The 144179-nt window shown below is 39.1% G+C and overlaps 1 pseudogene; it reads right to left on the minus strand.

Annotated features, from left to right (window-relative positions):
• Window positions 1-1447: 1447 nt before the first annotated feature.
• Window positions 1448-86487, minus strand: LOC101842672 (annotated as a pseudogene).
• Between the last annotated feature and the right edge of the window lie 57692 nt (window positions 86488-144179).

The raw sequence follows: 144179 nt of genomic DNA on the forward strand, positions 1-144179 counted from the left end.
ATTTGATGAATAATGATATTTAATGTTATAATCAGGGTAGTCAGCATTTCCCTCAAAAACATTTTTAAAATTTTGATTAAATAATCAATGACAATATGGGGTATAAAATGTATCAAATGTGTGTGTCCTGACCAAAATAGAGAAATCTACATTTTTCTCATATATCTTATATGTTAACTTATAGATAGTTTGCTGTAAAAATTAAACATATTTGCCTGGGACAGAAACTCAGTTTACGTTCCTTCTAATATATTGAAAAGATGCTATGTAGTCTCAATGCTGTATGTAGCATACTCCCTATCTCTCCTCCAAATGTGCATATGCAAATACCTCACAAATTACAATACACCTTAAGTGATTACTTGTTAAAAGACACAGGATAACTAGATATTGGTGGAGCATGACTTTAATCCCAGCACTCAGGAGGCAGAGGCAGGCGGATCTCTGAGTTCTACGGAGCAAGTTCCAGGGCAGGCTCCAAAGCAATACAGACAAACCCTGTCTTGAAAAAAAAAGACACGGGAAAACCTTATTCATTCAGAATTCTGGGGATCACCAACCTTTTCAAATTAGCAGTGTAGGTCTTATTGAGTAATATCTTCCGAAGAATCAATAAGGATATATTTTCAGCTATAAATATTCTGTGCTCTCTGTCATCACTGCTGAAGTCTGTCCTTGGAGAGACAGAGAAGCCAGAGAGGAATCACTGACTGTGGTGTTTTGACTAGAGTATACTCATTTATTTGCTTAGAAAGTACATTACACAAACTTTTCCTTTTAGTGAAAATATGCTAAACATGACTAGAGACAATTCTTCCTAAAAGTACTATGGTTTCCTGTGTGGAAAAGTACATTTGCCAACATGTTAAAATGCTGTGGACACATACCTCTTTTAGTGAGAAATGAAATATACATATTATTTTATTGTGTATTTAAAACTTTTAATCTCATTTTTTCTCATTAATCACAGAATAAAGGTGTTTAAGAGGTGAAATTGTGTGGGGACAACAGACCTTGGGCAGATAGCCACTTCCCCATCAGCCTGGGAGCAGGCAGCTGTAAGACAATGTTTGCTAAAAACAATACAATGCCTAGGGCAATAAGTTCCTGAAAAGGGCTTGCCCATGGGAACTGCCCTGTCCTCGACCTTTTCCAAAAACTATCCGCCTCTTCAGACCCACCCACCTCCACCTCTGGTGTCAGGGTATATAATAACCAGCCAGAGTAGGAATAAAGGAGAGCCTTCTGGTCTCTGTGTCGTCAATCCCGACACCCTCGCCACATTCTCGGGCACAGGCTGTGCAGAGGACGCGGCAAAATTGAAATTATTCAACTAATTTTGTGAGTGGACATACTATAAACAAGGAATTTGTTTAATGGCACATTCATCTGATCAGCAAAACTGCAATAAAATTATGTTATGCTTAGTTTCAAATATACTTCCCTTTCAGTCAGGATTTAAGGAAAGAATAAGTTGCCTTGGTCTTCAGATGGTAAGACATTGAAAAGTAATTGCCAATAACAAGAGATTGTGTCAAAACAAATAGCATGTCTATTAAGGTGAGCTTGAAGCCAGTAATACAAAGTCCACAGAAAAGACAACCTGATAGACATGCTCAATATTAGGAGACTGAATTACTGGTGTGAAAATGATAAAAACTGATAAAACAATAGATCCAAATACAAACGGCAGCCACACCTGAAAGGAAAAAGAAAATTAAGATTGTTGATGAGATGGTAAATTTGTATTACAAAAGAACATTATAGATGCTACAGAACCAAAAGGAAGTGAGTGCATAAATATATCTTCACATGTTTAGAGTAGGCAGTCCTGGTGTTAGCCTGTAAAAATAAATTCATAATAGATTACATATCACAAGAATGTCCTTGTGAACTTGCTAATTTACCTGAAATATAAATGTTCATGAATTGTTCCTCTGTTTATCACACTGAGACATCATCACTAAAGCCAGTGATTTACTTTCAAACAGTAGAGAAAAGGGTCCCTTATAGACACCATTGCCGTAAATGAGAACAGCAGTGTCATTCTATTATTAGTCATCACAGTGATCTTTTCCTGAATTAGGAAAACTATTTATTTACTCACAGCCAAACTTGCCCTCTTCCATTTTCTTCTTTGTCTCTTTATATTTTTTTAAGTTGGCATGGTATAGTTATGTGTTTACAGGTATAATGAGTCCTGAGATTTTCATGTATTTATATAAATCTGTTTTGTTTTTATTTTACACTGCATTCCCTTTTCACTCTTGCTTATCTCTTTCCTTCACAAAATTGTTTTCATTCAGCCTTTCTGATGTATGTTTGATTTTGTCTTCTTCTTCTCCTAAATTTCTGCCTTTTATATATCACCATTCCTTCTAATCTTACTACTATGTCTATATCCTATATGTGCATATTTACAAGTATATATTTTAAGAAAATAAATGTCACTTCTGGCCTTAAGTCTAGTACTGTATAATATTACATTTATTGTTTTAAATATGTTCAATTATCTGTTCTTTCCTTTATTACATCAAAAATTCCCTGTTGTATCTGATCCTCCTTATTTGCTCTAAAATTAAGATGAAATATTTTGTGTGTATTCTGGTGTATGTTCACCAGAAAAAAAATTTTCTATAGTTTACTTTATTTTTGTTGGGTTCTTATACAGGTTTTTTTTATTAGGGTAATGCTAGCTTTATAGAACAATTTTTTAGCATCCCTTCCCTTTTATTGTTATTATTTTTAATATATTTTATTTTTAAATTTAAATTAGAAACAAGGTTGCTTCACATGTCAATTCCAGGTCCCTCTCCCTTTCCCTCCCCTCCTCCTACACCCTCCCACCAACCCCACCAACCATACCTCCTCATTTCCCCAGGGAGGGTGAGGTCCTCCATGGGGGTGTTTATAGTCTGTCATTTCATCCAGGGCAGGGCCTAGACCCTCCCCCAAGAGTCCAGGGTGAGAATGCATCTCTCATTGTTGGATGGGTGCCCAAAGTCCATTTGTATACCCGGGATAAATACTGATCTACTACCCAAGGCTCAATAGATTACCTTGGCCTCCTCACTGACATCCACCTGTTAGAAGAGAAAGTGGGAGGTACCCTTGAATGAATTGGTACAGGAGACCACTTCCTGAGCATAAAACCAGTAGCATAGACACTGCGATCAACAATTAATAAATGGGACCTGCTGAAGCTGGGAAGCTTCTTCAAGACAAAGGACACAGTCAACAAGACAAAAAGGCAGCCCACCGAATTGGAAAAGATATTCACTAACACCACATCTCACAGAGGGCTGATCTCCAAAGTTTACAGAGAACTCAAGAGGCAAGTCTCCAAAACACCAAAGGACCCAATCAAAAAATGGGGTACAGAACTAAACAGAGAATTTTCAGTAGAGGAGACTAAAATGACTGAGTGACACTTGAGAAAGTGCTCAACATCTTTAGCCATTAGGGAAATGCAAATCAAAACAACTCTGAGATACCATCTCACTCCTGTCAGAATGGCTAAAATAAAAAATATCAATGACAGCTTATGCTGGAGAGGATGTGGAGAAAGGGGAACACTTGTCCATTGCTGGTGGGAGTGCCAACTGGTACAGCCACTTTGGAAATCAGTATGGGCCGGGCAGTGGTGGCGCACGCCTTTAATCCCAGCACTCGGGAGGCAGAGGCAGGCGGATCTCTGTGAGTTCGAGGCCAGGCTGGACCGAAAGCCTCCAAAACAATACAGAGAAACCCTGTTTCATAAAAACAAACAAACAAAAAAATGAAAACCTGGAAATCAGTATGGAGATTCCTCAGGAAAATGGGAATCAGCCTAACAAAAGAGCCAGCAATTCCACTGATAGGCATATACCCAAAAGATGCCCATTCTTACAACAAGGATGTCTGTTCCACTATGTTCATAACAGCATTATTTATAATAGCTAGATCCTGGAAGCAACCTATATGCCCCACAACTGAAGAGTGAATAGAAAAATGTGGTACATTTACATAATGGAGTACTGTATAGTGGTAAGAGTGAATAGAAAAATGTGGTACATTTACATAATGGAGTACTATATAGTGGTAAAAACAATGGAATCTTGAAATTTGTAGGCAAATTGACGGCACTAGAAGAAACCATCCTGAGTGAGGTAACCCAGTCACAAAAAGAAAACATGGTATGTACTCACTCATATATGGATTTTAGACTTGGATCAGGGTAGTGTCAGCCTACAATCCCAGGCCAGTGAGTCTGGGAAACAGGGAGGTTCCCAAGAGATATGCATTATACCCCAGAAAAGTGGAAAGAGGCAAGATCTCCTGAGCTGATTGAGATCATGTGGGGAGAAGAGAGAGAACCAGGAAAAAGAGAGGGGGATAAGAGCAGGGTAGAAGAAGACATGGGGGAGCAGGAAGGCTGAGTCGGGGTAAGAATAGAGGAGACCAGGATGAGAGATACCATAATAGTTGGAGTCATTATAGCTTTGAGGGAGAGTTCACACTAGTGAGATTTCCAGAGACCCAAAAGGATATAACCAACTGGAAAACTAAGTAATATCGGAGGGACTACATTAATAGCCACTAGCTGATGATAAGATTGATGACTACCTTATATGACATTCTAGAACTTACATCCAGTGACTGATGGAAGCAGAGACAGATACAGCTAAACACTGAACTGACCCCATGGAACCCAGTGACAGATGGAGGAGTGATGAGCAAAGGGGTCAAGACCATGCTGGTGAAACCCATAAAGACAGCTGACTGGACGAGGGGGGAGCTCTTGAACCCCAGACTAAGAGGCCAACAGGGGACTATCAAGACTCCATGAATATGGTGCCAGTGAGGAGGCCTCAGAAATCTCTGGGGACTTGGGTGGTAGATTAGTGTTCACCATGGCATACGAATGAACTTTGGGAGCCCACTCCACATGGAGGGATGGCTCTCTCATCCTGAACACATGGGGAAGGGCCTAGGTCCTGCCCTGGATGAAATGACAGACTCTGGAGATCCCCCCCCAACGAGGGCCTTACCCTCCCTGGGGAATGATGTGGGGATTGGGCTGGGGATGGGGAGGTGATGGTGGGGCTGGTGGAGGGAGCGGGGGTGGGGGGCGAGCTGGGATTGACATTTGAAGCATACCTGTTTCTAATTTAAATTAAAAATGTGCAAGTTTAAAAAAATAAAATAGTAAACAAATCTTTGAGACCAAAGCCGATACTCATCTTAATTTTTATTCTTCTTTCAGGTGTGGTTGACATTTGGATCAGTAGCATTGTGTTTCTATTTTTCATAGCAAATATTAAGTCTCTAACAGTAGAGCATATCGATGAGGTCACTGTTTTTTGTTGTTGTTGTTTTTGTTTTTTGTTTTTTTGCAGTGGACTTCCATGTTACTGGCTTAGTATTCACCTTAATGAGCATGCAGGTTTATTTGGTAGTAATCACTTGTTATTTACAATTATTATTTAATGTTTCCCCACAGGAAGATCAAGATTTCTGAAAATCTTACACCTTTACAAGTAAACTTTCCCATTTTTCTGTGTTTCTAGATCATGCCAAAGATACTGCCAGACTCCAGCCATCTCTGGATGGCTGAATATTCCAACATGGCCAAAGCACAAGGACACAATCTTAAAACAAACTTTGTGATGATGATACAGTGTGAGAGTCCAGATCTGGATGAGGGTAGGGTCTGAGGATGGGTGTATGCAAGAGTGGTGATAGAGAATTCGGATGTGGGACACTTGGGTTTCATTTTATGAGAGATGAACAGAGAGGACACACATATCAGTATGGCTTCTCTAACTTTGACAGCCTGTATCTCTCACAAGTGCCAGAATGCTGGGGCCATTCCCAGGGGTGGAGAGGCCCCAAAAGAGGATGTAAGGTGTAGGTAAAAGAAGGACTGAGCCAGGCAAAATGGTTGGGATGATCTTGCAGCCTGACTGACTAGCAGCTGGAGTACTTCTTTATTTATACATAATTTAGCAAGCAGGGATATATTCATGTTGTTCCAAAGTGTAGATCATTTCAAATTTTTTTTGTCTTGGCACAATTGTGTCACTTTTCTCTTGTTCATCTTTTAGTCATCATTAATAAACTATGACAGTACTGAGTTATCATTTCCAATCATTTCTCCTCAAGTTTTGACATCATTGATAAACAGTTATCTTTTTTAACTGTTTTCACTCCTGAACCCCATCACCCAATTTTTAAGACTCTAGAAACATATCACAGTCTGTTCTCAGGCTAGTAGCTTTTGTGGCTACAAGGACACTAGACCAAAACAAAATCTTCAGGCTAGCCTGGGAAAATTTCCATGTCACATACAGTATATTATTAACTCTCTAGAGGCTGAATACATGGTTCCTCTGACACTGGATCATTCATCCTCTAAACTTGTCAGAAAATAAAGCTTTTTAAAAGTCACAGATTCCCATCATTTGTGTGCCAAAAAGTAAGTAAAATATCGTGTAAAACCATCTAGTGCCACAGTGTGGCCTGCACTGACACTGATGCCATGATGTAGTCGGGTCTTTGCTGGCATCTTGGGCCATGTCTAGGTCCATGGTCCTCCTGTGGCTTGTGTCTGTGTTGATGTCTGTGCCCCTGTTACTACTGAAGGCCATGAAGGTGTCAATGGTCTGTGTGGTAGTCTGAATCCATGTTGATGTCTGTGGTCCATTGCTGTCTTTGAGGGCCTTGTCTGTGTCTGTGGTCCAACTGCAGTAGCAGGCCATCTTCATGATTTTCTGTGTCACCAGAAACCATATGGAAATCCATGAAGTATGTCCCTGCTGACTATAAAGAGCAAGGCAGACACTTTTGCCAAAATATGAATAACTGCAGGTGCACAGCTGAGAAAGAAGACAGGGAAGGCTTCTGTTACAACCCCTACTCCCATCACAATTGACAACCCTCCCCCTGAAAAATAACAGCCTAAACATGAAGCCATTGAAGAGAACTCTTAAAAACTGTAATAAAGATGCTGAGGTGTAATTCTTCACAATTAATGACTTCTGGTAGTTGTGTGGGGTATATAGATAACATAAATTGAATTTGTTTATTTTATTTTTTATTTTTTTTGTGTGGGGAGAATCACGATGGTAGGGGGACAGAAATGAAAGGACTGGGAAGAGAGTGTGATCAGGGTGAATTTATGTGAAATTTCCAAAGAGTAAATAAAAATATATAAAAGAATAGGGTAAATGTGATACTTTGACATATTTACATTATGTGCTATGATCAAATTAATATTTAACATTCAAGTATCTTAAACATTACAATTTTAATTTATATGTAATAATAATTATTATTATTTATGGAATACAGTGTGAAACTCCAATGAATGCTAACTCATAGAAATTGACATTTTCATATCATTTCATATCACTTAATTTTGAGTTCCTTTCTTCCTGCAAGTCACAAAAATCTATGTAGCTCAGAGAATAATTTCATGCCACACAACTTTTAGGTAGGTTGGAGATGGATGTTTGTGTAATAAATGATTATATAAAACACACTAATTCACAAAAATTGCATATTGTTTTAATATTGTGAGAATTATGTTTTTATTTTTACTTTAAAAATTATTTTTCACTATTTTCAGGTGGGGAAACATTAAATAGTAATTGCAAATAACAAGTGATTTTATCAAAAAACCTAGAATGTTGATTAAGATGAATATGAAGCCAGTAACACAGAAATCCACTTAAAAAAATATGGCCTGTTAAAAACCTCCATTGTGGGAGTCTTGATCATTGGTGAGACAAGTAAAAACAAAGAAGTTAATATTGACCCAAATAGAAATGCTGACCATACCTAAAAGTAAAATATATATATATATATATATATATATATATATATATATAAATAATTAGTAGTGGGTTTATTTTCAAATTTTATATGATTGAAAAACACTCATGAATTTTTCTAGAAGTACAAAGAGATGGTAGCATTCATGTCCTGAAATGTATTTCATGTCATGTTCTCAGTTTTACAGCATATAACATACAGATATTTGCTTTTAGCCACAACAATTGTAAATAGTTGTAAACAACTCTACTCATGATACAGATTGTATAAATTTCTCTTTATCCACAAAACTATGACATTCGTCCACTAAAATCAGTGAGTGCTCTTTTACAGTGACAGTTGTACAGTATGCCTTAGAAGACATCATCCTCACGAACAGATTTACCCAGATTATTTTAGTACTAGCTATTGAGACTTTGGATTTTTGGAAACAGGGATTAACTCTTGTACCTGAATATTTACTCAGAATCCATCTTTGAAAAGGTGTGGACTAATTTATCCTGAAGCAACCTCACAAAATAAAAAAGTATGAGAAATATAGGAGTCACAGATATCTGGTTTGAAACACATTAATTTTGTCATTTATCTCTTCCAGAATTGTGCATAGAAAAACACCGATATTCAACTTAGTATGCTACAACTTCTCAAGGAAGCTAACAATCAACATCCAGGTTTATGCCTTGGAACATCTGGTGAATTTGTTACTCATAATACTAACCTCTATATATTATATATGTGGTCCACAATATTTTGTATTTTATCCACTATGAGTTTTTAAGATTTTGATATAAGATTGGTTCTCAAATCTATGAACCACCCAGATATTTAATGTCTGAAGCAAAGGGGGCACGCACCATGCATTATTTTTAATAAACTCATGACTAAAATAAAAGATATTACCATTTAACATTTTCAACATGGGGACTGGTTAAAAAGGAAGCTATTTTAGGAAGAACAGAATGTGGAACATAAACCAGGTTAATATTTCTTAAAGTATATCTAGTGTACCAATCTACAAAGGAATCTCATAACAATTAAGATTTACATAATTCAATGGAGAACAAATGAATCTGTATCCCCATGAGCCAGTCTGGGAATCTAAATTCCAAGAAGAAAATACAAGTGTATATGACAGTGACTGAAGAGAAACATAGGATTATTAGTTAACTTCATATTCAAATAAAGGGGTATCTAAAATGATATGACTTGACTATGCTTATGACATGATTAAGTCATAATGTCTATCACAGCTCATTGGATTAATATTGTAGCATGTATGCTTATATTATACAAGGATAAGATTGGTGAAAGTAAGAAAGATAAAAGAAGGAATAAAGAAATACAGATAGGGATTATATTTGGTCACAAAAAATGCATGCCTTCCATGTCTGAGGATTCTGAAAGCAATCACCAATGCCTTTAGAAGCCCAAATATTTTTATGCCAAGGCCAGAAAAAGGAAATAAACACCTTCCACAACGTGTTCTTTATAAAACAACATACTCATCCCATTAAGAAAAAAATATGGTTCTTGCACACTTTTGCTAGTGTGCTTAATGTCAGACCTACAATTATTTTGTGTGAAGGCTTACTAAAGAACACTTGCCAGCTCTTTGGGTTGCATAAATTCATTCCTGCTGCTTGTGTACTGGATACTCTGTTGTCAGCAGAACCCTTTAAAGTAAGAGCTTAATTCAGTGACATTTGATTGCTTGTGTAGTTTACCTCACACTTGTGCACTCAACTTAGTGGCAAATATAAATTGACATCTATCCATGTTCTATTCACTAGGATCTTCCTGGTCTTGGGCGTGCATCTCCCTAGTGGATAGGGTTCTTTGGAGAATATTTCTTGTGTTCTGTTCATATGGTTCAGCAGTAAAGTATTTAGCCTGGCTGATGCATTCAATTCCCCCTCATTATATTTAAAAACATTGCATGCAATAATGTTATGAACTAATAGTTATTCTGTCATGCTAAGTAAATTAAAACATTTAAAACTCCTAAAATTGATGCTTTTAATGATGTCTCATAACAATTAGTGTGCTAAGTATATAAAACAATGATATGTGTACATAATTCAATTTGCGTTGTTAGCTAAGGAGATACTGTTAATGATGACCAATGCTTTACTACCCTCTAATTATTGTTTAGTGCAGGAAAGATGCAAAAATGACATTTATCTTCATGTAATGAAGTAATGCTTACTTTTACACAATAAAAAGGAAGCAGAACTGTCCATACCCATGAATGGGAGGCCTGTAGTAGATGCTCTGAAGGTTGGTTTTGTAAATGGTTAGAAGCACCTACACAGATGAAGCTATATTATTCATATAAAGTAAGGAGAAATTTAAAGCCAGGGTTTTGATTTACCTTGAAAGGCCTATGTAGATGGGGCTCCTGGTACCTCAGTTTAAGTAAAGCTATCATATGTAGCTCAGTTAAAACAAAGGATGACAGCATCATATATTTTATTAAATTCACTAAACTTGAAGGAATTATTGCAATAGAAGAAAAAATATTATCTTCATGATAGCTACAACTGGACAATGGTGGTTGTTAAGCATAGAGAAGACGAAAGGCAGCTGTCCTTCTTGACTTGCAGTGTAGAAAATCCTTGATGCTAAAAGTATTCCACAAGCAGTACTGTTCAACATTGAAACAGATCATAAACGTAATGACCCATTGCATGGAAGGGCAGACTCTGTTCATCCACGCTCCAGCAACAGAATCTGAAAATTACACAAAGTAAAAATGCTGCTTCAATTTCATGACAATTACAACATTTCCTTTTGTCCCGCGCTACCGTCTCGCCAGCAAGAACGACGCAGGACACTCGGATCCTTCTGCAGTAAAGCTTTAATACATCTTGAGAGATAGATGATCAGCTTCTGAGAGGGAGACCCCAAGCTAAGAAACCCAGCCCCTTATATAAGCCTAGGAGCTCTGAGTGAGACGTGTAGAGCCGGGATTGGTGGTTTGCTCATCACCCCAGATGACGGGTGAGGCACAGCTTAAACGGTAAACTCCAACTGACAGCAGATGTCAGCGCCATCTTCTAATGGTGATAGCAATAGTGAGGGCGGCTCCTCACATCTCCCCCCTATTCATTTATTTTTGAAGCCATAGGACACCCACAACTTTGGAGTGGAGATAGAGGTCAAATCCCCATGTGCAAATTTGGAACATGTACAAAGCTCCTCTCCAGGGTCTTATCCCCAGAGGGAGCCCTGACCAGTCCCGATGTCGTTTTTCTGGGGGAAGGAGATCATGACATAGAACCTTCATGCAAGATGACTTATCTCCCAGGAGAAAGTCGTTATACCGCAGACCTCTCCTGTGCAGTGCTTAGCCTTGCAACTCCTTGGGCTGCTGAAGCCTACCCACTCTATCCCGTGCAATGAGACTAGCCTCGTGGGGTGCAAGAGCCGGGAGGCCAGCGACCTATTGCTTTAACATGGTTAACCAAATGTCAGGGAGGCTCCGTGTTCTAAGGCAGCAAGTGCTTGTGCCACCATCACTTTGTCTCTTTTGTTTGGGCTCTGAGCTTACACACCATCCAAAGCATCAACACTATTCCACAGCAGAGAACTAGGCTAAATGATCCCACCCCCACCCATTCCTTAAAATAAGAAAATGCAGATGAAATCCAGGAGGAGAGGCCTTCCATCAGAGAAAGATCCAGACGCGTGGAATTCACTTGCAGGATCGCCACTCTCAACTCACGGAGTGTCTGCTCAAACTCAAAAGTCCAATTCTGTAATAAATGTTGAGACAGAGCTTTTGACAGGTTAGCTGCTCTTGTAAAATTCTCATATTGTACTGAAGTGACACAAAGGCCAGGCAACTTTTGTTCACATCCCAATTGGGCCATCTGCCACAATATATCCAATTGTTCCTGAACCAAATTAATCTGTTGGTTTACCAACATCAGGCCTCCTTGTATCTGAGAATTGGCAGTGGCCTGTTTATCTAGGGCCATGGTCACAGTGGCCGATAGTTCATTAATGGTTTGAGTTGTCTGCACAGTGGCGGAAAGTGCAAGGGCCGAGGCGGTAACCGAAGCAGTAACCGCGGCGGCAGCTATCAGGCCCACAATAATAGCAGAGATCCCAAAAATCTCGCTTTTCCCTAAACAAACTCAAACTACTTGGCACCTCAACAGGAACTGGAACAAATCGAGGCATGCGCATTACCAAAGCAAAAGGGTGCTTAATAGCATCCCAGCATAATGCATAAAAACAATTCTAAGCAGAGCAATTTATTTCTTTCTGATTCTTACCTAAGGTATCATTACTCACAACCCAAATAAAGGGCAGCCAAACACAAATTGGAGCAGCTGAATAATTAGTTCTCTTAAAAGGGGTATACTTAACATTGGAGGAGGACCAATCAGATGATCCAGAGCTCTGTCCCTCACTCAGACTGTTGCCTAATGCCCCTTTCCAATCAAAAGTAATCTGTCCCTTCTCACTATATCCTCCAGCAATCATTGCCATAGGAGAAAGATCAGTACAGCTTCCATTAATTCAAAAGGATTAGCATTAGATCTTTCTGGATCCATATGAATAAAATTATCCTTTAATGAAGAAATCACAGTAAAGCACAAGCTTCCTACCAATGACAAGGTTCTCTCATCCTGAAAACTCTGTATCTGAGGATCTAAAGGCAAAAAGGCAAGCCCCAACTCTCTATTAGTTGTGAAAAATCTAGGGAACTCCTGGGCATTATGCATCACTGGCATCGGTAGGGGAAGGTAGACATGATGGCCCACCGTAACTCTCCCATCATACTAGGAACCATCATCCCGAGTAGGAGAGTCTTCATCACCCACTTGGCCTCCATCCTTCTTATTCTGGAGTTGTGAAGGAGCTCTTCGAGTGAGTCTTTCAGGGATCCACAGGGGGTTTTCTTCCTCCTGTGGAAAAACACACACAGCTCCCCTGGATCTTATTAGAATAGGATCCGGGCCTTTCCATTCATTAGTTAGCACATCTTTCCATTTTACAAATTCTTTTGGCCTATCAGGCTCTAAACTGTGGCGATCGGCCGCAGTGTGGCCTTGGGCATCAGAGTTCAAGAAATTAAGGGTAAAAAGTGCCATGGACACAGCAACTCTTGGTACCGAGGGTAGAACATCCTCAATACTCCCCTTTTGTTTAATCAGATATGATTTGAGTGTACGATGGGCACGTTCCACAATGCCCTGTCCTTGAGGGTTATAAGGTAGGCCAGTTAGATGGGTAACATCCATTTGCCGACAAAACTGTCGGAATTTTTGAGAGGTATATGCTGGTCCATTGTCTGTTTTTAAAATTCTGGGTTTTCCCCAAGCACTCCAGGCCTCAAGGCAATGTTGAATCACATATGAGGCCTTTTCCCCTGTTAGGGGTGTGGCAAACATTACGCCAGAACAGGTGTCAACAGAAACATGAACATATTGAAGCCTTCCAAAAGAGGGAATATGAGTAACATCCATCTGCCACATCTGCAATGGTCTAATGCCACGTGGGTTTATTCCCACGTGGGGAGCAGGTAAGAATTCGCAGCAATTCTGGCATTGAGTAACAATTTCCCTAGCCTCTTTCCTGGATAGAGCAAAACGACGGCGCAAGGTCTCAGCCGTCACATGAAAGCGCTGATGGAATTCTTTTGCTGCTTGTGTGTGGGTAGACAAGGCAGCGGCCACCAGCTTTGTAGCCTTGTCCGCTAAGTCATTCCCTAAGGACATGGGACCTGGGAGTCCAGAATGTGCTCGGACATGGGTAATGAAAACAGGAAATCTCCTATTTAACAAGGCAGCTTGTATCTTCTGAAAGATGTTAGCAACTCTGCTGGAGGATCTTATTATTCCAGCTATCTCAAGGAGATTAACTGCATTAACCACATAAGAGGAATCTGATACAATATTGAGGGGTCCTGGAAAAGCCTCAAGAACCTCCAGTACTATCAGACATTCTACAACTTGAGGTGAAGTTTCATTATATTGTTTAGATATAACCCTATCCTTGACCACATAAGCTCCCATACCAGTTTTCGATCCATCAGTGTACACCACAGTCCCATCTGGGAGTGGGTCTTTAGCTGTCACTTGTGGAAACACTATAGCCTGGTTTAGGGCAAACTGTAAAATTGGATGCTTTGGAAAATGATTATCAATTTGTCCTGAAAAGGAAGTAACTAAAACTGCCCAATCACTAGATGTGGCTGCCAAGGTCTGAACTTGTGCAGCAGTATAAGGCACAATCAAGGAATCAGGATCCCTGCCAAAATGCGTAACAGCTGCTTTTATTCCGCGAAGCGCGAGCTGTGCAACAGCATCAGGGTACCAGTCAATAATCTTAGCAGGGGAAGCATTTGGATGAATCCAAAGTAATGGTCCATGTTGCCACAGGACTGCAGTTGGCAATTGAGCTGTCTTAAAAACACACAGATTAAAAGGTAGTGACTCCTCAATACGTTGTAATTGTGCTTCCTGTAAGGCCTCTTCCACCATCTGTAAGGCTCGGTGGGCAGCAGGGGTAAATTTTCTGGGTGAGGAGATATGAGGCTCACCCTCCAGGAGATCGAAGAGGGGTTTTAGATCAGCAGATGGAATTTTTAAAAAGGGCCTCAACCAATTTATATCTCCCAGAAGTTTCTGAAAATCATTTAATGTTTGTAAGTGGTCTTTGCGAATTTCTATTTTCTGAGGAACTATATTTTTGGGAGTAATCATTGAGCCCAAAAAGAGCCCTGTATCTGCAATTTGAACCTTTTCTGAGGCAATCTCTAATCCCCACTGTTTTAATTCAGCCACCAGCATGGGAAAAGCCTTTTGTAAAACATCTAACTCTTTGTGACAAATAAGAATATCGTCCATATAATGGATCATGATTAAAGATGTAAATTGCTTCCTAATTGGCTCCAAAGCCTCCTGCACATACAGCTGACATATTGTTGGGCTATTGGCCATGCCTTGCGGCAGTACCTTCCACTGAAATCTCTTGTCTGGTTCCATATGATTAAGAGAAGGGATAGTGAAGGCAAACCTTGGTCTATCCCGTGGGTAAAGTGGAATAGAGAAGAAACAATCCTTAATATCTATAATAATAAGCTTCCAATCTTGAGGAAGTGCAGAAAGCAAAGGAAGTCCTCTTTGAACAGGGCCAAAAAGATGCATCTGATTGTTAATGGCCCGCAGGTCATGGAGTAATCTCCACTTCCCAGATTTCTTCTTAATAACAAAAATTGGTGTATTCCATGGGGAGGTAGAAGGCTCTAGATGCCCCAGCCGTTCCTGTTCTTGCACTAATCTTGTGACAGCCTCTAATTTTTCAGAGGATAGAGGCCATTGAGAGACCCATAACGGCTCCTCTGTTTTCCACGGTATGGGTCGTGAAGCCTCAACGGCCCCTAAATAAAACCCAGTCCTTTTCTACCCCGATTTCCATGTTGTGTAATGGGTTTTATTCTGCCTTGTTCTTGCCTACCCAAGCCTCTACCCTTTGTATACCCCATCTTTGCCATAATGGCTGATGCCTGGGGGAGTATTCATTAGTTAGGGTCATGCCCATGGCTTGTAACACATCCCGTCCCCATAAATTTACAGGGAGTGGCAACACATAGGGGGTAAAACATCCCTGTTTGCCCTCAGCGTTCCGCCAGGTTAAGGCTGAGGCACTGATGGCAGGAGAGGACTGGTATCCAAGACCTTGTAGAGAATGAGATGAAACAACAGTGGGCCAAGACTTCGGCCACCAATGGAGTGAAATAATGCTTTTGTCTGCTCCCATATCCATTATCCCTTCAAATTCTTTTCCATTAATTAACAATTTTATTGTAGGTCTCTCATTTAGGGGTATAGCCAGATAGGCTGAATCACTTCCAGAAGATCCCATAGCCCTTTTTTGTAAAGTGTAGGTTTCTCCATCCCCGAGGGAGGGCAGCAACACCAGTTGTGCAATTCTATCTCCCTGCTTTATAGAAAATACACCCGAGGGCTAGAACAGAGAACTTGAATCTCCTCTTTATGATACGGGTCAACAATCCCAGGATATATAATGAGTCCCTGTAAAGTTAAGGAGCCACGGCCCAGAATAAGCCCAATGGTGGCAGGGGGCAAAGGTCCAGGGGAATGGACTGGGACCGGTTGAACATTCATTTGGGGCATGAGTAAGAAGTCGGAGGCGGCACGCAAGTCCATTCCGGGGGTTCCTCGGAAGCCTCTACTTCCTCTTGATTGCTTTTCTGAAATCGGTTCCCATATTTCTGAGGGCCCTGGGACCATGGGCCCCGTGACCCGTTTTTTGATTGGGGTACCTTGGGTTCTTCAATAGGGGGCAGAAGCCTCCCTTTCATATCCCGGACTGACCTGCACTCACTAGCCCTATGATAACCTTTACCACAACGATGGCAAAGCTCCAGTTCTCTTGTTCTTTCAGGAGATTGACAATCTTTCTTAAGGTGCCCCATTTTCCCACAATTAAAACAAGCTTTTCGACTAGATAAATCTCTACGCCTGTGCGTTTGTAAAATGGTGGCAGCTAGTCCTGCATTGGTTAGGGGTCCCCCAGCTCCCTGCACACTCTGAGCCAATCTTGTAAACCTTTGCTTTTGCGAGGGCGATAGCCGCTCGACATTCCTGGGTTGCTTGTTCATAGACAAGTTGCTCAATCAGGGGCATAGCTTGTTCTGAATCACCAAAGATGCGACCGGCGGCCTCGGTCATTCTGGCCACAAAGTCTGAAAATGGCTCTTGGGGTCCTTGGACAATCTTTGTAAGGTGTCCACTGGATTCTCCCCTTTTTGTGAGGGCCTTCCATGCTTTAATAGTGGCGGCCGACACCTGACCATAGACGCCCCAGATGTAGTTGGTTTGATTAAGGGCATGTTGACCCTGACCTGTCAGCATTTCAAATGTCCACTGCCTCTGATTCTCATCTTCAGCTGTGGCATTAACTCTAGCTTGCGCCTGGGCTGCATCATACCAGAGAGCCTTCCATTCCATGTATTGTCCCATGTTGGGAAGCACTGCTTTCACTGTCGTCTGCCAGTCAGTGGGAGTCATGGCAAAATTAGCAAGCCTTTCTACCTGTATTGTGGTAAAGTTAGCATTGACCCCATAATTACGAACGGATTCGGCCAATTCTTTGATTTGATTGTAATCTACGGGAGTATGTACTCTTCCGCCTTCCACATTCTCGAATACTGGAAAAGCCATTTGTATTTTTCTCCATTCCTCTAAAGGTAAAAAGGAGTCAGTACCAGTATTCAGCCGAAGCTCATACTGCGGAGGCGCCGAGGGGCGTGAGCCCGCCGGATTTATAGGCGGTGGCCTCACATTCATTTTTGTTTTCAGCGGCCGGTGTCTATCAGGGTGATATCTTTCTTCCTCATACCGTGCCACCTCCTCCTCTAGACCACCTTCTTCGCTAGAATCCAGAGTGTCAGAATCGGAATTATCTAGCTCCAAGGCTTCTAGCTCTACCGTAGGGTATAGCCTAGATTCTGGCTTTTCTTTTTCTTAGATTTGTTAGGGGGTGAATGATCACTCCCTTCTTTCTCTCCCCTTTCTTAACTTCTTGGGGAGGGCCTTTTTTCTTAGACATGTCTTTCCTTTTGCGAGCTCCCATTCTCTCACTCCGTTCAGTTTCTGACATGCTATCCTGAACTTCCTCTAAGGTTCCCTGACTTTCTACTATAGCAGGGTGACAGGCCTCATCCTCCAAGCAGTTTTTAACTAGCTTCCAAATGGCTTTGGTACCTAAGTGGAGATCTCCTTCTGCATGCTTCCTGTCTAGTTCTTTACCTAGCTTGTTCCATGAGGCCACAGTGAGGGACCCGGAACAAGCATACCATGGTGCCACTCTATCTACCTCCTTCACAAAATTTTGAAGTGTTCGTGGTGCAATTTTGAGATCTCTTTGTTTTAGCACAGTCTGTAGGGCAGTAACCACTGACTGTGACAACCCCATCGCGCTAGCGGCTTATCTAAAAAACGGCGCTGGACTTACCAGACTGACAGCACCGTTCTGTCAGTACCAGCCACGATGAAGAAGGACAAACAGGACTAGCACCAAAGCCTCCACTGACCCGTCCCACGGTGATGACAAACTAAGGCCAAAGTCGAGAAAAGGGGTGTTCAGGATAAAGCATACCTCTCTGAACTTACGTCCCTGCAGTTCTGAATCCGCCCCGTCTTCCGAGGGGTCTCCCATGGCGCCGGCGATGTTGAAGAGTTCCCGGGTTTCGGTACCAGATGTCCCGCGCTACCGTCTCGCCAGCAAGAACGACGCAGGACACTGGGATCCTTCTGCAGTAAAGCTTTAATACATCTTGAGAGATAGATGATCAGCTTCTGAGAGGGAGACCCCAAGCTAAGAAACCCAGCCCCTTATATAAGCCTAGGAGCTCCGAGTGAGACGTGTAGAGCCGGGATTGGTGGTTTGCTCATCACCCCAGATGACGGGTGAGGCACAGTTTAAACGGTAAACTCCAACTGACAGCAGATGTCAGCGCCATCTTCTAATGGTGATAGCGATAGTGAGGGCGGCTCCTCACATCCTTTCTTTATAAAAATATGAGTTCAATGGTACTTCCTTGAGCTAGAGTCTCTTTCCTCACTTAATAACTCTGCTCGGTCCTTGGAATTTGTTTTGACCAGACACATGCATCTAAAGTGACTGTTTGATAGGTGTGAGCCTTGTTTGCTATATTACTTACGTTATGTATGAACGATCTAAGCATTTTCAGCTAGTTAATCAGAGAATTACGCCATACTAATTCTGGAACCATGACAATGCAGACAATTTTCTTGGAATCATTAGTTTCCTAGGGCTCAGATAACTCCACAGTGAAATAAGTTATGGCTCTTATACCAATATCATGTTCCCTCATCCAATGAACTTGTGTGACAAGCACTTGAAACCTCATTTATCTCTTAGCTGTATTTTTCTAGCTAAAGGGCTCCCTTGCATATTGTTCCATTCATTCCTCATTCTTCCTGGGTTTTAAGCAGTTTCTCATCCTACTCTCTTCCCCTTTACTGGTGTTCTAACATGAATCATGGTCCATGGCTTTCACATTATCCATCTAGTTTCTTTCTTTTTTCCAATACAAATATTTACCTGAATACAGTCATCATACATATAATGCTATTTTGGGATTTGCTTCTACAAAGGACCAGAACTAACATTTAGGGGAGATTCCAAGATGCATGGAAGTCTGAGGATTGCAGTTTTCTAAACTGCAGTAGGGCACAGATATGTGAATGATTCCATAGGGAACAGAAGTCTCAGCTGGACCTACCATATACAGCCAGTCTCAAGGCATGTGAACTGATTGCATGGTTGACTTATGACCAGAAATATTTGGAAGTCTGTCAAGAACCAATAGGTAAGTGAAATAGTCATTAAAGTACTGATGACATAAATTACAGATGGAAAGATTTTTCAGTAGCGCTAAATATATTGTTAAATAGTGTGTGTGGCATAAAGACTGTAAGACAATTACAATATGCTGTTAAATTGATACAAATCATGTTCCTAAATATTCTTTATAAAGTATAGTTAAAATGCCATGATAATGAAGTTAATTTATGTAAGTCTAGAATTTTTTTGAATTTTCCAGACAGGATTTCTGTATATAGCTTTGTAGCCTGTCCTGGAACTCACTCTGTATACCAGGCTGGCCTAGAACTCACAGAGATCCACCTGTCTCTGTCTCCCAAGTGCTGGGATTAAAGGTGTGCATGGCCTGGACCAGGCTAGTATTTTTGCATAACCCTTTCATGAACTAACACTGTGACTACTTTCTTCACATTTCCAACACAAATGGTTAAACATATAGTAACTCCTTCTGTGTATTGCAAAATTCAAGTGTTAAGTTGTCTATTGGACATTTCTGGTCTAAAACTCAAAGAGCATATTCATCAGAGCAATCATTGCTACCATATTTTGAGTGAATTTACTCAAGTATATTTCAAGATTTTAAACTATATTTGATGTTCTTCAGGACAAGGTATATTTGTAATGCCTGTCTCTGCCTCCTAAGTACTAGCATTAAAAGTGTGTACCACTATCATCAGTATGGCTAAGAATTCATGTTCATGTATGGAACCAGGTCAGCTTTCATGTAGATGTTTATTTTATTATTTTTCTTGCTACTATGATAATTATATAAAAGCTATATGCCTCCATGATTAACTAACTGCATCTTCCAATTGTGAGCCAAAATAAACCCCATCTTTCTGTACTCGAATGGTTACAGAAGGGGAACAGATAAGGAAAGAACAGCTATTTTTCTAATTAACTGCTTCTTCAGGCAAGGGGAAGAGGAGAGGAGCTTCAGCTGGGGACAGAGTTACACATGAAGAACACGCAATTCACTATACTTAAGCCAAAAGTACAGTAAAATGCTAACTCTTCTGGTCCTTATTAGGATGAATGCCAGTGTTTAAATTCCTTTATCCTTTTTATTCATTCTCGGACCCTGACTTATTGGATGATGCTGTCTGCATTTAAGTTGGTTCTTCCCATTTGATTAATCTAGGCTATATAAGTCTTCACAGATCTGTCAAGAGGCTTGCCTTCTACCGGACTCTAGATTCTGCCAGTTGACAGTATTATCTACTATACTGATTAATGTCTTATTCTCTATCATTGCTAGAAGAATGGTGCACTTTAATTTTATGAAGATATCTGCTTCCGAAGGAACACTTGAAAACCAAAGTATGTTTCCAGAGAATGGAGCAGACAACTTCTTAAGCTCTAGTCATTTCATCTAGCTACATCTAGGAAAACCAAAATGAAAACAACACCCAGAAAAAAAATCAGAGGAAGAATAACTGTAATAAAATGGAAGTATAAAAATGCTCTAAGAGAAACATATAAACTTTGTTGAGTTCGGAATATATTTCTTAGAGAAAACCCAAGATATATATAAAGTTTTGAGGTATATTTTTATTTTTATGTGTGTGTCAGTGTTTTGTCTGTATGTATAATTGTGCACCATGTATATCCAATGCCTGTGGAGGCAGTTTTTGTCTGTGTGTATATCAATGCATCATGTGGAGGCTGGAAGAGAGCATCAGACTGTCTGAAACTGGGGTTACACTCAGATGTGAGCCACCATGTGGATGCTAAATAATAAGCAAGGATTATCCTCTGGATGAGCAGCCAGTGCTCTCAACAACTGAGTCATTGGTCCAGCCCAAATTCTTAATAGATTCCCCTAAGCAAGTATATGTAACTTTTTCATTAACAGATTACATAAAATTATGAAAGATGTTTCTAATACACAAAATCAAAGGGCAGTTTTATGATAAGTAATTATGGGATCTATAAGAAAAATGACAAATTTTCATTAAAATTAATTAAAAAGACAAATTCTGCTCTCTACCCTCTGCCCTCTGCTTGAGGTAAGTGTGGGCTCTACTCTGGGCCCCAACTCCCTACATCCCCCTCCTTGGAAATTTCTGGGCCTGCCTCATTCTTAGAGTGTCTAGACACACCTGCATTAATCTTGAGTCGAATCAGAGTAGTGAACCTGATTGAACCCACTGGAATTGAACCTTAGGTTTATTTTTATTTTTTTGTGTGTCAGTGTTTTTCTGTATGTATAATTGCACCCACCAGGAGAGGAAGAGAGCCCACGTTGTGCACCCACTAGAAGAAAGTATGGGAAGACAACAATATAAAAACACATTCAACAACAGAAAAACCAATATGACACCACCAGAGTCTAGGGACTTTATACCAGTAAGACCTGAACATCCCAATGCAGATGAAGCAGAAGAGAATGACCTTAAAAACAACTTCATGAAAATGATAGAGGCCATCAAAGAGGATATGAGAAAATCCCTTAAAGAAATGGAAGAAAAAGCAAACCAAAAATGCAAGAAATCAACAAATATGTTAAAGAAAGCAAGAAAAGTGAAGAAAAAACAATCAGATGAAGGAAAAATTCAAACAGTTCAAGACCTGAAAACTGAAATAGAGACAATAAAGAAAGCACAAACTGACAGAATGCTGGAAATAGAAAAGCTGGGTAAACAATAAGGAAGTACAGATTACCAATAGAATACAAGAGATGGAAGAAAGAATCTCAGCTGTTGAAGACTCACTAGAGGAAATAGAGTCATTAACCAAAGAAAATCTCAAATCCAATAAATCCCTAACACAAAATATACAGGAAATATGGGACACCATTAAGAATAATATGTGTAGAAGAAGGCAAAGAAATACAGCTCAAGGGTACAGAAAACATATTCAATAAAATCATAGAAGAAAACTTTCCCACACTAAAGAAAAATATGCCTATGAAAGTACAAGAAGCTTAGAGAACAAGAAATAGACTGGACCACAAAAAGAAGTCCCCTTGCCATATAATAATAAAAACACCAAACTTACAGAATAAAGAAAAAATATTAAGAGCAGTAAAGCAAAAAGGCCAAGTAACATATAAAGGCATTCCTATCAGACTTACACATGACTTCTCTATGGAAGCTCTGAAAGCAAGAGGGTCCTGGAAAGGTGTCCTACAAATGCTAAAGAAACATGGATGACAGCCCAAATCTAGCAAAGCTTTCAATTACTGTAGATGGGGAAAACAAGATATTCCATGACAAAACCAGATTTCAACAATACATATCTACAAATCCAGCTTGGCATTGGCACAAAAATAGACAGGTAGACCAATGGCATCGAATTGAAACGCTGATAACAACCCATTCATGTATGAAAATCTGAGTTTTGCCAAGGAAGTTAAACATATACAATGGAAAAAAGAAAGCATCTTCAACAAATGGTGCTAGCATAACTGGATGCTGGCATGTAGAAAAATGTGGATAGATCCATTTCTATCACCATGCACAAAACTTAAGTCCAAATGGATCAAAGACCTCAACATAAATCCAGCCACACAGAACCTCTTAGAAGAGGAAGTGGGAGGCACCCTTGAAGGAATTGGTACAGGAGACCACCTCCTGAAAATAACGCCAGTAGCATAGACACTGAGGTTGACAATTAATAAATGGGACCTCCTGAAACTGAGAAACTTCTGTAAGGCAAAGGACACAGTCAACAAGACAAAACAGCATCCCACAGATTGGGAAAAGATATTCACTGACCTCACATTTGACAGAGAGCTGATCTACAAAATTTACAAAAAACTCAAGAAGCAAGTCTCCAAAACACTAAAGGATCCAATCAAAAAATGGGGTACAGAACTAAACAGAATTCTTAATAGAGGAGTCTAAAATGGCTGAGAGCCACTTGGGAAAGTGTTCAATATCCCTAGCCATCTGGGAAATGCAAATCAAAACAAATCTGAGATACCATCTCACTCCTGTCAGAATGGCTAAAATAAAAAACACCAATGACAGTTTATGCTGGAGAGGATGTGGAGAGAGGGGAACACTCCTCCACTGCTGGTGGGAGTGCCAACTCGTACAGCCACTTTGGAAATCTGTATGGAGATTCCTCAGGAAAATGAGACTCAGTCTACCACCAGACCCAGCAATTCCACTCTTAGGCATATACCCAAAAGATGCCCATTCATACAACAAGGATGTCTATTCCACTATGTTCATAGCAGCATTATTTGTAATAGCCAGAACCTGAAAGCAACCTAGATGCCCCTCAACTGAAGAGTGGATAGAGAGAATGTGGTGTATTTACATAATGGAGTACTATTCAGTGGAAAAAAACAATGGATTCTTGAAATTTTCAGGCAAATGGACGGCACTAGAAGAAACCATCCTGAGTGAGGTAATCCAGTCACAAAAAGACAAACATGGTATGTACTCACTCATTTATGGATTTTAGACATGAATCAGGTTATTTCCAGCATAAAATCCTACTGCCAGAGAGTCTAGGAAACAGAACCTTCATCCAGCGACTGATGAAAGCAGAGGCAGATACCCACAGTTAAACACTGAACTGAACTCCTGGAATCAGTGTCAGAAAGACAGAACTGATGGGCAGAGGAGTTAAAAATGGGCTGGTTTAACACACAGAAACAGTTGATCTGAACAAGGAGATGCTCTTGGACTCCAGATTGATGGCTGGGTGGAAAGCATGGGACTGACCCAGACCCCCTGAATGTGGGTGTCAGTGAGGAGGCCTAGGTAATCTGTGAAGCCTTGGGTAGTATTTATCCCTGGCGTACAAACAGACTTTGAGTGCCCATGCCACAATATGGGAGGCTCTCTCAAGTGGGACTCTTGGGGGAGGGCCTAGGCCCTGTCCTGGATGAAATGACAGTTACTGGAGATCCACCATGGAGGGCTTCACCCTCCTTGGGTATCATAGTGGAGATTGGGTGGGGTTTGGGGGGTCTGGTGGGGAGGCGGGGGAGGAGGGGACGGAAAGGGATCTGGGATTGACATGTGAAACTAGATTGTTTCTAACCTAAATAAAATAATAATAATAATAAAAAGGTAAAAGTGACAGACAACAGATAGTTTCAGTTCAAGAAAATACCAAACAAACCAACACAAATAAAAAAACACCATCCAAAAAACACACAGGAAAATTGGGATACCATGTAAAGGCTAAACCTTTTAATAACAAATATAATGAAATCCAGATCAAAAGAACAGAAAATGTTTTTATCAACATCATAGAAAAAATTCCCCAAATTTAACAAAAGAAATGCCTATTAAAATGCCAATAGCATAGAAAACACGATATACACAGAACCAGAAAAAAACAAAGAATGTCAAGGACATATAATAATCATATACTAAAACATTAAATGTATTACAGAACAAAAAGCATATTAAACTTACAAAAGAAAAGACAAAGTCACATAGAAAGACCTTTTGTTTTGGTTTTGCTTGTTTGTTTTTTTTGAGACCAGGTTTCTGTTTGCCGCATTTGTTGTTCTGCAACTCAGTATATGAACTAGGCTGTCTTCAAATACATAGAGATCTACCTGCATCTGCCTCTTGATTACTGGGATTAAGGTATGCAGTACTATGGCCCAATAAGTGACTTTTCCTTTTCCCCTTTTTTTGATTTTTCCTTTTTTAGGACTATATTACATCAAAAAGTTTTGTCACACAATATAAATGTTGAACATAATTTCTCAACTCCCACTTCCTTCTTGATGCTTCCTACAAGGTTACTTACCCACCTTATGTTCTTTCTTTCAATATCTTTCAAACACACACACACACACACACACACACACACACACACACACACACACACTCATTCCCGGGAGTGTAAAAATAGAAGATAATCAAAGAAAGAAAAATGAAGATCAAGACAAATAAGTAAAGATCATTAGAACAGCAACAAAAGCCAAAAATAAAGCAAAGTGAAACAAAAAAACTGCATAAAATATTGTTGAGTTCATTTGTATTGTTCAACCCCTTACCGTGGGGTATGCCTGGAGTATGGTTAGTATACTCAGTGAGATGTCATTGGAGAAACTTGATTTTCCCCGTTATCAACCAGTAACAATTGCAGATAATTTCTTGGTTATGTGAGAGACCCTGTGTATACTTCCTCCTCCCAGTGCTAGGACACTAGCTTGAATCTGGCTTGAATATGTGCATGTCTTTTGTGTGCCTCTTTGAGTTATGATGGCAGCAGTCCTGATATCTTGAAGTTACCTTCTTTTATGAGTCATCTATCTTAGTTAGGCTTTCTATTGCTGTGATGAAACTCCACGACCAAAGCACGAGTTGTTGAGAAAAGGTTCTATTTGGCTTACACTTCAGTATTGCTGTTTTTCATTGAGGGAAGTCAGGGCAGGAACCTAGCGGCAGAACCTGATGCAGAGGCCATGAAGGGGTGCTGCTAACTGGCATGTTTCCCATGGCTACCTCAGTCTCCTTTCTTATAGAGTCCACAACCATCAGGCCAGAGTTGGTATCATCCACAATGAGCTGTGCCCTTACCTATGAATCACTAGTTAAGAACATGCTTTACATTAGGATTGTATGGAAGCATTTTCTCCATTGAGATTCCCTCCTTTCAGATAACACTAGTTTGTACGTCAAGTTGACATAGTATTGCCAGCATATCATTCATTCCTTCGGGCACTTACAATTTTTCTGCCTCCTCATCCTTGTAGATCTATGGGATTTGAGAGGAAGGGTTTGATAAAAATATCCCATTTAGTATTGACTGCTCTGAAGTCTAACTCTCTGTACATTGTCTGATTGTCTGTATTAATTTATATCCAATGCAGTAAAAAGCTCCTCAAATAGGAGTTGTATGAGGCAGTGATCTGTGGGTATAGAGTATATCATTAGAAGTTAATTTATTACTGTTTCTTTAGCGGAGCACTAGTAGTTGGTTTTCTTTTAGGCCTGTGACCTGTCAAGTTTCAGGTTCTTGGTCACTTTACAGTTTTAGAAAACTCTTCTTTCTCTTGGAGTGATCCTTAAATCTATTTAAATCAAAGTGTGGTTGGTTGTTCTCATAACATTTATGAAACTATTGAAGCAGTATATCGCGCATGTAGATAACTGTTGTAGTTATCAGGGTGTGTAGTGGAGTGATACTGATGACTACTTTTTCCTGTGATAGCATGTAATATACCTCTGTTACCATGAACACAGTAGGGGATGAAGCATCTAGATAGGCACCAGCTCAACCTCTCCATGGTTTCTGACATGTTAAGTGTTTTTTTTTCCAGTAGGGCCTTACCATTGGAGAGCAACCCATAACAGTAACAGTAGCTTATGATGTTTGGCAATTCCTGTGGTTCCCATTTGGACAACTCCTCAATGAGATGCAAACTACCCCTGGCAAGGAGATTTTTTACTCATTGGTGTATTATATCTATTTGGGAAATTCTCTCCTCTAGTTGTTGGTCTCTACAATTAGAGTCCTTCCATATATGTGCATATTTTAGGAATATCTACAGTAGTAGGTTTTGATGTAGTTTCAAAGGTTCTTTAATGTTTGTTATTCCTCATCATATTCCCTACTTTACCCTTCTCTCTGATTCTCTGCTTATCTAATTTCCCAACTAAAGTTCCCTTTTGTCTCCCCACAGCTGTATATTTTATTTTCCCTTCCTTGGAATATTCTACCCTCACCCTGATCACTTAATCAACCAGTAATAGCTAATGCCTAACCTCTGTGGTTATGTGGATTTTAACCTAACTGTTGAAAGTTTAAAAACCAACATCCACACAATAGAAAAACAGAATATTTAACTCCTTTGGTGTGGGTTACCTTACTCAGGATGCTTTTTTTTCTAGGCAAATCCATCTACTAATTAACTTCATTTTTTAACAGCTGAATGGTAATTCACTAACACCTTATATTTTAATTACATCTCTGAAAGCCAGGAAGGCATGGGTGGGTGATCTACAAGCTTTGAAAGATCATAAATGCCAGCGTAGACTAGCATACCCATCAAAACTATTAGTCATAATCTATGGAGAAAGTAAAACCGTTCATTATACAATTTATACAGTTTCCATCTTCCAGTTCACTTCTGCAGAAGTCACTAACAGAAAAAACTCAATCTAAAAAGAAGGCTATTTACAGTTAATAGGACACAAGTAATAAGTAATTACTCTTGAAAAGTCTTGAAGTGATGAAAAGTACGAAGAACCACAAAACAAAAATATCATCACAACAAAATAATAAGAATTGATAAAAATACTGCTCATTACTAACTCTCAATATCAGCAATCTCAATTCTAAAATAAAAAAGACATGGACTAGCAAAGTAGATTAGAAAAGAGGATTCATCTTTTTACTGCCTCCAAAAAACACACCTCCCCAACAAGTATAGATACAGAGGATAAAAGCATGGCAAAGGGTATTCAAAGAAACAAACATGAATATCTCACAATGTGGACTTCCAACAAGAACATATTAGAAAATATTGGGGAAATATGTAATTTTTAAAGGAAAAATCTACAAAAAGATGTTAAAAGCATTTATATAACAAATTCAAAAATACATAAGTTCATAAAAGAAGCAATACTACAGCTAAAGTCACATGTTGATGCTCACAAAGTGATTGTGGATAACCAGTAACACACTCTCAAAGACAGCTAATCTTCACAAGAACTAAACAGAAAGACTACAATTAAACAATATCATGAATCAAATGTACCCAACCTACAGTTAAAGAACATTCTGTCCAAACACTCTTAGCGAGCACAGTTTCACTTCAGCAGCCCCTGGAACTTTCCGAAAAATTGATTACATATTAGGATACAAAGTCCTAAAAACATAAGAAAAACAGAAATAAAACACTGTATCATATCTAAATACTACTAGTTAAAGCTGGTTATCAACAGCCATAGGAATGACAGAAATCCTTGGAAGTTGAGTAACTCACCACTGGTTTAAAACTGGGCCAAGGCAGAAATTGAAAAGGAATCGAAAAATATTAAAAATAGAGTTAAAATGAAAGCAGAGCATATCAAAACTTGCGTTAGACAATAAAGGCAGTTCCAAGAGGCGATTCTCATATAAATAATATGACAAGATCTCACAGTAAAAAATAACACATTTGAGAGCTCTAGAAAAACAAGAGGAAACAACATCCAAAAGTGTAGATTGAAAGAAATAATCAAACTCAAACCTGAAATCAATAAAATAGAAACAAACAGACAAAACATTGCAAAGAAGCAATCAAACAGAGTTGGTTTTTCAGAGAAAATCAACAAGTTTGACTATACTTTACCCAAATTAACCAAAATTGGGTACACAGAATACACAATTTAATAAAATTAGAGTTAAAAGGGGAAACATTACAACAAGCACTAAGAATTTTTTTTTGGTTTTTACAAGACAAGGTTTCTCTGTATTGTTTTGGAGGCTATTGGTCCACCCTGGCCTCGAACTCACAGAGATCCGCCTACCTCTGCCTCCCAAGTGCTGGGATTAAAGGCGTGCACCACCACCGCCCAGCTAAGCATTAAGAAATTTAAAGAATTATAAGGACATATCTTAAAATCTACATCCCACCCAACCAAGAAACCTAAAAGCAATGGATGGATATCTAGACATATAGATATAACTTACTGAACTTAAATCAAGATAACTTATATAATTTAAATCAATCTATATCATACAATGAAATCGAAGCAACAATTTAAAAATCCCCTCACCAAAACCAAAATTCAGTAGTAGATGGATTCTCTGTAGAATATACTAGACCTAATGAAAAGCAAGGAACATGTTTAAATTTCCTTTGTAAAGCCCAGTATGATCCGTATTTCAAAGCTAATCAAAGACCCACAACATCAGAATTTATATGCCAATGCCTCTAATGAAGATAGATTCAAGAATTCTCAGTTATATACTTATACATGAATTCAAGATTACAACAAAAATTAAACAATCTAATCAAGTCAGACTCATGACAGAGATTCAAGGATTTTATAGTATAATTATCCCATAAAATTCAGAATAGATTTTGACAAAATCCAATATCCTTTCAGGATAGTAGCTCTTGAGACACTGAGAATTCAATGGATAGGTTAACAAAATAAAAGCAATATATATGAAGGCCACAGGTAATACCATCCTAACAGAAAGAAAGTCAAAATACAAAATCAGGAAGAAGAAAAATATTTCCACTCTCTCTAATCCTGTTCAATTTAGTACAGAAGTCTTAGCTAATGCAGTAAGACAAGTGAGAAAAACTAACAGGTTACAATTAGTGAAAAGAAGCCAAGGTAGCTTTATTTGCATATGATTTATTGATGTGGGATGCCCTCCTGTATGCTGTGAATATATGTTTCTCTTATTGGTTGATTAGACAGGAAATCCAAACAAGGATAGAGAAAGGTAGTGAGTGGAGTTGAGGATCCACCATGTAGTTGCCAAGCAAGCAAGAAACCCAGGCATCACTAGTAAGCCAAGATCATATAGAGATACTTAGATTAATAGAAATGTGTTAATAATTAAGGGAGAACTAGACAATAAGAAGCCTGAGCCAAAGGTCAAACAGTTTATAAGGGACTAGGTGGGACAGAAACTTCCATCCAAATTTTATGTATATAAAATACCCCCAAACTACACCTTAAACCTCCTACAGGTGACAAATATTCATCAAAGTAATAGGACAGAAAACTATTACACACAAGCCAGTTGCCTTCATATATACACATGATATAAAGTCTGGAAATCTAGAAATCAAGAAAAATAATATCTTTCACAATAGTCTAAGGAGTATCTTGAAATAAATTTCACCAGGGAGGTGAAAAACTTGAACAATGAAAGTATTAATACACAGAAATATATTATGATTGGCAAGATTAATATTGTAAATTAGCCATCTTATCAAAAGTACCAGTTTCAATGTAATCTACATCAAAATGCCAATGCAATTCTTCACAGAAATTGAAAACATTATAACTAATATTATATGGAAATGAAGAATCCAGGATAGCTCAAATTTTCTTGAACAGTAAAAACAACAACAAAGATGAAATCAATAAAGCAGTTTCTGAACACATCACTACCATAGATCCCAAGTTAGGATACAGATGTACAATAATGAAAACACCATAGTACTGGCATAAAAAATTCACAAACGGAGTAGATTTGATGCTGTACATATAAACTCATACTCCTTAAGTAACATAAGTTTTGAAGCCAACAATATACATTGGGAAAAAAGACAGCTTTTCAACAAAAGATTATGGTCAAATTGTATTGGTACATGGAGAATAATGACACTCAATCTGTATCTTTCGCCTTGCAAAAAATTCAACTGGATCAAGGACTTTGTTTAGGCTAATGTTTTATAAAGAGAGATTTATTTGATAGGAGGCAACACTGATTGATTAAATTACTATATGTATACATATATATATATAATATGTATATAAAAAGGTATGGTTTTATGGTTTGAGAGGGAGCAATGGATAGTACATTGGAGGAATTGGGGACATAATAGGAAAGGGAAAATGATGCAATTATATTTTCATTAAGACAATAATGAAGTGGGTTGTCAATGGGGGGGTTGGATGAGAGTTTCCTTTTCCACACACCCCCTCCTGCATTTTTTGTCATTTTTATGTTGGTCTTTGACTTTCTAATTGGGATAAGTTGAAATATCAAAAGTTGTTTTGATTTTCATTTCCCTAATTACTAGGCATGATGGGCATTTTCTCTCTAATTCACTAGGTTTCCTGTTCCTGTGGTTATTTGTTTGGTTAGCTGTGCAAAAGCATTTTAGTTTCACAAAGTACTATTTGTCAATCATTAACCTTAGTTGTTGAACAAATGGAGTCAGAAGAAACTTTCTTACACCAGTATTATGTGAGGCACTGTCTATGTTTTCTTGTAGTAGTGTCAGTGTTTCAGGATTCACTTTTAGCTCTTTGATACAGTTGAAGAAAGTTTTTGTACAAGGTGATAGTTACTGGTCTAATTTAATTTTCTGCATGTGAAACCCCTGTTTTCCCAGCACCGTTTGTTGAAGGTGATTTATTTTGCCCCTGTATCTTTTTTGAGTATTTTATTTAAATGATTTTGGAATGGCTATTGAATATTATATGGATAAAATTATAGCACTCTTGGATTTGTCTTAGACTTGGCTCCATTGGTCTACATGTCTGTTTTATTGCCAGTGTTACATTGTTTTTATTACTTTTCTTTGAGTCTTTTCTTGCTATAAAAGTTTCTATATAGAAATAAGCTGTTATTATGTTTTTTAATGTGAATAGCTTTATTCCTCTTGCAGCCTTCAATATACTTCCTTATGCATATTTAGTATTTTAACTATGATTGCTGTGAGAATTTTCCTTTTCTGATCTCATCTATATGTTGATCTGTGTGTTTTGGTGTCTGTACAGGTATGAATTAAATTTCCTGAGAATTTTTTATATAGTCTTATTGAAGATCTGGTCTATTCCACTGACTTAGGATTCTTCTCTCTTATCTGTGCCTATAAATTAAACATGTTTTTTATGGTGTGTCCTTTATTTATTCTATGCTTTTGCTTTTTCCTTGTTTTATTTTCCATTTATTTAAATGGATTTCTTTTCTCATGCAATATATCCTGACTACAGTTTCTCCTTCCTCAACTTTTCTCAGTTCTTTTCCACTTCATCTTCCATCTGGGTCAACTCCTTTTGTGTCTCTTGTTGGAAAAGAACAGGCTTCTAAGAGAAAAACAAAAGAAATAAAATATAAGATAAAAGAAAAACCATCACATCCTAGTTGGACAAGACAAATCAACAGAAGGAAAAGAGTCCAAGAGAAGGGCCCAAAATCAGAGACCTACTCATTAACACACTTGTGAGTCTTATAAAAATACTGCTATAACTCTGGAGATCCCCTATGGAGGGCCTCCCCCTCCCTGGGGAATGGAGTGGGGATTGGGTTGGGAGCCAAGGGGTTGGGGGAATGAGGGAGGAGGGGAGGGAGAGGGAGCTGGTATTGACATGTGAAGCAAGCTTGTTTCTAATTTAAATAAAAATTAAAAAAATACTGTTATAATGGATACACAGAAGATGTCCTGCAGAGCCACCCAGACCCTATGCTTGTGGCCTCGGTTTCTGTGAGTTCATATGATCTTTGCTCAGTTGATTTAGAAAGTTTTATTTTGTTAGGGTTCTCCATCCCATATATTTTGGTTTCTTTGGTACATGAAAGTACTCTGCAGGCTACCAAAAGAGAAATATACATACTAACACAGCCACAAAAGTTTGACCTACATTGCTGTACTGCTGGAAAAATATGGTAGTTTGTGTGAGTATAACCAACCATTGTCTGACTTTACATAAGGTGCACTCCACAAAATGAAACACATACCTGATACTGCTTGGGTGCCCAAGAGCCAGAGAGTAGAGAACTAGTGACCTAGGATAAAACCTAATACAGCAGTTATTAAAAAATAAGTAGCGATAAAATGCCACAATGATATTGTGCTATACTCATATGCTAGTGCCTTACTCAGACATCATCAGAGAAATGGCTTCCTGCAGCAGATGAGAACAAATGCACAGAACCACAGCCAGACACTATGCAGAGTGGGAGAAAAAATGCAGAACTCTGTTATAAACTGTTATGTCTCCACCAAACCCCTCCCCTGGAACTCAGGGAAGCCCTAGAAGAGGGGACAGAATGAGTGTAAGGCTGTCCCTGTATTTTTAACATGTTTTCATAGTCCTTGATGATTTGGTTTAGATTTTCTATTGCAGCTTCAAGTCTTGATATTTTATTTTCTGCTTATTTCATTCTATTTATAAAGATTCCTATGAGTTTAGAGTTGAACTATTGGGTTTTTCAATTCTAGCTTTATTTCAGCTTGAGTTTTCTTCAGTGCATCTATCTAATTATTGAATTCTATTGTGAAACCCTAGATTTTCTTCATATTTCATCAGCCTTATGTTTGTGTTTTCTTGAAATAATTATGACATTTATTCTCTTTTTTATTAATTGAATTGATCTGTTTCTTTTGTGTTGTCTTAAACTCCTTGAATTACTGGAGGAAGCTTATATTCTATGTCCTGGAGTTCATTTAGGAAGTTATCACTTCCAGATATTTCTTCAGGGCTAGGCTATGACATTTGAAATGGGACTTGGGCTGCTATGGTAAGTTGAGGAGAAGGTGTTGAAGGAGAGATCAGGGAGATTCACTGGATTAAGCACTGGATGTGGAGATGGGAAAGCATGTTCTTGATGTTAGGTGTTCTGACTGGAGTAAGATAGAATCTCCAAGTACTTCTTTTGTTGTTGTTTTAAGGTTTGTTTTTATTCATTTTAAAATTTTATTTATTTAATTTAGAAACAATCTTATTTTACATATCAATCCCAGTCCCGTCTCCCTCCCATCCTCCCATGCCCCCCACTGGGGTCCCCATCCCACCCAATCCACTTCCTAAGGAGGGTGAGGCCTCCCATGGGGAATCATCGAAGTCTGTCATATCATTTGGAGCAGGTCCTAGGCCCTACCCCTTGTATCTAGATTGAGAGAGTATCCCTCCATAGGGAATGGGCTCCCAAAGTCCATTTGTGTACTAGGGATAAATACTGGTTCCAATGTCAGAGGTCTCATAGACTGTCCAGGCCTCCTAACTGGCACCCACATTCAGATGGCTCGGTTCATTACAATGCTGGTTGGTTCCCCAGCTTTACAACTGGGGTCCCTGGGCACCTGGACTTTCACCCAAGGGTCCTCTGTAACATTTGGTCACCCTTGTTTAGCCTACAGGCCTAGAGTATCTGGCAGACTTTTCAGTGCCCCAGTATCTCTGTCATGTCAAGAATCTTGGAAGTTGTTGGCAATGCCCTTCCTGTTTGCTTAGGTAACATGAATTCCTTCTGAGGTCATGGATGGAGTTGAAGACTAAATAGCTGCAGGTGTGGCTCTCTGTAATTATGAAAGAAAGTCAGATATAAAACTTTGGAAAGATAATGCATCATTTTCTCTGAATATGCTAACTATAAATGGACAGAATATTGTAAATGTAGTTCTCACTTGATAACTGTTTTTCCTGTATATAGTTTTATTATATGAAATTTAAAACCTTTCCTTTAATTTAGACAAAAAGGGGAAAATGTTATAAAATATTATTTTGAGGTGTGTTACGTTTGTTTATGCTATAGAAAATTTGTTTTAATGATGCACAAATGTGCTTCGTTCTTTTATGTTGCATTTGTTTAACTTTGTGAAGTTGTGATACTTTGTCTAAAACACCTGATGGTCAAATAAATAGTTGAATGACCAATACTGAGACAAGAGATGGGATAGGGTGGGCAGGAAGGCAGAGAGCACAAATAGGAGAGGAATTCTGGAGGTCGGCCAGACCCATATGAGATTGGATGTGTGATATATATGTATGATATATAAGTAGTAAAGTAAACATATATTTACATATATGATGCCTAAACTTTATTTCTTGTAAGTGAATAAATAATAAAGCCCACTTTGTATTATCTGGTATAAATGTAGCAGTTTCAATATAAACAACAACCCTGCATACTGTAAATCAGTAACCATATTGAAAGGTTCTGTAGAACCCATTAATACCTTGAGAGAATAGCATATAATTTTGACATTTGATTTAGAAAGATCCTCAGATTGAATCTCCATTGAGCTGCCTCTCAGACTCACTGAGACTGCCCTGAGTTTCTGTTTCCTCCAATTTTATATTTCTTTCTCTGCCCAACCATATCAGTCCCAGACCTTGTGACTTCCTGGAGTCGTGGGACCCAATCCAGCCCATGGCTCCAGCCAGCAACACATGTCTTCACCCCGCCTCATCATGATCAGAGATTTGCAACCAACCCATGCAGGTTGCTCCTCCCCCCACTTTTTCTTGAACAAAAATCATTTAGATTTTGTTTTGTTTGAGTTTTTGCTTAAATTCAAAAGTTGGACAACATTGGAGCGCAGTGTCCTTGGACTTGCTTCGGTGGTACACCTCTGACATCTGCTGGCCAAATGCTGTTATTGCAGAAACTTATAGTTAAGACCTGAGGATTTAATTTGAGGTAAATTACTGTATATTTTCGATAAATTAAATAATAAAAAGTTACAATTTGTTAGTTACTGCCACAAAATGGTAAATAATATTACCATACACGAATTTATTTTTTTGTTTTACTATGGATGGAATTTTAAAAGAGGCATAAGGCTTACCTGGGATATATACACTATTAGCCATAATTGCTATTAGCTTGGTAATTCATAAAATATCCTTAAAGAAATGTTTTGATATTAGAGCTAAGAATGAGCAACTTATAGAAATAATACAGACTTTGCATATTGGTAATGGGATCTTAGCAAAAAGATTCATACAATTGAAAATGACCTTCATAATTTGACAAACAGAATTCACAAAATGGAACATGGTAATGAACTCTTAACAGAAAAAATAATTCCATGTCTAAGAGTCATGAAAAGCTTGCAGATAGAACATTGCTTTTGAAAGACTATCTGCATGCCATACAAATAATCTCTAAGGATGAGCATACTAAATCTCTGGAATCATATGTAAATGATGAGAACAAGAAATTTACTGATTTAATGAAATAGAGGTTTCACAGTTCAAGAAGTTCAAATGCTTCAAAAAACAATGGTGTACAGAAGGCCATAGAAGACCTTTCTAAAAGCGATACACCAGGAGTTAACATACAAACTAAAGAGAATAAAAATTTAACATCACAGTACCTTTTGGAGTCATAGATGTTTTTACCATCATTATCACCTGCTATGGCCTAACCTGTTACTATTCTTCAGAAGTCAGCAAATAATGAACATCCAGAAGTATATACAGAATTCCTCCATAGGAATTTTAATGCAGATGGCAGATATTATCTTAGAACAAGTCATTTTTTTAACCACATAAAACAACTAAGAAATTACACCTACTTTGGAAACGAGTATGGAGATTCCTCAGGAAAATGGGAATCAATCTACCACAAGACCCAGCAATTCCACTCTTAGGCATATATCTAAAAGATGCAAATTCATACAACAAGGACATCCGCTCCACTATGTTCATAGCAGCACTATTTGTAATAGCCAGAACCTGGACGCAACCTAGATGCCCCTCAACCGAAGAGTGGATAGAGAAAATGTGGTACATTTGCACAATGGAGTACTACTCAGCAGAAAAAAAACAATGGAATCTTGAAATTCGCAGGCAAATTGATGGCACTAGAAGAAACCACCCTGAGTGAGGCAACCCAGTCACAAAAAGAGAAACATGGCATGTATTCTCTCATATATGGATTTTAGACATAGATCTGGGGAGTGCCAGCCTATAATCCCATGGCCAGAGAGTCTGGGAAACAGAACCTTCATTCAGTGGCTGATGGAAGAAGAGGCAGACTCCCACGGCTAAGCACTGAGCTGAATTCAAGAAATCCAGTGACAGAGAGGGAGGACTAATGACCAAAGGGGTTAAGACTGGGCTGGTTTAACCCTTAGAAACAGCTGACCTGACAAGGGTTAACTCTTAAATACCAGGATGATGCCTGGGAATTCAGCATGAGACTGATCAAGACCCCCTGAATGTGGGTGTCAGTGAGGAGTCCTATGTAATCTATTGAGCCTTGGGTAGTAGATCAGCATTTATCCCCAGTATACAATTGGACTTTGGACTCCCATCCAACAATGAGAGATGCACTCTCACCCTGAACTGTTTTGGGAGGGTCTAGGACCTGCCCTGGATGAAATGACAGACTATGGACACCCTCATGGAGGGCCTCACCCTCCCTGGGGAAATGAGGGGATATTGGGAGGGGCGTTGGTGGGAGGGCACAGGAGGAGGGGAGGGAAAGGGAAAGGGACCTGGAATTGACATGTGAAGCAACCTTGTTCCTAATTTAAATTTAAATTTAAAAATAAAAATTATATCTATCTATATCTATATATATCTATATATATATATATATGTTGCTTCCTGCTGTCTGTGGGCATTGGAATCTTTAGGGGGTTCTGAAAAGAATAATTTGGGTTAATTGTCAAGGGGTATCATTTGTTGTCCAGTCTCTGTGCAATGGGCAAGTGCAGGGCTTCTATAAAACCCCAGATAAAGTATTCAGTGAGGATGCATTAGTTCAGCCAGTCACCTTAAAATTGTTCCAAGCAGTGTTTGTGAAGCTGGATCATATCAGCAAGTCATCTTGAGATTGTTATGAGCAATTTGTAATCCAAAACTGATCTTTAGTTGGCATTTTTCATCACAATAGTATTGTCATAATCCTGTTGAAATTGTATTTCTGGGACCCCCATCCTCATTTTGGAGACTTCAAAAGTTGCCATCAGGCATGATCATGGTTAACTGTAAAAAACTGATAGAAACTCAAATGCAAAATCATGTACATGAAGGTAGATGAATTTTTTTCCATAATTGATCAGCACTCTATATGATAACATTAATATCATGAAAAATTATGAGATTAGTAGCAACATAATAGTACTAAGTATTTGTTTTTCTTCTGTTCCATATCAGGTGGGTCTTCTGATGTGAGACAGAGATTTTGGATTTTACTTTAGCAAGCGTATTTGAGTTTAGAGTAGGAGACAGTCACAATTCAAGTACAAAGCCAGTTTTTAATCTTTAACGAGACTGGAACTACAAAAAGATCATTTGCATTTTATTTCTGTATAGAAAAACAGAAGCAAACATTTGGGAAGATTTATTATATTTTCCCCTGTTGCAAATGTGATATACCAATAGGCCAATTTACTCTTTTCTTGGGACAGTCTTTCTTGATGATTTGTCCTTTTTCTTCAGATGTCGCATTTGTCCAGTGATCTCCACAATCCTTAACTAGATACATTTTTTTTCCTCCTGAAAGGACAAAAAGTAAAATTCTTCCCCAACCCAAAATTTTGTGGAGGTTCTCCTTAGGCAAGTTATATCTGACCAAAGGAAAAAAATTTGTTAGTTATATAGGTTAGTTTAGATTAAACAGCTATACTATTTGATGAACAATCATCTCCTCTACTTAAAAGGTATCTTGTTCAACTTGAATTTTTAACATTTTGATGATATCCGTAGCTTTCTTCACCTGTGGAAACAAAAGCAAAACCACTTCCCCAAAGTAACATTTTTCCTGGTTTCCATTTGGAGGCCAACAAATCTTTAAAGTATATTGGTTGGTTTAATTCCCGAGTTTTACTATTATTCAATGTCTCTCTGAAGCTGTAGTTCCTTTCTCATTAGCATTCAGAAAATTCAGTACTAATAAAGCAGAACACAATCTAGAGAATTAACAACACTACAACAAAAGGAAGCAAACTCATCCCCAGAGGAGCAGACACCAGGAAATAATTAAATTGAGGGCTGAAATCAATAAAGTAGTAACTAGGAAAACGATACAAAGAATCAATGTAACAAAGAGTTGGTTCTTTGAGAAAATAAACAAGAAAGACAAACCTTTAACCAAACTCACCAAACGGCAGAGTATGAACATGCAAATTAACAAAATCAGAAATGAAAAGGGAGACATAACATTGGAGAGTGAGGAAATTCAGAGAATCATCAGGTCATACTTTGAAAACCTGTACTCCACAAAATTTGAAAATTTAAAGGAAATGAACAATTTTCTGGATAGATATCACTTACCAAAATTAAATCAAGAACAGATAAGCCATTTAAATAGTCCTATAACACATAAGGAAATAAAAGCAGCCATCAAAAGTCTCCCAACCAAACCAAGCCCAGGGCCAGATGGCTTCAGTACAGAATTTTACCAGAAATTCAAAGAACAACTTATACTAATTCTTCTCAAAGTTTTCCATGCATTAGAAGCAGAGGGTCTTAGCCAAACTCATTTTACAAGGCTTTAATAACATTGATACCCAAGCCACACAAAGAAACAACTAAGAAAGAGAACTTCAGACCAATATCCCTCATGAGCATTGATGCAAAAATACTCAATAAAATACTGGCAAATCGGATCCAAGAACACATTAAAAACTCATCCACCATGATCAAGTAGACTTCATCCCAGGCATGCAGGGATGGTTCAACATATGAAAATCCATCAATGTAATCCACCATATAAACAAACTGAGAAACAAAAATCACATGATCATCTCACTAGATGCTGAAAAAGCCTTTGACAAAATCCAACACCCATTCATGAAAAAGGTCTTGGAGAGATATGGGATAACAGGAACATACCTAAGCATAATAAAAGCTATATACAGCAAACCAACAGCCAACACCAAACTAAATGGACGGGTTGCGGGAGCTTTCTTTACCTGGATCTGCTGGTTTTCTGGTCTCCTTGGTGGAAGAGAAGACCTGGAATCTAGGGTCTTGGCTCCTGCAGGGATGGGAAGCTCTGTGCAGTTCCCAGGCAATCCCCAGGCACTGGAATGCAGGCCTGGATTCAGGGCCTGTTTTACCTGGTCCCCTTGTCTAGTTGGTGGAAGAGAAGACCTGGGATCTGGTGTGTTTGGCTCCCGCTGGGATGGGAAGCTCTGTGGCCTTCCCCAGTCACTGCAGCAGGAAGCAACTTTAAGAACATGATCCACTCACATTCCCAAGAGGTTGGGTCAGTGGTTTTTGGTCACTCATTAGTTTATGGCTATTTGTCACTGTTTAGGAGGATTGGTTACTAAATGTTGTTACTATCAGGAATAAAGCTGAACAAAGGATATTATATTCAAGGTTTTTTTAAAAAGAGGAATATAGATATGATAGGATAAGAAGGGTAGATAATTGAATCTACTCTGAAAAGAATATACAAACATTGTATATTGATACAAATTTGAGATTTATTTTGCTAAATCATACTGTATATACATTTCTAATATTGTTCAATGTATTGTACCTGTACAGCTCATTTAACAATGTATACAAATTTCTAGTCCTTGAAAGTTATTATTATCAATTAAGTAGGTTAATAAGGAAATGCAGTTTAGTAATTAGTCAACTATTACAATCAAACTTGTAGTCACATTAGGTATGTTTACAAGGTTAAACAGATATTTTAGAAATACAGGTCTTCTTCAAAAACTTCAGAGATCTGCAGAATATGGTATTTAACTTGTTTTAATAACTTAGGTTCTTTTTTTGTGAAAATGAGACAAATCTGCTCCTAGCAGCACAAATCTAAGTCTGTGAAGATGATAGGCATTGAAGAAACTCCACATGGAGTGTACTTTCTTTTTGTGAAGTTAAGTCACTGGGCAAGAAAGTGCCCTTGTGGCAACTGCTGAAAGTATGCTGTCCAAACTGGACAAACATGACACCAAAAAGAGTGACTGCAAACCTTGCCAAGACAAGGTGGTCCAGTCCTACAGAATATCCTGCTTCATCAAAATGTGTGTCATATATGTTAGTTTTACAAGCTGAAGATGTATGCACCAACATTGCAGAGCAACCTTGGATGACAGTCCAGGCAGCCAGTTGTTTCTGTCATGTCTTACATTTTTTTTTTTTTTTGGTTTTTCGAGACAGGGTTTCTCTGTATTGTTTTGGAGGCTATCGGTCCAGCCCAGCCTCAAACTCACAGAGATCCGCCTGCCTCTGCCTCCCGAGTGCTGGGATTAAAGGCGTGCGCCACCACTGCCCGGCCATGTCTTACATTTTATTGAAGCTGTTTACTAGCACTTCCTGCTTACTCAGTTAATATTATTTACTTCTTCAGTCTCTGAGGGAGATGAAGATTAGATAGCATAGTTATATTTTTTATTTTTTATCAGACTCAGTAAAGGAATTCACTAAAGATGTTTAAAATGTAATAGTTTGAAAGTTATTAAAAGATAATTTGATAATGCAAATTAAGATAGAAAGTAAATTATGTACAAGACTTTGGAATTATCAACATGGCAGATTTCATAGCAAAGATGACTGATTTTGAATTTTCTTTGGATACAGCTAAGTCAAAAATGAAGGAAACATAAGTATCAATAATCACATAGACATGTTTTTGGCATCCAAAATCTTGTACCTAATTTGCTTTCTATCCCTAGGGATGCAAGACTCAGGAAAGTCAGAAATAGGAAGCCAGAGGTGGAGATATCACAGTCAAACTCCCCCATAACTTGGGAAGCTCTTAAAGTCTTAGTGATTCAGTCCCAGGCCCAACATTTGTTATGGGCCACAGTTAGAGGACCCCCCCCCCCATTTCTAATGTCAGTCTCTTGGGACTCTCGCTTGTGGGTCAAATACACTGACAAATCTAATGACCCCAGATATACTACTCTTATTTTCTCCCTGTGCCAAACGCATCTTAACTGCTCCTTGGCTCCAAATCTCCAAAGACAGTTCCTTACTAGTACATGGAATCATTTTATTACTTGCCTTTTTCTAATAGTTACATCAACAAATTATCCACATCAATGCCACCAGGGTGGACATAATAACTTTGTCTGGTATGATGGACCTTTTAAAAAGGGATAGCTCCAAATCAGATCTCCATATTCTCTCCAGAAAAATTTGTCATATATGGATGCTTTCTCCTGATTTTTCAGAGGAAGTTTGGCAATCTGGAAGTTAATATCATGTATAAAAAATCAATCAGATACCCATAAGGTATCTCATGGAAATACTTAGCTTTGAATTAATAAAAAGGGAAAATTTGAGGAGTTGGTCTTTGTTCCAATGGTATCACTAAAAGACAGGGAACAAGAGAAGTAACATCACCTCCTGCAGCTGTTTTGAGTAGATCTGAGTCTCTGGAGAAGACTCATAATGGAGACCCAGCTAACTGGAGACTCTCTAATTTGATGAGAAAGTCCATGGTGTTGCCAGCTTCCTGCCCTTTGTCTGTAGACACACAGCCTGGATAACCCTTGTACAACCTCATATAACACAGGTTCTGTGTCATTCAGATTGAGTGGACAGAAACTTGATATGACTTTAGCTGATTGAGTAATGTATGGATATATGTCAGTGAAGATACATTAAACCAGACCTTTGTCTTGATGCTGGTCTCTGAAGTCTGCTTTCCAGGAGCCTCTTCATGACTCCATTTCCCTTACCTCTCCTCTACTAAGCTGATAGTGAGATTAAGCAAAAAACCCATAATAGAAGTATCACAAGATGAAAATATCTCCAACATTCATGGATCGATAAGATTAAAATAGTAAAATTTGTGATCCTACCACTGTAATCCTCATCAAAATTCCAACACAATTATTGACAGATCTTGAAAGGAAAATTTTCACTTTCATATGGAAACACACACACACACACACACACACACACACACACACACACACACACACGGACAGAGAAGAGGTAGGGTGAGCTAGAAGAACCAAAACAATCCTGAATAATAAAAGAAATGCTGGAGGTATCACTGTTGCTGATTTCAAGAAGTATCACAGATTTATAGCAATAAAAAATTCATGGTATTGGGAGGAAAACAGTTATGTTGAAGAACTGAATCAAATTGAAGATCCATAGATAAATTCACACTATTGCTGATTCCTGATATCAGACAAAAAGCCAGAAAGAAATAAACACAGGAAAAAGACACCATCTTCAATCCCAGCACTTGGGAGCAGAGGCAGGCGGATCTCTGTGAGTTAGAGACCAGCCTGGTCTAAAGAGCTAGTTCTAGGACAGCCTCCAAAGCCACAGAGAACCTTGCCTCTAAAAAAACCAAAAAAAAAAAAAAAAGACACTATCTTCAACAAATGGTGCTGGCTTTATGTAGAAGAATGCAAATAGACCCATTCTTATCACCATGAATAAAGCTCAACTCCACATGGGTAGAGGACTACAACATAAGACTAGATACTCTGATACTCTGAATATAATAGAAGATAAATTGGGTAATCTTGAATTCTTGGAACAGTGAAAGATTTTCTGAAAATGACACTAGTAACACAAGTACTAAGAATAGCAATTAATACATGAAGCCTGACAAAAATACAAGTCTTCTTATGGCATGTGACACCATTTTTTTTTGAAAAGTGGCAAGCTACATAATGGGAAAATACATTTTCCAATGACGTAACAGATAGAGAGTAATGTCTAAAGATCTGAACACGAAGAAAATAAGCCAATGAAAATGGGGCATAGAAATGAACAGAGTGTTATCAAAAGATGAAATGCCAATGACTGAGAAACACACTAAAAATGTTGTAAATGATTAGTCATCAGAGAAATGCAAACCTAAACTATTTTGAGATTCTGTCTCCTACCAGATAGAAAGACAAAGATCAATAAAACAAATAATAGCTAATTATTACATCTTATATTTGTGGAGCAAATATAAAAATGGTCTATTTTTGTTGGGAACATAAACTTTTATAGCCACTATAGAAATCTGTGGGGCAGTTCCTTAGGAAACTGGGTATGGATCTGTGTTAACATCTAGATATACCATTCTTAGGCATATACCAAAGTACTCTACAGCCTCAAAAAGAGGCTCTTGCTCAAGCATGTTCATTACTGCTCTATTTGTAATGTCCAGAAATTGAAAAGAGCCCAGAGAGCCATCAAATAATGAATGTATAATGAACATTGAAGCAACAGAACATTACTCAAATGTTAAAAGAAATTAAAAATTTTCAGATAAATTGAGCTAGAATTAATCATGCTTAGTTCTTTAACCCAAAACCAAACATTATGAAATTAATTATTATTTTAATGTCTTATCAATATCTTATTAAAATCAAGAGAAAAAAGAAAAAACTATATGTTACTATATGTAAACTCTTTTATTCAAAATAAAGCTAAAATTAAAGTAGCTTATATAATGTTATAAGTCAAATATTGAATAGAAAAGTACAATATATCACAAAGGACCATCTTTTATAAGATTTGTGTACATTACAGAAAAATTTGAAAGTTTATTTCCTTAAAAGTAAGCATCTGAAAATGATTGAAAAAATATGTAGAGTTTAGATATGTGTATTCTCTATCAGTCATTAAGGAAACTCCTGTTTGCAACAGATGAAGACCATTACAGCACACCACAGCCAATGAAAATGTAGAGTTGTGGAATCTGGTGACAATGGATACATTCACAAAACCCTCCCACACCCAAGGTCTACAAAAAAGGGGACAGAACAATTGTATGAAACAGAGGAACAGAAAGTTTGCTATGAGATTGTTTCTAAGTCATATCAAAATCTAAACTCAAAGTGTCACTATCTTTACCATACAAACAAACAACATGACTACCAAAACAAACAAACAAACAAAATCCTGAGCCATTCATGAAGCCCTGACCAAATTCTTTTGATGTTATGATATCAAAGCAGGTTAACCTTGCTCCAGAGAAACAGCAGTACATTCACAGAAGAACCTGGGTACCACATTGCTCTTTATAATTGTATAAAGTTCCAAAACTCTTCAAATATCTGTCATAACCAAGTGCAGTGGCAAAATGAATGTCCTAGACACATACACATAAAAATTGTACTCTAAAATAAAATGCTAAAATACAATTGAGGAGGCATTTCACTGCTCCTGGGAACATATGAAAAATGCTATTGTCAATGTACAGTACATTGATAATAAAGGCAAATCAAATTCTTGGCTGTGGTTTCTTCTGGGTAGGTAACAGTTTTAAGAGGTGGTGGCAGGATGTCCTAAAATCTCACATATGTGATGTATTTTAACTAGGCATATTAATTTATTTATTATATAAAGAGTATTTAATTGAAATGCTTCAAAATGCAAAGATCTACTGCAATTGAATCTGAGAATACAATCTTGGTTTTCTTTTGAAACTGCAAAATATTTTCAAGGTATTATATAAGGTACAAAACCCAAAGAAAACTGAATTCTATACAGTCTACTTGACTAATTTTAAGTGTTGGTTTAATGACGACCATGTACAATGTAGTGTGTGTTATTTATTAGAAAAAATAATGAGATTTCACTTTCCCTATACAATCAAGATAAATAAGTACTTACACATGCTACCAATGTTTTTATCAATAGATTTACCTACTATGCTGATCAGGAGGGAAGCTTCTATGAATGCATAAAATACTTGAATGGCTTCTGCAGTCTGTAAGGCATCAGGAAGTTCATAATCCAAGGTATTCTCAAACATGGACAAATTCTCTCTTTTCCCAACCACTAACAATACAACCCCAACTACAGAAATGAAACAAAGAATACCCATCTTTATGAAATTGGTGACAGTATTAAACAAAGTTATTGCTTTTGTGCCACAAGTATTGAAAATTACATATGACACAAAACAGCCAAAAGCAGATATTTCTTTTAGAGCTCTGAAGTTGAGCATCCAGAATAGGAAGGTTGGATGACTTTCCAATGAGTCTGGATACCTTTCTTTGCAGAGCTGTAATACTCGCTTAAATTTTGGTATAGACTCCCTTGGTGCCTGTGCTCCCCTTTCAGGTTTGAGCAACACTGGGACCCTATATCTTATCTCCAGTCCATCTACAACAGATTCACCTTATAGCTTATCTGTTACTCAGCATTCCATGCAAATAAGTGAGTTCACCATTTGATGAGTGTAAACATTTCCCTCAGTCAGAGGAAGTGACCACTGGGTGTCCAGCACTACTCTAGTACTCTTGGAAGTAGAGGTATCTCCGGTCATGTTTTTTTTTAAGACTACAATGGGTCCTCTTCACATGTCCACACTTCTCCACCCTTGGAATTACAATCAGATAATTTCCTTAAGTCCAATTGTGCTATAGCATCCCTTCCTCTCCTCTCCTCCTGTCTTCCCTTGGAGCTTCCCACTGAGCTGAACTCAAGGAATCCAGTGACAGAGAGGGAGGACTGATGAGCAAAGGGGTTAAGACTGGGCTGGTTTAACCCCCAGAAATAGCTGACCTGAAAAGGGTTAGTTCTTGAATCCCAGACTGATGGCTGGGAATCAAGCATGGGACTGATCATGTAATCTTTTAAACCACTGGGTGTACTTAATGTTCCTATCATACACATGGGTATAGTGACATCCACTGGACCATTGACAGCCTATCAGGAGCCACATTACTGTAGAATACATTTTCTTCTTCCCCTAATAGTCATCAATTGCCAATAGCTCCTTAATTACTCAATCCTGGGCCACTGTAATATCATATCTTCTGAGATGTATTTCATACACTAGTTTGACAAGAGTTTGACCCACCATGGCAGGCACTGAGCAGGAATATGGACATACTTTACTATATATTTCTGTGTTAAAATACTGACCAAATCCAACTTGGAGAGAGAATGTTTATTTGTTTTAGAGCTTATAGTCCATCACTTAGAGAAGTCAAGCCAGAAACCTGGAGGTAGGGAGTAAAGCAGTAGTCATGGATCAATGCTGCTAACTGCTTTATTTTTTATGGTTTGCTCATCTTGCTTTCTCATGTATTCAAGAACACATGCCTAGGAATGAGATTTCCCTGGATAGGCTGGGTACTCTCACATCAATTGTTAATCAAGAAAATACCCTCACAGACTTGACTACAGACCAATATTATGTAGAATTTTATTTAGTAGAGGTTTCCTGTTTCTAAATTATTCTATCTTGTGTCAGGTGGACAAAAAACTATGCGGAACAACTGACTGTAACACAATTTAATAAATGACCCAGAGACTGATATTGGTGTTCAAACTTCAGGTTGAATATCAGAAAAGCAAAGCAGCTGATGACTAGTTTCTTACCTCTACCACTGGCTGACTTTAAACTCTCCTCAGTGTAGCTGGAGACTGAATACCTTACTTCTCATGAGTCATGGGCTTAAATGTGTGAGTGATAATTCTCTTTTAGACTGATTCAATCTTGATGGGCTTGGACTCAGAGATCCATCTACCCTGAGTCCTAGGATTATACGTGTGTACCACCACCTCCTAGTTCCTGACTGCTGGATTAAAGGTGTGTGCCTGGCTTCTGTAGATTGTGGCTGCCTTTGCTTTCTGAATCCTCAGGCAAGCTTTAAAAACTCACAAATAGTTTATCACCTGATTGACACCTTGTCAATTCAACATGCTAATATATCACTATTAAAACAAACCATTCCCTTTTGTTTATCACCCAGACTTATTTTAATGTCTATATTAGAATATCAAACATTTAAAAAAATATACCAATACTTTAAAAATTTAGTCTCTAGTACATGCAATGTCTCTTTAAATTCTCTCAACTTTGGTTCTGATAATATAAAAACCAAATTACATACTTACTTTTCCAAAAGGAAATGGAGAACCAAGGAGATATAAAAGCAGAGCAGCTCAAAGTGTGGGCCAGCAGGAGAAAAGCAGGAGGCAGGAGGGAAAGATGCAGAGAGAGGGAGAGAACGCTATGCTAACAGTTTTTCTCATCTCCATTACATCCTTATTTCCAGTCTGTTAGATGGTGCCACCACATTCTGGGTGACTCTTGTCTCCTTAGTTAATTCTCTCTGGACAAACTCTCTTACTAATCTTCTATGTGTTTCTTAATTTAAGCAACTTTAGAATCAAGATTACTCATCACTAGTTCACTACTTACTAAACAAACACATCACCTTAAATTATATATTCCACCTTAGGTCCCAAAGGCAAGTCTTTTATAAGGTAGAAAATGTATTAAGTCCATCACCCAGAGTCTTCCCTAGTCTTAATAAGGGAGCTAGCATTGACCAAAAGTTTAAGTATAGTGTTCCATGAGATTTAAACCTAATGTTTACCTTTAAAATAATGATAACACCAAAACCAAGATACTTTCATGTAAAAAATGGTACATAAAACATTTTAATTCAGAAATAGAGGAAAGAAAACTGAAAAAAGAGATGAAGCTAAGTAAGTCTGAAATACACTAATGAAATATTAAACACTGTAGTTCCATGCCTAGTATGCTAATATGTGATCATAACTCCAAAGATCTTGAACATTCATGCTTTTATGGCCTTTGTAGCCCATATGGTCTCCCTCCCCCCTCTCCCCTTATCTCTCTTTCAACATATTTCTGTTACTGGCAACATTCATTAATAGATATTCTGTATTCTGAAACTTAAAATCCATGGGGGTCTTTATTAGTCTCCAAACTTAATTTACCACAAGTGTGTGAAAATTTGACACTGAATCATGACATTATCATCTACAAATGCATTGATGTACAATGATAGTTGTTCTGGGACTAAAGGCTGTACATACCCAATTTGGAAAGCCATGTATTACTTTTTAAGAAGAAAGCTGGAAGGATCCATCTCACTCTTATGTTCCTCATGTTGTCTTTACTGTTACCCTTATCTTTGAAATATCTGTGGAACCCTCTATGAATTGCATTTTGCAGCCCCGTTAAAATCATGATTATGGGGATATAAGGGTTTGGCACAAAGTTCAAGTCATGTCTGAGCCCACTTAAGCAAGGCATATGTCTTAGTCTGTGTTCTATTGCTGTGAAGAGATTCTGCAGTCATTCAATTCTCATAAAGAAAAGCACTTAGTTAGGGTTTGCTCAGAGTTTCAGAGGTTTATTTCATTGTTATCATGGTGGGGAGCATGGGAGAATGCAAGCAGACAGGGGCTGAAGTAGTAGCTTAGAAATCTACATCTTGACCCTCAGGCAACAGTAAGAGAAAAACTCTCAGCATGGAATAAACTATTTGAAACCTCAAAGCCCACTCCCAGAGACATACTTCCTCCAACAAAGCCACACCTGTTCTAACTATTCCATACCTCCAAATAACTCTCAAGTAGTGTCACTCTTGATGATGACCAAGAATTCAAATATATAAGCCTATGGTGCCCATTCTTAGTCTACCATAATCCACTACTTAGTTACCATAGAAAAATTTATTCAGTCCAATTTTGAAGTCCCCATATTCATCTTTGTTCACTGCAACACATGTCTCTCTCTTAGGATGGTTCCTCCCTAAGTCTGCAACTTTCTTCAGGAGGTATCCCACAACTCTGATATCTTCAGCTCCTTATAATTGTTAGTACAACCTACGATTTTCATCTTTACAGCTTCACATAATGGCTTCTTAGTGTCTCTGGGTATAGACTTCCCAGGCCCACCCACACCTGACCTTAGCAGCTTTCCCTATCCATGGATGAATATTTTACAAACACTTTCTTTTATGCTTGGCCCCAAAGCCAGAACCATGCCGCCAAAGATGCTGTGTTCTACTGTTTGCTAGGGCTAGAACATGGCCTTCTCGTGCAGTTACATCTATATCAGCTTACTGTTTTTGATGCTACTTTTTACTTTATAATATATTTTTTAAAAATTTCTTTTCCCAAGTAGAAAGCTTAGGAGGGTAAGGCCTTTCCCTGTGGTTACCACTTCCCTTTTCCCATTGAGCATCAAGGTTATCTCCTTGAGCACATGACTTAGTTCTATTATACTTCCTGGTACTCTTTTCTCAAACTGTAAATTTTGTGTTTTTCTTGCTCCTTTTTTCATTATAGATTCACATAAGAATGACCACTAATAACTATGTTGTCTTGAAATTTGCTCTGCCAATGCCATTGGTCCTAACTCAATTTAGCCATAAGCCTTTTTTTTAGACAAGACCGGAAAGCACATTATTTGCCAAAATATCACAGAACGATCTCTAGGACACTTACTAATATTATTCTTTGAAGATGAAAGTTTCTATCTAGCCCACTCCCTTTGCCCTTCAACCCCAAATAAGTACACAGAGACATTAATTATTAAACTGTTGGTCAATGGCTAGGGCTTTGAACTAACTAGTTCTCACCTAACTGTTAACCCATAACTACTTATCTATGTTTTTCTACAATTCTTTGTGAAACCTCTTGAGCTGGGCTCCCTTATTCCACATTGCCTCCACTCCCTTTATCTTCCATGCACCTACTAGCATAGTCCATTAAGGTCAGTTTAAAGTGTCCTATTGCTTTTCTGGCCCAAAGTACCACAGTCTTCCTTATTTCTCAGAATGAAAGCATGGTAAGGCTTATCACAGAAATTACCCATTCCTAATACCAATTTCTGTCTTAGTCAGTATTCTATGTCTTTGAAGAGACACGATGACCTTGCAAGTCTTATAAGGGAATCATTTACTTAGGGCTTTCTTATAGTTTCAGAAATGTAGTTCATTGCCATCATTTTGGGGAGTGTGGCATCATGTGGGGAAACATTTATGTGCTGGAGAAATAGCTGAAAGTTTTACATCTGGATCAGGTAGCAGGAAGAGAGAGACTCCAGGCTTTGAATAGTAGTTTTGAAATCTTAAAGCCTACTTCCAGTGATACACTAGGTCCAATAATACTGCACCTACTCTAACAAGACCACACATTCCAATCTCTCTTTAATAGTATCACTCCATGATGACCAATCATTAAAAATATAAATGAGACTATGGGGACAATTTTATTCAAACTACCACAGCATCTATTGTTTTTGAATGCTTGAGATGGTGTTGTCTTATTAAGAGAAATTTTTATGTGGGTTTATGTCATCATTTCCTTGACTCTGTGATAAGGCCTGAGATAACCTAAAGTCATTGAAAGGATTTACAAAAAGGTAAAATGGGCACCTTTTGACAGACCCTGTCAAGGTAGGCTGCTAAGCAGAAATGACAAGCACAACAGAGTAACTGTGTCTAGACCTAGCACAGGCACTACAAAGTTGAGGCCAGTATCCTAAATTTACACACAAAGAAACTGAGGAAGCAGCTTAATCCTTGGTTGCTGTTGTTAAACTGACAAAGCTATCACTGGCCTAGTTATCAAATACCATCAGAGTAAGCAATACCAGAATAAGCAAAAGAGTAGAACAAGCAGCTTCCAAATCTATTAAAATGACAGGAACTTATTGGCTGCTACCACAAGTTCCTCTGTGCTCATTGGGGATAGAAGTCCCAGCACAGCATCAGTCTTTAGCTGACAGTCCCAGAAGATCCAACAGACTTTCCTATGAAATAGGAGCTTGGGGGACAAGCCTAACCTATATAGTCAAAGTGGAGCAATGAGCTTTCCAGTGTCCCGAATGTCCACAGTCAGGCCAGAGCCTTGACTGGCAGGAGTTGAGGTGAAGGGCAGTTTAAGTTCCAGGAAGGAGCTGAGAGGGGAAATGAGCAAATAGAGTAGATAAGTGTAATGGTGTCAGGAACTGCAATCTGGGGCATACCCAAGTAGACTGAGAGCCTTGCCATTGAGAAATGTTCCTAATCACAGAGGAAAGGCATCTCTTTCCAGGTGATGAGGATGCAGTAGGGTGAAAGGAAGCTTCCTGGCATACTGGTGTGGTTGTTGTAGTAAAATTAGACAAACAAGGAGCTACATAGTGACATTTATCCAGTAAAAGGGGAGAAAAAAGTGGTTAGAACAGTTAGAATAGGTCTATGAGGGAGATGAAGACTACATAATTTAGTTATAGTTTTTATTTTTTGCCAGACTCAAAAAAGAAACCCACTAAAGTGGTGTAAAGTGTAAAAGGCTGAGAGAAAGACATTTTGATAATGAAAGTTACAAGACTTTGAACTCACCAAGATAGGATAGATAATGGAGTATTTTCTCTGAATTTGTTAAATACAAATGGACTGGACATTGTTCATGAACTTATTGCTTATATATATTGTCTATATTTACTGTACTTATTTTATGCAGTTTTTCTTATGTTAGTTGTAACCTTCCCTTTGTATTAAAAAGGGAAATTATGGTGATATATTATTTATGATTTATGATAGCTTGCCTGAGGATTCAGAAAGCAAAGTAAGCCTCAATCTATAGAAATCAAGCAGTGGTGATGCACAACTTTAATTCCAGCAGCCAGAAACTCAGTGGTGGTGGGACACACCTTTAATCTAGGATTTAGGATTAAGAGGTAGGTTGATCTCTGTGAGTCAAAGGCCACCCAGATACACACAAGACTGATGTAGTCCTAAAGAGACACATCTCACACAAAGATAATCTCAGCACCTGGAATTACATACCTTTAATCCCAGCACTAGAGTCTTATAAAAAATAGGGACAGGGTCTTCAGGATTCAGTATGAGGAATCTATTCTCCAGACACATTGGGGATAGGAAGACACAGAAATTTCAGTATTCTGTACCCACACTGAGCTGTGATTACTATCTGAGTTTTGGTGGAGCCAGGATCGAATTTCAATCTGAGGCTGAGTTAGAGCTAGTGACCAGCTGCTTTGCTTTTCTTATCCTCAGCTTGAAGCTTGAACCCAAATTTCAGTCTGTGGGTCTTTTATATTTTGTGCTATGGTGGATTATTATGAAGTTGAAGTCCTTGACCTGTTTGGAGTTGAGTTTTTTGTAAGTGGAGAGATAAAGACCAAGATTTATTTTTCTGCATGTTGATATCGAGGTTTCCCAGTATCATACATTGCAGCTGCTATTTTCCCCAATATATATATATATATATATATATATATATATATATATATATATATATATATTGGCATTTTGCTGAAAACTAGGTAGCTATACTTTTATGGAATTATATCTGGAGCAGATATTCTAACCTTTGATATATTTGTCTGTTCCTGTGCCAGCATCATGCTGTCTTTTGTGCAATCACTCTATAGTATAACTTGCAATTGGGTATGGTGACATCACCTATGGTATTCTTTGTCTTAAAGTTTGGTTTTGGCTACTTTGGTCCTGTTTGCTTCCAAAATCTGTTTATTTTAATTTCATGTGTTTAATACTTGAAACATTTTAGAAGTTTATGGAATTGTACTCCTTCCAATTTCTTGACTAAAAGCAAAATTGATGCAAGACACATGCCACCAGGTGGCAGTGCCACAAAATTCTTCGGTAAGGTGAATAGAGTTAATATACTTGAATAGTGCGTGTGTGTGTGTGTGTGTGTGTGTGTGTGTGTGTGTGTGTGTGCATGTGGTATCTGTTGAAAATCACAGAAATGCAGCTATTAGCTTTGAGAGATCTTATATAATATGCAACTGAATGTTTGAATTATAAAGATGAAGTTGTTGAGGCTTGAGAGGTTTAACTAAGTATATATTTATACACATATGTGTATATATTTAGAACTAGGAACGAGTATCTTTTTGGGGGAGTCAGTTTTTCCTTTCTGCTATGTGAGTCCTGGGGATTAAACTGAGGTTGGGAGGCTTTATGGCAAGGATCTTTTCCTCTAAGGCATCTCTATACTTGTAAACCCTCTATCTGGTAATACTAATCTTATATCTTTCACAACGTCATTGTTTAGATCTGAGAGATGACTGGAATAGGTGGGTATTTAGGAGGCAATATGGAAGCCTAGTGTAGTTGAAATTGCCTGATACCTATGAGTTTGACCCTAGCAAGAATGCCTAGTCATGAATGATATAGAGCCTGAACTGGCATTCTTCTGTAACCAGGCTAGGCTCTCAGTGTGGAGTGGGATATGAACCAAACCACAAAACTTCTATCCACAACCTGTCCTGCTTGCACAGTCAGCTGAGGCAATTGTGGCTCAGAGCCAGTGGGAGTGTCCAAGCAATGAATGTTCTAACTTTAGGCACACATTAAAAGAGTGATCTCATGCCTGACACTGACTGGATGGCCAGGACATGGAAACTTGGTAGCTCAAATACATATGGTAGAACAAACTATGATTGGAAAAAAGTCAAAGAAATGGCTCCTAAGGATATTCTTTTATACTCACAGATTGGTGCCTAACCCAGTAATATTAAGAGAGAATTCCTTAATGGTAGATGTATAGAGTACGACAGCGAAATATTAGGTAGAACTCAGAAAACACCATGGAAGAGGAGGGGGAAAGGATTGTAGGAGCCAGAAGGACTGAGGATACTAGGAGAAAATGCTCGCAGAATCAACTCAGCAGGGGTCATAGGGGCTCAGAGCCTAAATCCAAATTTATGTACCATTCATGGGTCATAGACCCCTGGTGTTTGTTTAGCTTAAGGATTTTGTGGGACTCCTAATAGTGGGAGTGGGGTGTCTCTGATCCCTTTGTCTGCCAAAGAACCCATTTATTTCTACTGGTGTGCCTCATCTAGATCTGATATAAGGTTTTATGCCTACTCTTATTGCATCTTGTTATGTTGTGGTTGACTGATGGTTGATCTCTCTGGGAGGCCTGCTGTTTTCTGAAAGGAGATTGAGGCAGGAGGGAAGGCTGCAGTTGGGATGTATTGTATGAGAAAAGAATAAAGAAAAGATTAAAGAACTCAATAGGCCTCTCAACTATTATTTTTGATTGCTTTTAAAGCTAGTTGGTCATGAAGAATCTGAAGCTATCACCAGGAACATGATGCATTTTTCTTCCATTCATAACATTGCTGTGTAAGTGTCTGTATTGTAAAATTAATAAATGCTTCTCTGGGGTTTTGGATTCTAGGCTGGGTATCTTTTGCATTATGTCTGGTATCCATTTATGAGTGAATACATGCTATATTTGGCTTTCTGATTCTGGGTAACCTTACTCAGGCTATTTTTTTCTAGTTCTATCCATTTGCCTGAAAAATTTTAGGATGCCATTGTTTCTTACTGTTGAGCAGTACTCAAATGTGTAAATCTACCACCTTTTCTTTTTCCATTCTTGAGGGGCATCTAGGTTGTTTCCAATATCTGGCTATTACGAATAATATTGCTATGAACATAGTTGAGCAGATGTCCTTGTGGTGTAAATGTGCCTCCTTTGGGTGTATGAACAAAAAGTGGTATTTCAGGGTCTTGAGGTAGGTTGATCTCTCATTTTCTGAGAAATCACAATACTTATTTCCACAGTGGCTATACAAGTTTGTACTCCCACCAGCAACGGAGGAATGTTCACCGTTCTCCACATCCTTTCCAGCATAAGCTGTCATTCGTGCTTTTGATCTTAACCATAAGTAACCTTCTTCCAGAAATGGAAGCAGATGCAGAAATTCACAACTAATAATTGGGCCAAGTTCCTTGAGTACAACCAAAGTGAGGGTGAAGCAATATTAACAAAATAGTCAAGACAATGATGGGGAAACCATAGAATCAGCTGACTCAAGTTAGTAAGTGGTCACTGGCTCTGGTATGACAAGTGGGAACCTGCATAAGACTGAACTAGACTCCCTTATTATGGGTGACAATATATGAGGCCACTAGCTGTGGGCCCAAAATCTAACTCTAATGCACAAACTGACTTAGTAGAGCCTATTTTATATGGAGAAATACCTTGCTCAACCTAGACACAGGGGTGGTAGGGGAGAGGTGCCTTGGTCCTGCCTCAAGGAGATTATGGGACTTAGTAGACTACCTAGGGGAGGCCTTACCCTCTCCCAGGAGCAGATGGGAGGTGGGATAGGGGCCAGTGATTGAAGTGGGAGGAGAGGAGGGAAGGGAAACTGGGGTTGGAATATAAAAAATAAATCAATAAAAATACACATAAGATCAATAAATGTAATTAGGAATAGGATAAAAGTTTTTCCCTATACAGAGATATGTGACTTAACAGTTGGAGTTTGAGTCACTAATAAAAAACTCTTGAAATAGTACATGAAGGATGCACTGTTGTGACCAAATACATAAATCATGGATCTCCTCCCCCTCAGAATGCACTGACCACAATGAATTCTGTGTCTAGCTTACAATTTTGCCCTTACCTGAGCTTAATGATTAATCAGTGAGTTAATTTTCTCAAGTTACTATGAAATACTGCTAAAATAGTCTATCTCTTATTAAAATTTTCTGTTCTTTTAAGAAGAAATGCTCATATTTCAAAAATAAATAACCAAAAGACTTAGTTTCTGGTGCTAGATCTTGTCTCTTTCACCAAGTGTGTAAATATTGTTCAATTTCTTATGAAATTGATCAGTTTGAGACATAAACTCTATTGATTGCTATTACCATGCTTTTAAATTGGGATTATTTCTGAGGAAATTAATTTTGGTCTTATAAACAATTATTGTTAAGATGTTGCTAAGGGATAGTAGCTAAAGTGAATCTAACATGATGAATAATTTACTATGACTTTTTGTGGGGAAAGAAAGGCAACTAGCAGGTGATAGACTGGATGAGTGAATGTTTAGAAACAGGAAAATGTTCTCTCTCTCTACATCCATATACACACACATATACATATATACATTCTCTTGTGTGTGCTCATGAGTAAAATTTTATGCACTACACACCCCCCACACTGACACAATCATCTATAAGAAATTTAAAGTTACCATTGCTTCCTTAGGTGACAGAAGGTAAACATAAAATCGTAAATTATTACTAGAGTAGGGAGCAAAGTTTCAACATGCTTCTGGTGACTAATTAGTTGGAATCTTATTAGGACACGAAGAAACTATTTTTTATTCAATAATAAAGACAGAAGTTTTGCAAACAATTGAATGCAGGGTAGTAATAAGTTTACTAGACCACTGATAAATGATAAATGTGTGTTATATTGTGGAACAACTTACACAGATAATAGTAAAGAACCACTTCAGCATTTCTGCTCCAGAAGAAGCATTCTCTGTCCTTCTTACTTGATCTGCAACCCAAGAGAGAGAACCTACCTCATGCTTCTCCACTTTCTGGTTATGTACACACCTGAAGCCATGCCCAAAGTGGTGTAGCCACTCACACAAATTCACTGGCCAGGTGAGATGCTCCTACAAACACTAAACACATTGAAAACTGGGAGATCATTGATGAGATGCAATAATTACACAAAGAATATCAAATAATTAGAATAAAATGTCTCAGGGTGATTTTAGATAAACACAGGTTACCATCTCTTCCCCATAAGAGCATTATTTCTTCTGGTGAACTTGAAAGACTCCTGTATAATTGGTTCATTGCCTACCCATTGTCTGTTGTTTTAAGAACTCTCTAAGAGTACTATCTACCCAGTATTTATGAGCCCAACACTGGTCTGGACTATCTTGACCCGTGTAGTTTTCTCATAAGATACTCTGCCTTATTATAAGCTCAGCGATTTCAATTTACATGTATACGAACACACAGTGTTCTTTTAGCCTAGATACTTGGAAGACATCTATGGCTGTCCATGAATTCTGAAACTTACTCCAAGCAACAAAATATGGAAACAGAGGAAGTCTTTGTAGAAACAATGATAGATGAAAGTCTTTGAAGTACATTATGCATTTTCACACACTTACAGATATTTTACAGCTAGCTAATTATTGTGATGTTTATCCAACAAGAAAGAAACTAAAGTCCTGAGAATGTAAGTAAAATAAATTGGTGATGAAGAAATGTGTCTCCAGTATCCAAACCTAGCTTGCATTTCACTTCTATCAGTTTCTGAGCTAGAATGGCTTTCAATGAATCATATTGGTTTCTAATTCATTCCACTATAGCTAAATAAAAATCATATTAATTAAATTATAATAACACTAAAACTATTATGGCTGGCATTTGACAACATCCAAACATAAAGACAAAAGATCAAATAATTAGGCTAAAATGAGGGTTTTTTTTTTAGTCTTTTTTATTCTGGAAACAATCTAATTTTACATATTAATCCCTGTTCCCTCTCACTCCCATCCTCCCATGCCCCTCACCAAGTCTGCCAACCCTCCCCCCACCCACTCTCCAAGGATAGTGAGGCATTCCATGGGGATCATCAAAATCTGGGACATCTTTTGGGGGAGGGCCTAGGCCCTCTTTCATGTATTTGGGCTCCAATAGTATCCCTTCATAGGGAATGGACTCCAGAAGTCCTTTTATGTACTAGGGATAAACACTGACTCCACTGTTAGAGTTACCATAGACTGCTCAGGGCTCCTAGCTGGCACCCACATTATTTCGTTCCAAGGCTGGTCCCCAGATTTACAACTGGGGTCTTTATGACATCAATAGTCAAGTCAACCATTTTTGTGTGTTTCTGCAGGATGGTCTTGGCTCCTTTGCTCATGCCTCCACCCTCTCTACAACTGAATTCCAGGAGTATGGCTCAGTGTTTAGCTGTGGGTGACTGCTGCTTCTTCAATCAGCTCCTGGATGATGGCTATAAGATGGCAACCAAGGTAGGTATCAATTCATTATAAGGGAAGGGCATCAAAGGCAGCCTCTCTACTACTGCCTGGATTCTTAGTTGGGGTCATCTCTGTGATGACCCTAGTGCCAGACCTTGCTTTAAACTTGTACGAGCTCCCTCTATCAAGGCATCTCCTTTCTTGCTCTCCTCGATTCCTCCCTTGTCTCATTCTTACTGATCCCTCTTATTCTCCTCCCCAATCCTCTTCTACCCTTCTTTTTTTCCTACCTCCCTCCTTTCTCCTGCCATGCTCCCAATTTGCTCAGGGGTTCTTGTACCTTTCCCCTTCTATGGGGACCATGTGTTTTTCTGTTGGGGGTCCTCATTGTTTTCTAGTTTCTCTGGTGGTGTGGATTGTAGGCTGAGACTTCTTTTCTCTATGTCTAATATCCATATATGAGTGAGTATGTACCCTGCTTGTCTTTTTGTGACTGGGTTACCTCACTCAGGATGTTTTCTTCCAGTTCCATCCATTTGCCTATGAATTTCAAGATTTCATTGTTTTTTTTTTTGTCTGCTGAGTAATACTGCAGAACTGCAGAAATATACCACATTTTCTCCATCCATTCGTCAGTTGAGGAGCACTAGGCTGCTTCCAGGTTCTGGCTATTACAAACAAAGCTGCTATGAACATAGTTGAACATATGTCCTTGTTGTATGAATGTTCATTCTTTAGGTATATGCCCAAGAGAGGTATTTCTGGATCTTGAGACAGTCTGATTCCCATTTTCCTGAGAAACTGCCATACTGATTTCCACAGTGGTCATACAAGTTTGCACTCCCACCAGCAATGGAGGAGTGTTCCTCTTTCTCCACATCCTCTCCAGCATAGACTGCCATTGGTGTTTTTGATTTTAGCCATTCTGATTTGTGTAAGATGGTATCTCAGACTTGTTTTGATTTGTATTTCCCTGATCAGTAAGGATATTGAGCAATTTCTTAAGTATCTTTCAGCCATTTTAGGTTCCTGTATTGAGAATTCTCTATTTAGTCCTGTACCCCCCCCTTTTTTAAATCATTTTTTAAATTTTAAATAGCTTGTTTTACATGTCAATCCCAGTTCCCTCTCCCTCCCCTCCTCCCGCACGCCCCTTCCCCCCCACCCTCCCACCCTATTGCCAAATCCTTCCACATAGGGGATATCAGAGTCTGTCATTTTACTCTGGGTAGGGTCCAGGTACTCCCCTAAGAGTCCAGGCTGAGAGAGCATCCCTCTTTGTGCTATAGGCACACGAAGACTGTTTGTATATCAGGGATAGACATTGATCGACAGCTCAGGGCCCCATAGGTTGCCCAGGCCTTCTCGCTGACACTCACATTTGGGGGGGTCCAGATCAGTCCCATGCTGGCCTCCCCACTGTCAGTCTGGGGTCCAAGAGCTCTCCCCTGTTCAGATCAGCTGTCTCTGCTGGTTTTGCCAGCCCATTCTTTGCCAATTTGCTCATCACTCCTCTCTCTCTGTCACTGGGTTCCTTGAGTTCAGTTCAGTGATTAATTGTGTGTTTGCCTCTGCTTCCATCAGTCACAGGATGAAGGCTCCTGGATGGTTATAGACATCAAGTTCATTATCAGGAATGGGCATTCGAGGTGGTCTCTCCACTATTGCTTAGCTTGCCAATTGGTGTTATCCCTTTAGATCACTCGAGGTCGCTCTGGTGCCTGATCTGTATTCGATCCTATGATTCCCTCTTCCCCCTATTCTACCCCCACCCCCTCAACTTCCTTTTCCCCCATGACCAAACTCTCTTCCTCTTCACCCCCTCTCTTCTTCCCAGGTCCCACTCCCCCCCCCACCCCTCGCCGTGTTCCCCATCCATTCAGGGGATCATGTCTCCATCCTCTTCTCTTGGGTACTATGCATATATGCATATCTTTTAGGTTCTTTCCTGTTTCCCAGACTCTCTATCAGTGGAAGTGCAAACTGGCACTATCCTGATCCATGTCTAAAATCCATATATGAGTGAGTACATACCATGTTTGTCTTTTTGTGACTGGGTTACCTCACTCAGGATGGTTTCTTCCAGTGCTATCCATTTCCCTGCGAATTTCAAGATTCCATTGTTTTTTTCTGCTGAGTAATACTCCATTGTGTAAATGTACCACATTTTCTCTATCCACTCTTCAGTTGAGGGGCATCTAGGTTGCTTCCAGGTTCTGGCTATTACAAATAATGCTGCTATGAACACAGTGGAGCAGATGCCCTTGTTGTATGAACTTGCCTCATTTGGATATATGCCTAAGAGTGGAATTGCTGGGTCTAGTGGTATATTAATTCCCATTTTCCTGAGGAATCTCCATACTGATTTCCAAAGAGGCTGTATGAGTCGGCACTCCCACCCACTTTTTAATTGAATTGTTTGGTATTTTGGTGGTTAGGTTCTTGAATTTGTTGTATAGTTGTGTATTTTGGAAATCAGCCCTCTGTCTGATATGGGGTTGGTGAAGATCTTTTCCCATTATGTGGGCTGCCGTTTTGTCTTGTTGACTGCATCCTTTGCCTTACAGAAGCTTCTCAGTTTCAGGAGGTTCCATTTGTTAATTGTGGACATCAGTGTCTGTGCTAATGGTGTTATGTTCAGGAAGTGGTCTCCTGTACCAATTAATTCAAAGGTACCTCCCACTTTCTCTTCTAAGGTGTTCAATATGGCTGGCTTTATGTTGAGGTGTTTGATCCATTTGGACTTAAGTTTTGTGCAAAATGATAGAAGTGGATCTATCTGCAGTCTTCTACATGCAAGTATGCAGTTATGCCAGCACCATTTGTTGAAGATGCTATCTTTTGTCCATTGTATAATTTTAGTTTTTTTTTGGTCAAAAATCAGGTGCTGGTAGGTTTGTGGGTTAAGTTCAGGGTATTCAATTTAATTCCGTTGGTCTATGTGTCTGTTTTTGAGCCAATACCAAGCTGTTTTCAGGATGATAACTCTATATAATAGAGCTTGAAGTCAGGGATCCTGATGCCTCTGGAAATTCTTTTATTGTACAGGGTTGTTTTGGCTCTCCTGGATTTTTTGTTTTTCCATATAAAGATGAGTATTGCTTTTTAAAAGGTCTGTGAAGAATTGTTTTGGGATTTTTATGGGAATTGCATTGAATCTAAGATTACCATTTTAACAGTGTTGATCCTACCTATCCAAGAGCATGGGAGATCTTTCCATTTTCTGGTATCTTCTTTTATTTCTTTCTTTAAAGATGCAAATTCTTGCTATACATGTCTTTCACTTGTTTGGTTAGCATTATCCTAAGATATTTTATGTCGCTTGTGGCTATTGAAAGGGTGATGTTTCTCTGATTTCTTTCTCAGCACATTTATCATCTGTATATAGTAGGGATACTGATTTTTTTTATTTCATCTTGTATCCTGTCACTTTGCTGAATGTGTTTAACAGCTGTAGGTGTTCTCTGGTAGAGTTTTTTGAGTCACTTATGTAAACTATCAGATCATCTGCAGGTAGTGAAAGTTTGAATTCTTCCTTTCCATTTTGTATCTGCTTTATCTCCTGTTTTTGTCTTATTGCTCTAGCTAGAACTTTGAGTAAAATATTGAAGACATATGAGACAGTAGACAGCCTTGTCTTGTTCCTGATTTTAGAGGAATCACATTGACTTTCCATTTAGTTTGATTTTGGCTGTTGGTTGCTGTATATTGCTTTTACTATGTTTTGGTATGTTCCTGTTATTCCTGATCTCTCCAAGACCTTTATCATGAAGGGGTGTTGGATTTTGCCAAAGGCTTTTTCAGTATCTAGTGAGATGATCATGTGGCTTTTCTTTTTCAGTTTTTTTTATATGGTGGATTATATTGATGTTTTTTTTGTGTGTGTGTTGAGCCATCTCTGCATCCCTGGAATGAAGCCTACTTGATCATGGTTGATGATTTTTCTGATGTGTTCTTGGATTCAATTGCCAGTATTTTGGTGAGTATTTTTGCATTAATGTCCATGAGGGATACTGGTCTGTAGTTCTCTTTCTTAGTTGTATCCTTGTGTAGTTTGGGTACCAAGGCAATTGTAGCCTGTAAAAAGAGATTGGCAATGTACCTTCTGCCTCTATTGTGTGGAAAAGTTTGAGAAGTACTCTTATTAGCTTATTTTTGAATTTCTGGTAGAATTTTGCCCTGAAGCCATCTGTCCTTGGACTGGTTTTGTTTGGGAGCCTTTTGATTTGTGCTTCTATTTCATTAGGGGTTATTGGTTTATTTAAAGTGCTTAGCTGTACTTCATTTAATTTTGTAAGTAATATCTATTCAGAAAAGTGTTCCTTTAAATTTTGAATTTTGTGGAGTACAGGGTTTTGAAGTATGACCTGATGATTCTATGGATTTCTTCAGTCCTTATTGTTCTGTCCCCCTTTTCATTTCTGATTTTGTTAATTAGTTTGTATAAAGGTTTGTCTATCTTGTTGATTTTCTCAAAGAACCAACTTTTCATTTCATTGTTTCTTTGTATTGTTTTCTTTGTTTCTACTTTATTGATTTCAGCCTTCAGTTTGATTATTTCCTTGTGTCTACTCCTCCGGGGTGAGTTTCCTTCTTTTTGTTCTAGAGCTATCAGTTGTGCTGTTAATTCTCTAGTGTGACTATTCTCCAGTTTCTTCATGTGGGCACTTAGTGCTATGAACTTCCCCCATAGCACTGCTTTCAAAGTGTCCCTAAGTTTGGATATGTTGTGTTTTTATTCTCATTGAATTCTAGGAAGTATTTAATTTCTTTTTTTATTTCTTCCTTGAGCCAGAAATGGTGCAATTGCATATTGTTCAATTTCCATGAGTTTTTAGGATTTCTGCATTTTGTGTTGTTGTTGAATTCTAACTTTAAAGCATGGTGATCCGATAGGATACAGGGGGTAGCTCATTTTTTTTGTACCTGTTGAGGTCTGCTATGTTGCCAAGTATGTGGTTGATTTTAAAGAAGGTTCCATGTGGCACTGAGAATAAAGTATATTCTTTTTCATTTGCATGGAATGTTCTATAGATGTCTGTTAATCCCAATTGAGTCATAACTTCTGTTAGTATCTTTGTTTGCTAAGATTCTGTCTGGTGATCCTGTCTAGTGTTTAGAGTGGGGTGTTGAAGTCTCGCAGTATAAGTGTGTGAGATTTTATGTGTGATTTGAATTTTAGTAATGTTTCTTTTATGAATGTGGGTGCCTTCATATTTGGGGCATACATTTTGAGAATGAAACTTCATTTGATGAACTTTTCCTGTGATGAATATGAAATGACCTTCTTCATCTGTTTTGATTGATTTAAGGTTGAAATCTAACTTGTTAGATATTAGGATTGCTACACTAGCTTGGGGAAAGATTTTCCAATCAAATGGATCCAAGAAACAAGCTAGTGTAGTGGAATTTTTAAGGGCCCCTTATATATACTGTCATATCATCTATTATTAAAGATACTTGGATTTCTTCCTTTTCAATTCATATAATCTTGATCTTTGTTGGATTTTATTACTCTATCTAAGACTTACAGTATTGTTGAATAAGTATGGAGAAAGCTGGAAATTTTATTTTGTTCTTTATTTTACTATAATTACTTTGAGTTTCTCCACATTTATGTCAATGTTGGCTTTGGACTCGCTGTAAATTGCTGTTGTTATGTTTAGGTATGTCCTTTGTAACCCTTATCTCTTCATGACTTTTATTACAAAGAATTGTTGGAACATGTCAAAGACCTATTCTGTGTCAGATAAAATGATGATTATTTTTAGTTCATTAATTTGGTGTATTGAATTTATTGATTTGTGTGTGTTGAGCCATTGCTGTACCTCTGGGATAATTTATCAGAGTTAATAATGTTTTTGATGCATTATTTGATTCAGTTTTCAAGGATTTTGTTGAATATATGTTCATATGAAAAAGCAGCTTGTAATTCTCCTACTTTGTTGGGTCTTTACATATGAGGGTAACCATGACCTTATAAAATGAAATTTTCAGGATTCTTTCTGTTTCTATTTTCTGGAAGAATTTGAGTAGCATTGACATTAATGCTTCTTCAAAATTATTGTAGCATTATGGTCTAAATCTATCTGATTAGCTGTTTTGGCTGGGAGACTTTTTTTTATTATACAACACTTTTTTATTTTTAAATTTAAATTAGAAACATGGTTGCCTCACATGTCAATCCCAGGTCCTGCTCCCTTTCCCTCCCCACCAACTCCCTCCAATACCTCCTCCTTTCCCCAGTGAGAGTGGGGCCCTCCATGGGGATGTACATAGTCTGTCATTTCATCCAGGGCAGGGCCTAGACCCTCCCCCCAAGAGTCCACGGTGAGAGTGCATCTCTCATTGTGGGATGGGCAGCTAAAGTCCATTTCTATGCCAGGGATAAATACTGATCTACTACCCAAGGCACCATAGATTGCCTAGGCATGGCTGGGAGAATTTTAATGGCATTTTTATTTCATTAAGTGTTATAAGTCTCTTTAAATTGCTTATCTGATCTTGATTTAACTTTAGTAAGTTGTGTGTATTGAGAAAATTATCCACTTCTTTAACATTGACCAAATTTGGTGGAGTAGAGATTTTTAAAGTATGTCCTCATGATTTTCTGCATTTTTTAGTGCCTCTTACCATGTCCACCTATTCATTTCTGATTTTGTTAATTTTATTCTGCATGTTTTAACTATTTTTTATTCTTCTCTCATATATTACACCCCAACTACAGTTCCCCCTCCCTTGCCTCCACTTAGTCTCTCTCCCATATTTCCCATTTCCTCCAGATAAACAACTTCTCTGTCTCTCAGAAATGAGCCAAATTCTCAGGGACAACAACCAAACCCTGCATCAACACTTTAAGCTACAATAAGACCAGGTGCATACCATCACATCAAGGATTAACTAGGCAATCCTGGAGAAGAAAAAGAGTCTCCTAAGTGGGAAAAAGAGTAAGCAATCTCCCTGACTTTGACAGTTAAGACTACAACAATACCAAGGCGATAAAATATACACAGGTAACCTAGATCAGGCTGGTATATGTATAGGGAAAAGGGACCAGTCAAAGAAACACACCCTGAGCAGAGCCAAAGAAACACACTTTGGCCCTGCAACCAGAACCAAAGAAATGTACCCTGAACCTAAAACCAGTGCCAAAGGAACACACTTTGTCCCTGGAATCAGAGTCAGTGAAAGAAATGTACCTTGGCCCTAAAATTGGAGCCAATAGGCTAAAAAGGACCAGAGAAAGAAACACACTTTGGCCCTGAAACCAGAGCCAAATCTGACCCTAATCCTGTGTAAAAAAGTAACCAATCCTGGAGCAGAGCTCTAGCCAATCTGAGCTCAGCACTGTAATCGGACCAATCCCTACTCTGGAAAAACTTCCCTGCTCCTAAGAATCCCTATATAAACCCTGTGTATGTTCAGCTTGTCTGGTCCAGCTGCCTTCCATTAAACCCCTTTGGATGAGCTTTGGGTGAAGATCTTCTTTTGCGGCAGTGACAGAGCAGAGGCAACCCTGGGCAGAGCAGAGCAGAGCAGAGTAGAGCAGAGCAGAGCAGAACAGAGTGAGCAGGGCTGTAACACTTGCCTGGGAAACCTTCCTCAGCAGAGCAGAGTTGGAGTTGTTACACTCTGCTCCTAGCTCCTAGCTCTTAGCTCTCCAGGAGCAGAGCTGAACTGTAGCAACTTTGCCCGCCCGAGAAACCTCCTGCCAAGCAAAACTGCTACACTAGGCGAACATCCCCAGCTGGAAGACCCTGTCCTGCTGGAGCGGAGCTGATACCTGCTGGAGCAGAGCTGATACACCGGAGAAGCCTTTCTCTGAGGCAAGGCTGTAAGCTGCTAAGCTTACTGCAACCTGTGGTGGTCCTTGGCTCCCGAGCTCCAGGATACCTTTCCACCTGAGCTGTGTAACACTCAGTATTCTGTGACTCCCGAGTGCCAGAATACCTGACCCACTTCTGTTCCATCCTGTCCCGACCCATCCCGAAATGCTTACATTTGGTGCCGAAACTTGGGATAGGCTCTCCTGGTGCCTGTGCTCCCCTTCGTGGTCTGAGCCGCACTGGGACCCTATGTCTCATCTCCAGTTGGCCTGCAGCATACTCGCCTTCCAGCTCACCAGTCGCTTGACACTCCATCCACCATCAACGACTGGGTAAGTCTCCCCTTTATTTGGTGTTTCAGCTCCCTAAGTCAGGGGTACTTGTAGAGGCAGAGGTACCCCAGCCAAGGCCCTTAAGGCCACAGCTGACCCTCCTCACCTTACCCCATCCTACCACCCTTGAAATTGCAATCCTGCAGTTTCCTTAGGCCCCACTGGGTCATTGTGTCCCTTCCTGACCTCTTCCCTTGGAGCTGGCTGTCATCACACAGCTCCTCTAGGCCCTTGCGACATCTACAATTCCATTCCTGACCCTTTCCTGTGGATGAGACCCTCTTAGAGCTCGGTTTCCGTCTACGCCTTCTGGCCTCTAGAAAAGCCCTGGTACCAGGCGCTAAGTCTCTTCTGGCTTAGCCTGATCCCTGTTGAGTAGGGTGACTACCCTCTGAATGGCTTGATCCTCTTTTGGTGGTCCTCCCTGAGTCCTGGGGATGCCCTTGACTACAGGCTGCAGTGACCTTTTCCTTCTCATCCATGGGAACTGTGTCCTCTGTACCCTTCCATTCCCCCTTGGGATGCCTCCTAGAAAACCTCAAGTCTCTACACCTGACACCTGAACTAAAGGGTCCTAAACTTATTCGCTTTTGCAATAAAATTTGGCCTAAATACCATTTAGATAATCAGTCCAAATGGCCACGTAATGGCACCCTCGATCCCAATATTATTCGGGACCTTTACAACTACTGTAAGCGATTGGAGAAATGGAAGGAGATTTTCTATGTCCAGGCTTTCTCTTTGCTACGCTCTAAGCCTTTTCTCTGTGCCTCATGCTCTCCCACTCAACTCCTTTTGGCTAGGAAGTCTGAACAAGATGATCCCTCCACTACTTTTGATCCAGCCAATGAGCCTTCTCCCTGTCGAACAAAACCCTCAGTTCCCCCTCTTGCACTGGCCCCTCCGAATTCCCTTTCTCCCTCTTCAGTGACAAGTCACCCTAGTCAGCATTCGCTGGCTCCCTCCTTCAGCTCACCACCAACAGTCCCTAGTCCTCCCACTACTCGGTCCTGCTCCACTAAAGGACCACCCCCTTTACCTCCCCAACCTAAACCAGCTCCAGTTCTCTCCTTGCGAGAGGTTGCTGGGGTGGATGGCTTAGTCAAAGTTCATGTCCCCTTCTCATTGACTGAACTCTCCCAAATAGACAAAAGATTGGGATCCTATGGTGCCAACCCTTCCACCTTTATTAAAGAATTCCAGTATATTACCCAGTCCTATAACCTTACCTTCCATGATGTTTATATGATTTTCACCAACAATCTCCTCCCTGAGGAACGCAGACGAGTTTGGGAACAGGCTAGAATCTATGCAGATGACATCCATCAAACTGATGATTCCTACCCAGTTGGATCTATGGCAGTTCCTGACCAGGAGCCTGACTGGGATTACAATACCCCAGGGGGCATCCTAGCTAGGAAGTGTTTTTAACTTGTCTCCTGGCTGGTCTCTATAAGGCTGCTCTTAAAGCAGTAAATTATGAAAGGATCCAAAGGGTCATCCAGGACAAGGATGAAAACCCATCCCAATTCCTAGACCATCTTACAAAGGCCCTCTTACAATACACCAATGTGGATCCTGAGACTCAAGATGGAAACCAACTCCTTATGACCTAGTTTTTCCCCAAAGTTACCCTGATATTAGGGCCAAACTCAGATGTCTAGAAAAGAGCTCCCTAACTCCACAGTCAGAAGCCCTAAATGTGGCATTCAAGGTGTACCATGGGAGGGATGAAAAGGCCCCAAAACAAAAATACCTGATGATGGCTAAAATCTCCCAGACAGCCAAAACAAAAGCCCAGGCTCCCAAAGGACAAAGACTCTTACTTCTTTGTTTCAAATGCGGTCAGGAAGGCCACTGGGCCCGGGTGTGTCCAAACCCTCATAAACCACCAGGACCATGTCCAAGGTGCCATCAAGAGGGACACTGGGGCATTGATTGCCCCCATGTTCCTGACAGCATGGGGACATCAATCCCAGATTGCCCTTCAACTGACCTCCTTGGCCTGGCTATTGATGACTGACGGGGCCCGGGCTCCCTTGGCCTGACCACCGCCATCTCCATCAGGGAGCCTCGGGTAGCTATCATAGTATCAGGGAGGCCCATCTCTTTCCTCCTGGACACTGGAGCCATTTTTTCAGTCTTGACAAATTTTGGGGGACCAACCACTCTTTCTTGTTCCTCTATTGTCGGAGTAGGAGGACAGCCCTATCAGGCCCAACAAACCCCACCACTTAACTGTGTCTTTAAGGGTATCTCCCTTACTCATTCCTTCCTAGTGATAACAACCTGTCCCATCCCATTGCTGGGAGGGGACCTTTTAGCCAAAGTGGGAGCCTCCATTTCTTTTGCTCCCCCTATCCGCTTGGCCTTAGGTTTGCCAACTGTTCCCCTTCTCCTCCTCCTCCAAACCACACAGTCTGACACACTTCTTCCCTTACCATCCTCTCAGGTAGATCCTCAGGTATGGGACTTCTCTCAAGCCAAACATCACACCCCTCTAATCATCCAACTACAAAACCCTGCCAAATATATAACTAAGGCTCAATACCCACTTTCACTCCAAAGTCTCAGGGGACTTAAACTTCTCATCTCTGACCTCCTGAGAAAAAGTCTTCTTCCCCCCCCTTTTTCCCCCTTCAATACCCCCATACTTGCAGTCAAAAAACCTAATGGAACCTACTGCCTGGTTCAGGATCTCCTGCTTATTAATTCAGCAGTAGTTCCCCTTTATCCTGTAGTTCTCAATCCTTATACTCTACTCTCCACCATCCCTTCAAAAACTCCTCATTTCTCTGTCCTTGACCTCAAGGATGCCTTCTTTTCTATTCCTCTGGATCCCTAGTCACAAAATATCTTTGCCTTTACTTGGACTGACCCAGACACACACATTTCTACACAACTTACTTGGATAGTCCTACCTCAAGGGTTCTGGGATAGCCCCCATTTATTCAGTCAGGCCCTAGCCTCTGACTTATTCCCTTTGTCTCTCCCAAAATCCTAGTTGATTCAGTACATAGATGACCTTCTCCTTTGTAGTCCATCCCTAGAAATAAGCCAGGCTGACCCCTCTATTTTGTTAAATTTTCTATGTAGCCGAGGATATAGGGCATCACCCTCTAAGGTCCAGCTGTCCACTCCTCAGGTAATTTATCTAGGACCAACTATTACTCCAACTCATAAGGCCATTACCCTAGATAGAAAAAACCTGATACAATCACTTACAGTCCCCACCACAAAGGATGAAATCTTGTCCTTCCTAGGAATGGCCAGCTTCTTAGGTTCTTGGATTCCTTCCTTCTCCCTTCTTGCTCGCCCTCTATATCAGGCAGCCCTTGGCCCATCATATGAGCCTCTCCTTGCACCTGTTACCAAGCCATTTTGTCAGCTTCAACAGGCCCTCCTACAGGCTCCAGCCTTACACGGTCCAGACTTAATGCGTCCCTTCTCTCTCTATGTTACTGAGAAAGAGGGATATGCCCTCGGGGTCTTGGGTCACCAACTGGGACCTTCCTTTGCACCAGTCGCATACTTATCAAAAAAATTAGGCCACACTATTCAAGTTTGGGCACCTTGTCTGTGGGCTCTGGTTGCAGCTGAACTCCTCATATGAGAATCAAAGAAGTTAACCTTTGGGTCTCCCATTACTGTCCTCTCTCCTCACCACCTGTCCCAAACATACAAGGGTCTCCAAACATTATCTCCTTCCAGAGTTCTCTCCCTTCAGGTAGCATTAGTAGAGGATACAACACTTACCTTTCAGCCATGCCCACCTCTTAATATTTCAAAGCTTCTCCCCCAACCAAACTCAAAATACTCTTACATTGAGACCCTAGAAGAGTTACTACCTCATCCTACACATATACATGAGGGAGCTCTACCCCAGGCCACCTATACATGGTATACAAATGGCAGCTCCTTCCTACACCTGTCATACCATCTCTTATTTCAAACCTTAATCTCTACATACCAGCTATTAAATAATGTCTTGCCTAACCAATTTGAAGAGTGCTGGTTGTGTGTCCCTCCTGGGTCAAACTCACAACCACCCTTTGTGGCCTCACCCATTGTCTTAACAGATTTTCCCACTTTGCCACTTCTAAACTGCTCTGAGCCAAACATTACTACCACCGCTTATCTCTCCCACATCTCTCTCTTCGGTATCTCAGACTGCTTTAGCTCAGCAGGAACACACCTTGTGGGCATTCTAGATTCTAAAGACCGCAACAATACCATAACGCTTAATACTACCACACAGCCCCTGTGTCCAAATATTCACAATGCGTCAATTCTCTGTGGCACACAGGTATAACACTGCCTACCTGCCAATTGGTCTGGGACATGTACCCTGGTGTTCCTCTTCCCTAAATTAGGAGTGATACCTGGTGAAGAGCCCCTACCAATTCCCATCACTAAGTTTATAGCAGGATGACATGACAAAGCGAGTAATTCAGATTATACCCTCCTGGCAGCTCTTGGCATAACTGCAGGTGTGGCCGCAGGACCAGCAGGACTGACTATTTCCCTAACGATATACCATAGGCTTTCCTCACAATTCATTCAGGATTTCCAACAGGTAGCTCAAACCATCCTTGCCCTTCAGGTCAGATAGACTCCCAAATGCTGTAGTACTACAAAATTGGAGAGGACTAGATTTACTAACAGCAGAAAGAGGTGGACTTTGCCTCTTTCTCGGGGAAGAATGTTGCTTTTATGTTAACCAGTCAGGAATAGTAAAGGATAAAATTCAACAACTTCAAACAGACCTTCAAAAATATAAAGAAGAACTTGATAGTTCTGGCCAGTGGATCACTAATAATCCAATATGGAACTGGATGCTACCTTTTCTAACTCCTCTTCTCTCTGTTTTCTTAATTCTACTAGTGGCACCCTGTCTTATAAATTTTTTGTCTAGATTCCTTCAACAACAAGTTCAAAAAATTTCTAACCAAACTTTCAACCAGTTGTTATTATAGGGTTATCAGCCCCTAGCTAAGGAACCAGAAAGCTACAGCACCTGGACACATCTGGACAAAGATGAAAATTGCCCCATGAACTTTGATGCCCCCATTCAGCAGGAAGCAGTCTAATGATAACACCTCCCCTTTTCCAAACCCTAGTTTTATTAAACAAAAAAGGGGGGAATGTAGGGAAAAGGGACCAGTCAAAGAAACACACCCTGAGCAGAGCCAAAGAAACACACTTTGGTCCTGCAACCAGAACCAAAGAAATGTACCCTGAACCTAAAACCAGTGCCAAAGGAACACACTTTGTCCCTGGAATCAGAGTCAGTGAAAGAAATGTACCCTGACCCTAAAATTAGAGCCAATAGGCTAAAAAGGACCAGAGAAAGAAACACACTTTGGCCCTGAAACCAGAGCCAAATCTGACCCTAATCCTGTGTAAAAAAGTAACCAATCCTGGAGCAGAGCTCTAGCCAATCTAAGCTCAGCACTGTAATCGGACCAATCCCTACTCTGGAAAAACTTCCCTGCTCCTAAGAATCCCTATATAAACCCTGTGTATGTTCAGCTTGGCTGGTCCAGCTGCCTTCCATTAAACCCCTTTGGATGAGCTTTGGGTGAAGATCTTCTTTTGCAGCAGTGCAGAGGTGACCCTGCGCAGAGCAGAGCAGAGTGAGCAGGGCTGTAACACTTGCCTGGGAAACCTTCCTCAGCAGAGCAGAGTTGGAGTTGTTACACTTTGCTCCCCACTCCCGGCTCTTGGCTCTCCAGGAGCAGAGCTGAACTGTAGCAACTCCCCCCCCTCCCGAGAAACCTCCTGCCAAGCAAAACTGCTACACTAGGCGAACATCCCCAGCTGGAAGACCCTGTCCTGCCAGAGCGGAGCTGATACACCAGAGAAGCCTTTCTCTGAGGCAAGGCTGTAAGCTGCTAAGCTTACTGCAACCTGTGGTGGTCCTTGGCTCCCGAGCTCCAGGATACCTTTCCACCTGAGCTGTGTAACACTCAGTATTCTGTGACTCCCAAGTGCCAGAATACCTGACCCACTCCTGTTCCATCCTGTCCCGACCCATCCCGAAACGCTTACAATACTCTCCCTGATCTCTCTGAATCTTCATGAATACCACCATTTGATTCTGTGAACTGTATTCTTCTGGTGTCCCTGACCACTCTGGTTCCTCTGACCCTTCTACCCCATCCTCCACAGGATTTGCTGAGTTCCACCTAATGTATATGGCTGTGAGACTCTAGATATGCGCCCATCATTGTGGGATGATGTCTTTTAGTGTCTTTGATGATGATTCTGCTGGCTCTAGTCCCTGAACATTCTGCAGGCAATAAAAACCAAAAAACCCAAAAACCAAAGAAACAAACAAACAAATAAAAAAACAAACCAAACAAACAAAAAAACTGTAGGTCAAAGTTTTGTGACTGGATTGGTATTTCAAATCCTCAAATTGGGTCCTAATCTTGTTACAGAAGACGGCCAGTTCAGGCTCTATGATCCACATTGCTGGGAGTCTTTGCTATAGTAAGTCTCATAGATTCCACAGAGTTTTCTGAAGGCAGGTTTAAAAGAGTCTGCAAAACTCAGATAAATTATTAGCAGGTATTTATTAGGGGAGCACTCACACAATGATGGTAAGCAACCACCTCTGTCTTCCTGATCCTGAAGATGCATTCTCTGACCTTGTGGAAGCTCTGACCACAACCAAAGAGAGTGAGCCAGCCCCCCGGTTCCTTATAAGGAGTCAAGTCTGCACACCTGAAGTCAAGCCCCTAGGAAGTGGCCACCATCTCAATCCACTGGTGAAACCAGATGCCACTACAATTTCCTTTGCACTAAGTTTCCACCTAACCCCTGAAATGACCCCAATTCCAGTAATTTCTTCCCTTATTTTCTCCCTTTTCCTACCTTGTTGAATTCTCCTTTTCCCATTCTTACCTGCCCCAGTCTAACCCCAAAAATATATTCTATTCCCCTTTCCAGAGAAATTCTTGCATTTCTTTTGTCTTCATCAGAGTGTCTATTGCAGTGATCAGACACAATGACCACAGCAACTCTTAGAAAAGAAAACATTTAACTGGGGTGACTTACTTACAGTTTCAGAGGTCCTTGATCCAGTGATAACTTAGTTAAGAGTTGTTCAGAGTCCATGAATTTGCAGGTGTTTTGTAGTTTGTGTTGTTGTTGAACTCAACTATCAAATGGTGATTTGGTAAGTTACAGGGGGTTATTCCATTTTTTTGGTATCTCTTGAGATTTGCTTTGTGGCTAAGTATGTGGTCAGATTTCGAGAAGGTTGCATGAAGTGCTGAGAATAAGGTATATTCTTTTGTGTTTGAGTGGAATGTTCTATAAATGTCTGTTAAGTTAGGTTGAGTTATAACATCTGTTACTTCCCTTATTTCTCTGTTTATTTTCTGTCTGGAAGACTTGTCCATTGGTGAGAATATGTTATTGAAGTCTACCACTTTTAATGTGTGGAATTTGATGTGTGATTTAAGGTTTAGGAGTGCTTTTTTCACAAATGTGGGTACAATTGTGTTTGGAACATAGATGTTCAGAATTAAGACTTAATCTTGTTAAATTGTCCCTTAATGGATTTGCTTTATCAATGTCTTTTAATTGTTTTTAGTTTGAAGTCTATTTTGTTAGATATTAGGATATTTACACTAGCTTTCATTGTAAGTCCATTTGATTGGAAAATCGTTTTTTTCCAACTCTTTACTCTGAGGAAATGTCTTCCTTTGAAGTAGAGGTGTTTCTTTTATGCAGCAAAAGGATGTATTCTGTTTTTGTATCCATTCTGTTAGCCTATATTTTTTGGTGAATGAGGCATTGATATTAGGAGATATTAATGACCAGTGATTTTTAACTCCTTTTAATTTTTATTTCTGTAAATTTTTGTGGTGGTATTGTGGTGTGTGTGTTTCCCTTCTTTTTTTTTTTTGGTGTTAAATTATTTACTGCCTGTATACTTATAGGACAGTTAACTTCCTTTGGATGGTATTTTCTTTCTAGTACCTTCTGAAGGGCTGGATTTATGGGTAAGCATTGTTTAAATTTGGTTCTGTCATGAAATATTTTGTTTTCTCAGTTTATCAGTTTTGCTGTATATAGTAGTCTTAGCTGAAATCTGCAGTCTCTTCTTATCTGTAATATGTCTGTCCAGGCTCTTAAAGCTTTTAGTATTTCAATTGAGAATTCTGCTTTAATTCTGATTGATTGATTGATCAGCCTTTATATGTTACTTGGCATTTTGTCTTTGTATCTCTGAATATTTTTTTCTTTATTTTGTATGTTCCCTGTGTTGATTAATTTGTGGCAAGGGGAGTTTTTTTTCTTTGGTGGGGAGATTCTTCTATGATTTTGTTGGTGGTTTTTTTGTTAGGAATCTCTGCTATTTAGCATTTTATTTGACTAATGAATTTATTTCTTTTACCTTCAACACCTGATGCTCTTCCACATTTTGCATTCTGTTGGTGATGCTTGCATCTCTAGTTCCTGTTCGCTTACCCAGATTTCCTTTTTCCAGAATACTGTCATTTTGTGTTTTTTTTAATGCTTCTATTTCAATTTTTATGTCTTCAGCTGTTTCCTGTACCCTGTTGGTAGCTTTTTTCTTGGATTTCTTGATTTTTTTAAGGGCTTTATTGATTTCTTCCATTTTTGTTTGTTTTTCCTCTACTTCTTTAAGGGAATTTTTAAAATTTCCTATTTAAGGACCTTTATTATCTTTTTAAAGGAGAGCAGGATGAGAGATACCATAATAGATCGAGTCATTATAGGCTTGAGGAGAGAGCTGACACTAGTGAGATCTCCAGAGATCTACAAGGATAACACCAACTGAAAAACTAGACAATAGCGGAGGGACTACAATAATAGCCCTCCTTGATGATAGGGTTGATGATTACCTTATATGCCATCCTAGAACCTTCATCCAGGGACTGATTGAAGCAGAGACAGATACCCACAGCTAAACACTGAACTGAACTCCTGGAACCTAGTGACAGAGATGGAGGAGTGATGAGCAAAGGGGTCAAGACGATGATGATGAAACCTACAAAGACAGCTGACCGGATAAAGGGGAGCACTTGAATCCCAGACTGATGGATGAGAGGCCAACAGGGGACTGATCCAGACTCCATGAATATAGTGCCATGGAGGAGGCCACAGAAATCTCTGGGGCCTTGGGTGTAGATCAGTGTTTACCATGGTTTATGAATGAGCTTTGGGAGCCCATTCCAAATAGAGGGATGCTCTCTCACCTTGGACACATGGGGAAGGGCCTAGGTCCTGCCCTGGGAAATGATGTGGGGATTGAGTGGGGGGCTGGAGGGCTGGTGGAGGGACAAGGGAGGAGGGGTGGGAGAGGGAGCTGGAATTGACATGTGAAACATTGACGTTTCTAATTTAAATAAAAACATATATTGAGGGAAAAAACGGTGGTTAGATGAGCACAGGATGGATGAGGAGTGTAGACCTAGAATATACCCGAGATTTAGCTATTGTCACTCAATAGTGAAAAACCATTTTAGGATCTCTAGAAGCCAGTTGAAAAGCCTGACATTTGTTTTCAATCTGAATCCTTTGGCCCAAGTCAGGGGCCAGCAAAGCTATCAAATCCAAAGGTCAACAAGGCAGTTTCTGCAGAGAGCCCCTTGGTAACTGTAAATTGTGATGTAAATACTCTCAGCCCCCACACTCATGCATCTGGGTTTATTGGGCTCAGCACCTCACTAGGGAACCTATTTCAGTGTTGTGTAGTTTTAGGGTTAGGTAACTTTCCCACAGTTACAGGGACAATTGGCCTGGCTGTGCATCTGTTTCCAAGGCCTTTGAGGTCTTGCTTTTGCATGATTCCTTGGCATTAGTTGGGTGACAGGGTCTGATGGGGAAGTCCTGTGTATATGTCAATGAAGCACTGTTGGCCAATAGGGAAGCAAGATAGGTGGGACTAGGAATTGAGGAGGATTCTGGGGAAAAGAGACACAGGCAGTCATGATGTAGCCGCCATAGGAATAAGAGGTCTGGACCCTTTTCTCCGGTAAGAGAAATACTTAGATTAACAATTATGGGGTAAATACTTAAGTCAGAGATAGCCAGTAAGAAACCAAGCAAATGGCCAACAGCTTCATAATTAAAAAAAAGTTATTTGTAAGGTTAGTTTGTTATGCTTCAGCTGTGTTTGAATGTTAATGATTTGTTGTCATAGAATTGAAGGGTTCTGCTTATGTCTTATCACCCTTTCTTTCATTGAATATGCTCTTACACTGTCATTTAGGCATCTGGATTTAGGATGATTATAAATCTGGATGCTGATTCTTGTGGTTGTCTTTGTTGGATGGGTGTTTTGTTCCTTGAGTTTCCTTTATTTTCTTCTGGTCTAAATGGCCAAGGGTTTTGGTATCTGCTGGGTTTTCAGGACCAGTAGGGTGTCTCAGCTGATATTTGTGGGGTTTTAGGTGCCCAGGTCCAGCTTGGATTTATGGGCCTATGGAGTCTGCTGGAGATGTGGGAAAGGTCTCGCCAAGGGGAAGATGATGAAGTGGGTGGGGTTGTGTGGCACAGTGAGTTTAGTGGAAATAGAATCCAGTGGTTGTCAGCAGTTCAGAAGTCCTGTTGGCCAACTGGTCTCTCACATGTTTGATGGCTGGTGCGGACTGTGCCAGAGGATTTGGGCAGGGCCCAGCTGCCCTTCATCTGGAGATGAATATCTGTAATCAGCCTCCCTGGTTCAGTTATTGAAGTGCCCTGTGTCCACAGTTCTATATTTTCATATGAGACAAATATACCCCAAGTTATTTTAATACACTCTATCTTATTCTTTGTTTTGGTTTGCAATGGTAGACTTCATTAACTTTGGAATATCTTTAAATGTTTTCTAAAGAGAACTTAATGCACATTTTATTAATGAAAGTAATAGAAGTTGTTTTTTTAAGACAATGAGAGTGGTCTAAAAAGGCATAAAACATTTATTTTGCAAAAACTTTTGGCCATTTCTTTCTACTTTTGTTAATTATTTTATATATATTTTCCTAAAGTGTTTTACTTATTTTGAGAAGTGCTTAATTACATTAAGAATCTACAAATAAAAATCTTGTTACCTTTACATTTTTCCTTAAATATAAATATAGCTTTGACTTTTATAATAAAGATTAATTATTATTTAGCTAAATATAATTAGAGTTTTGATTAAGACATGCTAAATACAAACATGGAGCAGAAATCACAAACCTGTTATTTAATCAGATATGTTGTACCAACAATTCAATAAGTAAATGTTGTCATAAATGAATGATTATTTCATATTATACCAACCATTTTGCTATCTAGATGGATCTTATAACATGCTGTTCTGTAATTTAAATGCACACAATAATATTTATTAAAAAATTAGATAGCTCTATGAGCTTTCTAACAATGCTAATGACCTGAATTCAATCTGTGATTTTTACATGCTGTAAAAAATGAATTGACTCCTGTAAGTTTTCTTGTCATCTACACATGGGTATGCATGAGCAAGTTTGTAAACAGATATATACATCAAGTGATGTAATTTTAAAAATTAAATTATTGTGATGATAAACCTCTTTTTCTTCAGTGTTGCTTGAATTCATACTATTTGGAATCCTATCAGTTAAAGATAATGCATTGTTAAAAGATAAACATTATTTTTGATCTATTTCTATATACATAACCTGATTTGATATTGACAATTTTGATTTTGTTGAATGAATTTGTCCTTCTCACCAACTTGATGATGAAAACCTTTACTTTCACTTATCCTCTTTCTTGGATTTCAAGACGCCCTACCTGCATGTATATCAATTTTTTTTATTTTATTTTCCAGTTTAAATTTAGATAAGAATCAAGGTTGCTTCACAAGTCAGTTCCAGGTCCCTCTCCCATTCCCTCCCTTCCTCCCGTGCCCTCCCCCCCCCTTATCCCCTCATTTCTCCAGGGAGGGTGAGGCCCTCCATGGGGGTATCCATAGTGTGTCATTTCATATAGGGCAGGGCCTAGACCCTTTCCCAAGAGTTCAGGGTGAGAGTGCACCTCACATTGTTCTATTGGAGTCCAAAGTCCGTGTGTATACTTGGGATGGGTACTGATCTGCTGCCCAAGGCTCGATAGATTCCCTAGGCCTCTTCACTGACACCCAGATTCAGGGGGTCTTGATCAGTCCCATGCTGGCTTCCCAGGCTAATGCCTGGGATTCAAGAGTTAACCTTTGTCTGGTCAGCTGTTTCTGGCAGTTAAACCAGCCCAGTCTTAATCCCTTTGATCATCAGTCCTCCCTCTCTGTTACTGGCTTTCTTGAGTTCAGCTCAGTACTTAACCAAGGGAGTCTGCCTCTTCTTCGATCAGCCACTAAATAAAGTTTCTGTTTCCCAGACTCTCTGGCCATAGGATTGTAGGCTGGCACTCCCCAGATCTATGTCTAAAATCCATATATGAGAGAGTACATGCCATGTTTCTCTTTTTGTGACTGTATTACCTCACTCAGGATGGTTTCTTCTAGTGTCATCCATTTGCCTGCGAATCTCATGATTCCATTATTTTTTTCTGCTGAATAGTACTCCATTGTGTAGATGTACCACATTTTCTCTATCCACTCTTCAGGTGAGGGACATCTAGGTTGCTTCCACGTTCTGGCAATTACAAATAAAGCTGCTATGAACATAGTGGAACAGACCTCTTTGTTGTATGAATGGGTATCTTTTGGATATATGCCTAAGAGTGGAGTTGCTGGGTCTTGTGGTAGGTTTATTCCCATTTTTCTGAGGAATCTCCACACTGATTTCCAAAGTGGCTGAACCAGTTGGCACTCCCACCAGCAATGGAGGAGTGTCCCCCTTTCACCACATCCTCTCCAGCATAAATTGTCATTGGTGTTTTTGATTTTAGCCATTCTGACAGGGGTGAGATGGTATCTGAGAGTTGTTTTGATTTGCATTTCCCGGATGGCTAAGGATGTTGAGCACCTTCTCAAGTGCCTCTCAGCCATTTTAGACTCCTGTATTGAAAACTCTCTATTTAGTTCTGCAGCCCACTTTTTAATAGGGTCCTTTGGTGTTTTGGAGACTTGCTTCTTGAGTTCTTTGTAAATTTTGGAGATCAACCCTCTGTCAGATGTGGGATTAGTGAATATTTTTTCCCATTCTGTGGGCTGCCTTTTTGTCTTGCTGACTGTGTCCTTTGCCTTACAGAAGCTTCTCAGTTTCAGTAGGTCCCATTTATTAATTGTTGATCTTACTTACTGCCTGTGCTACTGGTGTTATGTTCAGGAAGCTGTCTCCTGTACCAATTCGTTCAAGGGTACCACCCACTTTCTCTTCTAAGAGGTTCAGTGTGGCTGGATTTATGTTGAGGTCTTTGATCCATTTGGACTTAAGTTTTGTGCATGGCGATAGACATGGATCGATCTGCATTCTTCTACATGCCAGTCTCCAATTATGTCAGCACCATTTGTTGAAGATGCTTTCTTTATTCCATTGTATATTTTTAGCTTCTTTGTCAAAGATCAGATGTTCGTACGTGTGTGGGTTACTACCCGTGTTTTCAATTCGATTCCATTGGTCTACCTGTCTATTTTTGTGCCAATACCAAGCTGTTTTCAGGACTATAGCTCTATGATAGAGCTTGAGGTCAGGGATGGTGATGCCTCCGGACGTTGCCTTGTTGAACAGGGTTGTTTTGGCTATCCTGGGTCTTTTGTTTTTCCATACAAAATTGATTATTGTTCTTTCAAGGTCTGTGAAGAACTGTGCTGGGATTTTAATGGGGATTGCATTGAATCTGTAGATTGCTTTTGGCAGGATTGCCATTTTTACTACATTGATCCTACCTATCCAAGAGCATGGGAGATCTTTCCATTTTCTGAGGGCTTCTTTAATTTCTTTCTTTGAAGATTCAAAGTTCTTACGATACAGGTCTTTCACTTGTTTGGTTAGCGTTACCCCAAGGTATTTTATGTTGTTTGTGGCAATTGTAAAGGGTGATGTTTCTCTGATTTCTCTTTCAGCCCTTTTATCATCTGTATATAGTAGGGCTACTGATTTTCTTGAGTTGATCTCGTAGCCTGCCACTTTGCTGAAGGTGTTAATCAGCTGTAAGAGTCCCCTGGTAGAGTTCTTTGGGTTATTGATGTAAACTATCATATCGTCTGCAAACAGTGAAAGTTTGACCTCTTCCTTCCCAATTTGTATCCCCTTGATCCCCCTTTGTTGTCGTATGGCTCTGGCTAGAACTTCAAGTACCATGTTGAAAAGGTATGAAGAGAGTGGACAGCCTTGTTTTGTTCCTGATTTTAGAGGAATTGCGTTGAGTTTCTGTCCATTTAGTTTGATGTTGGCTGTTGGTTTACTGTATATAGCTTTTATTATGTTTAAGTATGTCCCTGTTATCCCAGATCTCTCCAAGACCTTTATCATGAAGGGGTGTTGGATTTTGTCAAAGGCTTTTTCAGCATCTAGTGAGATGATCATGTGATTTTTGTTTTTCAGCTTGTTTATATGGTGGATTACGTTGATGGATTTTCGTATGTTGAACCATCCCTGCATTCCTGGGATGAAACCTACTTGATCGTGGTGAATGATTGTTTTGATGTGTTCTTGGATCCGATTTGCCAGTATTTTATTGAGTATTTTTGCATCAATGTTCATGAGGGATATTGGTCTGAAGTTCTCTTTCTTAGTTGTATCTTTTTGTGGCTTGGGGATCAAGGTTATTGAATCCTCATAGAAAGAGTTTGGCAAAGACCCTTCTGCTTCTATTGTGTGGAATTTTAAATGTGCTTCATTTTCCTCCAATTCCTACTGAAATTTAAAACACTAAATAATATACCACTCACAATTATGATTAATTATCTTATGTTGATTGTATATGTTAATTCTACATAAACTTTATATTCACCAGATCTGAAGAAAAATATAATTATAAGAGAACCATAAATCTCAGACTTTTAGTGTTTCAAGTGGTTTATAATAAGCCTATCATTTACTATTGAATAGCTTAGATTAATTTTAAGACTTGATTAATAGGACTTTCTTTTAATAATTCAATTTCAACCATAACAAGTGGACAATTTTTAGTATAAGAAATTCAGTAGCTGTTGATGTTAGTATAATTAACTACATACAATCATTGAGAGTCATTCAACAGTTCTGCCAATAACTGAGCATAATCTAGGCCCATGAGATTTTGTCATTGAGTTGGAAGTTAATTAATAGGTGAGCAGTGCTACTTTCATTGTTTGAAACAAATACAATTACTCAGTTCCTTCTAGGAGAGGATTATTTTCACAGAACTGCAATTAAAATTTCAGTGTGGTACCTGATTCTTTTAACCTCTAAACAATACACTTTCTTAACATGTATTTGTGTTTTCAAATTAATGTGGTTTGCTAAACTTCCACTGTAAGTTTAAATTAATTTGTTTAGAAATAGAGTATTGTTTTTATCCACTCCAGTGTGTGAGGTAAGCATGGGCTGAAGCCTGAGTCATTTGCCAGGCTGGTCAGTGTCATACCTCTGTCTTTGTTATTGTTCACTACAGCACATGTTCACTTTTTATTTAGCAGATTATATTCATTATAAAGTTTTGTTGTTCAGATAATTATTTTTTACTGCTGCAGCACTTCTGTGTTTCTGCATCTTCACTTCTTAGGTTCTAACCCCACTGAATAGAAATATTGACAGTTTTGCCCTCATGGTGTCTTGTAATTCCTGAAGATACTAGTATACATAAAGCTTCCTAAATACACCCTTAGGCATTTGGGCAGGTGCACCAAAAACAATATTTCCACAGATTGAGGTGGTCCTTCAGAACAACCCAGCTTAGAATTAAACTATGGAGTCTGCATTATGAGTACCGACAATGAATACCAAGGGGTTTTTTTTTTTTTTGCCTCTATGTCCAAGAAACCTTTTTGGGCAACAATAAGTTAAACTTAGCTAAGTAAAGCATTTGAGTTAAATGAACATCAAAAAGGAGAAAGTATCAAAATATATAAATGTCAAAAAGAAAATATCAAAATATCAAACAGGAGAAATTTGCTCACCAGGTATGAATATATACAAAATAGAAATTATTACATTGATTTTCATCTACTTTCATAATTTTATTATGTATCATTTTTCTAGATTTTTAAGTTTCATGCATGATTTTATTTCCATCCATCTCCCTCCTTCAATTGCTCCTGGGCACCCAAGTTCCTATAAAATTCTTGATATAATCGTATGAAATAATTTGTTACATAGATGTATACACATGCATACATTGTGTATATCAAATATGCTGAGTCCATTAGTGTTGCTCATATTTACATGTAGGCGACCACTTAGGACTGGAAACATATCAGTGGGCTTGTCCCTGGTGAAAAAATGATTTTCCTTCTTTCAGCTGCCATTGATAATTCATGTTTTAATATTGTATTTCTTTTGCATGATCGATGTTTTTCCTGCATATATGTATGTGTACTGTAAGTATGTATGATGCCCATAAAGATCAGAGGATGGAATCAGATGTTCTGGAACTAGAGTTCTAGAAAGAATAGTGTTACTATGTGAATGCTGAAAATCTAACCCAGGCACTTTGGAAGAGCAGCCAGTTGCTCTTCATCTAGGAATCAGGCATTGTGACATGTTTGTCACCCATGTTGACATGTCAATCCTTATTGCCATTATTCAAGGCTTGTTTAGGCAATCATATTGATGTGAGTTCATGGGTACTACATCTATACCATGTACAGAAAACACTATCTGGTAAAAAGTTCTTTGGTCCTCTGGTCCTCACAATCTTTCCATTACCACCACGTCTTATTTGATGCTCCCTGTGTACCCTTGATGTAGGGGTGGTGTTGTAACCAACTGGGCTTCACATTCCATGGTTCTTTATTATCTGCTTTTTGACATGTTGTAAAACTCTGTAATAGCCTCCATCTGCTGTAAAAGAATCTCCTTTGCTGAGGGGTGAGAGATAAACATTTCTCTGGTTATAAGGATATGTATTTAGAAAACAAACTCTATTAAATTTAGGAGGATGGCAGTGGTTAAGTATTTCTATTAGCCTATGAAAATTATCATTATTTCCTTTAATTTTCTAAAATATCTGTGAAACTAGCTCAGATTATGCAATATTCTAGTCATTTGATTGATGTTAAGTGAAAAGAAAATTCTAGAACAAATTTACCTTAAAGAGGGGCTGAGTATTTCTGCTTCAACTGAGAGGCATCAATATACTAGTTTATTCTTTTTTTTAGGTTCTACTATTATTTGTTTTTAAAATATCTTTGAAAAATATAATTTTTAACAGTATTTTCAATTTAAACACTATTCACACTGAACATATATGGCAGCTTAAGCTACCCAAATATGAACTTTAAGAAGCCAAAACTGTTTTAGCTTTGTTAAAAAAATTTATGCTGTATACTATAGTCATGGTGATTAACAAAGCAAGGAAGAGCAGCACTCAAAACCGTGCTACCACCTTTTACTAATCTATTCTTAAAGAAATGAAGCTTCTATATATTAACAAAGAATATTATCCTGAAGCTCAAAAACTTTCCATACAAAATCCAAAGATAGGATTTTATCACTAGTTTTTGCATGAAAATTCTATTTGCCTTAAGACCCTTAAACTAATGGCTTTTGCTTTGATATGAGAGGTCTAATAGAAGATATGGTCAATGCAATTATGATGAATGGGGGAACTTAATATCAAATTAAATTAATTTGTACCTTCAAGTGCTATTTTTCCCACTGGTTCAGCTACTATATTCTTCATAATTACTTAAATATTCTAGGTCTTAGAGATCATTCATGAGAAAACTGCCTTGATTTTAGGAGCATGAACTCAAGAATATAAATTACAATATTTTTGTACTGCTCCCAGAAAATCCATTTGTTGCTTTTTTTCAGGTTGATGTAGGAAAGGGATATTTGAGCATTAAAGTAAACCCTGACAATTAAAAGATATGGCAAGAGGACATCTAAAAGATGCTTGTGTTAGGACCTTAGGAAGGCTGGGCTGTGTGTCCACATGCTCTGCACTGCTCCTTCTTTCATTGCCAAGATGAGGGAAAGAAAAAGAAAAATTCCTGAAAAGCGAAAAACCATTCATTCGGGTCTGGATAGACATTCTGTCCAATATTTACAATTTTCTCAACTCTGAAATTTTCTTTGACTATAAAGAACAGACTTCCCAACATAATTCCATAGACTCCTGATACCTACTAGACTGGGAAACTAATGACTTCTTACTCTTCCTGGTATAAAAGATGTCCAAAACTAGTAACTTACCATCATTCCATCTACTTCAGACTCTGAAGGGGAATCCAAAGGAGAATGAAATAGTTAATCAATGATCACATCTCTGGAATCAGTGCGGTGGGCTGGCATCATTCATGTTTCATGTAGAAATTTTTATTTCCAATATCTTTGAGAAGATCTAATATGCAGCCAAAAATAAATGTCTAGGATTTATCACATAGTGACATAATTTTATTACATTATTATATTATATAAAAGGAAGACTATTTCTATCTTTTCACATTAATAAGTAGAACATGTTATGAACAGAATCCATTTGACTGTTCAGGCAAACTCACTTTCTTCTCAGCTAAAGTCTCTTGTACTCGGCCCTTGGATATTTTGTTTTTCAAACATTTTAAACTTCTTGCATCATTCCAGTTGGTAGATTAGCAGATTCTTGCTCATGTGAATTATTCTGAATTCCTAGTACTGAGAAACAGTTACAGATTGATGTTTCTTATGTATGAAAGATAGTTCCCTAAGTGAGACAACCTTGAGCAAACATAGTATAAGCTTCTGATCAGGTAGGTAGTCTCCTTCAGGCTAGCTGCAGTATGATTGTGCTGTTACCTAACAAACTACTATAACAGCACAGAATGACATCTGTACCTTATTTTATGGACATTGCAAAGACTCGAGCTCTTTCACTGGGTACAAATTTCTTGACATTTAAAACTCAGATGTTCTTGATTATACACTCACATTTTCCCTTCAATTAAGTAAGGGAAACAGACACAAAACAACTTAGAATATTTCTAAAGTAAGCATTCTTAAGGAAAATCAAGAAAATTGCTTAATAATATCGCTCTCATTTTTGCGTCAAGGGCCTTTTTCTGTGCTCTGAGTGGCTACTGACTGTCACATTCTCACTGGGATTAAAAATCTTAGTTTAATATGTTTTGTAGGATTCCTAAGAGTAGAAATGGGTGAGTCTCTGACTGTCTTGCCTGCTCTTGGGTTGGAGTTTTTCTACTAGTACTTTCTGTAGGGCTGCATTTGTTGATAGGTATTTTTTAAATCTGGGTTTTTGTCATGGAATGTCTTGTTTTCTCCATCTATGGTTATTGAAAACTTTGCCTGGTATACTAGTCTTGGTTGGCATCTGTGGTCTGTTAGTATCAGCAAAACATCTATCTATCCAGTATCTTCTGCCTTTCAGAGTTTCCATTGAGAAGTCAGATTTAATTCTTGCAGGTCTCCATTTATGTGTTACTTGCCTTTTTCCTTTGCAGTTTTTAGTATTTTTTCTCCTATATGATTAGTGTTTTGATTATTATGTGGTGAGGGGACTTGTGTTGGTACAGTTTATTTGGTGTTCTGCAAACTTCTTGTGCTTTCATAGGCCTGTCCTTCTTTAGGTTGGGAAAGTTTTCTTCCATGACTTTGCTGAATATACATTTGGTGTCTTTGAGCTGGAGTTCTTATTATTCTTCTATCCCTATAATTCTTAGGTTTGGTATTTTCATGGTACCCTAGATTTCCTGAATATCTTGTTTTAAGAATTAGTCAGATTTAACATTTTTTTCACTGATGATTTTTCTGTATTGTATGTACACTGCGTGAGAACCTTTCTTCTATCTCTTGCATTTTCTTGGGTATGCTTGCATCTGTAGTTTCTGATTATTTACTTAGATTTTCCTTTTTCAGAATTCCCTTGGTTTGTATTTTCTTTGTTGCTTCTATTTCAGTTTTCAAGTCTTGAACTGTTTCTCTCTCTCTCTCTCTCTCTCTCTCTCTCTCTCTCTCTCTCTCTCTCTGCCTTTCTTTCTTTTGGCTTTTTTAAAGGAATTTATTGGTTTCTTTCAATTTTTTGTTGTTCTTTTCCTCTACTTCTTTAAGGGAATTTTTTATTTCCTCTTTAAAGGCCTCTGTCATATTTACAAACTTATTTTTAAGGTCATTTTCTTCTGCTTCATCTGTGTTTGGATGTTCAGGTAGAATTACTAGTTTTTGGTAGTTCTGTATTGCTCTTTATGTTGTTGATGTATTCTTACATTGATGCTCCCTGTCTCTTCCTCCAGTTGGTGCATCTGGGGCCCGTGCTTCAAGGAGTTCCTCTTCCTCCATTTGGTGCAGCTGGGGACTGTGGTTTAGGTGGTCATTTTTGCTCCAGGTGCAGTTGGGCCCTTTGGCTCTGTTGCTTTGCTCTCTCACAGGTGGAGCCGTGTCTCTGGTGGTTGCTACTCCAGGGGGCAGGCAGAGTTAAGGCTGTGTTGGTCACTAATGTGGTGGGGGGTAGTTTGGGTTTAGGGAGGTGGATGCCGCATCTATGGGACTTTGATGGGTAGATGTGGAGCTCAGGATGTGCTCCAGCATGCTAGGGCCTAGAGAGAAGGTGCATGTATCCTTTGTATCTGGACTTTCTTGTTTTTTATTTATGTGTTTGTTTGTTTTTGAATCGGAAAATTTGCAAGGAAATGTTTACTCAACTTTTGATTGGCACAGGAAAAGAAGGAGCTGTTCTGAAGACCTAGCTTTGGCATTTCTCTTCTTTGCTGGCAAAAAAAAATGAACAGAAATATCATGTTTAATATACTTTTGATGTCCTTCCAACTTAAATTTATTATTATTTTCATGAAATAGCCTTACAGGATAGGATCAATTAGTCCTGTGGGTTTTAGTATTAAATATGAATTCAGTTGAAGCTGCAGTTAGCTAGCTTCCATTGCTGTAATATTCACAGTTTATTGAACACACCACAGCTTTATATATTTTATTATTTGTTCTATTTTTGGTCATTTCACTTTTTAAATATTTAAAAAATAATCCTGCTACTTTTTGTCTCTTTTTCTTGCTCTCTTCTAATTAGCTAAAGATTTGGAGTGCTCTATCTTTATCTTTTCCCTGCTATTTCCTATATTATTTATTTTGCTGGTTTTTAGAGCACAAAATAATTTAACTCATGTAATTTGATATTTAGAGAAGTAGAATTTAAGAGGCTTTAATCAATCTTTCAGTTTCAAAATCCTGCTGTGAAAGTTGCTGCTTTTTCCAGTAATTTTGAGTCATGTACTGAAGACTGCAGCATTGCTAATAAGTAGAATCATCTTATAAGATGAGCTAATATGATGTGGTATTTATGTATTAATTATTGAAAGAAACCAGTTCTTAAAATATACTTTTGTTTAAAATGTATTTACACAAGACAGTTGATATGTTAACAGCAAAGGAGTTGATTATAACACAAACAATTTTAAATTTTAAAAATAAAAGTGTTTGGTTCATGGCAAGAATCCCAAAAACTTAAAAAATGTCTAATGAAATTATTCTTGCATACTTTGGAAATTAGTATGATGGGTTTTCAAGAAAATGGGAATCAGTCTATCTCAAGATCCAGGAATTCCTCTCTTGCACATATACCCAAAGAATGCACATTCATACAGCAAGGACATATGTTCAACTATGTTCATAGCAGTTTTGTTTGTAATAGTAAGAACCTGGAAGCAGCCTAGATGCCTCTCAACTGAAGAATGGATGGATAAAATATGGTCCATTTACACTATGTAATATTACTCAGCAGAAAAAAAACAATGAAATCTTGAAATTCGCAATGGATTGATCTGGAAGAAAACATCCTGAGTGAGGTAATCCAATCACAGAAAGACAAGCAGGGTACGTAAGTACTCAAATATGGATATTAGACATAGAGCAAAGGACTACTAGCTTACAATCCATACCACCAGAGAAACTAGGAAATAGGGAGGAGACCAAGAGAAGAATGCTTGGTTCCCTGAAGAAAGGGAGACGGACCAAAACCCCAGAGCAAATTGGGAGCACAAGGGGAGAGAGGAGGGAGGTGGGAATGGGAGAGGAGCATAAGAGGAGACGAACAGAAGAATCGAGACTGGGGAGGAATAGAAGAGGCCAAAAAAATGATATGCCTTGATAGAGGGAGTGTATATAGGTTTGTCGAGAGGTCTGGCACAGGGAAAATGTTAGGGGATCCACAGGGATGACCCCAACTAAGAATCTAGGCAGTGGTGGAGAGGCTGCCTTTGATGCCCTTCCCCTATAATGTGATTGATGACTACCTTGGTTGCCATTCCTATAGAGCTTTCATCCAGTAGCTGATCAAAGCAGAAACAGGCACTCACAGCTAAACATTGAGCAATACTCGAGTAATCCAGTTGCAGAGAGGGAGGAGGGATTAACAAAGGAGCCAAGGCCATGCTGAAGAAACCCACAGAAACAGTTGACCTGACCTAGTGAGAGCATGGAGACTCTAGTTGTAAAGTTGGGGAACCAGCATTGCACCAAACCAAGCCCTCTGAATGTGGGTGCCAACTAGGAGACCAGGGCAGTCTGTGGGATCTCTAACAGTGGAGACAGTGTTTATCCCTAGAACACAAATGGACTTTGGGATCCATTCCCCATGGAGGGATACTATTGCAGTCCAGATATGGGAAAGAGGGCATGGTCCCCTGTGGAAGGTCTCACTATCCCTGGGCAGTGGGTTGGGGGGTTGGTGGGGAGTATGTGAGGATGGGAGGGGGAGGGAATCGGTGGATTGATATGTAAATAAGAGTGCTTCTAAAATAAAAACTATTTAATAAAATAAGAAATAATTTTCACGTTCAGAGAAGAAATAAACTATTCAAGAATATATTGTATATACATCTCATACATATGTAAATATTCATGTAAGTATGTAATACTTAAGTGTATATAAATATATCAGACTTGGGTTGAAAGCAAGAGACAACTGTATCTATATGTCTTTATCTCAACAGGAGTGAGGTCTCCCTAATTATCATCAGTAGGATGTGTTTGTCAGCTCCTTTAGTTATTGAATGCCACAGATTTCTTGAAATGGAAAGGCTGGTAGATAAGAGTGAATTTGAAAAGTCAAACTCAGCTACAGAGGTACCAGAGGAAGAACAAAGTTGGAAACATCAGCTTTTTAACTACTTTTTCCTGAATTACTGTGGGAGCAGTCTCTTTCATTTTGACATCTTGGATGGCAATGCCATGCCCATTCAAAGGATTCCAGGTGTGTTTAAGTTTTTAGAGGCTGCATTCAAAGAACACAGAACTCAGCTGAGAAAGTTTGTATTGAAATTGTGAAAAAAAAACAGTGACTGAGAGAAAAGGGATTAATCAACGGATCAATATACTAGTGGTCATGTCTTGGTGAACCCACATTACTTTTATACTGAAGATTTCATTGATAATGAAGTGACAAAATTAATGTCTAAAATATTATAAATATAATCATTTGTTCTTGATTTTCTCCATTTATTTTTTAATAATTTCATGTATACTAACAATGTAATATGATCAGATAACCACATTACTTCTCCTTCCAACTCATCTGTAATCATGTTCCAATTTTACATCTTCACTTTCATTTATTTCTTTTGAGGTTATTAAATAATTTAAAATTTTCTGCTTTTCCTTTCCTGGCTACAAACCATCCAATATACCTCTGACTTTTCTTTGGATTCATGAATTCTTTGTTCACATTTTTTATCTTTTTATTTAAATCAGAAACAAGCTTGCTTCACATGTAAATCCTAGCTCCAAATTTTTATTGCGCACGCACGCACACACACACACACACACACACACACACCTACATATATGTAGATGCAGATATATTTCTTTTTTATTTAAATTAGAAACATGCATGCTTCAAATGTCAATCCCAGTTCCCCCCCTTCTCCCTCCAAGCCCCAGCCCCACATCTTTCCCCATGAAGGGTGAGGCCCTCCTTGGGGGCATCTCCAGAGTCTGTCATTTCATCCAGGGCAGGACTAGGCCCTTCCTCATGTGTCCAGGCTGAGAGAGCATTCCTCCATGTGGAATGGGTTCCCAAAGTTCATTTGGATGCCATGGTGAACACTAGCATACTACCCAAGGCCCCAGAGATTTCTGAGGCCTCCTCACTGACACTACATTCATGGAGTTTGGATCAGTCCTCTGTTGGCCTCTTAGCTATCAGTCTGGGGTTCAAGAGCTCCCTCTTGTCTAGTCAGCTGTCTTTGTGGGTTTCACCAGCACAGTCTTGACACCTTTGCTCATCATTCCTCCATCTCTGTCACTGGGTTCCAGCAGGTCAGTTCAGTGTTTAGCTGTGAGTATATGTCTTTGCTTCCACCAGTCCCTGGATGAAGGTTCTAGGATGTCATATAAGGAAGTCATCAACCTTATCCTTAGGTAGGGGCTATTAATGAAGTCTCTTCACTATTTCTTAGTTTTCCAGTTGGTGTTATCCTTGTAGATCTCTGGAAATCTCACTAGTGTCAGCTCTCTCCTCAAAGATATAATGACTCCAACTATTATGGTATCTCTTATCCTGGTCTCCTCTATTCTTACCCTGATTCAATCTTCCTGCTCCCCCATGTCTTCTACCCTCCTCTTATTACCCTCTCTTTTTCTTGGTTCCCTCTCCTCTCCTCCCATGTTTCCAATCTGCTCAGGAGATCATGCCTCTTTCCACTTCTCTGGGGGTATAACACATCTCTCTTGGGAACCTCCCTGTTTCCAAGACTCACTGGCCCTGGGATTGTGGGCTGACACTCCCCTGATCCATGTCTAAAATCCATATATTTGTGAGTACATACCATGTTTGTCTTGTGACTGGGTTGCCTCAGTCAGGATAGTTTCTTCTAGTGTCATCCATATGTCTGCAAATTTCAAGATTCCATCGTTTTTTCCCCACTTTCTATGGTGTAAATGTACCACATTTTCTCTATCCAGTCTTCAGTTGAGGGCAGCTAGGTTGCTTCCAGGTTTTGGATATTACAAATAATGCTGGTATGAACATAGTGCAACAGATGTCCTTGTTTTATGAAAGCGTATCATTTGGGTATATGTTTAAGTGTGGAATTGCTGGATCTTGTTGTAAGCCAATTCAAATTTTCCTGAGGAATCTCCATACTGATTTCCAAAGTGGCTGTATGAATTGGCACTCCCACCAGCAATAAGGGAGTGTTCCCTTTTCTCCACATCCTCTCCAGTCTAAAGTGTTGTTGGTGTCTTTGATTTTAGCCATTCTCACAGGTGTAAGATGGTATCTCTGAGTCAGCAGAACTATTTTATTTTCATTTCAACCAAATGAATTTTCATTTTTAAGTTAGAAGTAGTTTTGTTATTATTGATACATTTTTCTGCATCTACATTATAAATTTAAATACATTAAACAACAGAGATTCCCTCAATTAAATAAGTCTGATTTTGCTACCAAAGGACACTTGACAGTGTGTGGAGATGTTTTTGGTTATTACAACATCCTCAGTGTGGCACTGTCACATAATGGTTGGCAGTCGATGATTTTTAAAATCATCCCATAATACACAGCACAGTTCTACATGAAAAGAATAGCAACACCACATTTGGAAAACTTACCATAGTATCCAGAGGATATCTGACTGTTCACATGTGATTCTATGTGAAGATGTTCTTGCTGTCACTGCATAAGAGAACAAATGGTTTCAAATGCTAAAAACTAAAACAAAGTCCAAAGAAGGCAGGATATTTTTAGTAAAGAAGAATCCTAATGATGATGACTTGAAACATTTTCAGCTTTCCCCCTCAGATCATTTTTCCACCGACACTTGCCTAAATTTCTTTGAAATCTTATTCCCTGAGTCTTCATTAATTTGCTCAATATGAATACAGAATGTTTCAACTTTCCTCTTAATATCATCCATTAGGAGAGAAGTTCATTCATATATAGCAGGTAGAGGATTTTACTTTTCCAGAGTGATGTCCTTTCACATATTAACACTCAGATATTCAGAATCTTCTATGAAGTCTATACAGTACTAGGGTCTGCATTTCCTATGTGACATTAGTGGTGAAATGTTAGACTTTAGAGATGAGGCATTAGGACCTGCTAGGTTCAGAGCACTCAATGGTATGCCTATTAGTGTTCTTCAGGTTAGACACTGGAAATGGCTGTGATAGGAGATGCTGTTCCATTCTTCACCCAGACTACTTATATCGGCAATTCCCAAACTCCTATATCCGTACACACACATTGTAAATGCCTAGTTTAGTAATAAAAATGAAAAGGAAATTATTTTTTACATTATAGAAATATCCTTCATAGAGAGCCGGGCGTTGGTGGCACACGCCTTTAATCCCAGCACTCGGGAGGCAGAGGCAGGCGGATCTCTGTGAGTTCGAGGCCAGGCTGGACTGACAGCCTCCAAAACAGAGAAACCCTGTCTCGTAAAACCAAAAAAAAAAAAAAAAAAGAAAGAAATATCCTTCATAGAATTATACTTTAAAGACTGTATTGTCAGCACAAATCAACTACTCTTTCTTCTGCTACCAGAACATATAACAACAGTTGAGCTTTCATAGTATGGCAGTGTGGCACAGACATTTTTTTCTTTTCAATTTGAAGATGCTAATGTGATTCGTGAAGGTTATCATCTAAGTAACTTATTTGTATGAACAGAAGGGTTCTACTAAGATGTAGTGCTTTTGTACTTGTGTTTTCATTGAATGATCTCAATGAGATTTGTTATTTATGACACACACACATATATGTATGCACTATATATTTAGGTAAGTCATAAAAGCAACCAAGCACTTATTTCAGAAAATACTTAGGATATAATTGCTCACTTAAAGAAAAGGCTATAAAGAGGACTTTTCTAAGAAATGAGGTCCTGAGCATTTTATAATGAGACCATTTCTCCTAGTATATGTTAAACTTTATTTTTATAAATTCTATTTTTATATACACCTGGATTATTTCAGTCTAGAGTATTTTATTTTTATTGTCTGTGGTGCCATAACTTTTCTTCCATCTATGAAAGTCTGCATAATATCCTTTGAACTGGAATATCATTTGTTCGAAGGAGACAACATATTACAATCAGATCATTACCTGTAGTGAATTGGTCATTTTAAAAGGAGGAAAAAATAATAATCTTCCTGTTTTGGCCATTAGTCCATAGCTTAGCTTAAATCTATAAAAAATAAATCAAGCATGATAAATTTCTTCTGAGATGAGAAAATTGGTTTTTATCAATTTATCTAGCTTAATTTCAGTCAATACTTTCCAGTCTTATTAATTAATTGTGTAGCTTGATTGGGACTCTGCTCCAATGAGCCCCAACTCCTTTCACTCAATTAAAACAATTAATTATTCTTTCTCTTACTCAATTCCCTACTTTGTTGGGGGTGACAAGAGAAATAGAAGGCTTCAGCATCTCAATGAATGAGTGTAGAATTACATGCTATCAGGTCAGCTTTGACTGTTATAAACAAGTTGCTTCCCTTCCACATATTAGATTTTGTCACGACCACCTCAACCAACAAGGAAGAGGCGACTCAGGAACCCTTCTTGCAGACAGTTTATTCAGGACCTTGATGAACAGTGGAAAGGCAGCCGCGGGAGAAACCCCTCCTGCTCCCTAAATAGCCGAGGCCAGCCAACCCTGAACAGCCACGTATACATAAGCCATTGGTGCAACAGCGCGCATAAGCAATCTGATGATCATGGCGTGACCCTGGTGGGATAGGAACACGCCAAATAAGGAGTTGTTTGTTACCGAGAGCACTCACCGTCGGGATGGTGGAAGGCAGAAGCCGGCACCATCTTTAAGGTGCGGCGTGGCGCAGCTCTCCACAGACTGAACATTACAGAAGCACCACAGGTATACCAGGAAGGCTATAGCCATTAGGCCAAGTAGGGACCCTATCCCCGCCCACTCCTTTAAGTGATCCATGGCGGCCATGATCCACTTGGGTGGAGTTCACTGTCACTATGGCCGCGCGCAGTTCGCAGTTGGTCGAGTTCCTTTTCAAATTCCCCTGACCAATTACCTAGAAGATAACTGGAAAGTTATTTAGACAAATTTGCAGCACGTGTATAAATTTTAAACTGTACGCTGGTAACACAAAGACCGGGATATTTAAAAGACCTTTATTCTTCCCTACCATATCTGGGGAAAAGGTGAATAGTTTATCTTCATTTGTCCAATTCACTTGCGTGGCCTGGCATCCTGTCCAGGGCCAGGCCTCCCCCTCAAAGTGGCCCCAGCATCGGGGTGCCCACCTTGGTTGAGTAGGAGGGGTATCATTACTCCTCTTTGCTACTACTGGCCACAAACCATTAATTCAGGCCGCATTGGTAGAATAATTTGTGATAAGATGCATCCGGCAGGTGGTGGAATTACAACTTTGACTCTGTCCGGATTGAAGTTTATCTTTATCAAAAAAACATCCTGCAGTATGGCAGGCTAACTTAATGCAGGAGCTGTTGGTCAAAAATGTAAAACACAAACTTCCCTTTTCAGGAAAAGTCCGGTTTTCCCCTATAGGGGATGCCTGGGTATCTAAAGGAAGGGAAGGCAGGTTAAGCTTGCTTGAGGTGGTAAACAACCGAGGAAAACTTGCGTATTATGGCGGACTGGCATCAGCACTGGAAAGGCCGATAGAATCCCCAAGCATGGCTCCGCCACCGCCATTGTCGTTATCATCATCATCATTGGAAAGCATGGGGTGAGCGGCCTGAGTGGCATTTGCATCATTCGGATTGAGTGGAGTCTGCGCCTTCCTCACCAGTTGTTCTGGAACCCACACTGGGTCTTGTTGGTCCTGTGGAAAAACACAAACAGAACCTCGTGCCCAAGTCAGCACAGGATCAGGCCCACGCCATGTGCCTGTCAAGATGTCCTGCCATTTTACCAAGCCTTTGCTTGGACCATGGGGGTTTTGATGCCTGTCAACTGCAGAGCGACCTTGAGCATCCAAATTTTAAAAATTTATAGTAAAGAGGGCGAGAGAAAGCCTCTCTTTTTGGGTGCGGCCATAGCCTATTCCCCCTTTTTGTTTATTTAGATATTCTTTTAGAGTGCGATGGGTACGTTCTACTATGCCCTGACCTTGTGGGTTATATGGCAATCCATGAAGCAGTTGAACCTCCATTTGTTTGCAAAAGGAGGCAAAGGATTGAGCCGTATAGGCTGGCCCATTATCAATCTTTAGCTGATTAGGTTTTCCCCAGGCAGCCCAAGCCTCCAGGCAATGGGTGACAACATTGCGAGCCTTCTCACCCGACAAGGGGGTGGCACGGATAATTCCAGAGCAGGTATCAACAGATACATGGACATATTTTAGACTGCCAAATTCGGCAACATGAGTAACATCCATTTGCCAGACTTTTAGAGGAAGTAATCCCCTAGGATTGACTCCGAGACAGGGTGGATGATGATAGATGGCACATTGAGCACAATCTAAAACAACTTGGCGGGCGTCAGCCCGGGAAAGACAAAACATCTGTTGTAATGTCTTTGCATTTACATGAAAATTGTTATGAAAATCTGTGGCTCTATCCAGGGTGGAACAAAGGAAGATAAACTCCATTCTGGTCCACTGATCAACTTCATTATTGCCCTCACTTATGGGGCCCGGGAGGCCCATATGTGCTCTGACATGTTGTATAAAGAAGCAGCACTTTTGATGCCAAATCAAATTTTGAAGCCTTTGAAACAGGGTGCAGCCCGGACTGCTTGGCCTAATAGGGCCAGCAGCTTCCAGTACCTTTATAGCATTAACCATATAGGCAGAATCCGAAAGAAGATTAAAGGCAAAAGAACAATTTTCTAAAACCTTAACAACAATCTCTAGTTCTACTAATTGGGGAGAGCCGGGTTGAAACTGTATCTGAACAGGTTCCGAAGAGCCCACCATATAGGTACCACATCCTGTTTTTGAGCCATCTGTGAATACATTGGGGGCACCTGGGATTGGAGCATTGGAAGTTATTTTTGGAAAAACTACCAGGTGCTCCTTAAAAAATCCTATTAATAGATGTTTTGGATAATGATTATCTATATCCCCTTTAAACCCACACCGTAAAATGGCCCAATCATCAGTAGTGGTGCAAAGGACATGAATTTGATCTTTGGTGTAGGGCACCGTGATCACTTTTGGGGCTATGCCAAAATGTTGTAAGCATTGTTGGATGCCATTTTGAGCCAATCTTGCCACCGTGGTGGGATAATACTCAATAGATTTAGCAGGGGATATGCTTGGATAAATCCACAATAAAGGTCCATCCTGCCAAAGCAGGCCCGTAGGCTGATAATATGTGGGAAGTATACATACAAAGATGGGTTGTCCCTCCTTGCATCTTTGTAGGAAGGCATCTTGTAGCCTCTCTTCCACCGTATGTAGGGCGAGCCTTGCTTCAGGGGTTAACTGTCTGGGGGAATCCAAGGCCGGATCTCCATTTAAGAGATCATTCAAGGGCTTTAAATCATAATTAGGTAACTTAATAAAACACCTAATCCATTTTATTTCTCTTAGCAACTTTTGAAAATAATTTAAGGTTTTTAAATTATCTTTTCTTAACTCTATTTTTTTGTGGAATAATATGATCTCCAATAATCTTTGTGCCCAAATAATTCACCATTTTTCCTTTTTGAATCTTTTTGGGGGCCACAAGCAATCCCTTATTCTCCAATAAAAACATTAATCTAATAAATGCCTTTTCTAAAATTTTTTCTTCCTTGGCAGCTAACAGTACATCATCCATATAATGAAAACATCTTAGGAAGGGGAATTTCCTTCTTTTTTTTTTTTTGGTTTTACGAGACAGGGTTTCTCTGTATTGTTTTGGAGGCTATCGGTCCAGCCTGGCCTCGAACTCACAGAGATCCGCCTGCCTCTGCCTCCCGAGTGCTGGGATTAAAGGTGTGCGCCACCACCGCCCGGCGGAATTCCCTTCTTAATGGCTCAATGGTCTGTCCTACATAGAGCTGACACATAGTGGGACTATTGGCCATTCCCTGGGGCAACACAACCCATTTAAATCTCTGATCGGGCTCTTCATGATTTAAAGATGGGACAGCAAAGGCAAACCATTTACAATCCTCCGTATGGAGAGGGATAGAGAAAGAACAATCTTTTATATCTATTGCAGTAACATGCCAAGACGCCGGTAAGGCAGAAAGTAACGGCAGCCCTCGCTGTGCAGGGCTCATTGCTTGCATTTGGCCATTTATGGCTCGCAAGTCCTGTAAGAGGCACCATTTTCCTGATTTTTTTAAATGACAAAGATGGGAGTATTCCATGGTGACAGGGACGGCCTTATGTGCCCCAAGGCAAGCTGTTCAGCGACTAGGGTTTTTGCTGCACTCAATTTCTCGGAGGAAAGTGGCCACTGAGGAACCCATATAGGCTCCTCCGTCTTCCATGTAATGGGAATACCTCCCTCAGCGGCCCCTAGGAAAAACCCAACCCTTGCCTCAGGTGTCTCTGGTGTGCTTAAACGGGCCCCCTATTTCCTTGTAAATGTTTTCCTAGCCTGAAACTTGGATGGCATCCCATGTCCCTCATCATTTGTTGAGAGGCGGCTGAAAATTTATTGCTTAGCTTAAAGCCCATATCGTTGAGCAAGTCCCTCCCCCACAAGGAGACAGGAAGATCCAGGACATAGGGCTGCATAGTTCCGGAATGACCCTCCTCATCTTTCCACTGTAGGTGTCTAGCACTCACATCCGGAGCCTTAGCATACCCTAGCCCCCATAAGGTTTGAGAGGAGGCCTGTATAGGCCAACCCGATGGCCTGTCCTTTTTTTGCTATAATGCTTTTGTCTTTCCCCGTGTCTAGCAGGCCAAGAATCCTTTTTCCATCCACATTAAGTGCTAGGACTGGTCTTTGATTTAATTCCAAGGGCAAAAAGGTCAGATCTCTTCCTGTAGAGCCACAACATTCCTTTCCTCTTTCATTAGACCGTGCTGGAGACAGCTCATGTAGGCTGGGCAGAAGCAGAAGCTGGGCAATCCTGTCTCCTGGGGAGATAGCTACCACCCCTCTAGGTGACTCTACCATTATCTTTATTGTACCAGTATAGTCAGGGTCGATTACCCCAGGATGTACCTTAAGACCCTTTAAAATAGTGGATGATCTTCCCAGGATGAGACCCACCGTGCCTGGGTTCAAGGGTCCTTGGAGGTCTGATTCTATTAATTGTACCCCCATTTGAGGGGTCAGTACTAGTCCGGAGGCAGAACAGAGGTCCAGTTCCACCGCACCTGTAGTGGCCCTGTGAGGTTTTTGGGGTGCCAGAAGGTCAGCCACTGTTCTAGGCTCGTCTCCTTCGGATTGGGATTTTCTGTTGTTGAGTTCTCCATGGCCCCATATATTTGTGGGCCCTGAGGCTTGGGGCCCAGTCTCCTATTTTTTGGCATTGACATATATGGGATGACATGACCGTTAATGTCCCTAACAGACCTGCACTCATTCGCCCAGTGCCTCCCTTTTTTACATTTTGGGCATAATCCTGGCATGGAATGTTGAGCGCCTTTAGAGTTTAAAGTATCCTTAGTCCTTGGCTGGTCTCTCTGTGGGCAATTAAGCTTCATATGCCCCGCTTTACCACAATGGAAGCAAGTTCCGGGGTGGCTGCCTCCCCTGCTTAATTTGATGATGGCGGCCGCAAGCCCCTCATTCGTCAGGGGGCCGCCTATTTCCCTGCAGGCCCTCATCCATTCCTCAAGTCTCCTATGCCTAATTGGAGTGACAGCTGCCCTGCATTCTTTGGTACATTGCTCAAACACAAGTTGCTATATTAGCAGCATGGCAGTATCAGTATCGCCGAAGATTTTTTCTGCCGCCTCCACCAACCTGGCCACAAAATCAGAAAAAGGTTCAGACGGCCCTTGTAAGATTTTTGTCAAATTGCCTGTCACCTCCCCTTTATTGGGGAGAGCATTCCATGCCCTAATGGCGATCTGATTGATCTGGTCATACACCAATGGTGGATAAGCATTTTGTTGAGTGGCGTATTGACCCATGCCTAGGAGCATTTCTGCATCCCAAGCAGCCTGGGGCCCTCTGGCCGTGGCATTAGCCGCACTCTGAGTAGTTGCAAATTCATTGAGATAGGCCTTCCAATCTAGATATTGACCAGGTGACAAGCATGCCTTTGCAAGATTCTGCCAATCAGTCGGTGTCATGGCAAATCTATGTAGGGTCTCTAACTGAGCAACTGTAAAGGATGCTGTGACCCCGTAGGTTCTGACTGACTTGGCCAAAGATTTTATGATCTTAAAATCCAACATTTCATGAAATCTGTTTCCTTGGGGGTCCTGGAAGATCGGATAGGCTAGGGGCATCTCTGTTTTAATCTGTCTCCAAACTTCTGAGTTGAAGCAAGCTCCTCCTGAATTAGCTGCAGCGTCCGGATAGGGAGGGGGAGCCGAAGGGACTATCTCAGTCCTTGGGTAAAGTCGGCTAACTTTCTTTCTTCCTAGCTGTAATTTAGCAAGCGATCTTCGGGCAGACTGTAAAGGTGCTTTATGGGGGGCCTCCCGCTCCTCTTCTGACTCAGACTCTTCGGTGGAGGTAGGGGTGGCAGAACTATTAATATACTCCAAGTCTGACAGGCCAGGGTATAATCTATTCCCTTCTTTCTTCTGTTTTAGTTTTATTTTTAGATCCAGGGTATGACCTATGGGAGAGGTGGCCTCAACTGAGGCAGCTGACTCTGACCTCTCCTCCTGTAAAAGTTCTAGGGCCGCCTGACCGTTCTTTATGGCTTTAGTGCATTTTTGATCAGTAAGGCACCCATGAACTAATGCCCAAACGGGCTGAACCCCAGGAGCAAGGACACCGTGCTCCGCGGCAACATTTAAATCTTTGCCTAATTTCTCCCATGACGAGAGTGTCAAGCTGCCAGATACGGCAAACCAGGGTGCCACAGTGTCACACTCCATCAGGAATCTTTCCAAAGTACTTTTCTTAAGTTCAAGGTTTTTTGAATGCAGCAACTTATTGAGAGCCAAAAAAATTGGGTGGGATGTTGATTTACCCATGTTTTTAGCAAGGCCGATTCCCGGACTGACCTGCCCTAGTACAATCCTTGCAACAAACAGTGAAAAAGAAAACCCAAAAAATAAAATTGAATACCACCCAAAGGGCCAAGAAAAAATAATACCCTTTGTTTCACTTTTACTCTGTCTGCTTTGACGCGGCTCTACTGTCCGTTCTCCACTTATCTACTCTTAACGCGGGTCCCTGCCTTACCTGGGACTTACCGGTGCACCCCCTGACCGCTGCAAGTTCTGAGTTCCATAGGATCTTCTTCATAGGAGCGTCCCCGTACGGGCCACCAGTTGTCACGACCACCTCGACCAGCAAGGAAGACGCGACTCAGGAACCCTTCTTGCCGACAGTTTATTCAGGACCTTGATGAACAGTAGAAAGGCAGCCGCGGGAGAAACCCCTCCTGCTCCCTAAATAGCCGAGGCCAGCCAACCCTGAACAGCCACGTATGCATGAGCCATTGGTGCAACAGCAATCTGATGATCATGGCGTGACCCTGGTGGGATAGGAACATGCCAAATAAGGGGTTGTTTGTTACCTAGAGCACTCACCGTAGGGATGGTGGAAGGCGGAAGCCGGCGCCATCTTTAAGGCGCAGCGCAGCTCTCCACAAGATTTTATCTGTTGGCACACAGTAATGCATTGATATGTAAAGCACCCTTCTTTTTCCAGCATTTTTAAATGGCGTGTGGTCTTTTTCCTTCATCTTGAAGGATGTTCCCTGTTCAGAATATTGTCATTTAAGTCATACCCTAGTGCATTTGAGGATAATGATTATAATTACTTTATCACAGCTCTTCAAAGACAGAAATTCCAATGTGAAAGTCTATCTGGTCAAGACACAAGTTCATTTCTCTCTAATTTGGAAATCACAGGACAGCAAGGCTGGCTATTAGATAAAAAAAGTTGTTATAACTTTTTTAAAGAGGATATTTGTGATAATGGTAGGTCACTCATCTACAGAAATTGCAAAAAATCAGCAAGGGAAACAGTGGGAATTCCCTAGTGAAGCAAGGCTTCTACATCCTCTCAAGAGCAGCTTTCTATAAGGCTTTTCTATATTCTCTATTGAATTCTTTTAGTCTCCTTGCTCAACAATGTTTGACTTCATAGTGTTTCTTAGAGTTTTTTTTTTTTTTGGTTTTTACGAGACAGGGTTTCTCTGTATTGTTTTGGAGGCTGTCGATCCAGCCCAGCCTCGAACTCACAGAGGTCCGCCTGCCTCTGCCTCCCGAGTGCTGGGATTAAAGGCGTGCGCCACCACCGCCTGGCTGTGTTTCTTAGAGTTACCAAATATAATTTTAAAATTCTTATTAGCAGCTGAGTGTTGGTGATACATGACTTTAATCTCAGCACTCAGGAGGCAGAGGCAGGAGGATATCTGTGAGTTCGAGGCCAGCTTGGCCTACAGAACAAGTTCCAGGACAGGCTCCAAAACAATACAGAGAAACCCTGTCTTGAAAAACCAAAAAAAAAATCTTATTAGCATTAGTTCTGTGCTTTTCATCTAAACTTAGAAGTATTTCTGCACAGAAAAAATTATTTAAAATCCCCAAAACATCCTGTTAATTTTAGTGGAGACTCATTATATGGTCATGCATATTTTCAGGACAGACTTCCTCTTTCTATCTTAAGCCTCTGACAATAGTGAAATAGTGGCCTTTAAGTTTTTTGGACATACTGTTATTCACAAATACACCTCAGTGAAATGTGGCCTTAAGTCCTTTACAAGGCCCTTTGTCTGACTGAATGTTTGTCTAAGCCTCCAACTTATCTCTGTGATCCTCCTGCCTCTGCCTCTCAGCAAATCCTACCAGCATGTGACACCATAACCGGCTTCCATCTTATCTCTATAAGGTCCTAAATGAGAAGAGGACACAGAATGGAAATCTCATACATCCTGGAGCCAAATCCTTGGTTTGAAAAATTGAGATTTCCATTCTGTGTCTTCTCATTTTTTCTTACATTTTCATAATTTAGCATCATTTATGGCCTGGTAAGGCATCACATCTTAGAAATAATAAATTGTGGCTATTTTAAAGCTAAAATATTAGTAAATAAGTTGTTTCTTCTTCATTGAATGTGGTTTTATGACTGGGAATCCATCTCACATGCCAATTACTTTGGCACTATTCCTGCATTTCCAAATGTAGGGCAAAGTGATGGTAAACTTTCAGTCAGTATATAATAAAAGGTATTCCTCCCTCCAGTTTTTAAAACTTCATTTCTCCTTATGGCCTCACCAGAAGTATACTCAGAAGATAAAGGTCATCCTCTAGATGTTGGCAAGTACGAGGCCAACCGGGTCTACATAAGCTCTCTCAAACCATGGAATCCCTGCAAAATAGGCAAGACTGTTAGCAAGAGTTAATTCATGGAACTTGAGATTTTCACCAACACTTTCCAGTCCTCCCTTAGATTTCCATATCCACACTATATTCATTGTCTCTCAGTATACTGTATTGATAGCTACAAAAACCTGTACTTATTTTTGTTTGTTTTGTTTTTTTTTGAGACAGGGTTTCCCTGTGTAGCTTTGGAGCCTATCCTGGCACTAACACTATAGACCAGGCTGGCCTCGAACTCACAGAGATTTGCCTGCCTCTGTTCCCTCCCAAGTGCTGGCAGTAAAGGCTTGTGCTACCACTGCCCTGTCCAAAACTTGCAACTTTTAAAAACTTTTTAAATTTAGAAACAATCTTATTTTACATATAATCCAAGTTCCCTCTCCATCCCATCTTACCATGCCCCCTACCAACACCTCCGTCCCATACCCCATCCACTCCCTAGGAAGGGTTGAGGCATTCTATGGGGGAATCATGAAAGTCTTTCACATCATTTGGGTCAGGGTCTAGGCCCTCCCCCAGGTATCTAGGCTGAGAGAGTAGCCCTCCATAGGGAATGGGTTCTCAAACCATTTGTGCTCTAGGGATAAATGCTGGTTTCACCATGAGAAGTCCCATAGACTGACACCTACATTCAGAAGGCGTGGATCAGTCCACTGTTGGTTCCCCAGTTTTACAATTGGAGTTTATGTGCTTCCATTTGGTCAGGTCAGATGTTTCTGTGGGTCTCTCCAGAATGGTCTTGACCACTGTGCTCCTCACCCCTTCATCCCTACAACTGGATTCCAGGAGTTCAGCTCAGTGCTTAGCTGTGGATATCTGTGTCTGCTTCCATCAGCTACTGGATGAAGGCTCTAGGATGCCATATAAGGTAGTCAGCAATCTCATTATAGGGGAAGGGCATTTAAGTAGCCTCTTCACTGTTGCTTAGATTATTAGTTGTGGGTCATCCTTGTGGATCTCTGGCCATTTGCCCAGTACCTGATTTCTCTTTAAACCTATAATGGCTTCCTCTGTTAAGGTATCTCTTTTCTTGCTCTCCTTTATTCTTCCCAAGACTGAGTCTTCCTGGTCCCACATGTTCTATTCCTCCCTCCTGTTCTCTACTTCTCATTCTCTTCCTTCCCTCCCTCTCCCCCAGTGCTCCCAATTTTCTCAGGAGCTCTTGTCACTTTAACCTTCTAAGGAGGATCATGTACATCTCTCTTAGGGTCATCCTTGTTTCCTAGTTTCTCTGGAGGTGTGGATTATAGACTGGCAATCTTTGTTTGATATCTAATATCCATATATGAGTGAGGAATACAATGCTTGTATTTCTGTGACTGGGTTTACCTCACTCAGAATTGTTTCTCCAAGTTCTATCCATTTGCCTGCAAATTTCAAGATTTTACTGTTTTTTTTTTCTCCTGAGTAGTACTCCATTGTGAAAAATGTGCCTCATTTTCTTTATCCATTTTTCGGTTGAGGGGCATCTAGGTTGCTTCCAGGTTCTGTTACAAATAATGCTGCTATGAGCATAGTGGAACAGATGTCCTTGTTGAATGAATAGGCATTCTTTGGGTATATGCCTAAGAGTGTATTGCTGTATCCTGAGGTATACTGATTGCAATTGTCCTGAGAAACTGCCATAGTGTTTTCCAAAGTGGCTGTACCACTAGTAATAGAGGAGTGTTCCCCTTTCTCTACATCCTCTCCAGCCTAAACTGTCATTGGTGTTTTTGATTTTAGCCATTCTTGCAGGTATAAGATAGTATTTCAGAGTTGTTTTGATTTGCATTACCCTGATGGCTAAGATTCACTATGTAGTTGTGCACACCACTTTTTAATTGGATTATTTGGTGTTTTGGTGATTAATTTCTTGAGTTCTTTGTATATTATGGAAATCAGCCATCTGTCACATGTGGGGTAGGTAAAGATATTTTCCTATTCTGTGGGCTGCTTTTTTGTCTTGTTGACTGTGTTCCTTGCCTTACAGAAGCTTCTCAGTTTCAGGAGATCACATTTATTAATTGTCAATCTCAGTGTCTGTGCTATTGGCATTATGTTCAGGAAGTGTTTTCCTTTACCAATTTGTTCAAGGGTACCTCCCACTTTCTCTTCTAAGAGGTTCAGTGTGCCTGGATTTATGTTGATGTATTTGATCCACTTGAACTTAAGTTTTGTGCATGTTGATAGATATGGATCTATCTGCAATCTTCTACATGTTACCATCCAGTTATGCCAGCACCATTTTTTGAGGATGCTGTCTTTTTCCATTGATAATTTTAGCTTCTCTAAAAATCAGGTGGTCATAGGTGTGTGGATTAATATCAGGGATTTCAGTTCAATTCTATTGATCTACCTGTCTGTTTTTGTGCCAATACCAAGATGTTTGCAGGACTATAGCTCTATAATAGATAATGAAGTCAGGTATGGTGATGTTTCTAGAAGTTCCTTTATTGTGCCGGATTGCTTTGGCCATTCAGGATTTTTTGTTTTTCGATATAAAGTTCTTTCAAGGTCTGTGAAGAATTGCTCTGGGATTTTGACAGGGATTGCATTGAATTACTTTTGGTAAGATTGTCATTTTTACTATGTTGATCCTACCTATCCAAGAGCATGGTAGATCTTTCCATTTTCTGGTGTCTTCTTTAGTTTCTTTAAAGACTCAAAGTTCTTGTCATACAGGTCTTTTACTTGTTTGGTTACAGTTACCTGAAGATATTTTATGTTGTTTGTCACTATTTTAAAGGGTGATGTTTCTATGATTTATTTCTCAGCTAATTTATCATTTATATACTGTAGGGCTACTGAATATTTTGAGTTAATCTTATATCCCTCCAGTTTCCTGATGATGTTTATCAGCTGCAGGACTTCTCTAGTAGAATTTTTTGGGTCACTTATATAAACTTCCTTTCCAATTTGTAGTTCCTTGATCTCCTTTTGTTGTTTTATTGTCCTAGCTAGAACTTTAAGTACATTATTGAAGAGATATGGAAAGAGTGGACAACCTTGTCTTGTTCCTGATTTTAGAGGAATCACTTTGAGTTTCTCTCCATTAAGTTCGAAGTTGGTTGTTGGATTTTTGTATATTGCATTTATAATGTTTAGGTATGTTCCTGCTATCCCTGATATCTCCAAGACCTTCATCATGAAGGGGTATTGGATTTTGCTGAAGGCTTATTTTTATCATCTTGTTAGATGACCATGTGGCTTTTTTTCAGTTTTTTTTATATATGGTGCATTACATTGATGAATTTTCTTATGTTGAACCATACCTGCATCCCTGGAATGAAGCCTGCTTGATCATGCTGAAATGATTTCTATGATGTGTTCTTAGATTCCATTTTATTGAGTATTTTTGCATCAATGTTCTTGAGGGAGTTTGGTCTATAGTTCTCTTTCTTAGTTGTATCTTTGTGTCATCTGGGTATCAAAGTGATTGTAGCCCCTAAAAAGAGTTTGGCAATGACCCTTCTGCTTCTATTGTGGAAATACTCTGAGGAGTATTGGTATTAGCTCTTCTTTGACTTTCTGGTAGAATTGTTCACTGAAACCATCTGGGATTTTCTTTGTTTGGAGACTGTTGATGATTTCCTCACTTTCATTAGGGCTTATAGGTCTATTTAAATTTCTTCTCATTTCTTGGTTTAATTTGGTAAGTGATATTTACCTAGAAAATTGTCCATTTACTTTAAATTTTCCAATTTTGTGGAGTACAGGTTTTCAAAGTATGACCTGATGATTCGCTGAATTTCCTTATGTCCATTGTTATGCACCCATTTTCATTTATGATTTTGTTAGTTTGCATGTTCTCTATCTTGTTGATTTTCTTGAATAACCAACTCTTTGTTTCATTGATTCTTTGTATTTTGTTCTTTGTTTCTAATTTATTGATATCAGTCCTCAATTTGGTTACTTCATGGCATCTACATCTTCTGGGGAAGTTTACTTCTTTTTGTTCTACAGCATTCAGGTGTGCTTTTAATTCTCTAGTGTGATTATTCTCCAATTCCTTCATGTTGGCACTTCGTGCTATGAACATTCCTCTTAGCACTGCCTTCAAAGTGTACCCTAAGTTTGGGTATGTTGTGTGTTCATTCTTATTGAGTTCTAGGAAGTATTTATTTTCCTTTTTTATTTCTTCCTTGTCCCAGGAGTGATGCAACTGAGCATTCTTTAATTTCCATTAGTTTGTACAATTTGTGTTGTTGTTTAATTCTAAATTTAAACCATGGTGATCTGATAAGATATACTTTTTTGTATCTGTTGAGGTTCATTTTATTGCCAAGATTGTGAGCAATTTTAGAGAAGGTTCCATGTGGTGCTGAGAAGAAGGTATATTCTTTTGTGTTTGGATGGAAAGTTCTATAGATGTCTCTTAAGCCCAATTGGGTCATAACTTCTGTTAATTCCTTTGTTTCTTTGTTAAGTTTCTGTCTTGTATCTTTATCCAGTGGTATGAGTGGGTTGTTGAAGTCTTCCAATATAAGTGTGTGGGGTTTAATGTGCGATTTGAGTTTTGGTTATGTTTCTTTCACCTTTGTAGTTAGAGCATAGATGTTTAGAACTGAGACTTCATCTTGATGGATTTTTCCTGTGATGAACATGAAATGCCCTTCTTCATCTCTTTTGATTAATTTTAGTTCAATTTGTTAGATATTAGGATAGCTCAACCAACTTGTTTCTTGGGTTCATTTGTTTGGAAAATCTTTTTCCATTCCTTTACTCTGAGGTAATGTCTGTATTTGAAGTTGAGGTGTTTCTTGTTGTAGCAGAACCATGGATTTTGTCTTCATATTCATTCTGTTAGCCTGTGTCTTTTTGCAGGTGAGTTAAGACAATTGATTTTGAGGGATATTAATGACCATTGGTTGTTAATTCTTGCTTTTTTATGGATTTGTTTTTGCTGGTGGTAATGTGTGTGGATCCCTGTACTTTTGCTTTTTGGTAAATTGGTATTATCTATTGCCTATGATTTTGTGAGTGTATTTAGCTTTCTTGGGTTAAGGTTTCCTTCTTAACCTAAGTACTTTCTGTTTTGCTCGATTTGTGGAAAAGTATTGTTTAAAACTGATTTTGTAGTGGAATATCTTGTTTTCTCCATCTATTGTGATTGAAATATTTGCTGAGTATAGCAGTCTGGACTGGCATCCATGGTGTCTTAGCATTTGTAGAACATCTATCCAGTACCTTTTGACTTTAAGAGTTTCCATTGACAAATCAATTGTAATTCTAATAGATCTGCTTTTATATGTTACTTGACCTTTTCCTTTGCTGCTCTTAATATTCTTTCTTTATTCTGTAAGTTTGGGGTTTTGATTTTTATGTGGCGAGGGGACTTTTTTGTGACCCAGTCTATTTGGTGTTTTTATACTTCCATTGACATGTCTTTCTTTAGGTTGGGGAAATTTTCTTATATGATTTTGTTGAATATGTTTTCTGTATCTTTGAGGTTGGTTTCTTCACTTTCTTCAATACCTGTTATTCTTAGTTTTGATATTTTCATGGTGTCCCCTATTTCCTGGATATTTTGTGTTAGGGATTTGCTTGACTTAAGATTTTCTTTGCTCAGTGATTTTATTTCCTCTAGTATATCTTCAATGCCTGAGATTATTTCTTCAATCTCTTGTATTCTGTTGGTTATGCTTACATCTGTAGTTCCTGATCCCAGCTTTTCTATTTCCAGCCTTCCCTCATTCTGTGTTTTCTTTACTGTCTCTATTTCAGCTTTCAAACCTTGAACTGTTTGAATTGTGTTCTTTACTTTTTGTTGTTTTTCTTGGCTTTCCTTACTTTCTTTAAGAGATTTGTTTATTACTTGGATTTTTCAGTTTGTCTTTTCCTCCAATTCTTGAATTTTTTGTTTTTTCTTCTATTTCTTTAAGTGATTTTCTCATTTTCTATTTGAGGGTCTCTATCATCTTCATAAAGTTGTTTTTAAGCTCATTCTCTTCTGTTTCATCTGTGTTGGGATGTTCACTCCTTGCTGGTGTAGAGTCCTTAGACTTTGGCGGTGCCATATTGTTCTTTCTTTTGATGAATGTGTTCTTACACTGTCACCTTCCCATCCCTTCTCCCAGTGGGTGCTTGTGGGGTCCTTCATGTTTTTGGTGGGTACACATGCAAGGTTCTCTCCAAGCAGATGCAGACAGGTCCAGGGTTCCAATGACTCTTCTAGTGTGTGCATGCAGGTATAAGACTCTCCCAGTGGGTACAGGAAGGACTAGGATTGTGATGTCCGCAGACTCTGGATGATTTGACCTGCTGGAGTGGGTCCAATATGCATGCACACAATCCCTGGTTCAGGAAACTCCAAGGAGAATGAGGTCAAGGGAGGCTGGGAAAGACCCACACACTCACCACTTTTGGTGAATGAAGGTGGGACTGGGACTGTGATGTCAGCAGATTCTGGATGGTTTTCCCAAAACTTGTAGTTTTAATCCCTTGCTGTGCAACACACATTATCCAATGCCTGTTACTGAATACCACAAACATCAGATGAGGCCTGGAGTAAGTGAAGATCTACCATTATCACTATATAGCTGAGATAAAAATTAGTCTGCTGTTAAGCCAACATGCTTCCCCTTCCCTAACTCCTTTCCTGAAGTCTCCCACAACTATTGTTGAGTTTTGGATGCATTAATAAAGTACAATAGATTAAGTTGACTTAATCTGTAAACCTCACAGGAAGGATCAATAGAGAGCAAGAACTTACTACAGATCTAAGACTAGAAAAAAACTGGGGAGAGGGTTCAAAAATATTTTTTGGGTGGGGCTGGTATTTTCAAATCCCCTTTCTAAGGTTGTAGGAGGATTCAGAAAAGGAGAGAGAGAAGGGAAACATTTTTTCTAAAATTAACTTTTGTCTTTAAAAACATATATGTTTTATTTGCCTCATACATCTGGAAGTGTCACTGTGAGGTTTACCCAGTAATTTCTTGGGGGGTATGAAGATTTTCTCTGGGAAATTCTTCATTATTGCCTGAGTTGTACATTTTTCAGATGGTCTTGGTACTTATGGTTCTTGTGTGACAACCCAGTCCCACACACATTGCCATGAGTACCTTGAATGCAGTGCTGCACAGCCTCTGTGGATGCTTATGCCCAGATAGTTTTAATATCACAACTTTATTCATAAATGATTTATACATTTTATTGTCTACAAGCCCCCAAAACATTTCCCCTTGCTATTGAAAGTTAAAAAAATTATCAGCATAAGCTTCAATGATGACATTCTTCTTTTGAAAGAACTATGCCAATATATGCTTGTAATATATGAACATTTATCTTTATGCATGAAATTGTTGGTTCTGGAGAGTTTATTAAATTATAAAATATGGCTTTCCAGCCATCTTCTGGTGCCCTGCTGGAGCCTCCTGAGACCTGGGGACAATGTGCTGGGGAACCATCCCAGCAGACCACCCCATTCAGAGCCTGCCAGCATTACAGTCCCACCTCCAGCCATGGGAAGAGGAGAGCCATCAGAGTAATGGCCCTACTTGAACCCACCAGATGAGAACCTTTATCTTGTACCCACCAAGGGAGGGAGAGACCGCACCAGTACTCACTGGAATGAGGAATGGAAAGACAACAGTCTAAGAACACAGAAACTGACAGAAAGATCAATTTGACACCACCAGTCTAGGGACTCCACACCAGAACATGCGAACACAGATGAAGCAGAAGAGAATGACCCTAAAAACAACTTCATGAAGATTATAGAAACCCTCAAAGAGGTATTGAGAAAAATCCCTTAAATAAATGGAAGGAAAAACAAACAAAAATCCAAGAAATGGAGGAAAAGACAAACCAAAAATTGCAAGAAACAATTAAAACAGTGCAAGGTTTGAATGCTAAAATAGAGACAATAAAAAACTCCCCACAGTCTGAGGGAATGCTGGAAATAGAAAAACTGGAACTACAGATGCAAGCATAACCAACAAAATACAAGAGATTGAAGGCATTAATACACTAGAAGAAATAGATTCATCAACCCAAGAAAATCTTAAGTCCAACAAATTCTTAACTCAAAGTATCCTGGAAATATGGGACAATTTGAAAAGACCAAAACAGAATAATTGGTAGAAGAAGGTGAAAAAACTCACCTCAAAGGTACAGAAAACATATTCAACAAAATCATAGAAGAAAACTTTTCCAAACTAAAAAAGATATGCTAATGAAAGTACAAGAAGCTTACAGAACACCATATAGAGTGGACCACAAAAAAGTTCCATTGCCACATAATAATCAAAACCACAGCTATACAGAATAAAGAAAGAATATTAAGAGCAGCCAAAGAAAAATGCCAACTAACATATAAAGGCAAACCTATCCGAATTACACCTGACTTTTCCATGGAAACTCGGAAAGCCAGAGGTCTTGGATAGATAATCTACCACACTAAGACACCATGGAGGCCAGCCCAGACTACTATACCTAGCAAAGGTTTCAATCACTATAGATGGAGAAAACAAGATACTCCATGACAAAACGAAATTTAAGCAATACATTTCCATAAATCCAGCCTTACAGAAAGTTCTAGAAGGAAAACTCCAACCCAAAGAGTTAACTACCCTCAGAATAACATGGGCAATAGATAATCTTGCTTTACTAGAAGCCAGAAATAGGGGAAAAACTCACACATAATACCACCACCAAAAACAGATCCAAAACAAACAAGAATCATTAATATCCCCGAATGTCAATGGTCTTAACTCACCTATAAAAAGACAGGCTAATAGAATGGATACAAAACAGAATCCACACTTCTGCTGCATACAAGAAACACACCTCAATTTCAGAGACAGGTGTTACCTCAAAGTTAAGTGTTGGGAAAATATTTTCCAATCAAATGAACTTAAGAAGCAGGCGGATGTAGCTATCCTAATATCTAACAAAATAGACTTCAAACTAAAATTAATGAAAAGAGATGAAGAAGGACATTTCATATTCATCATAGGAAAAATCCACCAGGATGAAGTCTCAATTGTGAACATCTATGCCCCCAAAATAAAGGCACCCACATTCGTAAAAGAAACATTACTAGAACTCAAATCACAATTAAACCCCACACACTTAAAGTGGAAGACTTCAACACCCCACTCTCATCACTGGACAGGTCCACCAAACAGAAACTTAACAAACAAACACAGAAACTAACAGAAATTATGACCCAATTGAGTTTAACAGGCATCTATATAACATTCTATCCAAACACAAAAGAATATACTTTCTTCTCGGCACTACAAGGAATCTTCTCTAAACTCAACCACATTCCTGGCAATAAAGCAAACCTCAACAAATCAAAAAAAATTGGTATAATCCCATGTATTTTTTTGGACTACCATGGCTTAAAATTTGAACTCAACATCAACACTAATTGCAGAAACCCCACAAAACCATGGAAATTGAACAATGTTAAAATGCATCACTCCTTGGTAAAGGAAGAAAGAAGTCTTCCTAGAATTCAATGAAAACGAAGGCACTACATACCCAAACCTATGGGATACTCGGAAAGCAGTTCTAAGAGGAAAGTTCATAGCACTAAGTGCCCACATGAAGAAACTGGAGAATAGTCACACTAGAGAATTAACAGCACAACTGAAAGCTCTAGAACAAAAAGAAGCAAACTCATCCAAGAAGAGTAGACACCAGGAAATAATCAAATTGAGAGCTGAAACCAATAAAGTAGAAAAAAAAAGAAAACTACAAAGAGTGAATGAAGTAAAGAGTTGGTTCTTTGAGAAAAATCAATAAAATAGACAAATCTTTATCCAACCTAATCAAAAGACAGAGAGAGAACATGCTAATTAACAAAATCAGAAATGAAAATGGGACATAACAACAGACACTGGGGAAATTCAGAGAATCATCAGGTTACACTTTGAAAACCTGTACTCCACAAAATCGGAAAATTTAAAGGACAAGTTTCTCAATAGATATCACTTGCCAAAATTAAATCAAGAACAGATAATTTAAATAGATCTATATCCACCAAAGAAATAGAAGCAGTCCTAAAAAGTCTTCCAGCCAAAAACAGGCCGGGGCCAGATGGCTTCAGTGCAGAATTCTACCAAAAATTCAAGGAAGAGCTAATATCAATACTCTTCAAATTTTTCCACACAAAAGAAGCAGAAAGATCACTGCCAAACTCTTTTTACAAGGCTACAATTACCTCAGTACCCAAACCACACAAAGACACAACCAAGATAGGGAACTACAGACCAATCTCCATCATGAAATATCCTCAATAAAATACTAGCAAATTGAATCCAAGAATATATCAGAAAATTCATATACCATGATAAAGTAGACTTCATCCCAGGCATGCAGGGATGGTTCAACATAGGAAAATACATCAATGTAATCTACTATATAAACAATCTGAAAAAGAAAAACCACATGATCATCTCACTAGATGCTGAGAAAGCCTTTGACAAAATCCAACCACCCCCTCCCCTCTTCATGATAAAGGACTTGGAGAGATCAGGGATAACAGGAGCATATCTAAACATAATATAAGCAAAATACAGCAAACTGACAGCCAACATCAAACTAAATGAAGAGAAACTCCAGACAATTCCTCTAAAATCAGTAACAAGACATGGGCGTCCACTCTCTCCTTATTTGTTCAATATTGTACTTGAAGTTCTTGCTAGAGCAGTAAGACAACAAAAGAAGATCAAGGGGATACAAAGTGGAAACAAAATGTCAAATTTTCACTATTTTCAGATGATATCATAGTCTATGTAAGTGACCCAAAAATTCTACCAGGTAAGTCCTGCAGCTGATAAACACCTTCAGCAAGGTGGAAAGATACAAAATTAACTAAAAAAGACCCCAGTAACTCTACTATATATAGACAATAAAGGGGCTGAGAAAGACATCAGAGAAACATCATGCTTTTTTTTTTGGTTTTATGAGACAGGGTTTCTTTGTATTGTTTTGGAAGCTGTCGTTCCAGCCTGGCCTCAAACTCACAGAGCTCCACCTGCCTCTGCCTCCCGAGTGCTGGGATTAAAGGCGTGTGCCACCACCGCCTGGCTACATCACGCTTTATAATGCCACAAACAACAAAAAATATCTTGGAGTAATGCTCACCAAACAAGTGAAAGATCTGTATAGCAAGAACTTTGAGTCTCTAAAGAAAGAAATTAAAGAAGATACCAGAAAATGAAAAGATTTTCCATGCTCTTGGATAGATAGGGTCAACATAGTAAAAATGGCAATCTTATCAAAAGTAATATAAAGATTCAATGCAATCCTCATCAAATTCCAACACAATTCTTCACAGACCTTGAAAGAATGATCCTCAACTTTATATGGAAAAACAAAAGACCCAAGATCACCGAAACAACCCTGTTCAACAATGCAGTGTCTGGAGACATCACCTTCTCTGGCTTCAAGCTTTACTATTGAGCTAAAGTTCTGAAAACAGCTTGACACTGACACAAAAATAGACAGGTAGACCAATGGAGTCAGACTGAAGACCCTGATATTAACTCACACACCTTTGAACACCTGATCTTTGACAAAGATGCTAAAATTATGCAACAGAAAAAAGAAAGCATCCTCAACAAATGGTGCTGGAGTAATTGGATGCTGGCATGTAAAAGACTGTAGATAGAACCACATCTATCACCATGCACAAAATTTAAGTTCAAATGGATCAAAGACCGCAACATCAATACAGCCACACTGAACCTAAGAGAAAGTGGGAGGCACCCTTGAATGAATTGGTACAGGAGACTGCTTCTTGAACATAATTCCAGTAGCATAAACACTAAGATTGACAATTAATAAATGTGATCTCCTGAAACTGAGAAGCTTCTGCAAGGCAAAGGACACAGTCAACAAGACAAAATGACAGCTCACAGAATGGGAACAGATATTCACTAACCCCACAACTGACAGAGGGCTAGTCTCCAAAATTTACAAAGAACTCAAGAAGCAAGTCTCCAAAACACCAAAGGATCCAATTAAAAAATGGGGTACAGAACTAAATAGAGAATTCTCAATAGAGGTGTCTAAAATGGCTGAGAGACATTTGAGAAAGTGCTCAACATCCTTATTCAACAGGGAAATGCAAATCAAAACAATTCTGAGATACCATCTCACTCCCATCAGAGTGGTTAAAATAAAAAACAATAATGACAGTTTATTCTGGAGAGTATTTGGAGAAATAGGAACACACTTCCACTGCTGGTGATAGTGCCAACTTCTGCATGCAATTTGAAGATCGGTATGGAGATTCCTCAGGTAAATGGAAATCAGTCTACCACAAGATCCAGCAGCTCCACTTTTAGTTGTATACCCAAAAGATATACATTCATACAACAAGGACATCTGCTCAACTATGTTCCTATCAGCATTATTTGTAAAAGCCAGAGCCTGGAAGCAACCTAGATGGCCCTAACTGAAGAGTGGATAGAGAAAATGTGGTATATCTACCCAATGGGGTATTATTCAGTGGAAAAAAATTGGAATCTTGAAATTTGCAGGCAAATGAATGGCACTAGAAGAAATGATCCTGAGTGAGGTAACCCTGTCACAAAAAGAAAAACATGGTATGTGCTCACTCATACATGGATTTTAGATATGGAGCAGGGGATTGCCAGTCTACAATCCCATCTATAAAGAGTCTGGGAAAAAGGGAGGACCCTATGAGAGATATTCATGGTAACCTGGAGGAGAATGGGATGAGGTCTCCGGAGGGGATTGGGAGCATGGGGGGAGGGGAGAGGGAGATGGAAGAAAGAGAGGGGGAGAAGAGGAGAGTAGAGAAAGACGTGGGGAACAGGAAGGTTGAGTCATGGTAAGAATAGAGGAGAGCAGGATGAGAGATATCATAATAGAGGGAGCCATTATAGCTTCAAGGAGAGATATGGCACTAGTGAGATTTTCACAGATCTACAAGAATGACACCAACTGGCAATAAGGCTAACTTAAATGCCCTTCCTTTATAATGAGATTGATGACTGCTTTATATGCCATCCTAGAAAGCATCATCCAGTGGCTGATGGGAGAAGAAGCAGACACCCACAGCTAAAAACCAAACTGAACTCCTGGAACCCATTTGCAAAGAGGAGTGACAAGCAAAGGAATGAAGATCCAGCTGGTGACACCCACAAAGGAAGCTCACCTAAACAAGTGGGAATGCAGGGACACCAGACTGATGACTAAGAGGCCATAATGGGACTGATCCATAAACCCCTGAATCTGAGTGTCAGAGAGGAGGCCTCAGCAATCTATGGGACCTTGGATAGTAGATGAGTATTTATCCGTGGCATACAAAAGGACTTTGGGAGCCCATTCCACATGGAAAGATGCTCTCTCAGTCTGGACACATGGGGGAGGGCCTAGGTCCTGATCTGAATGCTATGGCAGACTTTGAAAATCCCCTATGGAAGGAAGGCCTTACCCTCCCTGGGGAGCAGAGGGAGGATGGAGTGGTGGATTGCGGAGTCTGGGGGGAGCAGGGAAGGATGGGAGGATGAGGGAGCTCAGATAAAATGCTAAATAAAAAACATATAGAAAAAACTGGGAAAGAAGAACTCAAACATTCACTATTTGCAGATGTTATGACGATTTGCATAAGTGACCTGAAAATTTCTACCAAGGATCTCTTCCAGCTGATAAACACCTTCATCAAAGTTACAGGATACAAGATTATCTGAAAATATCAGTATCCCTACTATACACAGACAATAAATGGGCTGAGAAAGAAACCAGAGAAACACCCCCATCTACAATTGTCACAAACAACAGAAAATACCCTTGGGTAATTGTTGGGGAAGTCTTATGTCAATAAAGCACTGTTGAGCCAATAGGGAACCAAGATAGGAGGGACTAGGAGTCCAGGAGGACTCTGGGAAGCAGAAACACAAGAGAGTGGAGATGTAACGCCATGGGGTAGGAAGCCTGGAAATGTCTCCAGTAAGAGAAATACATAGATTAACAATTATGGGGTAATTACTTAAGTCAGATCTAGCCAGGAAGAAAAAAGCAAGGCCAACAGCTTCATAATTAATATAGCCTCCTGTGTGTTTATTTGGTACTGATGCGGCTCTAGAACCAGGACGGCGGGAAGGCTTCTCGCAAAGGAAAAAGCTTCTTTTTACAGGTAATGCTAACCAAATAAGTGAAAGATCTGTAAATTAAGAACTTCCAGTCTTTAAAGAAGGAAATTAAAGAAGATTACGGAAAATGGAATGATCTCCTATGGTCTTGCATAGGTAGAATCAACATAGTAATAAGGGTAATCTTGCCAACAGCAATCTCCAGAGTCAATGCCATCCCCATCAAAATTCCATCACAATTCTTCACAGACCTTGAAAGAACAATCTCAACATTCTATGGAAAAACAAAAAAACCCCTGGATATCCCAAACAACCCTCTACAATAAAGGAACTTCCAGAGGCATCACTATCCCTGACTTTAAGCTCTGTTATAGAGCTATAATCCTGACAACAGCTTGGTACTGGCACAAAAATAAACATGTAGACCAATGGAATCAAATTGAAAATCCTGATACGGACCCACACACCTATGAACACCTCAGTTTTGCAAAGGCAGGCGGATCTCTGAGTTCGAGGCCAGGCTGGACCGACAGCCTCCAAAACAATACATAGAAACCCTGTCTTGTAAAACCAAACCAAACCAAACCAAAACAAAACAAAACAAAAAAAACCCCACACACCTCAGTTTTGGCAAAGAAGCTAAAATTATGCAATGGAAAAAAAAAGGCATTTTCAACAATTGTGCTCGAATAACTTGATGCTGACATGTAGAAGACTGCAGATAGATCTATCTTCATGCACAAAACTTAAGTCCAAATGGATCAAAGACATTATCATAAATCCAGCCACACTGTAGCTCTTGGAAGAGAAAATAGGAGGCACCCTTGAATGAATTGGTACGGGAGACAATTTCCTGAACATAACACCAGTAGCATAGACACTGAGATCTACAATTCATGAATGGGACCTCCTGAAGCTGAGAAGCTTCTTTAAGGCAAAGGACAGCAAGACAAAAAGGCAACCCACAGAATGGGAAAAGATCTTCATCAACCCCACAGCTGAAAGAGGATTGATTTCTAAAATATACAATGAACTCAAGAAACTAGTCGAACGAGACCAGGAAAGGAGAGGAGGCTGGGAGACCAGCGAAGCGGCGGTTCTTCCAGCAGCATCAGGTAAACAGGCCTGCTTCCTGGCCTGTGCTCCAGTGCCTGCAGATCCCCTGGGAACTGCACAGAGCTCCCAATCCCGGCGGGAGCCAAGCACCCCAGACCCCAGGTCTTCTCTCCCACCAACGAGACCAGGAAACCAGAGGACCCAGGGAGACCAGGGGAGTAGCTGTTTTGGATCAAGTACAACAGGACCCAGCATAGGGTCCAGGGGACCAGGTAAGAGGATAAGCGCCCCAGATTCCTGTTCTTCTTCTCCACCCACGGGACCAGCATTCGGACAAGGAATAGAAGAACCACCAGATTATTGGACTTGCTAGCACCCACCAAAAGGGAACGCTGGTCCCCAGACCAGTAAGGGGCTCTTTCTGTACCCACTAGAAGAAGAGATGGGAAAGAGACAATACAAAAACACAGTCAGCAACAGAAAAACAAATATGACACCGCCAGATTCTAGAGACTCCACACCAGCAAGACCCCAACATTCCAATGCGGACGAAGCAGAAGAGAACGACCTTAAAAGCACTTTCATGAAAATGATAGAGGCCCTAAAAGAGGATATTGGAAAATCCCTCAAAGAAATGGAAGAAAAAACAAACCAAAAAATGCAAGAATTGGAAGAAAAAACAAACCAAAAAAGGCAGAAAATGGAAGAAGAAATGAAGCAAAAAATGCAAGAAATGGAAGAAAAACAAAGCAAAAAATGCAAGAATTGGAAGAAGAATCATACCAAAAAAGGCAGGAAATGGAAGAAGAAACAAAGCAAAAAATGCAAGAAATGGTAGAAAAAACAAAGCAAAAAATGAAAAAATGGAAGAAGAAACAAACCAAAAAAGGCAGGAAATGGAAGAAGAAACAAAGCACAAAATGCGAGAAATGGAACAAAAAACAAACCAAAAAATGCAAGAAATGGAAGAAAGAACAAACCAAAAAATTCATAAAAGGCAACAAACGGACGAACAGATAAACAGAAAATTGCAAGAAGCAATGCAAACACTGCAAGGGTTGAAAACTGAAATAGAGTCATTAAAAAAAACACAATCTGAAGAAAGGCAGAAAATAGAAAAGCTGGACAAACAGACAGGCACTACCAATACAAGCATTACCAACAGAATAGAAGAGATGGAAGAGAGAATCTCAAGTGTTGAAGATACGCTAGGAGAAATGGATTTATCAACCAAAGAAAACCTTAAATCCAACAAATCCTTAACACAAAACATCCAGGAAATATGGGACACCATGAAAAGACCAAACCTAAGAATAATAGGTATAGAAGAAGGAGAAGAAATCCAGCTCAAAGGGGCAGAAGGCATATTCAACAAAATCATAGAAGAAAACTTTCCCAACCTTAAGAAAGACATGCCAATGAAGGTACAAGAAGCCTACAGAACACCAAATAGAGTGGACCACAAAAAACAATCCCCTCGCCACATAATAATCAAGACCCCAAACATACAGAATAAAGAAAGAATATTAAGAGCAGCTAAGGAAAAAGGTCAAGTAACATATAAAGGCAGACCTATCAGAATTACACCTGATTTCTCCATGGAAACGCTGAAAGCCAGAAGGTCCTGGATAGATATTCTACCTACACTAAGAGACCACGGATGCCAGCCCAGACTACTATACCCGGCAAAGCTCTCAATCACTATAGACGGAGAAAACAAGATATTCCATGACAAAACTAGATTCAAGCAATATGTGTCCACTAACCCAGCCCTACAGAAAATTTTGGAAGGAAAACTCCAACCCAAGGAAGCTAACTACAACCAGAAAAACATAAGCATTAGAGAATCTCTCTCTACCAACAGCCAAAAGAACAAAGGGGTGAAATTCCACACATAATTCCACCAACAACAACCATCGCAAATCGAAGAAGGATGAGCAATCATTGGTCATTAATATCCCTCAATATTAATGGCCTTAACTCACCCATAAAAAGACACAGACTAGCAGATTGGATTCGAAGACAGAACCCTTCCTTCTGCTGCATACAGGAAACACACCTCACCCTTAAAGACAGACATTACCTGAGAATTAAAGGTTGGGAAAAAATTTTTCAATCGAATGGACCCAAGAAACAAGCCGGGGTAGCAATCCTAATATCTAACAAACTAGACTTTAAAATAAAATCAATCAAAAGAGATGAAGGAGGTCATTACATCCTCATCACAGGTGAAACCCACCAAGAGGAAGTGTCTATTCTGAACATCTATGCCCCAAATACAAAGGCATCCACATTCGTTAAAAAACATTATTAGAACTTAAATCTCATCTAAAGCCCCACACAGTTATAGTGGGAGATTTCAACACACCACTCTCACCACTAGACAGGAATACCAAACAGAAACTCAACAAAGAAGCAAAAGGGCTAATAGAAGTAATGACCCAACTGGGATTAACAGATATCTATAGAACATTTCATCCACATAAAAAAGAATATACCTTCTTCTCACCACCACATGGAACCTTCTCAAAAATCGACCACATACTTGGCAACATATCAAACCTCAGCAGCTACAAAAAAATTGGAATAACTCCATGCATCTTATCAGACCACCATGCTTTAAAATTAGAATTCAACAACAACACAAATTGCAGAAAACCTACAAACTCATGGAAATTGAATAATGCTCAACTGCACCATCCCTGGGTCAAAGAGGAAATAAAAAAAGAAATTAAAGACTTCCTCGAATTCAATGAGAATGAAGACACAACATACCCAAACCTATGGGACACTTTGAAAGCAGTGCTACGGGGAAGTTCATAGCGCTAAATGCTCACATGAAGAAACAGGAGAACAGTTATACCAGAGAATTAACATCACAGCTGAAAGCTCTAGAACACAAAGAAGCACACTCCCCAGGAGGAGTAGATGCCAGGAAATAATCAAATTGAGGGCTGAAATCAATAAAGTAGAAACCAGGAAAACAATACAAAGAATCAACGCAATGAAGAGTTGGTTCTTTGAGAAAATCAACAAGATAGACAAACCTTTGTCCAAACTTACCAAACAGCAGAGAGTGAACACGCAAATTAACAAAATTAGAAATGAAAAGGGGGACATAACAACAGACTCTGAGGAAATCCAGAGAATCATTAGGTCATACTTTGAAAACCTGTACTCCACAAAATTCGAAAATTTAAAGGAAATGGATGACTTCCTGGACAGCTATCAATTGCCAAAACTAAATCAAGAACAGATAAGCAATTTAAATAGACCTATAACCCCTATGGAAATAGAAGCTGTCATCAAAAGTCTCCCAACCAAAAAAAGCCCAGGTCCAGATGGCGTCAGTGCAGAATTCTACCAGAAATTCAAAGAACAGCTTATACCAATTCTTCTCAAAGTGTTCCACACAATAGAAGCAGAAGGGTCTTTGCCAAACTCTTTCTATGAGGCTTCAATAACCTTGATCCCCAAGCCACACAAAGATACAACTAAGAAAGAGAACTTCAGACCAATATCCCTCATGAACATTGATGCAAAAATACTCAATAAAATACTGGCAAATCGGATCCAAGAACACATCAAAACAATCATTCACCACGATCAAGTAGGTTTCATCCCAGGAATGCAGGGATGGTTCAACATACGAAAATCCATCAACGTAATCCACCATATAAACAAGCTGAAAAACAAAAATCACATGATCATCTCACTAGATGCTGAAAAAGCCTTTGACAAAATCCAACACCCCTTCATGATAAAGGTCTTGGAGAGATCTGGGATAACAGGGACATACTTAAACATAATAAAAGCTATATACAGTAAACCAACAGCCAACATCAAACTAAATGGACAGAAACTCAATGCAATTCCTCTAAAATCAGGAACAAAACAAGGCTGTCCACTCTCTCCATACCTTTTCAACATGGTACTTGAAGTCCTAGCTATTGCCATACGACAACAAAGGGGGATCAAGGAGATACAAATTGGGAAGGAAGAGGTCAAACTTTCACTGTTTGCAGACGATATGATAGTTTACATCAATGATCCAAAGAACTCTACCAGGGAACTCTTACAGCTGATTAACACCTTCAGCAAAGTGGCAGGCTACAAGATCAACTCAAGAAAATCAGTAGCCCTACTATATACAGATGATAAAAGGGCTGAAAGAGAAATCAGAGAAACATCACCCTTTACAATTGCCACAAACAACATAAAATACCTTGGGGTAACGCTAACCAAACAAGTGAAAGACCTGTATCATAAGAACTTTGAATCTTCAAAGAAAGAAATTAAAGAAGCCCTCAGAAAATGGAAAGATCTCCCATGCTCTTGGATAGGTAGGATCAATGTAGTAAAAATGGCAATCCTGCCAAAAGCAATCTACAGATTCAATGCGATCCCCATTAAAATCCCAGCACAGTTCTTCACAGACCTTGAAAGAACAATAATCAATTTTGTATGGAAAAACAAAAGACCCAGGATAGCCAAAACAACCCTGTTCAACAAGGCAACGTCCGGAGGCATCACCATCCCTGACCTCAAGCTCTATCATAGAGCTATAGTCCTGAAAACAGCTTGGTATTGACACAAAAATAGACAGGTAGACCAATGGAATCGAATTGAAAACACGGGTATTAACCCACACACGTACGAACATCTGATCTTTGACAAAGAAGCTAAAAATATACAATGGAATAAAGAAAGCATCTTCAACAAATGGTGCTGGCATAAGTGGAGACTGGCATGTAGAAGAATGCAGATCGATCCATGTCTATCGCCATGCACAAAACTTAAGTCCAAATGGATCAAAGACCTCAACATAAATCCAGCCACACTGAACCTCTTAGAAGAGAAAGTGGGTGGTACCCTTGAACGAATTGGTACAGGAGACAGCTTCCTGAACATAACACCAGTAGCACAGGCAGTAAGATCAACAATTAATAAATGGGACCTACTGAAACTGAGAAGCTTCTGTAAGGCAGAGGACACAGTCAGCAAGACAAAAAGGCAGCCCACAGAATGGGAAAAAATATTCACTAATCCCACATCTGACAGAGGGTTGATCTCCAAAATTTACAAAGAACTCAAGAAGCAAGTCTCCAAAACACGAAAGGACCCTATTAAAAAGTGGGCTGCAGAACTAAATAGAGAGTTTTCAATAGAGGAGTCTAAAATGGCTGAGAGGCACTTGAGAAAGTGCTCAACATCCTTAGCCATCCGGGAAATGCAAATCAAAATAACTCTCAGATACCATCTCACCCCTGTCAGAATGGCTAAAATCAAAAACACCAATGACAATTTATGCTGGAGAGGATGTGGTGAAAGGGGGACACTCCTCCATTGCTGGTGGGAGTGCCAACTGGTTCAGCCACTTTGGAAATCAGTGTGGAGATTCCTCAGAAAAATGGGAATAAACCTACCACAAGACCCAGCAACTCCACTCTTAGGCATATATCCAAAAGATACCCATTCATACAACAAAGAGGTCTGTTCCACTATGTTCATAGCAGCTTTATTTGTAATTGCCAGAACGTGGAAGCAACCTAGATGTCCCTCAACCGAAGAGTGGATAGAGAAAATGTGGTACATCTACACAATGGAGTACTATTCAGCAGAAAAAAATAATGGAATCATGAGATTCGCAGGCAAATGGATGACACTAGAAGAAACCATCCTGAGTGAGGTAACCCAGTCACAAAAAGAGAAACATGGCATGTACTCTCTCATATATGGATTTTAGACATAGATCTGGGGAGTGCCAGCCTACAATCCTATGGCCAGAGAGTCTGGGAAACAGAGACTTTATTTAGTGGCTGATCGAAGAAGAGGCAGACTCCCTTGGTTAAGTACTGAGCTGAACTCAAGAAAGCCAGTAACAGAGAGGGAGGACTGATGATCAAAGGGATTAAGACTGGGCCGGTTTAACCCCCAGAAACAGCTGACCAGACAAAGGTTAACTCTTGAATCCCAGGCATTAGCCTGGGAAGCCAGCATGGGACTGATCAAGACCCCCTGAATCTGGGTGTCAGTGAAGAGGCCTAGGGAATCTATTGAGCCTTGGGCAGCAGATCAGTACCCATCCCAAGTATACACACGGACTTTGGACTCCAATAGAACAATGTGAGGTGCACTCTCACCCAGAACTCTTGGGAAAGGGTCTAGGCCCTGCCCTATATGAAATGACAGACTATGGACACCCCCATGGAGGGCCTCACCCTCCCTGGAGAAATGAGAGGATAACGGGGGGGGGGGGAGGGGAGGGCACGGGAGGAAGGGAGGGAATGGGAGAGGGACCTGGAACTGACTTGTGAAGCAACCTTGATTCTTATCTAAATTTAAACTGGAAAATAAAATTAAAAAAAAAAGAAACTAGTCAACAAAACACCAAATAATTTAAGTGGGTACAGAACTAAACAGAATTTTCAATAGAGGAGTCTAAAATGGCTGAAGACACTTACGTTGCTCAACATCCTTAGCCATCGTGGTAATGCAAATCAAAACAATTCTGAAATACCATCTTACTCCTGTTAGAATGGTTGAAATCAAAACCACCAATGACAGTTTATGCTGGAGACGATATGGAGAAACGGGAATACTCCTCTACCACTGGTGGGAGTGCAAATCAGTATGGAGATTCCTCAGGGAAAATGGGAATCGGTCTACCACAAGACCTAGCAATTCCACTCTTAGGCATGTATCCAAAATATGCACAACAAGGACCTCTGTTCAGTTATGTTCATAGCAGCATTATTTGTAATATCCAGAACCTAGATGCAACCTAGATGCCCCACAACTGGAGAATGGATAAAGAAAATATGACACATTTACAAAATGGAGTACTACTCAGGGGAAAAACAATGGAATATTGAAATTGTATGGCAAATGGATGGAACTAGAAGAAACAACCCCGAGTGAGGTGACCCAGTCACAAAAAAGGCAAACATGACATGTACTTACTCATACTTATTTTAGACATAGAGCAAAGGATTACCAGCCTACAATGCACACCTCCAGAGAAGCTAGGAAACAAGAGGACCCTAAGAGAAACATACCTGGTCCCCCAGAGAAAGGGAAAAGGACAAAATCTCTTGGGCTAATTTGTGAGCATTGAGGTAGAGGAGAGGGAGTTAGGAGAAAGAGAATGGTAGAAGAGGAGGGGAGAGGAGGACATGAGGGGGCAGCAAGATTGAGTCAAGGACAGAAAAGAGGAGATAAAGAAAAGAGATACCATAATAGAGGGGGCCATTATAAGTTTAAAGAGAAATCTGGCACTAGGGAAATGGCCAGAGATCTACAAAGGTGACACCAACTAACAATCTAAGCAATAGTGCAGAGGCTACCTGTTAATGAGATTGATGACTACCTTATATGCTACCCTAGAGCCTTCATCCAGTAGCTGATGGAAGTAGAAGCAGACGCCCACAGCTAAACATTGAGCTGATCTCCTGGAATCCATTTGCATAGAGGGAGGAGTAATGAGCAAAAGGGTCAAGACCAGGCTGAAGAAATCCACAAAAACAGCTCACCTGAACAACGGGGAGCCCATGGACCCCAGACTGATAGCTGGGATATCAATTTAGGTCTGATCAAGAATCCATGAACTAAGGTGTCAGTTAGGATGCCTGGGAAATCTGTGGGGCTTCTGGATCAGTGTTCATCCCTAGTATATGAATGGACTTTGGGAGTCCCTTTCACATTGAGGGATACTCTCTCAGCCTAGCTACATGATGGAGGGCCTAAGCCCTGCTCCAAATGATATGACAGACTTTGAAGGTCCCCATGGAAGACCTCACCCTCCTTGGTGAGCAGAAATGGGATGGGATTAAAGGGTCATTGTAAGGGCAGGGGAGGAGGGAAGGGAGAGGGAACTGGGATTGATATGTAAAACAAATTTGTTTCTAATTTAAAAAAATCACATAAAAGTACAAAACATGATTTTAGATACTTATTGTGTTCAATTGATTTTGTTTTTTAATAGGAATGACAATAGAAATAATAGTTGCAAAGTTCTTTAGAAAGTTCACTAAGAAATACTTTATATTTTCTTAAATTGTGTGTTTTATATTTTGAGCTTATAATACATCATTTCCCCTTTATTTCCCCTCGCCAAGCTCTTTCATACACCTTTTCTTATTCTTTTTACATTCATGGCTTCTTTATATTCAGACACACACACACACATACACACACACAAACACACACAAACACACACACACACACCCTGCTCAGTCTGTGTGTTACTTGTATGTGTATTTTCAGGCCTGACTTTTTGGTTTAGGATAATCAATTGGTATGCACCTCACTGGGGAAGACGATTTCTCCTCTTTACTATCTTTAGCTGTCTGTGTTATCTGTGTAGGATACATCCCTTGTGGGATTTTCATCTATCAATACTAGCATGCCAATTGCTTTTGTCATTTTCAGCCATGTATAAGTAATCATATTGGTGAAATTTTATGAGTTATGTGGTTTTTCCCATAGAAAAATATTATATATAGTCATCATGTGTCCATAATTGCTACAGTTGATATGTACCACTTCCATAAAAATTCATTGCAACTCCAAGTCTCTAGTATATCTTTAGATGACCTTGTTTAAAATTATGATGATGGCAGATATAATTAGTTAAAATGAGATGACATTGAGATTGGGTGGGAGTGTAATTAATAGGACAGACATCTGAACTAAAAGTGGTTCAGGATAATGAAAAACATTTAAGTGCTACATATGACAATGAATGGAAAGATCCTATCAATGACCTAGCTTTGAAGCAAGAGTCACCAAGAATTGCTGGCATCCAGAATCTAGGAAGTCCTTAGTTTTGAGCTCTGTCTACTAGAAGGCAAGAAAATGTTTCTTCTGTTTGTTTCTCATTTTGTCAGTGAGTTTGCAATGAATCACTTTAATACTCAGAGGTAACTAACACAGTCAAACTTGTTTGGCTTTTATTGTCACAAATTCTTTTCATTCTATCTTCTTAAGGATTACTTTCACTGTATGTTAAAGTCATTTGCTTTTCTAATATATGATGCCTTTGTGTCAAGCTGTCTTTGATTTTTAAAGTTTTTTCTCACATGTCATTAAATTCGACTTCATGTCTTCTTCTGGGAACTACACTCTCTCCCAGATTCAGTCTCTGTGTTCCCTCATTTGATTCCTTTTCCTGGAGTGATGGTGCAGAAGACATCAGAGTTGCTTTCATCAGTTCCAACTCACAGAGAAGCTGTCCCTTCTGTGATTTTGTGCTTCCTGGTCTCACATCCCCCTCTAAAGACTGATCTCAAGCTTTCTGGACTTGTTACACTGCTTTCCCCTCTCTGATCATGTCTTGAATCAGGGTTCTGTTTGTTCCTTACTTATAAACTAAAGCCCTTGGCACATTTCATCCTAACAATGTTGTGTTACACTACAACCAAAGGTTTACTTGGAAGTCTTTACAGAATTTTAGAAAGTCAAAGTGAAGCTAAAATGTTATGTTTCCTAAGGTAGACCTTATATGTCCTAATGTTTAGAGCAGCAGTTCTCAACTGCTTTAGCAAACCTCTACTTACAAAAATATTTACATTATGATTTATAGCAGTAGCAAAATTGCACTTATTAAGTATCAACAAAAATAACTTTATGGTTCTGGGTCCCAACTATATTAAATAATCACAGTATAAGGAAGGTTGAGAACCACTGATTTAGAGAATACAAATAAATTTCAATGGACATCTACAACGTTTCTATTTCCTAGCTCTTTTTAAAAGAGTAGGGATGATCAGAGATGTGCAAATGTGTCTGTAGTGGGGATAGATTTCATAGGGTACATGGCCAGGAGTCATGTGGTTGGTTCTTATGGTGTATGTACTTCTTGTGAGGAATCTCAAGAATGAATTTCAAACTGGCTGCACTAGTTCATATTCCCATCTGCAGTACATAAGACTTCCCTTTTATTAAGTCTATGTGTTTTTTTGTTATTTCAGTCTTTTTTGCTTTATGATAGACAATCTTATTGGAGTGACATCAAACCTTAGAGTTATCATCTGAATTTCTTTTATGGCTAAAGAGTGTGAATACATTTTCCTAGCCTTTTGTATTTCTTTTCTTGAGAATTTTCCATTCAGTTCCAAAGCTCCCTGTGTAATATTTTTTGATTTAGTTTTTTGAGTTCTTTATAATGCTACTTACTAATCCTCTATAATTCTACTTATTGATCTAGATATGTACATGCATATCTAGAAAATATTTCCTCCCATTCTGTATGTTACCTCTTTACTCGATTAATAGTTTCCTTCGCTGTACAGAACATACTTAGTTCTATGAGATGCCATTTGATCATTGGTGATTATATTCTCCTACTCTTTTGCATATCTAGACTCCCAAATATTTACATATTCATAAAATTCTGACACATTCTTATGTATTTAAATGTATCCTTATTTTTCCTCTAGCAGTTTTAAGGTAACAAGTCTTATATTTAGGTGCTGATCCATTAGAACTTGAGTTTTGTGCAGCAGAAAATCTAAGATTCCAGTTTTATTCTAATACTGATTACCAGATTTCTCATCACCATTTGTTGGAGTTGCTGTCTTTTCTACAGTGTATACTTTTGATTCTTTCTTGTAAAAAATTTAGTTAGCTGTAGTTGGTAAACCTTATTCCTAGACTCTCCATTCTAGTCCATTTACCTATATCTGTTTTGTGCTGTTACTGGGATATTTTCATTGTAATGACTTTATAGTATAGCTTGCAATCAGGTGTGCTGATACCTTCTACAGTATTCTTTTTTTCTCAATACAACTTTGGGAAATGTGGTACACATATATGCTGGAATCTTATGCAACTATGAAGAAAATAAAAGTAGAAATATGCAGGGAAATGAATACAAACTGGGGAAAATATACTGAGTGAAGTAGCTCAATCCAAGAAAGATAAATGCTGCACATTTTTATCATATGTAGATCCTAGCCCTGACTTCTTCATTTTGTGTGTTAGCCTGAAGAACCTTGGGCACCAAAGGAACTAGAAAGATGACAGTAGGGACAGTGCCTTAAGGAGACAACACAGACCCATTTAAGCTGAATGAAGATGGAGGCAGGTATGATGGGTTTGGGAAGGTTCAAACAGGGAAAGAGACTGGATATAGGAAAGACATAAGAAGGGCTACATAAAACAAAAGAGGCATGGGAATACCAATAAGCAACCTATTATCTGGTGACTCAACTAACTAACTAACTAACTAACTAACTAACTAACTAACTAACTAACAAGAAGGAGTCTTAGGGCAGATGCCCTGCAAGATCATGCAAGACCTTGCAATGCAGGTTCTAGAAGTAAGTAGTAATAAATAATAAAAAAACAAAGCCAAATGTTTGACACCTCTGCAGGAGTTGTGTGTCAAAGAAGCTCCAGGGGACCCCAAAATACAGGCTTTTGCCAAACCTTTTGGTTACCCACCAGTCTCTACTACTGCAAACAGCAGGAACTTTGAATGGGAGATGTAGAGAATTAAAGGAAATTGGGATAGAAGCCTTCTTCCTTCAGGCTATCTCTTATGACACTAGTTGATGATTTTCAGACTGTTGTGGGTTATAATTGTTGATGATCTAACCCAGCTGTAAACTCAGCAAATGATGATACTGACTTGCCAGGCAGGATGTGCTCATTGGTGTAATATTGGGACTACTATTTGGGAGTTAACAACCACTCCCAAATAGGATGTGATTCATTTGATACAAGAAAGAGTACATACCTAATACAATCTGGTGCAACATTCATGGCTGAAGCAGTATTAGGCTGGGCACCTGAGATGACTGGTCAATTTATCTAAATTGAATTAGCATCAAAGCAAAACCTATGTATCTGTTTACACCTGTAATGGCTACTTTTGCTCTTAAACAATGAAGCATATCTTCCCCTTGCAGATAAATCCTAAGACTCATGGCTACGTAAGTTGTGGAGAATAAAGTACAGTTGAGGCTTCATACCTAGGGAAGATATTTTGCAACACCCTACCTCTGAGAACATTTCAAATGAGAAGGAAAGAATCTGAGACGCAGAGGTAGGGTACAGGGGCTGAGACACTGTGTCTTCTAAGTACAACTACAGACCCAAGAGTAGTTGTGTATACTGGTGTGAGGTTCACAGAAATGGGGCACTCCTAATGGCTATGGACAAGGAAGGAATTTACCAGGCCATAGTATCCAGTTGTATATCCCCTGGTAAGGCCACCAGGCTCTAATATTAGTCTCAAATATGGCTCTAACTAAATTCTGTCAGACACTAAAAAAGCCTCACACTAATAAAGAGAGGGAAGGGATTTGTTGGGATTAGGGGAGCTGTGAAACACAGGAAGGAAATAGTACAGAGTAGAAGGGGTGAGCACCAGAATATACAGTGTCCATAAATAAAACTGTGAAATAACAAAATTTACTAGTCAAAATAAAAAAAAAACTTTAACAGATTCCTGAGGATTTGGACCATTGGCATGCAACAGTTTTTGAATTTTGTAAAGTGAACACAGCCTTTCTTTTGTTTTATCCATTCATGTTTTGTGTGTCATAGTGAATTCTATCACTTGTACAAGATTTAGTCCGTATGGGTTAAGGCAAATGTTGATATTTGATAGGTGACAAAATGTTCAACTTCTCTAGCCTCTCTTATTTGTGACATAGGTATAATGTGTAATCCAGCTCTTTGCCTGGAGCTCAATCCTCTCTCTCTCTCTTTCTCCCCCTCTCCCTTTCCCTCCCTCTCACTTTGGAGCATCACTAACTTTTGTTATAAAGGACCAAAGATCATTGTTGAAATCATTGTTATATTTCAGCTTAGTTTGTACTCCCCAGGAAATGTATTAATATATTATATATATACATATATATGACATAAACAGTATCTGGAGCATAGCACTAGCATATCAAACTTATGAATATTATTCCAAAGTACATAATATTGATATTAATTATTAATATACCCAGGGAATCAATGAATACAAAGTCATTTATCTCATTTTATTTTATAGGATTGCTTTGAGTCTGCCAAGCCCTGGAATCCATCTATCCATCAAAGGAGACTGAGCTGTTCAAAATCTTTGGTATAGAAAAAGTATTTGTAAATTTAGTTTTTTAAACTCAGTTTAAGAGTGGCACATGCTGACACACTATACACTTGGCAGTTTGGTTTCTTACAAGAGATGGATTAAAATGAAAATAATTGAATTTGAAACTGTAAGCTTCTCCACTTAGGGAACATTACAAAATCTATTTCTGGGAACTGAAGTGTGTTTAGACTGAATACAAACCTGGTACATTATTAATGTTATTCTCGGAAAATAATATTAATTTCCCTATGTCTAGTGTTTGTGGATTCCATTTAATTATTTCATGGGAATTCAGTGCTCATGAAAAAGAAGCAGAACATTTTTTTATTTTGCAGTGAACACAGCTACATTGACTGGGCAAGCAGGTTTTATGTGACTGTTCTGCCTTTACCAACTGTGCTTCAAATGCAATTGAAGACAATGCTGAGAAGCACTGATGAACTTTTCACACATGGACATTCTTGAGGTCTGCTATAGTTGCTTTATAACTTTTGTTATAAAGTACCTAAGATCACTGGTGAAGTCACTACTATAGATATTTCAGATTAATCTGTACTGCCTAGGACTTTGATTATGATGCACATTTCAGGTAGTGATGGAGGAGAGTGAAAAAAATAGACTTCACTTTTAAAGGATGGTTGTATGGGTTAGTACCACACCCTCACTAGGAAGCTCCTGAGTAACACTGTCCTTTTCTTAGATGTACAGCATAAAAAGTGTCTCCATTGTTCCCCAGGATTTTATATGCATATTGAAGTATAAGGAAGTAACTAACATAAACTTTTAGAAAGTGGGATTTAATTTTCTTGCCCCAATATTAATGTTTTAAGCAGAGAACATAATATTGATTTCATTAAATATAGCATTTGGAGAATATAGTACTGGAGAATACAGTATTTTTCTGCATATAATATAGTTATTGTTGTATTTGAAAGTACAAAAATTTAATTTAGTTTGGGGTTAGAACGGGTTTGCCCTCACCATTCTTTACTGTGATGTTACTTAAACTTTGCACTTAAAAAGGAAATGGCTAAACTTCAGTTGTATCCCTGTGTCTTTCTTAAATTTAAATTAAAAACAATCTTATTTCACATACCAAACCCAGTTCATTCTCACTCCCATCCTCCCACTCTCATCATCCATCCTTCCCATCCCCACCCGTTGCTCAGAGAGGGTGTGGCCTCCCATATGGAATCATCAAAGTCTGTCACATCATTTAGGGCAGGACCTAGGCCGTTCCCCCTGTATTTAGGCTGAGTAAGGTATCCCTCTATAGGGAACAGGTTCCAAAAAGTCAGGTCACTCACTAGGGATAAATACTGGTTCCACTGCCAGTGGCCGCATACACTGCCCAAGCCCCCCAACTGATATCCACATTCAGGAGGCCTAGTTTGGTCTTATGTAGGTTCCCCAGCTGTCAGTCTGGGGTCCATGATCTCCCACTTGCTCAATTCAGCTGTTTCTGTGTGATTCCCCAGCATGCTCTTTACTCCTGAGCTCATCACTCCTCCTCTGCAACTGAATTCCAGGAGTTCAGTCCAGTGCTTACCTGCGAATCTCTGCTTCTGCTTCCATCATTTGCAGAATGAAGGTTCTATGATGGCATTTAATGTAGTCATCGGTATTCTTATTGGGGAAGGACATTTAAGGTAGCCTCTGTGCTATTGCTTGGATTTTTAGATGGGGTCATCCTTGTGGCTTCCTGGGAATTTCCCTAGCACTAGGTTTCTCATTAAGCCCATTATGGCTCCCTCATTTAAGGTATCTCTTTTCTTGTTCTCCTTCTCTGTTCTTCCCCCAAGTTGATCTTCCTGATTCCTCATGTTCTCCTTACCCCTTCCCATCTTTTCTCCTCTTTCTTATCTCCCTCCCCCTTCCCTCCAAGTACACCCACTTTGGAAATCAGTATGGCAGTTTCTCAGAAAAATGGGAATCAATCTAACTCAAGGTTGACAATTCCACTCTTGAGCATATACCCAAAGGATGCACACTCACACCACAAGGACATCTGTCCAACTATGTTCATAGCAGCATTATTTATAATAACCAGAACCGGGAAGCAACACAGATGCCCCTCAACCAAAGAATGAATAAAGAACATGGGGTGCATTTACACAATGGAAAAAAACAATGAAATCTTGAAATTTTTAGGCAAATGGATGGAACTAGAAGAAACCATCATGAGTGAGGTAATCTCAGTTTCTTATTAAGAGGTGAAATTTATACTAGCAGTAAAGAAAACCTTAAATGTGTATAATAATAATATGCCTCAGGATCATTTAAGACTATATACTTAACTCTCCCATCCTAATGTGTACTCAGTCTGTTTAAGCTTAATCTGACTTTAAGAAAATGTTGTAACCAACAATGAAAGCTTTGAGTTTCCATTACAGTCAGATTTTACAATATAAGCTAGATTTGTAGTTATAGGTTTCTGTGATATGTGGAAATGTAGTGTGTGGTATGTGATATATGGCATATATTGTATGTGGTATGTGATATATGGCATATATTGTATGTGGTATGTGATATCTGGGATTTTTTATATTGTGTGTTTTTGTGATACATGATTTGCAGTAAAAGGTTTTCACTTTGGAAGCATTCATATGAAGTGTATTTGTGTTGTATGTGGTATACAATCATGTGTGATGTATGTATGGAGTGTACAGAAGGTGTTTGTGTGGTATCTAGTATTTGTGGTATGTATGGTTGGGGACAATTAGAATGTTAGCTTGCTTTTTATAATGTGTGCTGCTGATTCTCCAGGCTCTGCATTTGCACCACAGAACTCTGGATCAAGGGAAGAACCATGTCTTAATGAGACAACAGCCAATTGTGGGACTTGTTTTCTCCTTGTATGTTATATATGGGTTTTAAAATATGGAGGCAGGAAGACATCTTCTGAAATTCCACTGTGTCACCACAGATGAGGAGCTTCACATTTTGAGTGTCCATGTCCTTCGTTGTAAAGTGGCAATAAATATTGTTCTTTCTCAGATTGTAAGCCTTTATTTGGGTGTGATCACCCAGTAGAGAAACTCAATATATGGCAATACAGCATCCCCCAGGAGAATTCTGTCTATTTAGGATAGAAGACTTCTCTGTCTGTCTTCCGTCTGCTGAGAGCCCTGGCAGGTAGTGGTGGCTCACCCAGTCAGGACAAGCAGGGATACTTAGAAAAGTCCTGTCTTAGAAAAAACACACAACAAATACTTATCACATTAAAGGATAAACAGAATTTATTATTAGGAAAAATAATTCACTTGTGTTTTTTTGTTGTATTCTGGGTGTTTGTTTGTTATATTTTGTACTCCCCCTCCCAGTTTTGAGACAGGGCTTCTGTAGATCTGGCTTTCTTGGAACTCTCTATGTAGCCCAGGCTGGCATTACACTCACAGAAATACATCTGCCCATGCCTCTTGTGTGAGTGCTGGATTAAAGATGTCTACCACCATGGATGGCTTTTATATTCTATCTTTTATCTTGATCTGTGTGTTTTATATTTTTGGAGACAATTAGAATGGTGTGAATAAACTTAGTATTAACAAATACTACCAGATTTCTTCCAAAGTAACTAACAGTTTACTGTGTTGTGCTTCTAACTCTAAAGTCAATGTCAGACTTGGAAGAGCTCTACAAAACAAGTTTCACTATGACACCTATGGGAATACACTGCTCAGATTTCCCATAATCCATGACTGCATGCAGGTCACATCAAGGTTACTCTCAGACAATGGAGTTGATTAGGATCTCAATCCATTTTTTCCTGTAGGATTCTCAATATAGTATCTTTAGTTAGTTGACTTTCTTTTATTAGTTTGAAATAAATTATCATTTGAAACTCTTCCTCTTCTCCCTCTCTTGATGTGTCTCTCTGTATCTCCACGTCTATCTGTCTCTTTCTATGTCTGTCTGGTTTTAAGTTTTTCTCTGTTTGTGTGTCTCTGTCTTATTCTGCTTCTCTCTTTCTATCTCTTTGTCTCTCTTTCCATGTCTCTCTCTCTATATCTCTCTTTCTCTCTGTGTGTCTCTCCTACTTTCTGTTCTTCCTCTCTCCAAAAGCAAATAATATCTCAACCATAATCTGATACCTCTGACCTCCTATATACCTTCTCCTTTTCCTTCACATCCATTTCTTTGATTCATCTTTGACATATTTAACCTTGTCTTCATGTCTGCTTCTCAGAGGAAACTAGCTAATCCAAATTCTAATTAAATATATTATAGTGAGATTGTTCTGAACCTCCAAGGAAAAGCTGTATTTGGAAATTGGTGTATGAAGCTTTTCTTTGAAGCTTTGTTACACAGATAATGAGATTTCCACTGCAGAATTTGAGAGCATTTATTCCAGTGTAACAGTCCTCAAACTGTTTACTATAGATTAGTGGATGCCACAAGGGAAATAAAAGGTTCCTGAAATTAAATATACTTGGGAAATATCATTTTTGTTATTGTGAAAATTCATGGCGCACATTAGTGTGATAATGTCTCTGTAAAGTTCTTTACTAAGGATCTTTATTTTATGTGGCAATTCTCCCAAATATGTAGCTACAAAAATTTTCCTATACGACAGTGATGTATTTATAATTCCCTTAGAGAAGAGTACATTTTGCAACACTATGTACCAACAGTCATGGCGAGAACATGGTTTCTAGCTACAGTTGTAGTGAATTTCCTTGAGGGTCGAGATGATAGAAGCAATCACCTTCAATGTTAATCTTTTATCTTGTACCAAACGTTTTGATTCATCTCATCTCTTTAAAGGCATACCTTATATAAACAGATATATTCTGTAACTGACTTCTCTTTCCCTGTTGCTGCTTTCTCATCTGTAAGTTAAGTTCTTTACATCATAGGAAAATAAAGGCATATATTTCCCTATGATCCTTGGGTCACGCTTCAGGGAAATGGAGTAAGTGTTCTCTAGACTTTTTTTTTATCCACTGACATCTGGTTACCACAATGATGATATTGTAATTGTACATATTGCCACACCAATTCCAGTAGATTCTGTGTGACACATTTCACTGACTGACATGGAAACTTCAAAAGAAGGAGGTCTCTTGGAAACCATTGTGAAACTCTCACCCAGAGAAAAAAAATTGAGTCATAGTTCTCATGGCAATCTCTGTTCTTCTATTCTTTTCTGATACTAACAAAATGTTCCCGAAAGCCTATCCTTGCATTTTAAACAAAAGATATAAATGAGAAATCGTCCCCTGAGACATGGTCACTGACCATGACCTTGTCTCCAGGAAAACCAGCGCTTTTTTAATCATTCACTTAAGTAAATAGTACTAGTATTAATAAAAACTTTCCCAAGAATAAAATTTCATATGGCTGTACAATTGTGTTCGAGAATGGTTTTAATGCTTGGCTGTTGGGGAAGTCCTGTGTATATGTCAATAAACCACTGTTGGCCAATAGGGAACCAAGATAGGTGGGACTAGGAGTCCAGGAATACTCTGGGAAGGAGAAACACAGGGAGTCAAGATGTAATTGCCATAGGGATAAGAAGCCCGGAAACCTCTCCGGTAAGAGAAATACTTAGATTAGCAATTATGGGATAAATACTTAAGTCAGAGCTAGCTAGTAAGAAATAAGCAAGGCCAACAGATTGATAATTAATATAGCCTCCTGTGTGTTTATTTGGGACTGATGCGGCTCTAGAACCGGCTGGCGGGGAAGTTTCCCTTTACACTTGGCAAAGAAAGATTTTTGATAAGAAAAAAAGTTAAAATGGCTCAATATTTCAACGACTCACAAGAACTAGGCAACAGTTATCAAACAATTGTGAACTAGGTAACAGATGTCAAACAATAACTAACCATAAAAATTTATTAACCTGATCTTAGAAATAGGTGGCTAGCTGCAGTTAGCCTTGAATGATTTTTTGATGTATAATTTTCTTAGCCTCAGATAAGTTGTGTGTTATTATGCATAGTAACGATGGTATCATCTGTATGCTTCACTGAACACAAACTCTGGGAAGGTATGCTTTATCCTGGATAAAAAGCCTTGCTAAAAGCTACAAAATACACTCAGATTTAAACTGCCTCTGTGTTTGCTTCTGTTTGTCACTGCCAAACCCTTCCCCACCTAGTCTTCAAGAACCCTCATCCCAGGGAACCCTATATGCTGCTGGGGTGGTCTGTAGCAGCATATGATTGATACCTACTAGTCTTTCCCCGTAAGACATTCTTTGCAATATTTATTTGTCATTGAGAATACGCCTGATTCTGTAGCTTGCCCATTGTTAATTTGACACATCTTAGACCATTATGAGCAAATACAATGTATAGACACTGTCTTATTACAGTTTCTGTTGCTGTGAAGAGATACCATGGCCACAGCAACTGTTATAAAGGAAAACATTTAATTGATTTGCTTCACAGTTCAGAGGTCTATTCCATTATTGTCATGGTAGGACATGGAGAAATGCAGGCAGACGTGATCTTGGAAAAGAAGCTGAGAGTCCTACATCTTGATCTGCAGGCAACAGGAAGTGAACTGAACTAGGAGTAGCTTGAGCATAGGAGATATCAAAACCCACACCCACAGTGACATACTTCATATAACAAGCCCACACCTATGTCAACAAGATCACATGTCCTAATAGTGTCACTCGCTATGTGTGTGTGGGGGGGCATTTTCTTCAGAGACTTGTTTTGAAAATCAGATTTAAAAAAGGAATAAAAAGCAGTAACACGTATCTTTCTAGTAGGATAAAGTATCCTTTGAGTATATGCCAAACAGTGGTATCTTAGTCAGTCTTCTTGCTGTGAAGAGACACCATGACTATGGCAACTCTTATAAATAAAAGCATTTCATTGGGGTTGTTTTACAGTTTCAGAGGTTTAGTTAAATAGCATCATGACAGGATGCATGGTGTCATACAGCAGACATGGTTCTGGAGAAGGAGTATAGAATTCTTTATCTGGATCTTCAGGTAGCATGAAACATGGGAGATGCTGGGCCTGGCTTGGGATTTCAAAACCATAAACAAAAACCCAGTGACACACCCTCAATAAGGCCGCACCTACTCTGCCAAGCCCACACCTTCATGTTTCTCCCAAGTATGGCTACTCACTGGTGACTAAGCATTCAAATATATGGACTTATTGGAGCCATTCTTATTCAAAGTATCATATCCCATTCCCTGATCTGCAAATTTTTGTAACCATATCATACTGCAAAAATACATTCAGTCAAACTTCAAAAGTCCCATAGTCAATCAGTTCAACACTGATTAAAATCCAAAGTTCCCCCACTTCTTCAGGGTTCCCTAATCTCTGCTTAATATGTGGCTGTGGGTGTCTACATCTGTGCCCATCAGCTGTTGGAAGAATCCCGTTTGATGACGACTGGGCTAAGCATCAAACTGTGAGTATGGCAGAATACTATTAGGAATCATGTCATTGACTTTTCTCTAGTTATGCTTGGTTCTATCCTAGGTCTTAAAAGAACCTGGGGGGTAGAAGATACCAAGATAAAACAACTCACAAAATCAACTATACAGGGTTTATAGGGGCTCACAGATACTGAAGTGGGAATCACAGAGCCTGCATGGGTCTGTACTAAGTCCTTTGCATACATGTTGTAGTTGTTTAGCTTGGGTGTTTGAGAGTGAAGGGTTCCTCTAACTCACTTGCTTGTGACTAAGAACTCTTCCTCCTACTGGGTTGACTCATCCAACCTTGATGTGTTTGTGCCTAGTCTTAGTGTAACTTGTTATGCTCGGTGGTTGTTATCCCTGGGAGATATGCTCTTTTCTGAAGGGAATGGAGGAACAGTGGCTATGGGGAAGAGGGAAGGTTCTGGGGGACCAGGATGAATAGAGGCAGAGAAGGCTGTAGTCTGGATGTATTTCATGTGAGATGAATAAATATAAAGAAAATATGTACAAATTTTAAAGACTTTTTTGTGACTTGTGACAATTTGTTAATAACTTGTAGAATAACTTGTAAAATAAAAAAAGCAGATCACATACTTTCACCATACAATGACTCAAGATACATATTATTATCCCAAAATGGAGATAAGAGAGATATTGGACCAAAACAAGTACAAAACCAAGCAGGACATATGAGCTTACATCGGCCATTGTTATTTAAACCACCATAATAGATTGACTCTTATCTTTCTGAGAAAACACATAGTGGTTGTATGAGTTTGTGTAACCACCAGCAACTGAATGAGTGTTTCCTTTATTACACATTCTCACCAGCATTATCTGTCACTTGTGTTATGGTCTTAATCATTTTAATAGTTTAAAATGAAATTTCAAAGTAGTTTTTTATTTCCATTCATAAGAAATATGAACATCTTTAAGTGTTTCACAGCCAATTAAATTTCCCCTGTTGAGAATTCTCTGTTAAGATCTGTGCTCCATTTTCAATTGTTTTGTTTTGTTTTATGTTATGATATCTAGTTTCTTTTGTTCTTTATATAATTTGGATATTAAACTTTTATCAGATATGTACTTGGTGAAAAAATTTTCCCATTCTGTAAGTTTCCACTTTGTCTGATGGATGGTGTCCTTTGCCTTACAGTAACTTTTCTGTTTCATGAAGCCTTGTTTATTAATTGTTGATTTTAATACACGTGTAATGATTTTCTGTTGAGAAAGTCTTTTCCTACTCAAATATTGCAAGTCTATTCCTTGATTTCTCTTCTATCAGATTCAGTGTATCTGGTTTTATGGTTATCCTTGATCAATTTAGAGTTGATTTTAGTGTCAGGGTAATAAGTATGCATCTATTTTCATTCTTCTACATATAGCCTCCTGCTGGGGTCTGGTCTGTATCAGTCCTATGATGCAGGGACCATCTATTCTGTACTGATGTCTTTGGGGCTGTGTTGAGAACCAGCCAAACAACCCAGGGTCCATCCAGCCCTGAGTGAGGGAGTGTGTATCAGGGCTCTCAGTTAATTCTGGGGACCAGGAGACCATGGTTTATTCAAGCATCCTCTTAAATAGCTTTCCAAAAGTGAGCAGGGGGTGGAGGGTGTTACTGGCAGAAAACATCTATTATTATGTATATAGGGCTGACTAGGAAACACTTCCTTTAAGCCTAGAGATGGTCCTAAAATGCATGTACACAAGCCCTCAGACATTCCATAATGGCATGTCTCACCCATGTTCAGGCATGTTCCAGTAGCCCTTATGATGGGCATGTGGCCTAAGTCTATTGTTACACAATCAAGAAGCCGTTCTCCACTGTGGCCAGGTCATTCAGAGGTAACCAGCCAACATCTAAAAGACAATAGGAGATTTGAGCTCCTGGAATTGAGCTGAGGCCTATATCTAAAATATCATATTTGGACCTGACAGCCTCCCAGTTTGGTCAGTGCCATTTATTGAAGATGATTTTTTTCTACTGTATATTCTGTCTCCTTTATGAAACAAAAAACCAAAAACAGGACTTCATAGATGGGAAGGTTTGTGTGTCTTTAATTCAATTCTTCTGATCAATGTGTCTGTTTTTATGCTAATACTATGATGCTTTTAGTATTATAGCTTTGTAGTACAACTTGAAATTGGGGCTGTCTTCTCTGAGGAGATGCTTAGGAGAATTCACTTCTTTCAAGATGTAATTTTATTGTTGTTTTGGTGGAACAAATGAAGACTGATTGAAATCTTTCCCTGTTTGAATCCCCTGAAATGCGGCCCCCAGTCCTGTCTTGCCACTGAATTGCCCAGAGACCTGGAGGCAGACCCAACCACCATTTCTTTGAGGTCTTTCTAAGGTGGTTGCTCTAGTCAAATTAAAAAAAATCCCTTTTTTCTTTTCTACTTGAAACATGGAAAGCTTTCATCAATGGACATCTTGAAAACCTTTTAGGATTTCTAGAAGAGAATCTTGAAAAACTGGGATTCTACTGACTGCTCATCAGGTCTCACCCATGTCATACCCAGTCAGCTTTAAGAAATTATTCCAGGTAACTTGCTACACAGTGTGTTCCCAGGTTGTGACTCTAGAGGTTTTTCTCATAAAAACTGATCAATCTTAGCTATTAGCCAGTCTATCTCTGTCTTTGTCTGTTTGTCTCTATGCTTGTCTCTCTCTCATCTCTGTTTCTCTCTGTGTGTTTATGTCTCTCATACTTCCTTGATTTTGAGATGGTGGTTTTCTGTTTAAGTCCATTTTTATAGTAAAGGAAAGCTAGATTTTGAGTTTGGTTAATGGTTTCCTTATCTCAAAGACAGGAGTGATGGCAGTTTAAGACTCTTTTGTCAGAGCTGAAAAGTTCTCTATTTTTTTCTAAGCACTTATCTAAATGAACATAAATGTATCTGTTATGTAATCTGTTCAACAATTAATTTTCCTTTCTGAGCATTCATTATGATATATCTTCATTTGACTACTGTCAATTTCTTTTTGTATAAACCAGTACATGTGCTTTGGTGGGAATATGCATGCATGCCTTTTTAGTAAGTATTTATACATGAAGTATACACACCTCTTATTTTTCTCTTTTGTTTTTTTTATTTAACTTAGAAACAAGCTTGATTTACATGTCAACCCGAGTTCCCTCTCCCTCTCCTTCTCCCCTGCTTCTCACTGACCCCCTATCCCATCCACCTTCTGCTCCCTAGGGAGGGTGAGGCCTTCTGTGGGGGATCTTAATGGAAATGAAATTATAGTACAAAAAAAACTGTACTAAGCTGCTCAATTCCACAGAGCTTGGAAATGAACATAGTTCATCCGATGCCAGGGTAAATGGCCTATGCCACATAGATAAATGCCCATGTGTGTGTGTGCACACATGTACACACACACACACACACACACTTTAGCTGTTGTTGATTGGTTTTTGAAACAGAGTCTCATTTATCCCAGGTTGGCCTCAAACTCACAACATTTCTGCTTCTATCTTTAGAATGCTGGGATTATAGATATGCAATACTATGTTTCACTAGCACATTACCTCTTTAATTTCATTCTTGTATAATGGAACACCAACCACTTACCACTCCTTTATTTTTAAATCTTTCATCAGCCTACTTCTCCCTCACTAAAACCCTACACATTTCCCTATAATTACAATGTCATGTAATTGAACATAGGATTGCAGAAAACATTTGTTGAAATCTTTAATACAAAACAAAACAAAACTCACACAGTCAAGCAGGAGAAATCATTCAGACAATGTCATGTCCCAAGCTTTCAGGCTAACTTCCAGAAACAACTAATGTTTATCTTTGTTTATCTCCTCTCTGAGTCTTCACTAAGCCATTAGATGGACAAGGGAAGGAAACTGTACATTTAGAATTGTTTCAAATATTAATTGTGGAAATATATTGTGACATAATTTTATTTTCATGACAGTTTTCAAGCATGGTTCAGTGGTGAGAAACATTCAAAATGCTCTGCCTCCGTCACTTCCATCTGTTCACACAGATATTCACAGCATAAAAAAGTGAAAGTTTTTATTGATCAACAGTAATTCCTTGCCCCATCGTCTCCTGACTTGATTCAATGACCATTCTTTCTGTAGCTATGAGCTTACCAATTTGAGTACCTCTTGTAAGTGAAACCATATAGCACTTGTTTTGCTAGGACTGATATTGTTTACTCAGCACAATGTCCTCAAGGCTCATTCATTCTCTACATTTTTAATTTTGGATAATATTCCACACATGTATATCCCATTTACTTACCTCTTAATCCTCAGTAGACACCTGTATGGGCTCTAGATTTACCAACTATGATGCCTGCTTATGGATATAAGTATAATCATTCAAGTCTATTCTTTTTTATACATACACAGAACTAGAAGTACTGGGTGATGTGGAAGCTTACTTTGACATTTTATGAATAACCACCACAGGGTTTTTTACACATCAATACACACTATCTTCATAAACTGAATACTGCAGTAAAATATCTCAATCCTACTGAAAACAAACCTAATGTATTCTTCTATGGGCCAATGGTCATACAGATACAATTAGACTGCTGAACTGATCACATCAGGTAGAGTTTTACAGTATATGAAAATTTGGATTATTACTATTAATATGTGCTCATATCTTGTAATGTTTTCTTTTTGCTGTGTCTAATCTCTTTATCTTCATCTAATATCTTCAGTCTATGAATTGTGTTCTTCATTTTATAAATTTTATATGATACTCATCATCTGTCTACTCATATTCAAAATTTCCAGTGTATGTGTATGTATTCCTGCAATACAGATGTGTATCAGAAGACAGCCTTTGGAAATGTTTCTCTCCTTGCACCTTGTGGGTTCCCAAGATTGAGCTCAGGTCATCAGCCTTGGTAGCAAGCACCTTTAGCCACTGTGCAACCTCTTGACCAAATTTCAGATATATAGGTAGTGTGTGAGACAGACTTGTACTTCATAAGATCACATTCAGCAAATTAATGAATAAAACGAGTTCTTTAACATAAATAAATTTAAACATTTACTTGAAATAGAAAAAAATCATAATTATAATATTTTTTTGCAGACTAGTGAAATGGTTCATCATGTAAAGGTGCTTTTTGCCAAACCCAAAGACCTGAGTTCAAATGGTATAAAGAGAGACTGATTTGTTCAAGTTGTCATCTGATCGTCATTGGATGCTTTGATACATGTACAAACACACACACATTAAATATATAAGTGAATAAAAGAAGGAAATGAATAAAATAAATGTAAAAGTTAAAAGTATTTTAACTTTAGAACACTTAAGGATTATTTTAATAGAAGAAATATAATTAAAGAAATTTCATTAAGGGATACATTTTATTCTATTTAACTTTCTCATTCTCACCAGAACTCATTCTACTTTAACAAATCTTTTCTAAATTAAATTTATAAGTACTTTATATTTAAGAATGGAATGGTTGAGTCTTAACTAATTATTTTATCTAGGCTTCATCTACATGAAATTTAGAAATTAGCTATCACAGTCATATCAATTTGTGCTTTGTATAAAAGAAAAGCATCTTATAGAAAAGTAGAAATATATTTATAAGTGAACAGTTTTTGCTATCATTAAATCCCTGCTTTTTCTCATTGGAAAACTATTTTTTAATCTTTCAGCCTAACCCAAAGTTGTTGCTATCATATTTAGGCAAGATAGTCTTTAGTCAATTAGTCTTATCACTGTTTGTAGAGATTGCTCTTCCATGGTCTTACTCAAAGTTTTTTTTTTCTTTTCCAAGCACAATGTCTTGGCTGGGTTTATTCCAGTAAAGGTCTGAAGTTGGGTAGATGGTAAGAGAACCAGCACTTTTGCTCCCAGAATTACTATAAACTGTGTTCTCACTTTGGCTTGAACACATTGGACAACACTTCTCAAGCTTCCAATTGTTCAGTGTTAACAGCTCTCCTAGTTTTCTTTCTGTTGCTGTGATAAAGCAGTGATTGAAACAAATGTAGGGAAGGGTTTATTACATTCCCCATTA

Source organism: Mesocricetus auratus, unplaced genomic scaffold (assembly GCF_017639785.1).
Source record: "Mesocricetus auratus isolate SY011 unplaced genomic scaffold, BCM_Maur_2.0 Super-Scaffold_6730, whole genome shotgun sequence".
Classification (NCBI taxonomy): domain Eukaryota; kingdom Metazoa; phylum Chordata; class Mammalia; order Rodentia; family Cricetidae; genus Mesocricetus; species Mesocricetus auratus.